The sequence below is a fragment of the Lottia gigantea genome, assembly GCF_000327385.1.
Source record: "Lottia gigantea unplaced genomic scaffold LOTGIsca_22, whole genome shotgun sequence".
NCBI classification, from domain to species: Eukaryota; Metazoa; Mollusca; class Gastropoda; family Lottiidae; genus Lottia; species Lottia gigantea.
The window spans coordinates 1,750,979-1,887,796 of record NW_008708555.1 but is presented as its reverse complement, the minus strand read 5'-3'; the positions used below and the strand labels follow the sequence as shown (position 1 = coordinate 1,887,796).

At 33.8% G+C, this 136,818-nt stretch overlaps 7 protein-coding genes across 7 annotated transcripts; 3 read left to right on the top strand and 4 right to left on the bottom strand.

Moving 5' to 3' along the window:
- Nucleotides 1-25,637: 25,637 nt before the first annotated feature.
- On the bottom strand, nucleotides 25,638-25,808 carry LOTGIDRAFT_80580 (hypothetical protein; the record flags this gene model as incomplete). Its single annotated transcript, XM_009054501.1, has 1 exon — nucleotides 25,638-25,808. A coding segment is annotated over one exon (171 nt), but the record flags the coding sequence as incomplete, so codon positions are not given.
- Nucleotides 25,809-29,426: 3,618 nt separating this feature from the next.
- Nucleotides 29,427-29,603, top strand: LOTGIDRAFT_80535 (hypothetical protein; the record flags this gene model as incomplete). The annotated part of the gene is made up of 1 exon (XM_009054500.1): nucleotides 29,427-29,603. A coding segment is annotated over one exon (177 nt), but the record flags the coding sequence as incomplete, so codon positions are not given.
- Nucleotides 29,604-31,878: 2,275 nt separating this feature from the next.
- On the top strand, nucleotides 31,879-32,466 carry LOTGIDRAFT_159901 (hypothetical protein; the record flags this gene model as incomplete). Its single annotated transcript, XM_009054595.1, has 1 exon — nucleotides 31,879-32,466. The coding sequence occupies one exon, from the start codon at nucleotides 31,879-31,881 to the stop codon at nucleotides 32,464-32,466; it is 588 nt and encodes a 195-aa protein (XP_009052843.1).
- Nucleotides 32,467-33,852: 1,386 nt separating this feature from the next.
- On the bottom strand, nucleotides 33,853-42,336 carry LOTGIDRAFT_115731 (hypothetical protein; the record flags this gene model as incomplete). The annotated part of the gene is made up of 16 exons (XM_009054594.1): nucleotides 33,853-33,919; nucleotides 34,181-34,264; nucleotides 34,384-34,487; nucleotides 34,877-35,002; nucleotides 35,558-35,653; nucleotides 35,941-36,057; nucleotides 36,402-36,514; nucleotides 36,738-36,862; nucleotides 37,024-37,191; nucleotides 38,315-38,524; nucleotides 38,696-38,790; nucleotides 39,216-39,296; nucleotides 40,280-40,472; nucleotides 41,323-41,383; nucleotides 41,611-41,683; nucleotides 42,193-42,336. The coding sequence occupies 16 exons, from the start codon at nucleotides 42,334-42,336 to the stop codon at nucleotides 33,853-33,855; spliced, it is 1,857 nt and encodes a 618-aa protein (XP_009052842.1).
- A 795-nt stretch (nucleotides 42,337-43,131) lies between these two features.
- On the top strand, nucleotides 43,132-56,046 carry LOTGIDRAFT_115648 (hypothetical protein; the record flags this gene model as incomplete). The annotated part of the gene is made up of 14 exons (XM_009054593.1): nucleotides 43,132-43,294; nucleotides 43,804-43,893; nucleotides 44,082-44,206; nucleotides 44,729-44,775; nucleotides 44,885-44,993; nucleotides 45,298-45,429; nucleotides 45,750-45,856; nucleotides 46,101-46,224; nucleotides 46,580-46,808; nucleotides 47,164-47,322; nucleotides 51,780-51,913; nucleotides 52,511-52,645; nucleotides 55,564-55,650; nucleotides 55,960-56,046. The coding sequence occupies 14 exons, from the start codon at nucleotides 43,132-43,134 to the stop codon at nucleotides 56,044-56,046; spliced, it is 1,728 nt and encodes a 575-aa protein (XP_009052841.1).
- A 6,583-nt stretch (nucleotides 56,047-62,629) lies between these two features.
- On the bottom strand, nucleotides 62,630-76,294 carry Syt21 (synaptotagmin 21; the record flags this gene model as incomplete). The annotated part of the gene is made up of 7 exons (XM_009054673.1): nucleotides 62,630-62,752; nucleotides 63,061-63,266; nucleotides 63,635-63,749; nucleotides 64,106-64,312; nucleotides 67,396-67,515; nucleotides 73,445-73,612; nucleotides 76,169-76,294. Coding segments are annotated over 7 exons (1,065 nt in total), but the record flags the coding sequence as incomplete, so codon positions are not given.
- Nucleotides 76,295-83,934: 7,640 nt separating this feature from the next.
- Nucleotides 83,935-99,812, bottom strand: LOTGIDRAFT_159897 (hypothetical protein; the record flags this gene model as incomplete). Its single annotated transcript, XM_009054592.1, has 7 exons — nucleotides 83,935-83,990; nucleotides 84,059-84,262; nucleotides 85,024-85,479; nucleotides 97,207-97,359; nucleotides 98,367-98,457; nucleotides 98,597-98,675; nucleotides 99,751-99,812. The coding sequence occupies 7 exons, from the start codon at nucleotides 99,810-99,812 to the stop codon at nucleotides 83,935-83,937; spliced, it is 1,101 nt and encodes a 366-aa protein (XP_009052840.1).
- Nucleotides 99,813-136,818: the final 37,006 nt, after the last annotated feature.

The following is a 136,818-nucleotide window of genomic DNA, read 5'->3' as shown; positions in this document are numbered from 1 at the left end:
TTAGAAATACCACTGTTAAAATAGTGCTCAATACATCAATTGTAGAGCGATATAGAAATACCACTGTTAAAATAGTGCTCAATACATCAATTGTAGAGCGATATAGAAATACCACTGTTAAAATAGTGCTCAATACATCAATTGTAGAGCGATATAGAAATACCACTGTTAAAATAGTGCTCAATACATCAATTGTTGAGCGATATAGAAATACCACTGTTAACATAGTGCTCAATACATCAATTGTAGAATGATATAGAAATATCACTGTTAAAATAGTGCTCAATACATCAATTGTTGAGCGATATAGAAATACCACTGTTAAAATAGTGCTCAATACATCAGTTGTAGAGCGATATAGAAATACCACTGTTAAAATAGTGCTCAATACATCACTTGTAGAGCTATATAAATATCACTGTTAAAATAGTGCTCAATACATCAATTGTTGAGCGATATAGAAATACCACTGTTAAAATAGTGCTCAATACATCAGTTGTAGAGCGATATAGAAATACCACTGTTAAAATAGTGCTCAATACATCACTTGTAGAGCTATATAAAAATATCACTGTTAAAATAGTGCTCAATACATCAAGCATGTTTTTACTCAGAGTTTCACGCTATGCGATCTTCAGTTGTCTGCGCATTGCGAGAAACTCTGAGTAACAACAACATGGTTTTTAGGTTCTGCTTTAATATTTCTATAATTATAATAATAAATAATATGTTGCAGACTACTAAAAAAGAGGAAGTGTTTGAATCCGTCAATATCAAATCAATCACAAATACTTAACCTTTAAAAAAATTAATTTAAAAAAAATGGAATTGAATCTTTTTTAATAGCTCTAATTCAATTGTCTGATTACTAATGCTCTTTGTCAATTCAATATTCTTTAAGGTTCTAAGACTAAACCATCGATAAAAGTGAACTTTTTTCCGTTATTGTCTGGTTCCAATCCTATATCATTATATTGTTTATTTGATTTGTTGTCTTCAATAAAGACGTCTGTGTCTGCATCATGCTGAGTAAGAGGTCTTTTGTAATTATAATGCTAGGGACTGACTGGACCAGGGAATGTATCAAAACTCACTTGTTTTAACAGAAAGCGAAGATAAAAGAATAAGAAGCATCGCTAATTGGGCTATTAGTCAATAGTCTTAGTATGTAACAATACTAAAATGTCGCTGATGAATCAATTAATTGTCTTCCATTTCAAAGGATGAATGTGTACAAACTGCATGAAATTAAAATAGCAAGTAATACAAATAGAGTCAATGAGTTGAAATGTGTGGCTTTAAAAGGACAGATGCGCCATTTGAGCCTTCAAATCCACGTGTGTCCAGAATTATCAGCGTTTGAAAGTTAAAAAGACGAGTCGTCTTTTCTAGATACACTGCCATTATAAAGAAATAGGAAAAGAAATCCTAGTTTGGGAAATTTTTGAGGGAATTGTGCGATTTTCCTGCATTTCTAATACTTCTGAAGACCATTTACATATATTATTTACTCATATCAACCCCCCAAAGTGGCACATCTGTCCCTTTAAACTGTTTTCCTGGCAACAATTCCTGCGTTTCACACTACAAGTCGGTGTTAAGTTTCATTAGCCGAATAATTTCATTAATGAATATTGGTCTCCATGGTGGTTTTCCATTGGCTTATTGTATATTACAAGTATGACAGTTATTCAATTCAAGATGAAGCGCTTTATATGAAAAGCTTAATACTTTACTAAATAGTCTCGACATTACTTCTTAAATAAACCCAACAGGATTTAACTCTTTTAACTTTAACTTAACTTAACAAATAATAAACAAGAATAACGAAATTATAACTTGTCGTAAGTTATGTCGCAGAGAATCTTCCAGCTGGGCGAAATGCGAAATACATTTAGTGTCAATGGGAAATAAGCTGGAAGCTTTAATAATTTGATGATTGTATTGTTCGCCCTTTTCATTTCATTTAAGAAGTGCTACAGGGAGTGAAATTGATAGTTATCAGTTGGGCAAGCATACAGTAGAATACTATAATCACTTTATATCACCTTTTGACGATATGCGATATCAAAATTCAAAGAAAACGTTTCGAAAATGAAGTCAAGTCACGTCAAGTATGCAGTGTAAATGATATTATTTGAAATCCAAGACATAAAAGGTAGAATTCACTCTCAAATTCTTAAAAGGAAATTGCAATGAAAATATACCCGAATAAAATTTTATCGATTTTATTCTGAAATTATGACTATCAATCACTTTGTTTTGGCAGAAATCTCGTAATGGAGAAATATCAAAAACTTCAATAATACTGTGGTATATTTCTTCAATGAAGTATAATTGGAATTGTCCTAGACATTAACATCTGATTTCCGATAAAGAACGTTAAACCGAGATGTGGATATTACATCAAGAGTAGAAATATTTGCCAGAACATTTTACTAACTTTAAAATTTCATTTAAAGTGTTTCAAGTTTCCATTACCTTTGTCAAATATTTCCAGTGCAAAAGAGTGATTCTAATTCTGACAATTGTTAAAATTGTAAGAGTAATTGCCCAATTCATTTTAAAATCAAACCGAGACCAAGTGTTCATGGTGCAAGACGGCGAAGATTGCGACGAATCTGCACGCAATTATGTGAAAACCACAGGATGTAAGATCAAGAAGATTCTAGAAGGTTCGCCTTATAAAAATATCGATAGAGGTAATGTATCAAAATCTAACATGAATTTCATACAGGAAACCCTGTTGACAAACCTAGTCTCAGAGTGGCGTCAGATGTTCCCGAAGGATAAGCACCTTCTGGTTCACTAGCGACACCTGGAGCGGAAAATCAATAACGTTCTTGACTCTTGGATTCTGGAGCTTACAAATAATAGGTTGCACAATGGCATTTAAAACAATCTTGTCTGTCTACCAGAAGAATCATCTACCTATTGGTGAGCAAGTTGATCTTTTTACAGAACACTTGAACCCTTGACTATCGTCCTTGTAATGTACTGAAAGGGCAGTTGAAGATGAATTCCTGGTAAACCGAATATTCTGTTTTAATTATGTATGATACTAATCACCGAAATATATTGAGCTCTATCAGCAGTAAGGCAAATACCTAGACAACTTTATATCTTCAGAAACTGCCATAATATACGATGTCCTAAGACCTAAGTGCATGAGTTAGTGCATTCGGTACAACTGTTTCAGCCGAATGAATGACAATTAGTTGTTATAACATCGTAATGATACTTGAAATTGTCATTTTTACAGTTTCTGACGTTTTTGTGTTATATTAGCACCGTTAAATAGCATGTTAACAGCTTTGTAAGTAGTTTTCATTACGATAAAACTTGTAAGGCTTCAACAAAGAGTTCCGACTGACTTCCCCCACATCGTGCAATTTGTTATAATATATTGACATGCATTTATCATAAGTTTGAAATATGTTTAATTTCAAATCGAGACTCTTTGACAAGAATTTTTACTCTGAAGTTGTATTTCCCATGCAGATAAGTTAAAGTCTTCAAGCGACAGAATATGCGAAGTAATACAGCGATAAATACCGATCAGAAATATCTCTAATTTGGCAATGTTTACAGTTGAATAACCACAAGGTTAATTAGGCTTATAATAGTACAGCAGATTTTAAAAAAATACAGTGATATGAAATATACCGAATAAACACTATTAGCTACATTGGTAGCAGCTAATGAACTTTTCACACGAGGAAGTATATCAACTATAAGTGAGTAAGTATTTCATAATAAAAAGCAGAGAAGCATTTCCAGATTAAGAATGTAATAAATGGTTTATTGAAAAACTGTTGTTCTGCTGCCCAAGTTGATTACTATAACATACGCTATGCTATTATAGCAATATTGTATCCTTGACTTTATATTAATGTACTAATTTAAAAAGAGCACAATGTGAAAAAAGGAAGAAATAACCGTCTGGAGACTTACACGAAAAATGTAACAAATTAGAACAATATCTATTGTGGCTTTTAAAAAAGGAAGAAAAGAATTTTTTTTGACAAGAATCCTGTCTATTGACTGCCAGTCCTACACGAGACATAGCGATTGTTCTTGTAGAATTTGTAGAATGGCAAAAGGGAAATGTATCAATAAATGTATTTTACTATGCACTTTCAATACATCCGTTTCTAATTAAAAAATCCCGGCAACTTGTGAAGTAGTCTGGTTTGCAAATTGTATTAGAGTGCCTGTTTTCTGAACAGCAATACGTCAATAAGGACACACATAATTTTATTAAATTGAACATCGTGTGTTTTGCTGATTCTCTGTGGAAACCTTTGAAACTTGTTAATCAATCTGATAAAAAGGATTTAAACTTCATAGTCTGTATGTTTTTCCTATTTAAAGAGAATGTCTAACGAAATCATATAGGTCTTGTTGTCGATGGAAGGAATTATTGCGTTGCATATATTAAACCCTCCAATATACCTCAATATCTTTACATGCATGGTGGGTATACATGTGATACAAACTTTGTGTTTTCTTGCATACACTGGCCTGGGTATTGATACGTGTGTTTTTATGCTTACATTATGTAATACAAATTTTGTGTTTCCTTGTAAACAGCAAGGACTTGTGTTGTGTTGACTGTGATGAGTAGACTTACATATCTGCCAATAACAAAAAATATACCGGTCAGGTAGTGTGTTATCTTTCGATATATCTACGTCAATGATAAGTACAATAATTCCACGTCTTTCATCATTTCAGATTTCCTCAGCAAAACTACAGCAAAAGTCCATTTTGACTGTATTGTACTGTACTTTCAAATGAAATATATTTTACTATTATAATTCTAGTACCAGGTACGTCATAACTAGACTAGATTCATTCGAGATTGTTCCACTCCCTCGAAAATTCCAAAAATTGAATTCTCTATATCTATATGTTATAATTTGTGTGGCTCTTTAAGGATAACGGAACAACATTGAGCAGGTTTCTCTAGTGTTTTCAACTCCCTCGGGCCTCAAACCTTTATTTTATTTTGATATGTGTTCTTATCATATTGATTAACATTGTTCGTAGATTGTCGATTTTAATTCAATTCCAGTTACTTCCGATTTATAATATTTTTAGATTTACATGTACTGTTTGAGGGTGGAATTTATATTGTATTGTATTAAACTATTACAACTCCTAACAAAAACAAATTGATAGGTCAATATGCATTGGCTTGACTACGCTGCGAATAGATGCAGATACGAACTGCTGCCCGAGGGAAGGGGGATTTAGAGGTGGCCCGAAGGTCCAGAAGCCAACAGATATCAGATTGCCTGGGATGAATTTTAAACATTTACAGGGCATAATTGTCACTTTAAAATGATACCTTTCACAGGCCCGAGGGAGTAGCGGTGGTGGACAACCCTTAAATACGCGTCTTACCGAGAGGGATGTGAGACTCTACATTTTACCATTCTCGTGGTTTTTGAGGCACTGTCTGATAATCTAAAAAAAATTCTTTAATGACTTTAAAAAAACATTCAATTAAAATCATGTGTACCTCGATATTCCAATTTATACAATTTGCTTCACTGTACCAAATCTTTGAAAACGAAATGAAACTCAAGAGGTTTGAGTGATGAAAGCGTGGCTTGGTTTAAAGGGACTGTTGGGCCATTCTTTTTGCCCAATCATACTTTAGTCTCAGAAACGGGAACTTTTTTATTTAAGCCAATCAGAAATATAATGTTCACAGCTTACCGTCGAAATTTGACCCTTCAAATCCATGTGTGTCCAGAATTCGCCTTTGAATGTTAAAATGACGACTCGTCATTTTAAGATACTATGTGATAGATAGAAAAGACATATATAGAAATGATGAGTTAACTTATTAAGGAATTATGCGATTTTTGTACATTTCTAGTACTTCTTAAGACTATTTACATGCATGTACTTTCAAGACTCAAATCAACCACCCAAAATGGCGCAGTATTATGATCTTCAGCACTTGAGATGCTATGAAAATTGTGACGTTTTCTTTCTGTTTTAAGATACATGAGGATTTCGTGAGTATCTGAATATACCTTTGTGGTGTACTTTAATAATGTTTGATATTTTACTTTAATTAGTGCTCGGCAAATATTAATTACCTTGAATTTCTTTAGAGTGTATGCACAACATGCAGATAACGATGTTGTTAACAAGGTTATTCGTTTAAAAAAAATTAGCCTAGTTTGATATGAACTCATTATGACTAAAAATACAAGACCCGTAGTCGTGGGACGGTTTTAAAGGCCATGATTCGCCATTTCGAAGGTTGATTTGGGGCTTGAATATATGTAAATAGCATTTAGAAATACCAGCATATATCGTATAACTCCTTCAAATATACCTTTCACATCGCCTATTTTTCTTAAAAAACATTGATGTTGTTGATAAGATCTATAATATGACATACGGTGTGCGGAATTTTTCATATTATCCAGCCTCTAAACTGTTCTGAATTATGGCGGAGTCTTGATATAGAACGAGTCGTTGGTGTAAATTTCAAATTATAGAGACACATTGATAAAAAGGCTAAAATTTCGACAGTAAGCTGTGAACACTATGACTGTTAAGCAAAGCTTAGCGTTTCGGAGACCAAAATAGTGAACATGTCCTTTAAAGGCATTCATCACAATAAGTTGAATTGAATTGAAATGATTTGTTATTGAGAGTCTTTGCAATTCCTGAAATTTGTTGAAACACAAGCTGAAACATTCAAACTGTTTGGAGATCGCGTTGCTGAAACTGAAATCCGTTTCACAATAAATATAATTTAACATTTCTTAATTTCAAACTGCACAATGACGACAAATTTCTACCATAAGTTTTTTTTTGATAAACGCTAGTCTGGGTTACTTTTTTTTAATATTCCCATTTTGGTCTGTATAATGCATTGATAACTTCTATTTTAACAGTGATAACCAAGACAAGTTATTAATTCAATAAATTGCATTATTTTAGAAATCTTTCTTTGGAAACGGCAAGGTCATTGGCAAGTCGGAACCAAATAACTGTGGTATTTAATTAGACGTGGAACTATAATACTATTTCAATTTTCTCTAAATTGACGGCTTTCTGTTTTCACAGGTTGAAAATGGTCATTATGAAAATAACTAGCATTTAAAGAAGGTTATTTTATTAGTTTTAGCAACTCCGAGTTTATTTTCCAATTTATTTTGACAGCATGATGAGATTTTATTGTAATGTTCTACCGTCTTGAAACAATTTTACTTTTTACAGTTATTTTCTATCATTATTAGATTGTTGAATGTATAGTGAAGAGAAAGAAGTATTAATCGTGAATAAAAAATGAACAAGGCAACGTTATGAGTCGAGTCCTTCTCCATTGCTATTTAAACCAGTTAGAATTTGAACAGCTGGTGTAAAGCTGACAACTGTCAAAATATCCATCAGAGGCTGGAATAGAGGCAAATGTTTCGGACTTGTCAAATTTAGAGTTTAATATTATAACATAAACCGAATAAATATCTCTACCACCCCATCACCAAAATTCAATGACAGCCTCTTTATAAATTTTTTATCAGACATTTTGCAAAAAAAAAAAGAGAAAAAATGAGGATTTGGCAAACATAACTTTTTAATCTCTACATACCTTATTAATAATAAGTCATAAAGTTTATTCAAATATAAGTCTGAGCCGTTAATCAAAATTAAAAGCCACGTCATTATAAAGGTTTATGCGGGAAACAAGTAGTTAAATCACGAAATGTCACATTCACTAGTTTATTATATCAAATATTCAATAATTTTACATCAAATTTGAAAAAATACTGAAAAGCCTGTACGAGTGTAGGTCTACTATTGTTTTATGTCTTTATATGTTTTAAAAACGAACCATATGGCGCTACCATCAATAATATGTTTTTTACAAGTATTTTGGTAAAAATACATAACATTACAAGTATCAGACAAGTAAAGCCAAAAAAAAACTACAAAAATTATCATTTCGAGTACATACGCATGAAGACGATTCCTCGCCTACCAAAGCAGTTCGATGTTCTCACCCGGATTTCTATTTCTATTATATTTGGGTAACGCATGATTCCGATAAAATTCTACAACAAGAGGAAAATTCACTGAAAATACGGTGCTGATTGCATTAGATAACCAGATGAACATCGCGTCACAAAATGCCAGCGCTGGAGAGGGTAGAAATTTGATTGGTTAAAGCAGACGTCATTGAGTTGGGTCGAAAGGTTAATTTGACGAACGTTCAAGAGGGCATAAATCTAAGTGGCTATATTAAAGATAAAAGCGAATAAAATAACGAAACGAATGTTTGGTCTAATTTTAATTAAACTGTATTAATTGCAAAATGAATATAAATCCAATAATTCTCAAAGCATATCTATCCAGTATCAACGTAACAGCTTAGGAGAAACAAAGACAGCCTCCTTGCGTAAACAAACGAAGGATTAACCTTGAGGGTACAAGTCTTTCGAAAATATAGGCTCACTAGCTCAAGTTATGAAAACGAATAAAGAGAGTCTTACCTGTCACTGGTTGTCAATGTACATCATTAGACGAAACACAGAGCTAATTCGTTCCTTACAATGTCATAATATTTAAAACACAATTCAATTCGTGATGGTCAATACACCAATTTAGTCACATAAATGTAAATTGAAGTGTTTTAATGAGTATATACATATAATAATTTCTGTTATCTCCGCCTACACTTTTTCTGGTGGTTAACAAAACATCGGTTGCAGAAGATTTATTAAACGCAGATATATTACAAGTTATTTACAAATTAAAATGATGCAAGTATACATTTTATAGGCAGAATAGTTGAATAATTGTCTGGAAAAATGAATAATGATGTTTTGCACAGCTTGTAGGCAGGGTATTTGAATTTAAGAAAAACCGCAATACACTGAAAATTGTTAGCGGTCTGAAAAACTTCTAAGCAATCCGAGAAACTCGTTGGGAATTTTTACACCTCAACCAAAGTGCCTGTTAAACTTTAAGTTGACAGTTAGTGGAATGTCAGTCCAAAGGGATAAATTCAGCTATTCTAAATGTCATAGAAATTCACAGCAGCGCGTTAGCAATATAATTTGTAATATAATCTATTACATAATGAAGTTATGCACAGCTTGTTAAATGCCCGCGGTTATAACGTCACAGATAACAATAATATTGTGCAATAACTGACAATAATGATTCACAGCAGTATTATCTATACCAGAACCAAAGTACAATTGAAATTTAAGACTCAGGCACCTTCCACGTCTGTTCGGAGCTTGCAGTGATAACGTGTCTTTGGCCTAACTAGATACGTTAGGGGTCATAACGTTTAACATTATCTCACACTGAAATAAACCTACAAAGTCTTAAACATTTGCATCACTTAAAGCATCCAGGGCAATAATTCACAGATACGCACAGTAAAGTATAAAACAACATCCGCTTCTAGGAGCCTACGGCGCTTAGAATTCCAGAGCGGCAACGTCAAGTTATTCAACTAAGCGTTTATCAATAGGCGAGCTAAACCACTATTATAACACTGTTTATTCGATTGATTGAGACTGAAGTCTGAATCGTGTAACAGATGATTGTATTATACCAAGCCTGTCGACTCAACTCGACTATTTATATAGGCGCTGAATGACAGGGAAAGCGAGAAAATGTCATAAATTGTTCAAGTCACCAAACCCTGCTATCCTGTCTAAACTATACTTACCATTTACGTCAGTAGAATTTCATTGAAAAAATATTCAATACTCGTGTCACTGAAGTTAGCTATCGGACTGGTCTTGCCTGAACAATCCCCACCTTTAAAGTTATTGAAACTTCCTTTGGTAGTTCCTTATACCCTCTATCACCAAAGATTGTTTTTATTTCGATGGTGCCGATCATTTGTTTTCGATCGGCACATTATCGTAGTGATCGCCCCATTGTCCGGATTAAGCCGTCGTTCCTCGCACAAGAATGGTAGAGCGTTAGCGTATGTTGATGCAGGAAGCCACAGAAAGCCGAAAGTAATCGGTCTTCGGGCGATTTTATCGTTCTTCGGATTCAACCAAGTTTTCTACGGCTACTCTCGTGCATAGATTGGGGTGATCGGACGCAAAAGGTCAATATTGCGGGGCACATGCGGGTAGTTTTCGCAGTCATCTGATGGTCACCTGCCTAGTTCGCGATCTGGAGCTTTCGTCTAACCTCTGCTAAAGTTAAGAGAGGGTCGTGTATACTGTTTAAAACAGCAGAAGACAACTTTTCGGTACCCGACCCCAAAGAACTGGGGCGACCGCACCAGATACTCCATTGGAGGTAATAGTTTCGCAGATTCTACTTATGTTTTGACAAAATTGCAGCCGATCAGGTTTATAGATAACGTATTGCCTGTTCATATTGCGATTGCCCCAGCGGAATAGTTCAGTCGGTACAGAATTAGATTGCTGTGCTAGTCACGGTCAGAATCTCTTCAAAGTATATAGATCCGATTCCACGGCCAATGTTTCCTAGAGTTGGGTCAGTCATTGCTTTCAACCCGTATCACGTGATACAGATATGTAGGTCGTCGACACACCTATTCTTCATTTCCACTAGTATGGGATATCGTATATCAATTTCTGATCAGGAAGATATGAAAGGATTTCAATACTAAAAAACATGGTAATTATAAGTCTAATCATAGCAAAGTTCCTTTAATGTTCTAACACAAACAATCCTAACAAGCTACCGACATCGCCAACTACTTCCGCTTGTATATTTTGAATCAATCATTGCTATAATGAGATATTTTAAGGAGATTGGCAGTAATAATAGAATCGTAATTGGTCTTTGAAATTCTAAAATAAAATTTGTACATTATATTTAGACTGTTTACACTAAAAATAACTTAAGCTATATAAAAATATGATCAAGGAAGATAACCGATATATTACCAAGTTAATTTCAGGTCATCCAGGTATTTTCTGATCGTACACAATTTAACGACCAGGAACACGTAAAATTGAATGTCATAGATATAATCATCCCATCTTACTGCCTCTGCTGATTGGTCTGAAATAAAACTATGCATCGGGCAATATTCTGAATGCACTATTGATATTAGTATAAATCCCCAACCACCCAAGCACATGTAAAATATGACGCCGAAATGGCCGTGACTGGATGGTCGGTCGGTTTTTAGTGATGTATTCAAACCAAATAATATGGGTAGGCCACTACCCATTTATTGCAATGATGTGCCCCAACAAATTTGCTCTGGAATGCGCAAGGTAAGGCATTGTGTTATAATGAAAATTTCGTAAGTATAGCGGAACTGGCATAATCTTGAAAACAGAATAGATGAGAAGAATCGACTTTGATATGAATACCACTGGTGGTAGAATCATTTTCAAATTGTGTTCTTGTCATTTGGTTTAGTTGAGCTCGTGGCAATAATTTGCGCTTCGGATTACATTTTTTGTTACCTTATTTCACGATTCGTTGAATAAATGAAGGTCATCAATGCCGTGCAGATCGCAATGACCTATCCGGCTTTAGGAAATAGAAAATAATTACGGGGTTGGAATTTAACTGCCTACTGTTTCGCAATTAAAACGTTAATCTTCATAAACAAGCTTGATGCACCATACAACGTTCAATGAGGAAAATCTGACAATAATGCTGGTTTACGTGTCACAGAAATTGAGTTTCGGACGTCAGATGGGCTGGAGCTGTGGCGATGCTAGGGCTCTGTGCAAACAGGGCGAGTCTTGCGTAATTTCCTATGTCTGGAAACTGGTTTGGAAACTGCCGAAAACATTTACGACACACTACGATTAAGACCTTATACGCGTTGTAATAAGCATAAACGGTTGGAAAGGTACCAGCTGTCGCCCTCAACCTAGTGATAGATCTTAAATAACAGAGAAACTGTTGACAATGTTTCCTTCATACTTGCTGTAGGTCCCAAAGATAAACAATGTAAACTCAGCATTAACAAATTGCTACCCGGATAGTACACTTTAAATATCAGTATTAATAAAAATCCTTCGAGTCATAAACCACAAGGATTGATATTTCAGGTTGGATAAAGCTGTAATGTCAATATAAGTAACAGGAACTTCACGGGGATATATAAATGGATGCACTGTGGTCGCCTCAAGACATTCGACAAATATAGAATTTGTGATTTCAATGCAGGAAATTTGATAATGCCTCAGTACTCGCTAAGCGGAAACACTCACAGCATAATATATTTGTGGTTGTGTCCATATAATAGGGCTCGTAAACATTTTACAGGAGAAAAAGATACTAGAAAATTGATGCCGCTGACGCATTCTGGGTAGTATATCGTACACATCACAAGCATTAGTGAGTAATATATTTGACTTAAAAGCTAGTTTGAATGCAATATTAAGAATTACTTAGAATGGGCGACTCTTAAGAAATATTGACTAACGGTACATAAAAGTAAATAATTTTTAGTTAAATTGTAGAGATTTAAACAACCACATGATTACAACCAATTTACTTGAATTCCCACTGTTAATGCAAATTAACACTGTTGAATCGTCACTCTCCCGCGCTGACCAATAACGGTAAAAGTTCTGACAGCAGTTGTATCCTTTGCTTCAATGTAATTGTCAATTATATGCTTACGCAGTGTTCGAATAGATTATAATAAAGTTAATAACTTGGCTAATTATCAATTTGTTGGATACATTTATATTAGTTGGTTGGTAGAGTTTCAAGTACAAACTGATATCACGGACTTGTACCCGTATCTGGAAGAGAACAGGCGCACAGTGAACGTAAAACATGTTAAACAAAGATGGTTTGAAAGCTATTACTGACCAAAATCGCATTAATACTAAATAGCATAGCCGAGTCTTTTTGAGTGACATTTTGAAAATTGATACGGATATCGAGGATAATCAACGTGAATAAAATCAAGCGAATAAATTGACTGTTTCCCTAAAATGTAGTGAGAAGCAATAATTAGTGATGTAACGACGGGGAATTATGTGAATTGATCTCAAGCAGTATTAGAACATTAAAATCATGTATAGACACGGAAAGCTAACTCCTACGACGTTTCTGATCTGATGGTAAAATTACCACGAGAATTACACCAACTGCAATCCGATACTAAGTCCATCTTATGTAATGCAATGATGAATATTTAAATAACAGATGTTATTCCTGTCAAGAATGCTATTGCATGTACATTATTACACTAAACCAATACAGATGGTATTGAGAGAATTTGATTTTAACACATTTTATTGTTTAATTACAGAAGGTCATTATTGGTCACTATGTCCATAACATAATACAGAATTTAAAGCAGAACACCCTCTGGATTTGAAACTCGAAAAAAGTTCATGGTTTGTAGAGAAGAAGAAAATTCATATTGGTTAACTAATGAAAAAGCTCAGAGAGTAACTGACACTTTGCTTATCATCAATAACTACTAAATACTTCAATCAATACTTTAATACTTGTCGTGGAATCTTCAATTCGTAGACGTTTAATTCGATGTTAGCATCGCCATTACAATGGTTTAAATTCAAAACAAGACAGTCTCCTACGTCTGCAGATGTGGCTAGTCAATGTCGTATAGTCGAACTCAAGTCGACTGGTGATTACAAGAGTCTCAAAGTATTGTTGCCAGTTTTTATGAGCGAGGCGCTTTTATCGAACAGTTGACCGATTTTAAGCAACTGCGTTCTACTAGATGTTCGGAACTTCCAACTGTTCGGGTCCCCTACAAAATTAATATTTTATTATTCGCCCAGATCTAGTAGGTAAGGACCGTTTCTGTCAGATCGCACCATCGTTAAAGTCAAGAGTTCCAAGTCAAAGTTCAAAGTCAAGAGTTCCAAGTCAAAGTTCAAAGTCAAGAGTTCCATCACCTGGAATTGTTCTTCCATGTTATACAACATCAAATGTGGTAACTCAAGAAAGGTTAATGTTTCGACTGGCTAGTAAGACAGTTTTTAATTGAATTCTTCGCTCGTTTTCAGAAATAAATGCAGTCATAGCATTGCCTTTCATGCCATTTAAACCACATTCAGTCAATATAATTGTTGGGAACTGTATTTGAGTTCGCCCAATTTAATGTTATCTGAAGACGAGAGATCTATAATTGCGGTAGAGATTTTTAAACAAGATTTGATTGATTTAAGATGTGATTACTGAGAAATTTCCTAGACGAGTTTGGATTATAAACACATTATTTGTGTATATTTATAGACCAGGGAATCCGAAAGACTGAAATGATCAAAACTCTTACGTAATATAGACCACTGAAGAAATTTGTTAACATACAACATTTACTGGATAAATCCTGTCAAAGGTCGAGATAATGGCGTGGCGGTTCTTGGAAACATCAGGTGAGGGGGGTGAGCAAGGGCCACAAAATTTTACACAGCAAAGCCGAGCCAGCAACCTTTGACAGGTGCTTTTCAGTTTGGATATATCAAGGTTTTCTCGTTCTCAGCTCAGTTCGTATAAAGATAGATTTCATGTTTGTCGGCACTAGAGCTATTAGACACCAGAAACTAACGATCACCAGTTTATTTGATGTGGGGTCTGATTTTATGAAATCACAATTAAGGAACAATCACAAATCAGTTGCTGGACAATGTAGTCAGACTAATCTGATGATACGAAGCGTCTCGAAATGGAATGATGGTGACGAAAAACGTCTGAAGCGTGGAATAGTTTATGTAATGTAAAGTGAAGTATATCAGTTTAAACAACCTGCTATAAAGAAAGATATAAATCTTCTACTCGCTAGAATCACAATAGAATCCCTACTTGAGACAAACATTAAGTTGATGGAGAAAAAACTTGTCCAGTCTAGCGGCCGATTACAATGATAAAAGGGAGCAAGATAATAATAGCACACTTAGACTATTTTATCGACATCAAAAGTGATTGTTGGTAAACTAAGGTATATTTAGACAGTAGAGAATTGTTCATACAGTCTAGGGATAAGCGGTTATTTAAGGTGTATTTTAAATTTAATAAGTCTAGACTCTTCGTTTACGTTATGGGTACTTTTAATCCTTCATAAACGTGGGCTTAAAGCTGACATATGCGGGATATAATGCTACGTTTACACTATGTCCCCGGCATAATAGCCAATAGATTGTCGTGTATTTCTTTATTGCCTAAATGAAAGGAAACGCAGATGAATATAATTCACTTAACGTGGAGATTTTGTTAAATCTAATTTTAACTATGACCTGTAGTGTACTCGCGGACCTGACCTGACCCGACCTTCACGCATATTCATAAGCTAGCCTCGTTTTGTTTATAGCCTTGCTGTGCAGTTTACGTGCCAAGCCTTGATCGCTTATTAGTTTTAAAACCCTTCCACCCTCCCAGTAGTATTACTGAGGGTTAACGCTTAATTAATATGCTTTATTTGGGATTTTATGTTGTAAAATGTTTCAATATTTGTTTTTATATGTTTTGTATGTAATTTTCATTCATTGTTCAATTACTTGTTTTTATTGCATTGGAATAAATACTTGAAAATGTAATAAATGTTTAGCCACGTCATATTTTATTTCAATCCTATTGTGCAGCTATTGCAACTTATTGAACGAAGGACAAAGGGTTAAAAGAATATCTGAAGATACTATCTAGACCTTTGCCTGAATTAAACCCATAACCTAATCCAGTACATGTTATATATCAACAAATTTCTTCACTAACACAAATTAAGTAAAAATGTTGATGATCACAGTCTTTTGGATTCCCTGGTGAACAGATAGACAGAAATAAAGTGTTTATAATCCAAAAAATGTGCCATGACAGCCACGTTGCGGAAATGAAATTAAACGAATGGAGGTTTACGTCCTACTTTGTGCCACGGTGCGGATGAGAAACATAATAGGCCTTAGTAAAAAATGGGTAAACTTTACAAAACGTGACAATACTTAATCAGTTGTTACAAAACTTGGAAGTGGTCTGTAGTAGGGCGGAAAGCTTAATGCAAAAATGCCACGGCGCAATACGTTTCGGGCAAACGGGAATGCCGTGGCCGCCGGGAACATAGCGTAAACATAGCATTACATAGAAATGCTTATCCACAGTAGGCAGTGTCGGCGCTGGGGCCAGACTGACTAAATGAGTCGGGGAAACCGTGAAGCGTCTGATAGAGTGCTCCTCCAAGAAAATATTAGAAAAATTGAATTGACCTGTTGCATGCTGACACATATTTATTGTGCATAAACATATACAAATCATATTTTCAATATTGTTGAAGTGTGGGTACAATTGAGGGTCCAAACTTACTTTCTAGGGAGACAAATGCCCCTTGTACCCCCACGGGCGCCGTCACTGAAAGTGGTTAACATTTCGAATCCACCAATTGGCGATGTCTTTATGATTATCGATGAAATGCCATATACACAGTCATTTACAGCCAACTAAAACATTTGTTCATCAAATCATTACAATATCAAAACAATTCATGTGTATATTCATCACGTTATTATCATTCTACTGATTCTGCCTCAGGGTGTATTATCATGTTAAAGGTAAACGACCTACCAGCCTGTAGGGTGTGCTTATACTATAGATAATAAGGTATATTTTGCAACTCGCATGTGAACTATATACAGCTTCTCCCCGATATAACACTATTGACGTCAAATTATTTTACTTTATGCTGGTCTTCAGGCCTTTAGTTACACTTGACCATTTTGCTTACATCTGGATCTTGAAGACACACTTTCATAATATTCCTTTGTCATCATCTACATATACTTCAGTTGACTTCAATACCTAGACGATATTTGTGCTTTTATCGTGTATATACATCCACGGGACATAGTTGGTGTATTTTGAATATCTCTGTAACCCATATGCCAACCATAGACAAGTAGGCATACAGAATATGGGCAGTCTATGACGATTTAGAATATCCATACGGACTTATCGCCCTTCTTTTTGAAACTGGTGAAGTTCCGTCAGATTTTCAAGAAGATTGCGAGAACTTGTGGGGAGGGTGGAGTTAACGGGTGAAGTTGGTGTATGACGTAAATAAAATGTAAAAATAAAAATAAAAACTACGATGTTATAGTTAATTGCGCTCTGATAACCATTAACAATCCGGATCTAAGTGTATATCGCTGGTATTCAAACTGATTTAGACTAACTACATAGCGTACCTATCAGACACTAACCCGACATAACAATTCAATTGTTGTCAATCCCCAATTGTTTCCAGTAAACACACCATTTCCTCTGGTAAGTCGCTTGCATTGAGTAATAATTAGAATTGTATTAGAATCTCTTGGACTGCAAGGATCTCCGACGGACATTACATTCGGATTGTAGAGTTGCTAACTATATAAAATCCATAATATGTGCTGTGCACTAAGATTATCTCTTACAGTATCTCTCATAATTCCGAAGTGTTTTGACCACAATATTCAACATAATTTTTTAGGGTCATTGCCCGACCACAGGTAGGGATGGGCATCGATAACCGGCAAAATACCGATCAATAATCGATAAATAATCGAAATATATTAAGTGAGAAATATTCTGAAAACTAAATAAAAATCATATCATATTTTTTGTATTCCATTGGTTATTTTTGCTTTGATCGGCTATTATAGTTGACTGTGGGTAAGTGGTGTGCTGAAGGGAAACTATGCGCAACAAATTATGACTTGTTAACGTGTACACAGGAGAAAATAGAACTTTGACATTTAATCGATTATGTATTTCGATGATCGATAATTCCTAACGACGCTAATCGATTATTTCGATTATTTTACCCACAATGATCACAGAATCTCATTTTTCCAAATTTTTCCAATTTATGTTTTATATCTGCACTTAAAACACTACTTAGAGTCTTTGATAATCAACAATTACATTATTTGAAACATCTTCAGTCTGAAATGGCATTTTACAGGGAGAAATATTTAGCGGGAAAGTTTGTTACTTCAAAATATAAAATCATCAAAATTTTAGAATATATCTCGTCTGAGAAACCGTCACTGTCTTCCGATAATATGATCGCCATTACTTAATTGCAGTGGTTCCGAGTCTAGACTTAAAAATAGAGGATAAGAGATGCCTTGTGATATTCAACACTCTATTATTAACTCATAACTACACAGTACCATTGCCAGAGATAATTTGTCTGGATTGAGACGTGGTCACTGATATTTAGAGTAAAACTCGATTAACCGGGTTTATTACAATTCCCAATTTAAACAAGAAACACGAGACTTCTTCTGTCAAATCTCATGACACAAATAACTTTCTATTTTTTTAATATTTGGTAATTTTTCTAGAATTTTCATCAAACCTTCCAGAACGATTATTTTGATTTGAATTATCTCCCTTTAATAAGATATCGAGATATTCATGTAAAGTACAACGCACTCCTCTCCAATTTAGACGAGGTCATCGCCTATTTTGGTATCTATACGACAAGTTCTGCTTTGTAAATAGTGTTTACTGGTCCATAACACCGTATGTACAATTTGGAGTTAATTCATACCTTCCAATTTGGAGAACATGATTTTGAATGTTCTGATACAGACTGGAGAGAATGATATGGAACACCCTGCAAGTAGAGCAATGAAGCAAGGCCAAGTGGGCTATCATTCAATCTAGACACAGCAATGCAATGCTCCTGTTCTAGCACTATACGTTGCCGTTACATGTCCATACGATATAAAATCAATTCATGCCCTAAACTGTCGGCAAAAAAGTTATGTAGTTGCGTAAAGATATTGATGCCAACATACTCTTTTTGTTCAAGGGTTTAACATAAAGCATTCAGAAATAAATTGAACGGAGTTTTACGTCTTACTCTTCTGCACCTAATAGGTCTAGGAAAACGATTAAGAGTGTTAGATTAAAATGTGTGAAGTTTGACACAGGGTCAGAACCACAGCTTCACAACAATTACAAGGTCAAGGAGAATCATTAAAATTTAACCCCATTGCGAAACTAGAACCAAACCATGTTTATATACCTATATTTATAATAGGTTGTATGAAAGGCCATAGACTAATTTCAATTCTGTTATTTTGAATTAGGCAAAGTAATTGATAACCCGAAGCTGGTAAGTAAAGGAAAGGCAAAGTATGTATTGTACTTATTTTGAAAGGACAAAAGTCACCTAAGCTATTTCAAGACTTGCGATCTTGTACTCTTAAGAAATTCAAAGTCTACTTGTTTTTGGCCTTGGGAAACCAGAACCACTAATTGTAAGATAACTTGCCAGTCAAGGTAATATACGCCCACTGGCAGCTTTGATTTTACATAAAAAAATATTTAGTAGAGGGATTGAGCCTTTGAGTGTTTACGAGTTAAAAATTGAATGCGTTTTAAAGATTGAGGGCAAGGACTCATATAATAGTTGTCAATTTGTTGATTTTCAAAGGGGTTCATTATTGGGCGATAATGAACAATTTCACTAAGTGTCGTCATAATACGTCGAGAATTCTAGAGTGTTTTTTTTTAAATCAAGGGCAATAACTCATTAAATGTTTCCCGTCAAGAATTGTGCTTCTAAAGTGTTTACAAGCAAAAATTGAACGCATTTTCAAAACAAGGGCAATAACTCATACTAAATATTTTTCGATTTTTCTGATTTTTAATAGGGTTAATCCTTGGGTGATTACAAACACTCACATCTAGTTTCGTCAAAATCCGTCAAGAATGATGCCTTGTGGACGGATCGACGGAAATGGGTGACGGCAAAATACGTCCCCCATTTCATATTGGCGTACAATCAGCAGTTTTATTGCAGTACATGTAGTTTTTACTGGTTAGGAGTTTAAGTGCCTATTATAGTTGCATAATCGTAAACAAGGATACCTCAAGGCAGTACAATGTAGATACAATATGTGAAAACAGTTATTAAAGATATATATATTATTTATCAAGATATCATCAAGGACGTTGGGTTTCCTTACTCAAGGATATTTTCCAGTGTATAATAAGAAAGTGTCTGAAGGGTGGGTGATAAATAGATGTTTTTGAAGATAACACTTTATAACAACCAGGATCTAATTGTTATGTTCTAGTCGTCAGACATTATATATAATCTTAAATGACAAATCTAGTATCGATGGAATAATTCACAGGAATTGTACGAATTGACTTATTCACAGCATAGGTGCATATGCACGAATAGAAGGATGCTTTCCCTTGTAAGCAACAATATGTTGTTAATGTAATAAACCCAATACACGACGCATCTTATCCTGGTTATTCTGCGTGGTTCTTTGCCATGTATGCATAGGTATTGAGACATAGAACGCTAACAGTAAATATTAAACACAGATCAAAGAACCATTTTTATGGTTGTTTGTTTCTTTCCTCTCTTCTCTGTACATATATGTTTCCATCATTGATACTAGCCCCATCTCCACAAATTGGAGTTATTTGCTCCCAAAATCACCTAGTCGTGCTATTTTATATCCAGTGCAAAGGGACACAATCCATGAATGAACAATATCCGGAGGTACCTTCTGCATTGATATATGAACACACTTCAGTAATTCATTTGCCATCTGTTTCCATGTTAAATCTCAAAATTCAACCTTCTATAACTTTTTCCAGAAATCTGGTTGAAAACATTCAAATATGTGAAAGTCTGGCCGATACTTAGTTTCTGGACGAAAATTCAATATATCATGACAATGAAAATCTTGAACTAGCCAAACTGAAAGTAGACCAAAACATGTTATCAACATCTGTTTGACTGTCAATGCACACATAACGACTATTTTTAGAATTATCCTTCTCATTAAAATCTCTCATCATCTCACAAAATCTGAAAGAAAATGCAATTTCAGACATTAAATTCCAAATCTAGACCAAATTTTACTCAAAAATGGGCATGCAAAGCTCCCAAAAGGGAGTGAGAAAGAAGATTTCTAAAAATAGCAGGGACATAGAATTAATTACTGGAATGGGTGAAACTGAAGGCTGGGTTATTCCCCTTGATGTTAATCATTCGATGGATGTCTTCAGTTACAATCCTATATGTATATTAACTAAATGAATTCAATTATTACCAAAGGGTTGGTATTGCAACATAAATAATAGATTTAATTGTGCTCCTATCACACAATTTTTATTCGGAAGGTCACGTTGTTCCCTGGAAGCATCTTTTCAGATATAATTGTACATATAAGTATCGATAAGTAAAGTCAGTGCTATTAACATCTATTTCAACCCACAGCAATCGTTCAATTTGGATTGGTAATAATTGATACTACCGTCTTGTGGAAGTTAAATATAATAACCTGGTGGCGCCTTTATCCGTTCTGTCATTATATATTCTTTTGAAAATCCTGTTGTGTTGTGCTCTTGATTTTATTTGTAATGATGACTATACTATTTTGGATTCCAATTGGTCAGTTTGATCATTAACTAGGGATTGAACCCGAGTGTTCAGAGCTCACAGACAGATCTGTGGTGAAGACTGGATTTCGTCTTTTGAACATCGTCAAAATAACCTTTTGACCTAACTTGCTTTAACCAATCAAATTGCTTCAATCTCTCACAAAACGACAACGCTTGAGAAGGCGTAAATTTGATTGGTTAAAGCAGATAAGGTCAAAAGGTTATTTTGACGAATGTTCAAGACCCCTTCTCTGAAGTACGAAAAATGAAAAGCAATAAAAAAAACGAAACACATTTTGGATTAATTTTAATTAGATTGTTTATTACTTGAGCAATAATATCGTATTTGCTGTCCGTTGACATGAGTTGTCCACGTTCTATTTTCTATAAATTGAAGTGCATTATTGTAGAGTCAAGTTGCAATTAACCTACAACCTAACGGCACTAGACATTACTTATAGGCATATTGCTCACTCAGTTCGTTTAAGATCTTATTCGGTATGTGACCCATGGCAGTGGTTAGACAGTATATCATTCTTAATGAACTGCTGTGAACATGTCTGAGATCTCCCGAATCTATCCAAATCAGAAGCTTGGATCAGGCCAAGGTAGTCATCATTCTCCGTCAGAAATAAAACAGAAAAGGAAAATACTAGGCTATCGATCCTTTTGCTTACTCTTCTGTGTCTTACAACCTAATCGGGAAGAAAAAATAACGAAATTTCAACTGCTAATTATAGTCAACAGTATATAGAACTACTGGAAAAGCACTAAGAATCTCTTTGTTTAACCAAATAAATAGCGTCCTCAAAAATTCAAAAAGAATGCCATTGTCAAACCAACCTTTAGCCCGGGGCAGTTCGGTTAACTCGAAGCAATAGGTTGTGAGAGAAACACTTCGAGTGATTCAGACTACTTAACTATGACAGGCAATCTGAAAAGGTCAACAGCTTGAAGAAAAAAAGACTCCAATTAACTATAATCAAGGGCGTTTTCAACTGGCAGAAAATTGATTCAATTTCTCTTCATAAACATCTTGGAGTTATTATGTCTGCTGAGGAAGAAAAATTGCTCAATGGTGTCGTGCTAATTATTCCTAATAAATAATGACACGTATTCAATACTGGTATTCAGGAAGTAACGAGGTTCAAGATAGATGTCTCCAAAATAGTGTTCATTGAGACAAATATTCTTAGCATTGGAGTAATGCCAAATAGTCAAGGAAGCAACGGAAGTTCGATATCAGAAATACACACGTGTTACAATTTTACTTGCTCCGGAATACCTAATATTACTCTTTGAATGAGCTTGGCACTACATTTGAAAATAATTTATCTCTTCGAACCAGGCAAATTAGGTCTTACGACAATCATCTTTGAGTATTTGAGAGTTTTTTTTTAAATACATTAACTATCCGGAATTCTTGTGAACTTGAGGCAAAGTTAGGATGGCTTAGTGACATTATTGCTAATAACGATCACTTGACGTTATATTTAACAATGGAAGCATTAAGATTTTTTTATATTGTTATTTCCGCTCGCTTGTAGAAAATTGAATCAGATATCTGTAGTGAAAGTACAGTAAATAACTATGATATTTAAAGATTGTAACATTGTCAACTCGTGGACTTCCGTGTAATTTCGTTCGTACGTTTGAAGACATAGTTTATAAAATGGAGTTAAATATTACCTTAAAATCTCAGTAAAATATCTTATACGGTTTATGGATGGTGGTGTACGATGGGAAAGAATTCTAGTATTAACACAGTGCAATGTTTGTTTGCTGAATTCTCGCTGAAGTTCGGTTTGTTACTCGATATTGGTTTGTGAATAACATTTTCATGACTTGGACAACTAAACGATAGGTCATCTCTTTCCAACTTGAATTAGAATTCACCTTATGGTTGTCGGTTATTAAAAACAAATCCCATTCAGCAGCCAAAAAAATCAGCTTTATTTGCTCATCGGTTTAACTTTAATAACAGTTTATTAAGTTTCGGGCAGAAGCCAAAAAATCATATTACAATATATCAAGATATGATAAATAATTTTGGACGTTTTAAACTCGTTTATCCATGATTCACGGAATATCGGAAACGAGTCATTGAAATTCACTATCACGCTACACCATAAGTGAAGACCCCAATCTCAGAAAGAGACATATTTCTAATGCACCATTCATTAGCGATATCTGGACATCATACCCGTGAACTAGGGAAACCCTAGAGATTTACAATGACGTAATAATGAATATTTCATGAAAGCAATGTCCAAGAGGTTAATACAGTAGTGAAATATTTAATATTGAAACTGGAATTAGAATTATATATTTGTATGGACAGTCCCGTAACTATGTAACGAGCTTGATGGAATGTTTCCTGGCCATATCTCTCAGTATCAGTTAATGAGTCTGAATAATGCACGGCACGATTCAGATGTTTATGCGCTACCAATATATTGATATAATAAATAGATCCGAACACGAAAAGTTATTTATTGTCACGTATTGTCCGAGCTCTAATTTGTCTGAGACTAAACGGTGATAACAGTTTGTTGACCAACTAAATTCTATAATAAATATACTGCAAAGATAACAATTACTGTTTTTATACCATTGTCATATAAATATTTTATACAATATCCTTATGAACTAAATCAAATATCACTACATTATTATAGGAATATAAAGGATTATAATATAATGTTGATCATAGATACATCCACTTAGTCAAATGTTAAATCTAGAGCAAGTTTGTGTAAAGAAATAAGAGTTTCGTATCCTGTTATTCAACGCCTCAGGGTCTAGAAAAATGTCGGACGATTTACAAGGACATCAGCAGATTAGAGAGGAATGTGAAAATAACAAATTTATTGACTTGATTTGGACCATGAACCATTAAAAAAACTATTTATATATACAAGATATTTTAAGCACCATTTTTGAATATTTATAATAAAAAGCACCAATATAAACAGGAAATAACACACAATTCAAATAACATTAATATAACGGAATTCAACTGTCTCGATAATTTCGTCGAAGCAACATTTACAATAACATACATATATAACTATAAACATACATACAAATAATATGATAATATATATTCTATCTATATTATAAATTCTATCCTTAAACAACAATACAGTTATATTATGTTATGTTATATCATGTTATGTTATATCATGATTTTATGTTATATCATGTTATGTTATATCATGATGTTATGTTATATCATGTTATGCATTTATTTATATCAATAAAAAGGACAACGACGATATCTTGAACACGCAGCCAACTCCGTAACTAATGGAGAAACAAGACTATAAACTGGTGTCAGAATAGTTTGGTAGAATACACTACAGGAAATATACGTGATCAAAGGCGAGCACTAGAATGACTAATCAGAATGTGGTAAATATAATTATTTAAAATAATCAAAAGCACAAATTGAAATTAATAACATAAATATAAAAACATTAATTATCAACAATAACAATTTATCTAAATATCAATAACAAGCTTTTCATCATCATCATCTTTTGCTTCATCATTAACATCTTCATCACTGGAGAAACTGGATCGAAGAAGACTAGAGTCTGAGGTCTCTGATTTAACAGAAGATACTGAACTAAGACTTGTATCACTGAGAGTATCGAGGTGGCGAAGATCAGCTGAGAATAGTTCTGAGAAGGAATCAGATTCTATGGTTGATTTGGGTGATGCTTCTGGAGTACTGGTAATTAGTATTGGTTTGGTGAATGTTGTAGGCTGTTTGCTATATACAGGAGAATCGTGGGTGATATATGGTGTTGGTAAATATGGCAGATTGGTAAATGGTGAAGGTACTGGTGTCATTGGTACTGGATAGTTACCTGAAACAGAAAATATGTATAATATAGTGCTTCGAGATAAATGTTAAGAAATGATAATATTAATATCTATATTTTTCAAGAAGGCAAAATACCATAATCTTGGTGGAAAGCCTGTTCAAAATAACAATATTAATGGATACGGAGACCATATCTATGAATCTATGAAAGGAAAATTGCAAACCATCGTGAAATAAGATAGAACTTACCTGGAAAAGGGTAAGTGTAGCAACCATAATACGGAGTCGGTTGAAATGGATAACGGGTAGTAGGATAGTATCCAGGAAGGTTGTTCAAATGATATGCTGGTTGTGGGCATAGAACATCTTCCCGAGCTGTTGGTGAAACTGATCCTGTTGAGGAGAAAGAACTATCCTGGGATCTTGGTTTAGTTCTTCTTCCTCGAGATCGTCGATTCTGGAACCAGACTTGAATCCTGGATTCAGCAACACCAAGTTGTAGTGCGAGAGTTTCTCTTAGAGTGATATCAGGATATCGATTGACCATAAAAACATCTTCTAATCTAGTGATAGCTGTCTCACTAAAAGCGGTTCTTCCTCGTCGAGATCGCGGTCGGTAGTCAGACTTTAGTGAATCTTGTTTCGTTTTGGAATCTGGAAAAATACATAATAAAAGTAAAGTAAACTACATTTCAGTTGAATTAACGACATCAGAAATGAAAAATTTTGCTACGTTTAAAATGGAAGCTCTCATAATAATTCGATTGTTTCTTTGAATCCGAAGCAAGTGGCATGATATTATTATGATCAGACGCCAACGTTATGATGAAGATTACTAATAAGCATAATAATCACTTTTGGTGTGATCAGATGTAGAAGTTGCAACTGAACAATGTTAATAGTGACTCTTACTAACCTTGAGTAATTCCTAAAATAGAATCAATAGTAAATTGAGACATGATGATGAATTCAGATAACAGGAGTAAACACTAGTAATAAGATAGGTGATATGTGTTCACCCTGATTCACCCCATTTTATACCCCAACAAATTACAGTCCCTAATTCACTTTAGGATTTGTTTAATCAGCTGTTAATCCTCGCTCTACCTGATTCCTTTAATCTGTTTTAATCTCAATTAATATTAAAGATATTATTGTCACTCAGTGGGTTCTCTCATGTCTTGATGACCAAATAAAAGATTTTAATGATAAAACAATGAAATCTAATCACTGTCAAACTACTAATTAATTATTCTATTATAATTATAATGAAGCCATGATAAACTTCATCATCATAATCTCATAATATTATTTTAACTCAATGGTTTCCTAATCTCTTACCAGAAATTAACAAAATTATTATTGTTTTCCTATCAAATATTACCAGATTATGGCGGAAGTGACACGTGCATGCTGTGGAAGGCATGTTTCGAGCTGAGATCGAAACTGAAAACCTTACTGGTCTGTTGTATAACTCACTGGCCGCATCATATAGCACAACCAATCCAGCTATACCACCCAATCTATCATAATTTGAACGGAACTAACTGGACTAAATGTGTAAAGGACAAAATGAAATACTTTTCTGCACCATGTGGGCTAATGAAGACGGGCATCGCCATGCAGGGTACAATGAGGGAAACTTTGTCAGGACAGTGCCATTAGCCTGCTCTTTTTCGGTTTTCAACTGTCGAGTAAGCGTCTAACTCACTGAACCTGAGAATTTCAATGGTTTTGGACAAATGTAAATGCAATTAAGATATATTGTAAGCTACATTCAAAAAATATACGCTATTTGACCATTGCGTTTTGCCCATAATATATTTACATAACAGAAAAATATCGTTAACAACCCACGCAATGAAGATAATACTTCCAAAACGACGACACAAATCAAACATGACCCAATCTCGACAACATTCTGATAGAGATACAATAAAAAAAATTAGGAACCTGCAGAAAGTCCATGTTATTACTACATCTTCTTCAAACATATTCCAATGACTTAACTGGAGGTTCTAACAATACATTATAGCTGGATATAGGCAATTACTTAGTATAAAACATTTCATTTCATACAATAGAACAAATAAACTAATGTTTGACAGTAAAATTGTAACTGACGAAGTTGGTAATGAATTGGGTGTCGGCATCGGGTGCTTTTAACTTATTCACCTTCAGAGTGATGATGTTTATTGGGTATTAACGTACTAGTTTTCCATTGTATATTGTTAATATCGAACCTAATTTGTGGTAAATGTTTCATCGTGAATATAACAAACTATTAGCATCAGTGGATAATAATCAAACTCACGAGTTTATCGCCTATTGTACTCCATGTAACTTATTAACATTCGACATTATTGGATTTAGTTAATTCTATGTTATCATCCATAAGCTTAAACATGATAAATATTAGTTTATGATAGATAATGGACGGCATTAATATTATCAAGTTCATTATTCAATGGTTGAGTTTGGCCATAAAAACATATCATATTCATTCATGTAATATGCAACACGTTAAATTACTGTTATTCAAGTTAATGGAAATGACAAATTCATGTATTTCATATCGAAACAATTTGAAGGTTGAAAAGTATGGATGTAGATTACTTGTTGTATAAGTAAATTTACATTGATTAACCATATTTGGATGCTCAAAGTAAATGTATTAAGTTGGTAGAGGGATTAATTTAATAAGATATCGTGCGTGACCGCTTGAAACCTCGTATAACGATATATGACGCGGAATTAGTTTTCGAGAAAAACGCAAAAAACTATTTGTACGCGTATTTTGTTAAAATCTTTTTATTATTTTTTTTACCGTTATACGTGGTTTCCATTCTTGGAAAATATAAACCTCGTATAACAATTCGATATCTCTGGCCTATTGAACCAAAAACTTGTATAATACTACAATATACGAGGTTTTTCATTTTCATCCGCAGAAAAGGAACATTTAACCTCGTATAATAATATATTTTACGAGGTTTTAAATCTGACTGTTTATATCACCCACGATATTAGTTTAAACAATATTTATTTCAAATCAGTGTATAAACAAATGTACACATCACAAAAATGAGACAAGTATAAAGATTTATAAGTCTGTCTTGACTGTAGATATTTCCAAATTTGTTTATGAAAAAGAGAAATAGTACCAGCGTTATTTTATATACATGTACATTGAAAGCTAAACATAAACAAATAAAAATATTTACAGAAAGGGGTTAAATTAGGGGTCGCATAAATTCATTGGTGATTAAAATACGATACTCAATATTGACAAAATGAAATAATGAAGTGATGAGGGTGTCCTACAAAGATAGATAAAAAGATATTGACGAATCACACAGCATGAAAACATAAATTCCATAGCATGCACGTGTCACTTCCGTCACAATCTGGTAATATTTGATAGGAAAACAATTATAATTTTGTTAATTTCTGGTAAGAGATTAGGAAACCATTGAGTTAAAATAATATTATGAGATTATGATGATGAAGTTTATCATGGCTTCATTATAATTATAATAGAATAATTAATTAGTAGTTTGACAGTGATTAGATTTCATTGTTTTATCATTAAAATCTTTTATTTGGTCATCAAGACATGAGAGAACCCACTGAGTGACAATAATATCTTTAATATTAATTGAGATTAAAACAGATTAAAGGAATCAGGTAGAGCGAGGATTAACAGCTGATTAAACAAATCCTAGAGTGAATTAGGGACTATAATTTGTAAGGGTATAAAATGGGGTGAATCAGGGTGAACACATATCACCTATCTTATTACCAGTGTTTACTCCTGATATCTGAATTCATCATCATGTCTCAATTTACTATTGATTCTATTTTAGGAATTACTCAAGGTTAGTACTATTCACGATGGACATCGTTCAGATGATACTTTTCTCGATAAACTCTGATCATAGTATTCAACTTCTTCCTTCTTTTAAAAACTGACAATAATTTATGCGAAAATGTTTACAGTTGATACTATCATAACAAAATTTACAACTCGGTTAAAGATTTGGCTTCAGACAAGTTACGATTGGTGTCTCTTTTCAGTTATTAGCACTGAAAATGTAAAAATCTAGTTCAATTTTAGTTTTCTACAAAATCAATAATTTAACTATCATATTTGAATTACTTTATATTTCCAGATTCCAAAACGAAACAATATTCACTAAAGTCTGACTATCGACCGCGTTCTCGACGAGGAAGAACAGCTTTTAGTGAGACAGCTATCACTAGATTAGAAGATGTTTTTATGGTCAATCGATATCCTGATATTACTCTAAGAGAATCTCTCGCACTACAACTTGGTGTTGCTGAATCCAGGATTCAAGTCTGGTTCCAGAATCGACGATCTCGAGGAAGAAGAACTAAACCAAGATCCCAGGATAGTTCTTTTTCCTCGACAGGATCAGTTTCACCAACAGCTCGAGAAGATGTTCTATATTCCAGCCCACAAGCAACATATCAGTTGAACACCTTTCCTGGTTACTATCCTACTACTACTTATCAAGTTCCATTGACGCATTGTTATGGTTATTACACTCACCCTTACCTTGGTAAGTTTCTATCTTATTTTGGACTGTTTGCAATCTACCTCTTCCATAGATATTTGACATGATATGATCTCAAAGGAATATTGCTATTAATTATTACTTGGCACTCATCTCGAAGAATTGAATTAAATAAATTCTTTTCTGTTTCAGATCACTCTTACTATCCAGTACCAATGACACCAGTACCTTCACCATTTACCAATCTACCATATTTACCAACACCATATATCACCCACGACTCTCCTGTATTTACCAACCTCTCCACAACATTTACCAAACCAACACTAGTTACCAGTACCCCAGAAGCATCACCCAGATCAACCATAAAATCAAATTCCTTCTCAGAACTGTTCTCAGCTGATCTTCGCCACCTCGACACTCTCAATGATACAACTCTTAGTTCAGTATCTTCTGTTAAATCAGAGACCTCAGACTCCAGTCTTCTTCGATCCAGTTTCTCCGATGATGAAGATGTTAATGACGAAGACAATGATGATGATGATGATAAACTTGTTATTGATATTTAAATAATTTGTTATTGTTGAAAATTTGTGCTTAATTTATTTGTAAAATTTGTATTTATTGTTGTTTAGTTAAATTAGTGCTTTTGATAATCTTTAGATAAACAATTATTTGTACAACATTAAGTTTCTTTGAAATTTTTTTATTGCTATTGACTCTACTAAGCATCAATGATCTGAAGAAATACTTATCCATTTCCTGTTCTGGCTCATTTAACATTCATTCAAACCCACGCAGTTGTTCTGTAGGTTCTGATTTTCTGTCTTCATCCTTGGTAATAGTTTAATGTCTTTAATGTACTTATGGTTACATTTCAAATCAAGAATTTTCATCTGGTTGAACATTGACTATTGAAACCTTAAACATAAAATTGGAAACAATTCCGTAATTCGAGATTCCGGGCATTTTGGCATTCACGCGAGAAAGAAGAACATGTCACCACATACCAATGACTAATTTATAGCATATTATTTTAGGCATTGCCAGAAACAATGTGCCAAAGTTTCACTATAAGGCTTCTTCCGGTTTCCAGCCTAATCTATAAAATTAAAACTCCACTGAACCAAATAATGACCAGTGGCAACTCAAGGATTGAAACATGATCTGGAAGTAATTATAATAGATGCAGGAAGTAAACTGGTATATTGAGCAAAACGATGACCCTTCATTAAAATGCAGATCTAACCCTTTCATGTGCTTTGGTTTTTGTGTTGGTGTTTGTCTGTTCGTAGCCCATAAAATGGTTTTCATCATTTGTTTAAATTCTTTGGTCACAAAATGAAACAGTAATTTATTGTTTAAAAGGAAGGGAACGGAGTCCAGAAAAATGGTCGCTCTGTTTACTGAACTGTTTGTTTTCTAGGATAATCTAACATTGATAAAAGGGAGATAACACGTTTAAATACGAATAGTATTGATGTGGATACTAGTTACGTGAAACAACATTTCTACAGTCTTCTTTACTGTCCATGTTTTGCTATCGAAGACGAGTGTCTCTATACTGTGCGTGGCAAGGGAAATTTTACTTAACAACTTTACATGCATGTCAACAGACGGGGTCTCGGTTTATTCTCTCATCCAAAAGAATCCCAAATGATGATCTTCATTAACCCTGGGAAAACCCAACAAGATCGAACCTTGGACAATAGGCCCACTAAGGCATTCGACATCTTGCAAAGACTAGTAAAACATGTGCTCCACTACATGTTATACAAGCACCTATTTGAGCGAAGATACTGAACGAAACAAATGTAGATAACGTTAAAATCAATAATCTAAAAAAAAAGGACAAAGAATATGACCTTGAATTTTAATATAGTGAGATTTTTTTGTTTTTATCCAAAAATGATAACTAAAGATATAGCTTTAATTAACATATATTATCTCGCGAAATAAGGAAATGATCTATTGTCATGCTAATTGTTAATAATTCTCTGATAAATAATTGTTTCAATTTTTTTTAGCTCCATCGTAATTGAAGAATCATCACCACTTAAGTAAGAATTAATTTGGTTAAGAGACTTCTAAGTTGTTGAAGAACGGTTTAAGTTTGGTTTAACAATCACTCAAAATATGGATTTTCGTTCGGGAATGATTCTGCTCTGCACCTTAACGATTGTGTTCAGCACAGTCGCTCAAAATATTGGTATTAAACGACATATGGGAATTGTCGGAAGGTCTGAAATTCTTGATAGACAGCAACCGGCGGAAAGGTTGAAAGAAGAACATTTCGAAAACGACAGACATGCCGCATTAACAGATGAAGAGGATCTGAAACGTTTACAAGTACAAATTGTCAGACAAGTTAAATCAATAAAAATGTTTGCCCAGGGATTGGTGAATTTGATGGATTCCAGAATTGATGCTTGGAACAGAACTATAATAAAATTACGCACAGCAACTAGGCTTGTGATCAACACAACTCAAGCGACCGCAACAAATGAGACGTATATTGCAGCCATGTTTAAAATGAACTGGGAGGATGTATTGATGAGGAAAGAATCAGAAGACGTGGGTGATGTTCCAGAAGAGTTATACCAGCATCAACTAGCTGTAGAAGTAGACGTAATCCGACAACTGGCGATCAGAGCCTTAGATGGTACGACGAGACGGATAGCTAATCGAAGGAACGCAATGAACGCCGTTGACGAAAGGAATTAATTATCAATGAAGTGAAATGATAGTCAAGCTGTCAAAGATATGTGAACATTACGGTGACAATTTCCAACATAAATACAGAGAGTCTAATATATTTTGTGTTTATAACAACAGACCTGTACAAAAGCAAATCATATATTTGTGCACGTCTGGGCATTATTATTCTTATTTTAAATATAGACAGAACAAGACAAAGTTATATTGTTTAAATTAATACAGGACTTCCTTTCTCTCTTTCTTTATCTTCATCTTTATAGGAACGCTCTGTTAAACCAGAAACTTCTCGACTCTATTCTCAGATGTTTTAATCTCATGAAGATTTACTGGTATCACAGATACTGCAGATAAAGTACGGGAAATTTATATGGTGTAAATAGACGGTGTAACAAAAAAGTGCAAACTAGAGAAAAAAAAATCTGGTACACCAAAGCGCAAACAACGATATGCAAGAACATACAGCGGTCAAAAGCGGTTTACGCGTTGTTGCTCTTGTTTGCAATTTTTCAGTCTGACCCCAAATCGAAGCTATCTAAAGGTCAGTACAAACTTTTGATTCTCTTAAGAAGAATATCGAATTAAAGGGATTGTGAAGAGGTTTTCTAAATTTTCTATGTGTATCAGGGACACTGATGGCGCCAATTTGCACCTTTTTCCAATTTTCAATCAGACGCCTGCAATTCCATTTAAGTTAACGTTTCATCCCGCGAAATTTGCTTAAGAAGAATTGCAGAAGTCTGATTGAATATTAGAATGACGCAAATTGATGCTATCATTGTCATACACATACAAGATTTAGAAAACCTGTTAACAATCCCAAGACCTATACCTTGATGAGAGGAAACAGTAAATGAATGATAGCGCCCCCGTTATTCCAATAGTTCCAACTTGCTAACCAACTAGAGTTGTTTCTGATAGATTATTCTGGCGAAGAAAGAAAGTTTCAGACTCTCTGTTTATGTATATAAAAAGAACCAAATTGTAAATAAAAATTTCAGTTTATATATATATATATAATAACAAATAATGACATGATATGATAATGACAAATATATGAATGAAAGTATGGAGTAGCTGCCATAAAAATTATTCTGTATCAAATACAACATGCTTGCATCATTTTAATAACAATAGTCAATTTGATGATGGGGCCATTGTAACTTTAGCATTAGGAATTGTTCTGGAGCAGGGGATCATCAATTATATAGGCTTATATTGAAATGTACCTGGTGTTCACAGAATAAATAACATTCAGTTTTAATATCAAAACATTAATAGTCCCTTGCTTGCTTGAAAAACACCCTATCTGAATAAATATTGTACTAGCTATAATAATGAGATATCTCAATAAATATCACTGTGCAAATCATCACCTATATAAATTATTGTATATCACGTCAGAGCACCTGTTGTACAATATATACCAGCTATCTGTTTACTCTGAGCTAGTCCAAGATTTCTGGAATAAAATGAAAGTATATTCATCTCTATTTGACAATAATAAACACTTTGAAGGAATTTTCACAGTTTATTTGACACCTACTGCAGTTCCAATAGATTAAGCAAGATTTAAGAGAGATGAAGGGGAAATCAAGTCTGACTGTGAAGTTGTCAATAGTTAAAGTTCAAGTAAGTACATTTTTTTTGAAAGTTTTAAAACTGTCAACCATGTAAAGTTCAGGTTCCATCCAATAATAAAAGATTATAGAAATATACTTACCGTGTTAATTTTCCACATTTAATTCCGGCCAATAATTGTTCTTTTTCCTTCAACCCACGACAGCCAGCATACGCTTCCAGTAAACTAAAATAGAAAAAAAGTTGTTCTTTTATTATATAATTAAATAATTCTGGCTATGTTCTATTTGAAAATGCTATAAGCTTTAAAAAAAATTACTTAAAATGTTAAACAAAATGAAATACCTGATTGGAGTAGGATAATTATCTATAACAGCTTTAGCTTTATCAGCTGACATACCATTGAGTTGTATTAACTGTTTACCAAACATCTCACTTACTGTTAAAGCCTATAATGGGATAAAATATTTTCATTAGAAATATGAAATGAAATGGAGTTTTACATTCTACTTTTTCTTTACCTGCTTATTTTGCAGCAGCTATAGCCTACTCATTTTTGATTGTCAACTGTTGAAAGATCTTTCTGTACACAGTCTGGAGCACACTGGATCTCAGTTTATTGTCCTACTGCATCATTGATAAACCTGAAGGTATTTTCTAAAGTTTGATTCACTGAGCCACTGTAGCTCCTTTTTTAACAGGCACACAAGCATTTTAAAATTATCTAATTAGCACAAAAGACCAAAATCTTGCACAAATTATTTAATAATTCAATAAATTTGGACATAGGAATCTTCTTATGAGCACCACACTTTAAATAATTGAATCCTTTTCTTACCTTACTTTTAACTGAACCTAAATTAAAGTTTTGAAAGGGCATTAGATAATGATCTGTATTGTTAATATCAAACGGTCTGTTTAATTCTTTAACTACATCAGGACTGCAGGTATGTAGAGTTTTATTCTGAAAAAAATACAATTTCTATACATTTTTAGGGAAAATTGTCTAAGATGACACAACAGTTTCAATGAATAGCTTTTTAAAATTTCAGGAATTAAGTGAAAATAAAATGCAAATACTGTGATATATAATCAGATAATATCTGTATGTTATAAATATATAATCTATATAAAGTTATCTTTCAACCTCCTTAATCTCTATATAATGTATCAATGATACATTACATTATTCTGTGGCAGTAGAAATTAAAGGGCTTAGTCAGGTAATAAACTCATCAGAATGCATTGAAAACAAGTCCAACTTAAACATCTGGATTTTCTTCAAAAATTATTTTGTTATAATGAAAAAGGCAATTCTATTTTCTCCTAATGAGTTTAAATGGAAATTTTAGTAGGTTTGAAATTCCTTATGTGAATTAAAAGAGGGAGTTATTTTTTTTTCATATTATTAATACACTTGTGGTTCTCTTTGCAATGAAATATGACAAAATGTTCTGTAATTCTTTGTAGAAATTGCGCAGTAAAATTAACTGCTGAAATAATAATAATATCACTATACCTGATAGTAGTTTTGTAAATATCTGGTCATAACAGTTAAATATACCACAGACTCTTTCGTATCCTTAACTCTTTTTACACCAAAACCATCTATTACCTAATAATATTGTATATAGCATTTCAACAATTTACATTATCATATTTCATACACCTTGGTTTCATTGCATACAACTTTACAATTTTCCTTGTCTTTTCAACAATTTATAACAGTTATTATAAGGAAGACAGCATAAACCTGGGTATTGTTTCTCACAAATGACCTATAGGAAAGAAGTTAAAATCAGCTTTGTTGAATTTCAGTCATTGAAGACAAATAGAACAAAATTGGCAGCCCTTGTCCTTCGTCTGTTATTGACTTAGCCAATGACGTGACTTAAAGAATACCTGAGTGTTGGCAATAGACTGTTTGATTCTGTCTTCACCAATACTAAAATTCTGCATGGAACCATAATTTTCTATCAGAAATATAGCATTCTTCACACCACAACGCTTCAAACGGAACTAAAATGTATTTCAAATCCTTAACAAAAATGTTAGAAAAAAAATCTCTTGGGCTTACTCACAAGACTCTGGCATAGATTTGTACAGACATTTTTTTTTAGCTGACTTTCTCTGGTGAAAATAGACCAAAGATATTTGCTGGGACACTTTTCAAAAAACTTGTTGTAAACTTTTATATTTTAGTTTTCATCCAAACACAAAGTCTTGGCCAAACACTTTAGTACTGGTTTGAAAGTCATCTTTGAAAAAACAAAACAGCCAAAACATCAGCCATGATTCAAATGATGACTGGACTCACGAACCAGATGAAAGAAATAAGTTATCAATAAATAAAAGAAAACTACTTTTTGATCCTGTAGTCTACCATCCACCATACTACCGACTAAATCATCCATTCTCTTTCTCTCTACAATATAATCTAACACCAGTTCTCTCCCCTCTCCTTGCCTTAATTGGCCTGTAAACAAAATAATAAAATGTAATATCAACAAGGGTGATCTTGTATCATTGTCATGAGTATGTTGTAACCAGGGCTGTTCTTGATATGTTGCCACAAAAGCTGGCTCTTTTAAAAAAATATGCATGATAGTCCAAAATAATACACATTTTGTAGCTTTAATTGATCAAACATAACTCGCACGTGTGAATTTTGTGCATCAGTTAATCCAAACAGTACTAACCTGGTATATGAGGAACCTTTTCTCTGGCTATCCAAACTAAATCTCCAACATGTAGTTCTCGTAAATCACAATTCACCTTATTCTTCATCAGATCCGGTAGTAGAATTTTAGTTTTTGATTTACTGCTGTAAAAGAAAATAACCAAAGTCAGTTTGTTTATCAATTGGAATGACACTTATCTCTACAGTAATAGAGAAATTCAACATCAAATTCTATATTTGCCCTCATGCTGTTTCTTTTGAACAATGTTCACTAAGTGCTGTACAGAACAAAATGCCAAACAAACCTGCCATAAAATTCCCTGTTATCAATCACTAGAACAACTTCAAACTCTCCTGGTCTCAACACAAACTCAGGTACTGGAAGACTGGATGTCGAGGACACCGTAGAAGACTGGGAATTGGTGTCTACATCAAGAGAAGTAACTGTTGTTGATGATGATTGAGAGTTATCTCTAACAGGAAAGGTAAAAAGTGATGGCTCTGGCCTGTTTGATGAAGATGGAAGTGTAGAAGATATGCCTGTTTAAAAAAAAAGTCTGTTTGGTTTGGATTTGTTCACTATCTAACGAAAAAAGAACTTTTTCTCACTTAATTCTTTGTAGAACACTCAGCTTAAAATACCGAAATTTGCCTCACCTAAAGATGAAGGTATAGCTGGTTTGTGGGAAGATGAAGATGCTGATGATGAAGGTTTAACAGATGAGGTAGTTGAAGGTTTCTGTGTGGTTTTTGATGTGGATGATTTGTTGATAGAAGTTAATGAGGATGATGGTTTTGAATTGGTTGAACCTGAAAATGAGAACACAAAGTTAAGAAATACCAATTATAGAGCACACTGAGAATAAAACAAAACATACCAGTAAGCTTACTTTTATCAGAAAGATCTTTGGTTATGTTTTCAGGAACAGCAATATCATCTCCATCTTTATCAGCTAGGTAAGCATAAACATCATCTTTAAATGGTCTAAAAAAGAAATTAATATAGAATTTATTCAATTGTAGAAAGGGTATTACAGTTTGATAAAGCATGATATAAGCAGCCAGACACGAACATTGTCCGATAAAATTTCAGCAAATGAACAGTACAATCTACTAGGACATTATGGATAAGCAAGATCTTTAAAGCATATCACCCAACAATATATAATAAATGTATTTTGAAACTTAAGGAACTTGAAAAACATCATACATAATGTAATCAGCTCACCTTGTTAAATCTAAAGAATAATTTTTTCCTGACATGATCAACTTCTGATAATTAACTTTAACTAAAAATCCTAAACCAATATCATCTACAACCAAAAAGAAAAGGTTAAGTTGAACCAAATACGTAGCATCATCAAATTACATGCTTGAAATAATGAGATTAAACCAGTTTTAGAATGAAAGTCACATAGCTTACCATCAGTAGTAACAGCTGCCTTGTCTTTCCTTATAACTTGTTGATTATCTTCTGTGATATACCAATATCTTAATCTACAAACAGAATAGGAGCATTATAAAAATCTGTACACATGACTATCAAATGGTTTGTGAAGTATGGGTTTAAAGGGTTGCAATTCAATCAATACCTACCTATTGTCATCAATCTCTGTTGGCATATGTCCAAAATCAGAAATTCCTTCATCGTTTTCAACTTCTTTATTATCATCTATTTCCAGGCCAGGAAGTGGTGGTTCCACCTGATCTTGTCTTACTGCTACTGGTGTATCATTAAATGTGGTGTGTTCGTCAACATATAATAGTCTGTAGGCCAGGGCACATCCACTTTCACTCAAGCTAAATCTGAAGTAAATAGCAGTGTATGGATCAGTTTAAAAGTGGGAATAAATAAACCAAGTACTTATGGTTTGAATTGAAAAACAAAACAGGAAAAATACATTTAACAACTTGAAATGTAAAGATTGGATTTTTAGAATGTACAATAAAAATGCGCCCAATTCTTTATAAACTTACTGGGCTGGAGATCTTTCCTTTACAACAAGTCCTTTCTTTAATAATGTAGCCATGGACGACCAGGCTGTATACCACTGAGCAGCACCTGGATCTGGCTAAAAAGATAAGAATGAGGTAAAAATCAACTGATGTCTAAGACAAAAAAAGCTATCTGCATGTTCTATCAAATGTAAGAACAACATAAGATATCATATGGCTAAAAAAACTGGATTTTAAATTGTCTTGTTGTCTGCTAAATAAACAATGCTGCTGATTATGCTTTCTGACATAATGCCTAACTTGATTGGATAGGTTGAACTTACAGTAATTTGTGTCAAAAAAATAGTAAAGCCACTCAATAACTTGATCTGCGCAAATTAATTACAGCAAGTACTGTAAATATATTGAGGTTTGATACTGCTGTATCTAATGAACAACTTTCAAAATTCATTTCTTCATAATCAGTAATGGGACAAATTGGTAAGGCGCCTTAAAGAAGCCGGAGTTAAAATAGTTACATATATATATCAAAGATATTCACCTCTGTAAAAGATTTATCTGCTAAGGGTTGAGCTTCTCTCATTAGTTCAGTTTTAGTTAAATATCCTTTACAATTAGCTGCCTACAACAGAATAAAATATAACTACACAGGGACTGTTGAGAGATATATCAGGTTGAAGGGATGTATCATGTTGAGGAATATATCAGGTTGAGGGATATATCAGGTTGAAGGATATATCAGGTTGAAGGGATATATCAGGTTGAAGGATATATCAGGTTGAAGGATCTATCAGGTTGAAGGGATATATCAGGTCGAGAGATGTATCAGGTTGAAGGGATATATCAGGTTGAAGGGATATATCAGGTTGAGAGATGTATCAGGTTGAAGGGTTATATCAGGTTGAAGGGATATATCAGGTTGAAGGGATGTATCATGTTGAGGAATATATCAGGTTGAGGGATCAATCAGGTTGAGGGATATACCAGGTTGAGGGCTATATCAGGTTGAATGATATATCAGGTTGAGGGATATATCAGGTTGACGGATCTATCAGGTTGAGGGATATATCAGGTTGAGGGATATATCAGGTTGAGAGATATATCAGGTTGAAGGATCAATCAGGTTGAGGGATATATCGGGTTGAGGGATAAATCAGGTTGAGAGATATATCAGGTTGAAGGGATATATCAGGTTGAAGGATATATCAGGTTGAAGGATCTATCAGGTTGAAGGATCTATCAGGTTGAGTAATATATCAGGTTGAAGGGATATATCAGGTTGAAGGGATATATCAGGTTGAGAGATATATCAGGTTGGGGGATAAATCAGGTTGAGAGATATATCAGGTTGAGGGATATATCAGGTTGAAGGGATATATCAGGTTGAAGGGATATATCAGGTAGGGATATATCAGGTTGAAGGATATATCAGGTAGGGATATATCAGGTTGAAGGATATATCAAGTTGAGGGATATATCAGGTTGAGGGATATATCAGACACAAGCCAGCTGGATCATCAAACATGAAAAGGAATTTAATATGCTACACAACAATATCAGCTTCTTCTCCACAATTTCTGTACAATTCTATATCTATTCTCCTACCTGTCTATCTGTATAAAGTGCCAATAAAATGGCATACCCTCCAGATCTGTAAGCTGGTATATATTCTTTATTACCTGAAGATTTCCTACGTTTCTGAAACACAATCTTAGATAATATAATTACAATATGATAAGTATCAGATAGAACTATCGTATTAAAATTTACATCCTTCTGTTCTAGACATATTAGTGTACTGATGAAAAGGTAATAATAACATATTCTGCTTTTGTCAATTTTTAAATTGACAATATTCTTCACAAATACAACCATGATAGTTTTACATCTAGTTAAAGAGACAAAACACTTTACCTAGTTGGCTCTTCCAAATTAACCTTAAGATTTGATTGTGTTGGGGCATTCCTTTACTTCTTAATCCATGCAAAAAAGAACAAAAGGATTTCCCTAATTCAGCCCTTTAAACATAAATCATGCTGTACCTGTGCAGCATCAAAATTTCCTAGTTAGTGAATGAAAAGTAAAACATACCTTAGCAGGTTTCTTGGCTAGTTTATCCCCATTCTCTGAGTCACTTGAATCTAAGAGATGATTGATGGAAGCTGTATGATTTGTAGAGTTCACAGAAGAGAAACTATGCTGATTGGTTGTTGATAATATCGTAGAAGATGAAACTGAGGCTGTAGAATCCTTAACTGTTGATTCTGTGAAAACTTGAGCAGTAGTATCTAAAATTAAATTAAGGTGTAAATGATTACAATAACAGAACCTGAAACATGTCATTACACAGAAGGCTAAGCATGAAACTCTTGAGGACAATATGTTTCAGGTTTTATTTTAATATTTCTATATCATTCTACACTTGACATTTTGAGCACTGTTTTAGCAGTGAAAACATTTGTTTATTGTTCATCATTTTACTATAATTATGTCTGCAATTCCATGTTAAACTGGACATCAATGTATATGTAATGTTGTTGTTGCTGGATTGATAACACAGAGTTAAATTTCCACTCCGCACGCCATAAAAATTAGGAGGTTCACTGATGTAATTAACTTTAAGAAAACAAGGCCTTGATTGACATTACTCACCATTTACTTTCATGTGTTCTGCTAATTTCATATCTAACATTTTACACGTCTTCTCTCCTGAAAACATGATAGAATTGGGCTGGGATTGGAGTTTCACGTCCTGCACCTAATTTAGGGAAGCTTTGCAGCAAAATCAAATGATTTGTATTTATCTATTTAAATTTTTTATATAGTAGAGACCCTTTCCGTAAATCAATCTTTCATAATTCCAGATGAACACTATCAGAAAACCTCATCTTTTATGGTTTAAATGATCCATAAAATAGTGAAGTAAGATTACTCACCAAAGTTTTTCAACATTTTACAGTCTTTACCGTATTCTAGTCTCAGTGGAAATTTCTTTAAAGCATCCAGGGCCTGAAGAAAAGTGAATAACAACTGAAAATGCGAAATTGATAAAAAGTTGTGGTAAGATGGAAACTCTAAAAGTTACCTTGATGGTGTATTTTGCTAATTGTCCAAAGAAAGCAAAGACTATGATCAACAGATTGGTTTTTTTCTCCATATGACATTAGGGGGTATTACTACAAAAATAAATGTGCAAGCAACACTGTTATTATGATAATAATAGAAGAAAATCTGAAACATATATCGTTACATAGAGTTTCATGTTGTGTGATCTTCAGAAAACAGACCTATTCAGCCTGCATCCCTACTGTCAAGTAGAACTTGTTATCATGAAGGCACTTTATTAATTTTAACATTGGTCATAATCCGACTCAATATAGCCTACCAAAGTGACATGGTCTAGTTTTACATTCAGCCCATGAAGACATAGACTCAGATTCATTTCAGAATAAGGTTTAATACACCAAAGTTACATGGTCCTGTCTAGCATTCAGCCCATGGGATACTGCCTCTCATACCTTCGCATAATTATACTGGCTCTTCCATCCTTTCAAAGCAGCTTCATCCCTCCATTCTGTTAACCATTTCTCAAATAACGGATTAGGACGGGCTACTTTCTTCCTTTTCCTTTTACCATATAGTTCATCCAGGTCGTCTTCCATCTTTCTTATAAAACTAACCACTGCCTTTTTTCAGGCCCTTGAAATATCATAAAAACTTGAACTATAACAAGGCCTAAAAATGAATCCTTATTTCACCATTTCTATTTATAAATTGAAGAAAAACATTTAATATGTCAATTCACTTTACCCGCGGAAAGCTGAAATTGAAAGTGGAGACCGGAAATGGATTTTGACCAATCAGTGAGCCAAGAATCTTCACATCTAATCAACATCCGGTAGAAATGTTTTCATTAGTTTCATAAAATATTTTCCAATATCTGAACAGATTCTAATATAATTCAATTAAAGGTAAAATTCTAGCTCCGTTGAATGAGACATTCACTGTTTATATATTTAAGCTCATTTTGTATTTAAAAGCAATCTATTTATTGCGGAATTACATTATTTATTTCAAAAATAAAGAAACCCAAAAGTGCAAAGTGAAAGTAGCACAGATCTGAGACAAATATGAAATATAACAACAGTTGGAAATCTATAAAGAGTAGGCTAATGCTGCTGTCCAAGCACACTGCATGTTCTTCTCTGTGTTCATTAGGCTATTTCAGTTCAGAGCATAAATGTAAATGAAATGAAATGCATTAAGGAGCATCAGCACCAAACGGGCTATATAGCTCCAAGAACATAAATGTAGGGAAGGGTGTTGCCTAAAACTTCTTTTCATATGATGCATAGGCATACTAGGCATACCATAGTTATATCTAATATGTACATGAATCCGTCATTTCTAGTTAGTCTTATAATTCTTACAGGTGAAATAAGAATCTAGAAGACAAAATGAATCCTAAATGGTTAGATGCCTACCATGACCCAGTAGCCTCTCTGTATACCTTCACTCAATGTTTAACTCTAGCTGATATTCAGGCTGATTCAGACTGGAAACTCATCATAGCTGATCTGGGTACAGGATCCTATGATATGAAACTTAAAGTCTATAAAAGTAAGTAGGCTTACTGTATAAATAAATAGAAACAAGTATTAACGATCCGAACATCAAATCAAAATACGAAATCCAAAGGAACTTATTGGCAATGCATTGGCTGCAGATAATGTTTAACAACTAGACTGTTGAATTGTAAAATCCTTTATCAGGCTAACTGAGAACAATCGAACAAAACGAATGATTCAACAGACCTTTAGCTAGCTCTAATTTAAACTCAGAGGTACTAAATATCAATTGTAACAACATTCAACCATTCTACCACCATTCTATGACCATATATTTAGCCTTTTTTAACAATCCTTAATTTATAAGAATCCTGATTCTTTTATTATGATACTATTTTGAATGAAAAAATAAATAAACGTAAAATTTGAATATCAAAAAGAGGTAGCTGTGAGATCATAGTGAGATTTTACCACAGAAGCAATTCTCCACTATACTGGAAGAAGACAAAGAAGATGAAGATGATTCTATAAGAAGTGATATCAATCTATATTATATTTCAGATACAAGTCTACTGAGTGAACATGCTATAATAGATCTACCTACAGGTGTTGTTACATTTTATATGGATACACTAGAACCAAGAACTCCAGGTTTGTCACTTCATTTTTCTCCCATCATCTTACACATAGTTTTTTTTGATTGATATTCACATGTGCTGATGTTTTTTAATAAGATAAAGCATGGGTTTTCGACCTTTTTTTTTTTTCGATTACCTCCTTTCAGGATCCTTACATTTACATTTATTTTATATTTGAATGATTTATGATTTGTTTTTCAGCTATTGCAGTAGCTTCTGGTCCGTATATTTATATTTATAAAAATCTACGACCATATTTCAAATTCACATTACCTCCCTTAGAAGTCAATCAAGTAGAGAAAGAATTGTGGGAACAGGCAAAAAATGTGAGTTTCTGTAAATTATCAATAAACTAGTTGATGGATTAGAGCTCCAACATGCTACCAATCATTAATTATTACTTTACAAACCAGAACTCACTGAAGAAGGATGTTCTATGGTATGAAGGTTGTGTTCTCAATTCATATTGGTCATTTGTTCACAAAAAAGTCAGATCAGTCATTCTTTCTTTTAATTCAAATGTGTTTCTCTGTAACTCAATCAATATACATAATTTATTCTAAACATCAGTTTTAATTTATATTTTGAATTGTATAATTTGTATATATTGTATTGTAATTGTATATATTGTATAATTTGTATATATTGTATTGTAATTGTATATATTGTATTGTAATTGTATATATTGTATTGTAATTGTATGTATTGTATTGTAATTGTATATATTGTATTGTAATTGTATATATTATACAATTTAAATTATGAATTAATACAGATGTTTAGAATTCATTATAACATTTTTTGATTTCTGTTAGTTATCTTATTTTTATATATATTAATTTTTGTAGGAGAATATCAATATTTCAGTTTTAAGAGACACATTAGAAGGATTGAGGTTAGTATGTTTTATAATATAAGCTTATACAAGTACTATACAAAACACATATCTTGTCTTAAACTATTTCTATTTCTATCATTTTTAACTTGTTTTTTTATTATAAAAGGAATGAAGGTAATCCACTAACAGTACGCTCTATGAAGTTTCTACAACTGGAGAGTTCCGATATGGAAGCGTTTGCTACTTTACATAAACACTCTCCATTAAAAAGACAGGTGAGATTGTACAATAGAATTCAAAATATTGGGATTCTCGGGAAAATTTCCACTGAAAAATGACATAGGCATTAAAACAGCATTAATCTTTTTTAATTATTGCATTTCTTTGTGTTGAAGATGTGTGTCTGACCTTGAATAAGTCATATTTCACCATTGTTTCAGTCTACTCAACTATAATTGGTTTTGGTACAGGTTTTGCCAGTGACCAGCTAAAAGACAAGATCATGGAATATAAGTGGTTATCGTTGTAAAAGATGGTTGTTTTCTTTCTTTCATGTGACTATTTCTATATCTATTACAGACTGTAATAACATGTCTAGATACTCTGAAGAAATCTCTAGCAGATGAAGATGCTATAAGCTGTTTAGTTGTTGGAACAGAAAACAAGTTGATCTATATACTAGATCCTGAAGCTTTCACTGTTCTTGCTACGGTATGCTATTATTCTAAATAAATCTTCCATTGTTGAATCATTGAATCATTATTACACAAGATAAAGTGATATTAAAAAAAAGAATTAACATGAGCGTTTCCACCTATCAAACTTAGATCTAAAGGTTGGCCCCGAAAAAGTGAGTTGAAGTTGTATATTCATCTTAGATCATATGATCACTTATATCACAGGTTCATACAGACTGAAAGCAGATCCGATACAGACAGAAGGTTGCAGAATATAGGCCGTAACTTTTAGAAAATATTTTACTTTTATCTCATTGGTTAATGAAAATTCAAAATTTTATGTATATTTTATAGATGGATCTACTCAGTGTACCTGTATTTATCAGTGTTAATGGTTTATTTGATGTAGAGTATAGACTAGTGGTATCTTGTAGAAATGGCTGTATTTATACTTTAAAAAGGTAATCATCATTGATTATGTAAATGTTACTCATTGTTCTTGCTGAACAGACATGATAAGGCAGACAGTTGGTACTATCTGATTAAATTGTTGGCATTATGAAAATGGTTTCCCTTAGGTGGAAGGGGCTGACATGGAAAGTGTCAAGATGGGACAATATATAGAGGCCCTGTGTGCTACAGCCTGCACAAATTCAATTTCAAAACATTTCTGACTACCCTAGTCTGTCTTGATATTTATTACAGAGGTTCTAAAGAGGGTAGTAAACACTGTATTGAGTTGAATTCACAGCCTGTTGGAATGGAACGTATTAATAAAACTATATATGTTGGTTGTATGGATGAAACTTTACAATGTTATTCCTCCAAGGTCAGTATATTGATTTGGCTGTATTTTCTGGACATGACCAATTAACCAGTTCAAACCTTGGCAGAATTAAATAAACTTAATAAAGGCTGTAATATAATGTGAATATCATTACCTTATTTGAGTATTGTTCTTTATAAAAAGTGTTAACTGTGGTCTGAGCAAAGTAAAAAGTTTTTTGAATTTTTCCATCAAATGCTTCCCAGACTTAAAATCAATGATGAAAGCTCACTAAGACAATACAAACAACTAAACATTGCTAAGAATACACATATATTCGCATTTTACTAATTCCAATTTCACTTTTGAAAACAGAAATGTCAAGGTTTTAACATTTCTAACTGTACTATATTTGTAGGGTAAGAAGTTATGGACAGTCAAGCTACCAGCTAGTGTAACTACTATGAAAGCTATTGACTATACTCCACGACAGTTGAAGGCTCTACTAGTAGCTCTGAGTAACTGTGAGGTTCATATGTATAAAGATAAATACCTAGTAGATATTATTAAAACTGAGGGTATTGTTACTGGCCTACAGTTCGGTAGATTTGGTAGAGAAGATGGTACATTGGTTATGACAACTAGAGGTAAGTTGACTGCTTTACTTTTATTTTATTAGTATTTATTTTCTCTATATCATGACTGTAGATTAAGTGATTTTTGATCGTTTAAAGTCGAGTTCTGGAGTGATAGAATACTGCATACCAATAATTCTTGATATTGAAACTGTTCATTGATAACAGAAGCTATTGGATTCAAATGGAAATTTGTTCACTACTTGTAAACGAACCTTTTGTGGATGTCTGTCTTGGAATCCCTTCCCCAGAAGAGAACACAATGTTAATGCTTAAACACTGTAATATTTGATACAGCACTTCTCAAATGTTATTATTAATAACCTAGACAATTCAGTATTCTTAAAATACTTGTGTTATTTTGAAGGTGGTGGATTGTTTGTGAAGATATTAAAGAGATCAGCTAAATTTGAAGAGAAAGATGCTCTAGCTGGTCCACCAGCAGCACAGAATGTTAAAATCAACATGCCGAAGAAAACCAAGTTATTTGTTGATCAAACTATGAGAGAAAAGGAGAATGCTGTTTGTAAGTTTGTCTTGTTAATTTCTAACATTATTAAGTATGGTTTACTGTGGCTCAACTACAGCTTGTAGACTTAAGTGTGTTGGGGCCTCTCACCCAGGGATTTTTTTAACATATGCTCTCCCACATTTTGTCTCGGAGTGGGGGCCTGTGGACATGGTTCAACCAGTGCCTATGGAAGTTGAGTCACTAGGGCTCACTATGAACAGGTGAACAATGTAGCCTCCTTTAAAACAGTTTAAACACCAAATGACATCCTAGAACAATTCTTCAAAACTTCATTTAAGATTATTATTGTGTTGAAGTCATCTGATTGAAATTATTAAAATTTAATTTGAGTTTAGATTTATTATCAATTATTCTCTTATATTGTTGATGTTAATATCATTAGTTATGTTATTTGAGAAACGGGGCCTTGCCTAAAATATGTTTCAGATTCAAATCTATAGTATATTACACACTAACACTAATTATTTTCATCTGTAAAGGCCAATTTTAAAATACATATATTAAGATAGACACGTAACAGACATGTTTTCATCTGTAAAGGCCAATTTTATAACTTATATTTAGCAACATTTAGGGGTAGAGATCACATTAAATAACGGAACACAATTTTATGGTATACTACTCCTTAGTTTTATTACACACTATGTTTCAACAATCTACATTGTCATCTTCAGGTGAAGTGAAAGTAGCGTGTAATAAAACTAAGGAGTAATATACCATAAATTTGTGTCCGTTATTTAATATTATAACATATATCTAAATGGACATGTGACAGACATGTTTTAACGTCTGTTGATATAGTTTATAAGGAGGCAAGGTGAAAAACAATAGATTATCTTTAATAATCTGGCAAAAGTGAACTGTTCTATAAAGTTTATTCTTTGTTGTCAGAGATATGTTTTACAAACAGTGTTACCTCCCTTTTTACATTAATTGAGTTTGTGTTTCCTTGAAAACCTTTTCCCATCTTATACCTGCATCGGAATATTCATCAGGGTAGTATCCCTTCAGGGTGAGAACAATATTGCAGCCGGCGATCTCCTTGAGTCAATTTTGTAAACCTCCCACTTCCAATTTTTAGCCCCCTGCCTTTATATCTATTTGCCTCTAAAGATGCCAGAATAGCAAACGAAACTTGTAAAATTATCAATTGACATGTTTTTAATTTTTTGAAGAAGACACCAGGTGGCAGCCCATTTTAATTATGAAAATTAAATCTAATAAAAGTAATATTTTGAACTTGTCTGAAGGGTTATCTTATTTCTGTTGCCGCTCAAATCTTTATATGGTTTTACAATATGTCTACACCTTGCTAGGCTAATGAAGATAGGTCAAGGCTGTAGATTTTAGATCATCTCTTTTAAGAAACTCAGCAATAGTTCAGCTGAAATTGTAAATATTTATATTTTAGCTTCTTACACTATGAATTATGAAGTGGTTTTATGCTTAAAACAATATTTATTTCCAAAATAGCTGACTTAGACCTACCCCTGGCTAATTTAATACTCTTCAGATAAGCTAGTAATTTCTTCTTCAATTTTAATGCTTCTTTTTGAATGTGCTAGATTAAAACCCTGCAGGCTGCACTTACAACCCTAATATAAGCAAGCTATTTTGTATTTAGGACAGATTTAGAGCTAAATATAGAGGTAATTTTCACTGTTATTTTTTCCTTTCATTTCATGTAATCTTCACACTTTTTCATTAAAATCTCTGTAAGCCGTAAAAAACAGTAATGACCAATTTGGATGTGACATATTCATTTCATAGCCGGGGGCCATTTTATAATTCCTTGGCCTGACTTTTTCATTAGACAAAGTAAGATGGGATAAAATATAAAAATTGTAATTATCCTTCAGTAAAATGCCATCAGGCCTTCCTCTATGTAATGGCTGATATTACTCTTTCAATTACTGTGCTGCTTTAAACCAGTACATTTCTGGCGGATTGTCACATGATGGCTGAATTTGATTGTCATAATACGCCTGGCATTTGGAAATAATTATTTCGTGTATGATATTGCTATTGGTTTTCAGTAGGGTTATAAGTTGAGAATCCCATTTCAGAATCATTACTTCCGCAAGAAGTTGGTTATTGAGTTCATAATTATGACAATTTCTGAAGGTTTTTTGAAAAACATAATGGTAATGTAAATTCAAACTTAAAGATTTTTTTTCTAAAATTTGCAGGATTGTCATTTGGACAGGATAATTTTGTCACAGTTTTCTGTATCGTTTTTCGGTGAGAAACCTATTTCTCAGTTCTGCCTTCATTTCCTCCACAAGAAGTTGGTAATTGGGCCAATAATTCTTACAATTTAAAAAGGCCTTTTTTTTTTTCTTTTTGAAGAAGAAGATAATGTTTGCAGGATTGTCATTGAACTAGGTTGTTTCAATGAATATAATACGCCTGGCATTCAGAAATGATAATTTTCTACATGATATTTGCCACAGTTTTCAGTAGGGTTATTCGGTGAGAAACCTATTTCTCAGTTCTGCCTTCATTTCCTTGCAAGGAATTGGTAATTGGATCCATAGTTATTATAATATTATAAATGTCAGAACCAGGCCTGTGTTTTTAAAAAGTCTTAAGTCTTTACTAAATAATAGAGTGCAGAAAAAGTCTGTTGGTTTAAATGTTTTTTTCTATCCAAAATTCTCAATTATATAAGACTTCTTAAATAAAATATTAAAACAGAACCTAAAAAAACATGTTGTTGTTTCACGCTATGTGATCTTCAGACAACTGACCTATTTCCAGTCTATGTCCCTACTGAAGTTAGACAAGTAGAACTTATTCTCATGTCTACACTTTAAGACGAGTTACTTGCTGATAGAATAGGGATGTTTCTAACATTAGCTATGTGAACTATGATACATAGTCTAGAAATATTTTCAAAGTGGTGTTAAGCCTATCTCAGAGATCATATAAAGCCTTACAAATTATATATCCCTTAACCACCCCCTTCATATCGTGTAATCTCTGCATAACCCAATTCCTAGAGTAAATAGAACTCTTGTTATCTGATGTTACAATATTTTAGACGCCTGTAGTCCTCTCTATTCTATTGTATTATAGCTGGAAGTTGAGCCAGCTGATATTTACAATCATAATATCAATGGAGGTATTATATTATGTTTTATCCAAGAAAATTGGTCCAATCTGTTTATTGAAAAAAGTAAGACCTTGCAGATTGACTTGCAATTCATAGCATTTGATGGATTTCAGATATGATGTCACTGACAAGTTTTATGTTGTATTTTTATCTAAGAAAATTTGAAATTTTTGTTGTTGTTTGTGTATGTTGACAAGCAATTTGAATCATCTCATTGGATCTCATCAGTCGAAACTCTTAAATCTAAAAACTGACAGATTTTTTATGATCACATTAATGGCATTGTTTTTTCTGGCCCACCCTTTATATGTGTTTGCTAGCTAACCTGAAGGTCCAGGGTTCAACCTCGGCATAGATCGAGATAATACCTTCGGATTTTTCAACCCGGTTTCCCCTTGTCAGTGATGCAGGTAAGAGGGGCTGACATGGAAAAAAGTCTAGTCGTTCGGATGGGACAATAAACTATTAAAATTTCTTTGACATGAGACAAATCACTATAGACTGTTTTATCATTTCTGACAGCTGCCAGTGGGTGTATGTTACCTTGCCTGGCAAGCTATCTTATATGTGTTTAATTACCTTATCTATATTTGTTTACCTAACTTATTTACCTGATCTAATAAACTGAATTCCTCTAAAACATTACCATCTTGGAACAATAATGTCATTTTCAAAATGAATTAGGACAAAAAACCAATGGATTATGGGTTGTTAAAATAAAAAAGACAAAAAGTCAGAAATAGGAATCTTTTGAGAAATTATAATCAATTGTTACCATATATTGACAATACTGTACACTAGTTACAACTCTTTTAAATCAAATTGAAAGGCTATTTGTCAGTCTAGAGTGTTGACACAAGAAACTGGTGGGTGTTTAAATTGAATTAAACCGTATTCCTACTGTCAATTTCAATAGAATTAAGATTTAAACACATTATTTTAATAAATCTGGAATTACAAGTCCTGTATGATGTTACTCATGTCAATGGCCGTTGCAAGAGATACGTCTGCAAGAATTTTCTTTGTACTTTTTGAAGATGTGTTTAACATCATTAGAAAATAAGATTTGATGACCTGGTTCTTCATCCAGCTGCTCTAGGCCAAACCTCTTTGCCTTGATCTCTCCCCCGACAATTTGTATTAACTAGACTAGAATAATCAGGAGAGATGACTTACTTAAAATTGAACAAATGACTGAGATTAAATCGTATCCACTACCAAAATTTGCAATGAAGCAGATGACCTCAAGATTCTAATACTTTAACGGAGTGATCTACATACTGCCCTCATAGAAACATAGAATCTCTAGTACTCCTATTGTCCTTGTATATTTCAGCAATGCATAGAACATTCCAGAGAGATTTGTATTTATTACGTCTGAACACTGCCAGGCAGTATGTTAAGGCTTTAGAGAACAGTATGAATCCTATATCATCAGACCCTACAGAACCTCTCAAACTCTCAGCACAGGTAGGTTATAATGGGGAAGAAATGGTGTTATATCAATACAGGAGCCCTTTTAGGGACTATCTGAAAGGCCAGCATGAATATATGAGCTCTTGTAAGCATTATTTGAAAAGTTGATAGTATTAAATATCATCAGAATCTGATGATCAGAGCCTACAGAACCCCTCAAAAAATCCTCTATCATCTGATAGGTACAGTTTAATAGGGTATCGGTGGGGTTGTTTACAATGGGGCTCTTTGTCAAAGACTAGCATGGGTCGTATATCAGATCCTACAAAACCTCTCAAACTGTGGTGAAGTAATTAGTTTGTATATATGAAAGTTTTGGAGATATCTCTAGAGTACTTTTAAGTGAAGTTGTGCTGCTTTTTAACAGATCCCTCAAAACATGGAAATGGAAAAAGAGTAGGCTAATGCTGCTGTCCTGGAAAAATATTGTACATTGCATCATGTTGTCCATCTTCATTACCCCATTAAGGTGCAGAAGAGTAGGACATTTTTTGATATTATTCCCATCTTTAAATAGCATTTCTTTTCTTTGACATGGCAAAAAAGTACTAAGAGGTTGTATTTAGACACATTTTTGATCTCTGTTTTCAGATTCAAGGAATTGGTCCAACGTTTAAACTGACAGTAAATCTTCAGAACACATCTCTCAGTACACCAGTTTATAATATTATTATTACGTTTCATTTTGATGATAAACTATATTCTTTTAGAAATAAATATATAGAGGTAAGTCAGTCTATTTCTATTGGGAGTAAGTTGGGAAGGGAATGATATGGGAAAGAGGTGATATGGGAAAGGGTTGATATTGGAAAGAGGTGATATGGGAAAGGGTTGATATTGGAAAGAGGTGATATGGGAAAGGGTTGATATTGGAAAGAGGTGATATGGGAAAGAGGTGATATGAGAAAGAGGTGATATGTGATATGGGAAAGGGGTGATATGATTAAGAGGCAAGTTGTGAAAGTAGCAAATTGGGAAGGGGGTGACATGGGGAAAGAGCAAAATCGCAAGAGGCAATATAGGAAAAGGTGAAACAGAAAATGGGCTAATTGGGAATAATTTAGGGGTGATTGGAATTTTTGTTTGTTCTGATACAGAGCTGTGGAAGCAGCTGTTCTAATCTACAATAACTCCTATACTTCAAAATACTTGGTACATATATGATGAAACAGATGAAAACCAAGCGAAAACTTTGGTAGTTATCAGTGATTGGAAATGAACACAAATGCAAATACTATAGGTCCTTCAGTTTCAATTGATTCACATTCAGTAGGAATATTTGGACATCATCCAACATCTTTTCTAATAATCTTTAATGACATTTAGAAGTAGATAGAATGTTATATAAATAGGAACACTATTATGGAGAAAGTAGTATATCTATAATAATGTTCTTATTTATTTAATAATCTTTTCTAATGGTTAATGATCATAATTTCAACCCATAAAAACATGATTTATATTTAAAGGTACACTACCTCTTAGGATGAACAAAAATTGAAGTTTTTAAACTTTATTGAAATCAGGCTTTGTCCATCAGTGAACAGTAAACTATACAACAGAATCCCTCTGTAATCCAATAAATACATAAAACTAAGTGATAATTCATTAAACTAGGTAATTTTGAATTATGTTTAGATGCGTGTTTCAATAGTTATTTAGTTTAATGGATATATCATCTTATATAGAGATTCTATTCTTTAGTCATGACACGTGGTAAGTCCAACTAATGAATATATACTCTTATTGACCAAAATTGAGAATTAAAATTTTATGTCCATTCAAAGTATCCTTTTAACATAGATCACAGAAACTACGCTATCAAAATTTATCAGAAACAAATTTGAAATTATCTTTTTTATCATTCTTGTTATTTCATTTTTGGGGTGTTTTTTTTTCAAAAATCATTAAGTTTCAATTAGATTTTCCAAGTTTTCATTAATAGAATTTGACAGCCTATAAATTTAGTCATTATGAGTAAAATCGTGTCTTAATGCAGCTATAATACTTGATAATACTTTCTTGTCCTTGTTTATTGCATCATAAAAAACAAATGAAAGGCTATAAAACTTAATAAGATGTGGTTCTTTCCACATAAAAACACCATTTTACCTTCTATATTAAGACTGATGCTTTAACGGTCTAGGAAATTGAATTAAGCTGTAATAAATTGTTGAATTTCCCCCAAAAAGTGTTCATTGATATTTTATCAAGGCATCTGAAAATGTCATTGTGTGCTTCATGTTAGATAAGGCTTGAAAGGTTTGAAAAGTGTAAGAGACTTAGAGAAAGAGATTGAAATAAGTTAAGTTTTCCCTCACAACTTGTTTGAAGAAATATAAGTTTGTTTTAAAGATAACATCAGTTTTTTGAAGAATTATGAAACAGAAATTTCCCTCAGAGTTTTCTGATTATCCTTATCTCTTATAATAAGCATTAGATATTTTACCCTTGAACTTTATTTAAAATCTTATTAAAGAGAATCCTAGATATATATGATATAGAAAATAGAAATATTAAAACAGAACTTGAATCTTGTTGTTACTCAGAGTTTCATGCTCTGTAATCTTCAGACAACTCATCTGTTTCTCAGCCTGTGTCCCTACTGAAGTTAGACTAGTAGAACTTATTCTCATGTCAACTCGACACAAGTTCGAAACAATTGTTTTAAGGCATGTTCTTAGGGGCAAAATAAACCATTTTATCAGTAGCAAGTGGACTCTCAGAATGGTATGCCAAGTTGAAAACCTCAGTATTTAGTTCAGTGGGACTTACATTCAATCAGGTCTGTGGATTGGACCCAAGAGCTTCAATGTAATAAAATATTAGTTTCTGGTCTGTTTGGCAATCATCTGTCAGTCAAACAATTGAAAATACATGTAGGTTTTTGTAATGACAGGTCTGTAAATAGGGTGCTTTTTTTTTTTGAGTCAAGAATTCTGTTATGTCTTTCAACGCTTTCAGTAGACTTCAAACAGTAACCATCTTCAGCAGACATCATATTCGTATTGCAAATTTGTTAACCAAATTCAGCATGAGGCATTGCTGCATTTTCCTCATTTGCCTTGATGTAATTACGGTCCTGAATGTATGTGGTATAATAGGGCGGGTAAAAATAACATTTTACTTTTGTTTTTCAACTGAAATGGGTCATATACAACTATATGAACCTACACACAGAACTGGATGAACATGATAAGTAGACAGGAATATCCCAGTCATTATAAACTGATCAATTTATGGTACAGCCAACATAGTATTTAACGCTTACTGTGGCTTATCTTCTCTTGACCTTTACATTGAGCAGGTTTATTTATAGTAAATAACTCCATTCTTAATGACATTTTACTACTTTCGTTTAGGGAATAAAAATATCAAGGTAGCATTATCAGCTTTGGCATAACTTTTTGAAAGGGATGTCGAGTTGATACACCTCATCACTGAATGGTATCAGGTTTTCTTGAAAAGTGAATATTTTGATACACTGACATCTACCACAAAGCCAAAGTTAAAAAGAGTTTCTAGGTTGAAGAATGATCTAGGGATACTGTCATCAATAGTGTAATCCTCCTGTTGGTGTGTGATAACAGATATTCCTATATACAATTGTTATCTAATGAATTTATCCCTGCTTATAATTTCAGGTACCAATGTTGGTACCAGGGTTGAATTATGCCTTTGAAACATTTATAGACTGTTTAAATGATAGGGGAGTCTCTGATAATGTCAAGGTAAATACAAAGATTATTATTGTATATATAATTCCCATTAGTTGCTTATATCAATGGATTATTTATCTCTGTATTTTGGATATGATGTGGTTGTCAAAGATTAGCATGAATGGGTTCCAAGGTAAAAAAAAAACAATTATCAGTTTAATATGCTGTAAAGAATAACCTCTATATATAAAATATGATATACAGTAATTGAAGGATATTGAAAACACAGTGATAAAATTCAAGAAAATTATATTTCAGTCAAATAGCTATCCTAATAATGTATATATTGTACAAGGTGTGGTTTATGATTGTATTTTTCAGGTATTTGTGTTAAAGGATGGAAAGAGTGTTCCCATAGTTACTGGAGTTATCAGCATGCCTGTTAGTGAAGCTGCAGCAGTCGCTTAATGACCTTTTAACCTTTCTTTCACCTTGAACTCCACATATGTTGTTTGTCACAATGTTATTATGTTCATCCGTCCATTTTCTTGTTTTAACTTTGTGAGAGTAGCCATTTCATTATGTGTTTTGTACTTAAATTTGTGTGTCTCTCCACATGCCTATAAACAAGACTAAACTTCTGTAAATCTGTAGTTGCATGAACGACTTGATAAAGGTGTCTCAGAAATTGTGTAGCTGACTTATTGAATTGATTTCAACTATTTATAGAGCATCTTTCTGTCATTGTACATGACATCTAAACACAGAGGCTCTAGGTATATATTTTCAGTATTTATTGCATCAATTACACCTTTTAATTCTTGTCTGAAAAATATTAAAATAATGTCTGTAACATAATAAAGTATTGAATATTGATATTTGTTATTTTCCAGTCTATATGTTATTTTCCAGTCTATATGTTATTTTCCAGTCTATGTTATTTTCCAGTCTATATGTTATTTTCCAGTCTATATGTTATTTTCCAGTCTATATGTTATTTTCCAGTCTATGTTATTTTCCAGTCTATATGTTATTTTCCAGTCTATGTTATTTTCCAGTCTATATGTTATTTTCCAGTCTATGTTATTTTCCAGTCTATATGTTATTTTCCAGTCTATGTTATTTTCCAGTCTATATGTTATTTTCCAGTCTATATGTTAGTTTCATTCCACTGTTATTGTTTATGTTATTGTATTTGAATATTGTATATTATAAATAGAAAATGTTACTTATTAATATGACTCTTGAAATATATATTGATTTAGTGCTGTAGAACTTTTAATTAATGCCCTACAGGACCATTTTAAATTAAACATTATATTTAAGTATTGATTGAATTAGACCTGGTTTCTGTGTACCTGAGTATGTTTTAGCTTTCTTTTGTAAAGTTGTCACATGTCTCAGATATTTCAAAAATGCAGAAAAATGCAGAAAACAAAGGAACTGAACCGCAAATGTGATGTTGTCATTATGTAAAAGGTGTGATTAAAGACCAGTTTTATGTCCGAAGTTGACTTATCAGAAACCCAAAACACTTCACAGTGGCGTGAAAGGGGGAGGGGGAGTGAGTCAGAAAAGAGGCTGGCCTGGCTTGCCGTTAACAATATTAATCTTTAATAGAGGCGATGAATAGAAAGTGGAACCTCAAGTTGTTAAGATCCTTTCAATGGCATTTTTTTTAACGAATGTGTGAAGGGGACAAACAATACCAGGTAAAGGGACAGGTGCACCTTTTTTTTTTTACCAATTATACTTTAGTCTCAGAAATCCATGTGTGTCCAGAATTATCCACGTTTGAATGTTAAAATGACGACTCGCCAATTGAAGATACTCTATGATATATAGAAAAGGTATATTGAAATATTGACTAAAATTCCTAGTTTGAAGTATTTTTTAAGTAAGTATGCGATTCTCATACATTCTAGTATTTCTGAAGACTTTTTATATATTTTCAAGATTGAAATCAACCCCCCAAAATGGCGCACCTGTCCCTTTAAGGTCTTAATGATAAGAAATTTTAAACCCCCTCACTGGCTCCTTATCTTTTGACGATTTTTAAAAACAATACTGCTCAAAGATGGACGTATACTTTATATCTTAAACATATCAAGATTGATCTTTGAATTCAGGAAAAGAAATCGTCCATTGATTATCTTTAATATAAAATGTAAGTATCTTCTAGAAACGTTCTTTATGTCAATGTTTAGAGAAAGGCTGTTTGCCCACCAGAAGGTTTTTAAAGACAACAACCTGGAGATTGTAGCAAATTTACTTCAATTTTTTCTTTTGTGTTGTAAATTGGCCTGATATGGATTTTCTCTTATCTTTACATTTTTTCTCTCGTTCATTCCTTCGAGTGATGTCAAGACTTTTATTGTCTTAAAAGCTTTCTTTGATAACTCTATTTTAACTGATTTGGAAGAGTGGGGCACACGTGTACGAAAAAAAAATTATAAAAAAATAATGTGAAAGTGTCAATAATCAAGTTTCTCGATCGAGTAGTATATAAATATAGCAACATAGGCGATAGATTATCGAATAGAAATTAGTACTAGCACAGTGCCATGTCTGATTTCATTAGCAGTTCTCTTTTTTTTTCTTCTTTTTTTTTTTACATTTTTACCACTTGGTCACATTTTACAGGCTAGCATCAGATAAGCATCCTGTTTCCCCAAATTTATGTTTTTATGACCAATTACTAATCATCATCACACTACAGAAAAAGACAAAAATTGCGTAATTGTGCGGTCTTGATTTTTGTAGCCAACTTAAGTCTTGTCAAGAGTTTCACCGAACGGCTGCGCGTACACGAGGAGACAGAAAACCTTCAGTCGGTCGTCTTCCACTACGCTGATAATCACGAGAAGATCAAGTAATTGAAAGGAAAATGAATCTGATTGGATGATGACGCTCTGTCTTGCAGTTAATAAAATAATCAGCTACAGATAACGAACTGGTTTGGTATTATAAATCGGCTTCGCGATAATCTTGTTGTGGACGCGCTGGCACATGTGAGAATTTACTCTAGCTTTGCGTCGGCCACAAAAATCGGTGACAAAGATTGTTCGTGTGCCCACACTGTAAGAATACGGACATTTTGAGAGATGTGCTGTAGTACGTATCCACTGAAGAATGTTTTAATGGCTGGTGTCCAGGGAATTCTGCCTTTTCACAAAAGACAAACAAATTACAATTTCTACTCCTCTGTGTCCTTTGGCTATTCCGATTTTACTGTTGTTAAAGTGTAGGCTAATGCCACTCTCCTGACAAAATCCCATCATTGCACACTGCATAGCGTTTCCCGACTTCGTTAGCCCAATCAGGTGCTCAATTTCATTTTACCTTCGATGTAGATTCACAATTTTGTTTCAAGCTAGAAAACGAACCTCAACTCCAATATCTCTTCCAAGCTGCATGCCCGGGACAACTATCAGTTGATTATTGTTTCAGCAGGGTCCCAAACAATCCAATGACGACAATAAAAACAGGAGCCATGTAAATTAAATATTTTTTATTTGATAACAATATTGGAATACAATTCAACAATGTGGAAATGAGAGGCAACAAGTTTAAATGGAATTTACAAACATGACAACTTGGAAACATAATAACAATAACAAGAGGAAAGATAGAGAGCGTCCTGTCATTTGATTGTCGTGTGGGTGTAAAATTATCCGTCTATTCAACCTAAATCGATCAGACAGTTCCAATCCGAAACAGTTAATCTTAAAAATTGCTTTCGAAACGAGATTATTTTTAATTGCAATCCAACCACATGTTTTACCTGAATTATCAGTTGTCAAAATAAATACTTAAACTTTTTTACAATTTGAATGGATAAAGATTTCAACCCAGGCGACAATAACACGAAACCCACCACTCAACATACTGTAACACAAAGTAAATAACGCTTTGGAACAGAAGAAATAGAAAGGCAAGAAGAAACAATTGGAATGTACATAGTTAAGAAAATAATATAATTTCTGTACAGTCAATATTAGTTGAAGTTGGTGTATAAGATATAATTGTAAGAACTGAAGGCTATATCTATATAAATTACAAGAAATGAAATACATCTATGTATCTAACGTGTTTTAAATACTTTACATGGAGGATAAATGTATATTTTAAGTCGCACCATTTGTTCTCGCTAATTATAGCTTTTGAATTTGCCCCACAAAGCATTGAGATATATTTTCGACATATATCGTTGACATAGTTTTAGAACACATAATTGTTTTGCCAGTAAATATGTTAGTTATGTGATTCGCTTAAATCATCTTTTATTTAACTCATAATATGTGTAATTTGTACATATAACGTAGGAATAAATAACACAATCTTCTGACCAGCATAAATAAGCAGGAATATTATCAATCTATAGTGTATGAGCCGAGCACACCATGTTGCATTTGACAACCATTTATATTATGTTATTCAATAATGCATTAGTTTCATTGTGGAAGGAAATTACAGAAGCCTTATATTGATAATGATAAGATAGCTTCCAATTCTTTGACGGATTTTCAATTTGATATTTCTGTTTATTTTTTACCATAACAAAGGTACGTAACAACAATAAGTAACGTGTTCAAATCGGCATTGACAATACATAATTGTTCTTTATTTTTCAAAATATTTAACACTTAATTTACAATAATAATAATTGATGTTTATTTATTGGTATTTTTGGGTAGATTATTATATAAAGGTTTCAAATATAAAGGGATCTATCTATATGTATGTACATTATTATACAAAATATCAAACACAAATATTAACAATCGTATTTTATTCAGTTTTTGTGAAACGATACAGACTTGAGTACGAAACAAGGGTGTGTGTCATTTTTCATCTTTAACTAACAAAATATCCAGATTTTTATCAATCAATTTGAAACTAATAATTAGTCATAAACGAAAAAACCAATGAAATTATCTTTATTACAATTTGCGTGAAATACCAAATCATGTGTATGAACAGAGAAATATTTATTTTTGATTCAATATATTGGATATGTAATTAAACAATAGAAAGGTCATATCCCATTGGATGCCCCTGTTACAGAACCATGCTAATATTGTTTTTATTTGATATATTTGACACAAATCAATATTATTCTAATTGAACGGTGTACCAGATTGTAACAAGGGCATCTGGTTAGATATTGCCAATAATCAAATCAGGTCAATTTTCTTCCTCTTGCCCACAGCAGTTATATAATAAGTTTGCTATTTTTGAATTATAATGGATAAGAATATATTCCTCTAGTGACTAAAAGTACTAAATAATAACTCATGATGCTCAATAGTCAGTCAGAAATCAGTTAATTTCAGTTGCGCTGCAGCAGGTATACCATGACAGTCCTTTTTCAGATAGTTTCAGAATAATATAAAAGTTATCTAGATATGGGGATATGTCTGAGTTAACAAACCACAATTATATATATATATTCATATGTTCACTATATCCAGCTTTATTTACAGATTTTCTTTTTAATTTATTTTCGTTTTTTTCAGCTAACAACTAAGAAATTATAAAAATTGGGAAACACAAATTTGAGGACGACTAATGGACACATTGTCTACTAAGATTTCAAAAAACATAATTTCTATTAAATTTTGGGTTCGTGAAATTTATTCTCTCAGCATACATCATACTATTTATTACGAACATCACATAATCTAAATATTTCCGACACGTGACCATATATTGGCCAATGATATTGATATCAATATTTTCAAAATATTGTTCATCCAATGAAAACACGACAGCCAATGAAGGGGTCCTTTTTGCTGAGAGTCTTAGCCAATCAAAACACCCAAGGACATCTAAAAACCAATCAAAATGAAGGAAAGAGCTAACCACCATTATCAGGGGAATCATGCAAGGTTCTGAATTATCTAATATATTTATACACATACGTCAAAAGTATCTCTGGCATTTTTGTCACAAAAACCACAATTTCAGACACAGCAATTTGTTTCAGAATCAGTGACTGAATTGACCAATTAATATTAGAAAATGTCAAAATTTTCAAATGAAATTGTTTTTGTTTTTTTATGTTTTATTCACAAAATCATTTTATTAAATGTTTGACGATTAGAATATATTAGTGTGAGGTTACACAGACGGTATGTAAAGACTGTTCAGAATTTTATTTGAGGCCAATTGACATATGTATACAAAAGTTTCCATACTGAAAATAGATTCTAGAATTAAATACAAAACGAATCATGCAAGAATTACTAGTCTTAACAAAGGTTGAAAATATCATCTAGTGTATATCTGAGCTTATTTATGACATCTTAGTTTGTTAGTGAATGTGGTGAAGTGCTGTACTACGCCTACAAATACTATATATTATTAGACAATTTTCAAAACTATCAAAATAAAAAATGTAAAAAACATTAATATTTATTGCTATTATTAATGTTTTCAAATCCCCATATTTGAATAAATAGTCAGTTGAAATGATAACGTTGTATAACACTGTATAGGGTTATGGTTAAGTTGAAGAATTGTGTCATATACATTAAGTCAAATGTCAAAACAGAAACGAATTCGTAATAGTGAATAATTGCGACAGTAAGGTAAACAGTTTTCGTTGAAAATTGGAAATTCCTGTACATATTGATGCCTTTTATTTCTTCCTTTGTATAACGCTCACATACGAAACTACGCGTCCGAATCAGAATAAGATAACGAACTAAAGCAAAATGTTTTTTGAACTTGTTCTTACTTTTTTGAAGAGAATTGGAATATCAGCCTCAAAATAGTACTGTTAGTCTTGGAATATCTTATACTATGGCATCGAGTGTTATATGAATAATTAAAATCAGCAGATAAAAAAATTAATACAAGTAAAATTCATTTTGATTTTGACAATTGTTGTTGTATAAACATGAAACTGAATATATAGTCATATAGTTATTAAGATATGTAATTTCGGGGTTGTTTTCGATACAATTTTAATCGTACCATAAGCAGCAAACAAGATGGAAATATCGGCTGATTCCCATAGTAACGGTGGTGAGCTGGTTTGATGACGTCATGATGTAATTTTGTTGGTTTTGATGATTGGATGCCAATAGTCGGCAGCGCGATGTGGATGTTCCATGATTTCATACCAATGTTCCAGTTGTTCACCGTGGCTATACCAACCTAGATCAACCTGCCAAGAAAACAGAATATGTTAAACGAACGAACCTTTACACGCATAATAATATTTGTTCAGAATCTATCAAAGTATAAAAGACAATTATTCTGCTGACAGGATAGAAAGGAAAAGCGCTTGAAACACCTCAAGGATTTGGTGAGAATAGAGTACATATTGTATTTTGGGGCTCACAAGACAAGATTTACTTGTTCATGCAATCCCAGAAGTTCAATAAGACCCTAAGAATGGATAATATGATTTAGTATTGAAAACGTAAGTGCCATAGTGCCCTTATGCCTAACAATAAACTTTTAGCCACGTACCTGTCCAATTTTATGAACACCAGTCATCATATCTTTATGAAGAACATGGAATACAAATACATGGCCTAATAATTTAGGATTTTCTCTGTTGATGTCGAAAACACACTGGTGATGCCAAACTGGATCTTGTGTATTCTGGCGAACTTTAGTTTTGTGTTTAGCTTCTCGTATACCATTCACATACATCTCCACTTTTACGTATGGATCTAAATTGATACAATGGTAAAGATACAGACATGTGTGAATAGATCATCTAACTACAATTAAGGTTGAAATGAAGCTACGTAATCGTGTAAATTTGTTATTTTGCTAGACCTTGAATGAAATTATCATGTTATGCCGATTTTGATGATTTCGCTTTTTGAACGTTCTGTTTAAAAACGATCATATGACTTCAAACAATTTTTAGGTTTAACTGTATTCTATTCACGTTCTATTTATCAGTACAAGTAAGTAAAAAAGCAACAAATACATAAACTAAAATAAATAACTAATATATCTTTTTAATAACACTTTGCCTCATGTGTATGTGATACTCTTTGACAAGAGAAGTATATCAAAAAACGAAACTTACTTATTGCTCCTAGAAGGGAAACTCTGGGAAGGTTTCGAGCCTCAAGGACGTTAAAAACTATTTTTCCCGCGACTGGTTGATAACAGCCGGATATTCTGAGATCACCTTGATGAAGCTGGAAGATATGGACAAAATGGGTAAAATATAAATGTTATGATGCTAAGTTACATGTGTAACATGAAATATAATATACAGTTAATGAAAGTATGGAACAGGCTAATCTAATCAACAGGTGGATGATGACTTAAGAGGAGATGAATCGAATATAGATATGAAACGTTATTATGAAACACAACTAATTTAAGACAAAATGAGTTCGTTGAAATAACAAATGTATATGAAAAAAGCCAATTCCAAAATATCAGATGCCATTTTTGCTTGACGTTTTGCATGTCTCTCATTTTGCACTTGCTCAGTTATTAGTTCCCAGTTGAACGCTGGAGCAAGCTTCACCATCTGTCGAGTACTTACCCTGTAAACGGTTTGTGGATAAAGTATTAAATCAACTTGACCATTACAGAGATTTTCTACATCCATAAGACGGACAGAGCCCACACCAACAAGATGGCGTCTGGACACATGATGTGAAGAATATACTTGAAACTCGATAGCCGAATCTTCATTTATTTCACTGGGAACTAAGTCTTTGATACAGAACTTCTCCAAGAATAGTGGATTCTGTAATAAGAAAAGTAAATATATTTAATAGGATTTCAAGAGCAAGCGGATTAGAATGTTATCGAATTTAACGAAAGTATATTAATGGTGTTGATATACGTGAATGGTTAATTTCAAGGCAATATAAGATTATATATTTTCATTAAATTTCTTACGTTATTACTTAATTTTTTTTACTAAAGATACATTTCATATAGTGTTCCAGTCTGCATTGTGATAAAACCGCTTCAGACGGAACGATTCTGTATAGATTTCAAATTCTCTCATTTAAAGAGCGTTCATGGCCAACTAAAGGTGATTCGAATGCTTCTGGACGCAAAAGATAAAATAAGGCAAATGAGAACTCCATCCTCGACATTAACAACGGTTTTTGGCACTGTGAATAAAATAATTTGGAATAAAATAGATAATACAACACAAAACAATATAATCAGATAAGCCGAAACTTAAAAGTTAACATTATTAGCCTCGCATATTTTTGTGATCATTCTTTCACGAAACGAAAGTTCTTATCTTCATCAGGCATGTAACATGTCACTGTTTATAACAAGTGAACGTGACATGCTACATGAAAGAAATACAACTCTATGATATCGACAATCTTGGCTATTTATTTCTATCAAATAACCACAAGACATTCATGTCAATGAAAAGATTATTAGTTTCTGGCTTTTTTTAAACTTGCAATAAAATCATATCTTACACGAATAGTGTCCGAGACGCTTAGACTGGAATCACACAAAGTTAAATTCTTATTGCGAGTCCAGGCCACGTATTCTCGAAACGACCTTAGCGCTAGGATGTCCTAGGTTCTTATCCTCTGACAGGGACTTCTTAGCGCTAAGATCGTTTCGAGAATACGAGTCCTGGTTCAAACAACCCACCGTGGTAGTTACGCTAGCGCTCAGCTTTTCGCAAATTGTCAATCGATGCAAAATGGAATAAGTAATAAAAATCACCGACATCCATCATAAAAAAGGTAAAAATTGCAGTTAAATTTGAATAACAACCAGGAATGATTCAGGATGGTAATTAATAAAAATCCATAAAGGCCTTCCATGTCTTCCTCAATAACTATGTATATTTGTGAAATTAATTTATAGATTTGAAATATGTGATTTTTATATGTCTATATAATCATTGCGAGATTCAGATAATCATGAAATCGAATTCTAAAACTATATTAATCAAAGATTAGAAATTTTAAAACAGAGCCTGAATCATACTGTTTCTAAGAGGTTTATGCTGAATAAAACATAATGTATTATTCACGATTTGAAAACAAAGCGCTCGAATAGCTTTAAGTTAAGAGAGGTTTTTCGGACTACAGAAGATTACAAGTAATACTAGCTTCCTATGACGCAGATAAGAATACCAAAGAAGAAGAAAATCGTTTCACTTTTGTGTTTATCACATAAAGAAGTTTTTCTCGCACGTTGTACATTATCTAAAAAAAAACTACATGTATAATAATACACTATACTAAATCATCAACACTGTAATCGTTATATTTTGAAGATTTGACGAGGATACCATTGTTTTGTTGCACTTATAAATTCTTGTTTAATTCATAACCAGGCATCTAACAAAATAATTGCTTATCTCTCATAAAACAGTCTCGTATGCAGCACCAGCTTGTGCATCAATTTACTTCAAAGAATCGTGGTCATTCACCCTTTTAAACATAACGTGGACCATAAATCGTTTTGTAATTTTTGTTTCCATTGTTAGCGACCGTTATTTCATTGTCTTCCCTTTTAAAGTACAGTGCTAACAACTTTGAAGCCATATTTCAGACAAAGAGGACCCAAGATAAAGCTGGTCAGAAATAAACATCTATTGTGCTGTTTCCATTTATGTCTTCTTTGAAGATTGTTTAATAGAATATTTATGTAGAGCATAGATTAAGGTTGCTATGGTAACAGAATTTCTTATTATATACACTGTAATAGTCACTATGTTATAGGATTAAAACAATTCAACATTAACTAGGGTTTTTACTGATCTAGTAAACAATAGTACAATTAGGATTATCTGTTTTCTCTCCTTCTTGCAGAATTCAGCCAACAAGGCGATAAGATTCATATTCTCAGATAGTTTCTGATAATGTAATGCAGTATACACCTATCGCTGTGATTGTAAAGCTACCCTCACATCATAGTGACTAATAGTCGCGTATGGTTGCGAATAATGTATGGTTGCGAATAAGGAAAGCGGTCTGAACGAAACTCACAACTCATTTGCATGAGATTTGCTGGTGATCGCTATGGTGTGAAGGTCCCTTCAGCAACTTGATTTATCAAAAGCTGTAAGATTGGAAAAATGACCTCGATTTTCTTATCATATTTGTACTGGCTCTAATAAGGATAAATATTTGCCAGAGATATGTCTAACAGAAGCCAATGATGATGTTTTTCAACATAAACCCACATTTTGTCTCCGTGTCTCACTTTTGACTATTTTTGCTCTTAGGGAACGAAGTTTTCAACACCAGGTTCCCTATTTCCAAACAATTTCACAATAAATATTAGAATAAGTATAAAATATCGATGGTTTTTGCGATTCAGAAAACATTTTGAGTTGAAAGATTTGTATCTGAGTAATAACACAGTACTGCTATTTCTAGAGCCCTCTATTCAAAAGAAAACATTGATGTCGTGCAATGTAAAGTAAAACGCAAAATACTTGACATTAATGCAAGAATAGATGGAAATTGTGGTTAAACACCGTCGCAATAATCAAACATAAAGACGAAGCTGCATTAAATTGGTATCATATTTGTCTTGAGGCAACCACGACACCTTATTCCGTCACTGCTTAAAGAAGTATTGTGCTTCAATTGCCTTTTTATAGTTATCATACGCTGAAGGGCCATATTTCGCAATATCTTATTTTACAGACCAAACATATGCACGAAGCAAACGTCCATGACTCTTTCTAGGTTGAAGGTCGTAGACTGGAGGTCCTCCCCGACACACAAATGCGAAATCCTCCTATTCCTGAAATTTTTAGCAAAAGATAATATTAAAACCCAGTATCCGTGATACAGAGGCTTGGACTCTTTTCAAGAATATTAAACGTACCTTTGTCTTGGAGAAGGTTTTGGTTCTGTACTTAACAGTTCTTCCAGGAACTAAGAAAGCCTTGACGTAAGGATTGACATCGACATCTTTAGGGATTCCGGGAATCACCAAATTCTGGGCCTGAAATTAACAACAAAAAACGTGAACAAAAGGGGTTGATTGTCTCAGATATAGCTTTCGAGCAAGTAAGGTTAATGAAATTGAAAAACAATGGTGGTCGGATAACAATGATAAAGATATTTTCTCATCGTTTCAGTCGATATTATTGGTATGAAATATTTAGAAAGGCCAATACCAAGTGTTTGCTTTCGACCGACAAGAATACAAGATCCCGAGAACACGTGAAAACGTTATTTATGATTATTATGAATAACGTGTATTTTATGGTCTGAATTCCAAAACCAGGTTATCTCGCTGGCTCACCGACTTATCTTGATTTAAGTGACATTTAAAGTATAAACCCAGTATCGAAGACATTTATTTCTAGTGAGGTGAGAGGTTCAACCTGTCGTAATCAGTCCACTGACGTCAAGAAGGCTTGGTGACCTAACATAGTTAGCAGAAATTCACACTTCTACAGATTTTAGACAGCTAAAACGTCTTGAACTTTAATTAAGAGTTATTTAGTTAAACCTGTCAATTATAAAAACTGCCTGCGAGATTTAACCTTTCTACATCCTTTCATTTCTATACCTTAGCTATAACTTATATAACTAGTCAACTAAATTCCTAGATTTTCTTCTAATCAGTAGGCTTTTCAGTTTAAAATAATGTAAAAACCTCAATTCATTGGTCTCATACTGATATCCCGTGTTAGCAATTATTTTAAAGGAATGTTAAATTACAATGTTAGAAAGAGACAAAAACGACAAAATTGGAAAAAAGATGAAGAAACAGTTAACCTAGACCATTTCTTCTGGAGGATATATAGCCCGAGACACCAGCAACTCTGGCATACGTCCTTTGGAAAAGATATCGACATAAATAGCGTATAACAATATCAAATTATATGATTGATATAATCAAACGCCTTATTAAAATCATCTAGTACAACAATTATGCAGATCTAGATGTTTCGTTTCGTGATTGTTTGGGAGTTTATGCGCTGTGAAGAAAATCCTCTTAAAATCGAGTCTAAATTTGACCCTGAGATAAAGTTAACCAATCAAAACACTGTTACAAAATCAACGTTGATCATAAATGTCAAAAGAATTTCACAAGCTTTCATGTGGCAGACAAAGCTTTTTCACAACGGAAACATTTTAAAGACCTGTCAATCATAAATAGAAATCTACAGTTATAACCCAAAGCAACATTTCTATCGGCAATTTAAACAGATTGATTATAGACAAAAACGACTCAAAATTATTCAACAGACACCAAAACTAGCAATTTTGAAATGAAATCCGCCCTACGCTCAGGTTAATGTGTCAATTAAACACGTCAATGCGTCAGTTTTTAATGTGAATTAGAAATATCACTGATCTGTCACTGAATGTAATGGCATGCTTAATCCAGTAGATTAATTTCAACATGGAAATTAGACACTGCTCTGTCTGGGTGTCAGTTAACTTGTCATCAAGGCCAATCTTTCTGAACTTCCAAGTTACAAATTAGTTTGAAAATTAAAGCCTATTTTTTTTATTTCTCACCTTCCACATATTTAATTGCCACTGTTGATTGTAGACATGTTTTTTAAGTTGCTAATTAGAGCCCTTATTCTTGATCTTTAATCTTCAGACGATTTTAGTGTTCCAGTCATCTGATTAATTTTATCATCCAATTAGATTACTGTATTTCTTAAAATTTGGATTTTGTTTAAGTTATATTTTGTAGAATTAAGGCCCTGATATTTTCCGATTCTTGATAAAAACTTTAATCTCTCGGTAGATGGAAATAACGATGAACTGTTAAATATCAGTCACACCGACAAACCGCATCAACCGACCAGCAAGAAGTAGAATATGGCATAAAATGTTAATTTCAACCGGAAGTAACAAATTGCGCATTCAGAAGACTGCGGCCAGTACCAGCCTCGACTTCTCGCCCTTGTCGAAAGGCAAGAGTAGTAATGGCCTAAGTCGACTTCCATAGTATTCTCCTTTCGACATGACAATATATTAGAAATGCAAATGGTTGATAAGAAGTCTGTACAGATTCCTATTGTGGGATTATCTTCTGAGAAACAACCAGACACCTTTAATCCAGAAAACATCAGATCTAATCCAACATTCAGTGGTTTCAGAGTGAATTTGAATGCAAACTATCTAAATCGACAAATAACGACAGAACTGAGTTGTCTCCATATCTTTGAAGTGAGTGATTCATTCAAAATCATTCAATTCAGCATCATCCTATTTTGGAATGTGCTACGGCGTTGCTTACAGGTACGAGTTTCATGGGTCGAGATGTCACCTTCAGATTTGTAATTTCGGAAGCTAGAGCCAGTGTCAAAATATAACTGACATGGACAAAGTTCGCCATTTCATGTGTATAGTAAAATTCTTCTAATTTAAGATTAAGGAACAAATTGTCATGTTTTACTACATTGGTATAACGTCTATTGTAAACTACTTGTCTTCATTAATCTAACAAAGTGCAGAACAGTAGCGCGCAAAACCATAGCTATCTTATAAAAATCCGTTTATTATAAGACATCTATGCGCTAAACTCCATTATTCCTTTTTGCCGAAAAACATTCGCGATATACACCCCAGTACAGGTTTTGACTGGATCATAGCCTTTCTTTTACACAAGTTAACGTCTTGTGACGTCACTAACTATGGCTATAGCCTGAAGGGGTTTTCTAACTCAGGAACTACTTTCAACACGAGTTATCCCACGTAATAATTATGAAGGAGTAAATTGGTTGAGTATATCCTGTAACTATCAGTAATTACTACGCTAATAGCATACCGAGAAAATTGAGGCCTTTTAGAAAATATTGATTATGTCAATTCAAAAATATTCCACTAACAGATCCACTAGGCTCAAATAAGATAAATATGTACTCAGTGGTCAGTATGTTAGCAATCTTTAGATATTTTTTCGTAACAAAAAATGATGACAATCTAGTTGAATATAGCCAGACATACAATCACTCGCCCAGTCAGTTCAAACCTGCCATTTGAAAACTAGAAAAACTCAGTAATATTCTATAATTCTGTTTGTTACTCATAGAAAGATAGAATACAAGCTAAGTAACCCTTAGCCCGACAACGTGATAACGATTTAGCTTTATATAGATATCAAACGTTATGACAAACGAGGCTTCTGTCATGGTGAAAATTCTCAAAAACTACCAAAATAGACGACATAAAATGTGTGACCCTAAACAGTGAGGATATCACACCTGTATATCACATCTGAGTTGTCGAACATGATGAACCTATATCCTTGTGGTAGATCAAGACATTCAATTAAATCAACAATAACGGAGATGATGGGGAGAGCGGAGGGGGTGGAAAATTGAGCAAATACCTTAACAACGGCGTAAAATCAGCGCTTCTGCGAAATAACACTTTGCAGAAACACAATTTTGAAAATGGTTCTTTGTTACATTGACTGACATTAGGTATAATCTGGTTATATAAACTAATACTTTATGAGTGCCACGATTGTCATTTTATTGAGGTAATCGAGAATATAATTAAATAAGTTATAACGTTATTTGGTGTATTAGGTTTATTATCCCGCCTGGATGAAGCTTCAATATTGTAAAAAGTATAAAAGTATGAAACGTCTTAGCTGGTGCCCCTATTGATGACCTTGACGAAAAGACCTGATTACTCCAAGCTTTGCACAAAGTTCACTATACATGTCACGTTACAGGGAGAAAAGACACTATCAATTCAGTTTTTTAGATTGGTAAGGGTAGCTTCTTTTAATGAGTCAATTCTGGCTCTCACAAATGTACCGATTATTTGAGATGCTTTAAGCATCTTTGAAATTGGCTTGTATATACTATAATTTATGGCCAGTAATCAATCAGTGGTAATGGATTGATAGATAATGGTCCAAAGATTACTACAAATAGTTCATTAATAAGATATTTCCGGTATCACAAACTGAGGTAATATAACCCTGAGGTGACAAAATGATCTCGAGTAATTAGCCTTTCACATCCAGACATCTATAATAATAGGGCTATATGTCGGTCAATATCGCATATGGATGTTTTCCACCAATTGCCTCCTGTGACATAATTCATCAAATACTTACTCACCTCAGAGCCGGAAATGACGTCTGTGGAATTTTGTTTAAGATAAGAATGATTCATCATAGTGTACTGCGATGTTTTGACCCCGACCAAAATTTCAAGACGTTGGAGACGCGGTAGTAAGTTAAGAATGACAGATAACTGTCATAATATCTATCAGAGGCTGGAGTAGAGGTAGATGTTTCGGTCTACCTGTCAGCGATACAGGCCAGAAAGATTGACACGGAAGTCAATACTTTAATGCAACAGAAAAAAACCTCTCTTACCAGCAGAAAAACTCAATTCATTTCATATTATAACCATGCATTTCTGATCGTTTACCTTACATCTACTGGAAGCTTTTCGATTGGATATACCATACGAAACTATGTATGGTCCTTACAAGGAAATAACACCCACGAACGTAGTTCACAGCCATATTGAATCTCTACCTCGACTAAATTTGTCGAATTTTTAAAAAGGCTATAATGTTTAAACAAAGCTTTTCATTGTGATAAGAAGGCTTGATTAAAATATTATAACCTTTGTCGAAATCGACTATTTTAGTGGAAGTACTAATTCAAAATGGCCGTGAACTACGTTCGTGTGTGATATTTCCATGTAAGAACCATACATAGTTTCGTATGACGAATATACGTGACATTTCAAGACAATTTACAGAAAATCAAATTTATCTAAATCGGGACGAATAGTTCAGAACAAGATCGAGTTTTATTCGTCAAGTTTTATTCGTCAAGTACAAATCTCTTTCACATGAATCTATATTTAATTGTCACATTCAATTGACGAGTGGGAATAGGACTGGCGTGATTTTATTGAACATGGCTCTTAAAGACTTGAAGTGGACCTTTCCTGTACACTTGATTATGTATCTGAGAAGTAACCAGTCAAATATAGAATAACTTCTTTAAATAAAGAACCTACATTATGTTGCAATAACTCAATCAGCTGTCAGTCCTTGGAAACTCAAATCACATGTTAAACCGTATAGTGACAATGATTACACAGCGCAGTATTTGCTAGCCTGATTAATGAGTTCATCAAGACATTACCGGATATTCTAAAATCTGCACTACGGTACTAAGATACAGTCGAGCGGTAGGCTTTTCCCTTCTTCGTACAACTCGGTAAGTCAAGCCTGCCACTCGACTGTATTGTGGTGCCGTGTGAGCCACATGGGCATTGTAGAAATCCCGGTAATATCTTGGACTCATTGATAGTTCAGCGTTGTGGCACCAAAGGTTAAGCCGAATTTGGCTTCATGGTGAAAATTCTCAAAAACAAGCGATCCAAAAATATTTCAGAGCATCGTGCCGATATCCCATCCGTATATCACGTCCGACGGGACGGAAAATTATTTATAACCTCAAAGGATATCACATTACGATGACCGAAACAGATGGATATCATTAGCCTGATTTGCAACAACCAAAAGAAAACAAGATTACTACAGCTAGCCGAGAAGGAAGGAAGAGGTCACGATGAAAGCTAAGGAAAATAGCACAGTATGTGTATGGTTTATAAATAACCTTCTCGGGATTCAGATTACGAAAGAAATATGGTTATGCTCAGATGTTATTATCGCTTCATCAACGCCAAAATTAAAACAAAATCATTTCTGTAAAAGGATAACTTCCTACAGTGCTACCAAACACAAACATAATTTGGGGGGGATCTGAAGTGATTTTTCCAGTCGGGAGAGCACAATTTCAGATTAAAGTCCGTTTCGTATGTAGTAGCCTACTGGATGAAGTGACATAACTTACTTCCCGGCCGTTTTCAGAAATCATAACGAATGATGTTTTAATAAAATATTCATTGAGCACCTACCTCAATAATTATGACTGTTATAGCATGTTTATCATCCGTGAACTGTAACTGAACCTTCAGTTTTCCTGTTGGGCTGACTGGTGGTGCGTATCGTGGTACCAGTTCATCAAGGTTCAGATCATGGAGAGCTACTGGTGTATCGGGTAGTCCTATTACTCCGGGGGTTTTCTGGAAGAAAAAAACATTCATTAGTTTCTACCAATGTTTCGCCAAAATGTTGTTTCGGATTATCTGGTTTCGTTTTGCGGTTCGGATCGTTAGTACTTTGTATATGAAATGAATGGAGTTTTACGTCCTACTTTTCTGCACCATATGGGCTGTATTCATCTGTAATTATAATTCATCAGCACTAGAAATATGTGGGAAGGAAACCGTAGATCAGAGACATGACCCATCTCTGTAATAATTTTTCCGCCACGGCATTGCTAAATTTATGGAATTGAACTTTTCTTTGTCACAAGTAGATTTTGATTGCAAGTGGGATAATTTCAATTTGGTTACTTTTTAAATCTTAAAATTTGTCAAATTGAAACTAATGGGCACTGATGGAAAAGCCCCTCCCACAAGAACTAAGATTGGTTCGAATTGGACCTCAATTCTCAATTTTCTATTCATGTCATATTCTGTGCTGTGAATCTTCATCTAAAACAAGACTGGTGCGTTAGACAGATAGCAGAAAGTGAATGAATGTTTTGGTTATGTTTTAGAGTAAAGTCGAGATAAAACTGTCAAGAAAGTCGACAATAACAGTTCAGAAACATAAACTCAAAATACAGAAAAAAATACGAATGAGAAGAGAAAATCCATTTATGAAGCTATTTACAACAATTTGTAAGATTTAAAGTTCTTAATGGAACTAAATAATGATTGTATTCTACTTTTTATCACAGATTGTCAAGAACCTATTTTAAATGATGCACTGTGTTTTCTGTTTTTGTAATAATCTCAGCTTTAAATCACAAGCTAGGCTGTCATTATGTCTTGTCATTTACACAGTTAAAAAAGACAGCAAAAAACTGAAATCTATAAACTCGCGTAATTATCTCCCCTTTTCGAGTTTCCGCTGACAGAAATTAAGAAAGGCAAGTTATAAACTTATATGTTTTCCTTCTTCATCTGTTTTTTAAATGAACAACACAACACGACTTAAATTAATGTTTGAAAAAGGATCATAGAATTAAAAAGTTCTTTTAAAGAAGGACATTAGAAACCTCTTAAATTTGGCGTAGGAGATGCACATTGTTAAACAGTATACTGTTACAGGAAGTGAATTGGTAACGTCTGGGGCATCTGTGGTGGTTTTGAAAATAACATGCTAGCTCATCTTCACATTGTCAAGCTATTGCGAACTTCGTATTGTACCTTAACTGCAATAGACACCTTTCACGGAGTGCAGCGATTTTATTGGATTGTACGTTAGCCACTAAACATTGTGGGTTTTGTTCACAGACTTTCTGTCGAGGACTTTGACTGACTGAATTCCTTAACCTTCAAACCAACTAAATCTCCACATTTACAAACCGCCATGACACAAGAAAGGTGGTTATTACAGTCAAGGTTTAAGTCAAAGTTTGTAATAGCTTACCATTGTGAAGAAGGTCGATCCTGGAGAAAGATGAACTAGCACCAAAAGCAGAAAAGTAGGAAGAAATTAGCTACATTCATATTTTAATGAGGGGAAAAGAACCTTCAAACAAGCCAACATATTGCTCTCCTTTCTCCGCTTATCTCTAGATTTGATATAGCAACCTTGTAAGCCATTTCTTTAAACCACTAAAGATTTATTCGTATCATAAAAATGAGAGAGAATGTAAAATTGAGGTAATTAATTGATCATTGAACAGTTTACAGTAAATTTGTCAGCACAAAACAACAGCTTATCAATCAACTTCGCCCATGTTTAAAATAGAACAAAAGAAGCCTGTTATAAAATCAGGATAATTCAGTTATAAACTCGAAGTTGGCAGCTGATGTAGAGAACTGAACGTGATAAATAAAAACGCTATATCTCCAGAGACATACAATATGTTATTAGTGCAAATAGCCTCACTACGATTGGTGATAATCAGATTAAATGAGATGATGGGTCAAAGTGCATATGGAATAAACCACAAAATACAAGACTGCAGTTTTGATTAAAATCAAACATAATGTTTACCGACTCTTTCCTGCTAATAAGAGGGTCAATGAACACAGGCATTCGTGAAAAAAAGATTGTGTTCGAGGGCTCTTTAATGTACCAGCACAGAACCACAAGATAACGGAGCAATGGTTGTTTATCTTGCCTTCAACGACAAGGCGCTTTAACCGTATCATCACTTTAGGGAATAAGGATCTAAAATCCAAACATAAACCACACGTTAGAAAGCAATTGCCTATATACTCCTGAGATTGAAGACTAATTTCTGAAGCACTTCTATTCTGGAGTCTTGTATAGGGTCAATATTTCCAATTAACATCGAAAGTTTTTGCCAATAAAAGCGCTCTTTTTCAAACGAGGGGGTTACGAGTATGATATTTACAAATTGCGTGTGTGTGTGTTTATGTTAAGAAAACAAACAGTATTTAGAAGCGTGTAGAATGGTCAGTTTGAAAACCACGTGATCGTTTTTACCTCCATCCTTAAAACATGTATGAGGTTTACTTTCTAAAGTGAAAAACAGAAGTAATATTGCATAGTTCCATACGTGTTGAAGAGACGGGAATATTGCAAGGTACACTTACTCTTGTTTTCTTCTTCATGTAGGACATAGGTGTGGCTGAACCTCCGGATTGGTCGAAAGCTTGTATACTGCTACTGACTAGCGAGGATAGGGTGGATCTTCTCTGGTCTACTATCTTCGTCGGTCGACCTGGAAATAGAGAATTATAATTATGCATGAAAGAAAATATTCCGAAAGTACTACACTTTAAGACGGGGCACCTTGTGAAGTGTTCAATGTATTGCAACGCATTAACCGAGATTCCATCTGAAGTGCACAAACTAGATGCTTGACCATCATGTGACAAAGGATGAAAAGGTATGTTGCTAGCTTATTATGGCTACATTGAACTCGGCAGCCAAATGTTAGTTATCTCTCTAATTTCTATAAAGTAAGATGTTACTTAGCAGAAATTAGTTGGCATTGATTTAAAACAATTTTCAGAAACATTCCACCCTGATCCAGAAGGAATTGGTGTCTCCTCCCGTTTGCCATTGAGAAGCGAAACAACCAATGGATAAAAGTGATGTTATGACATCTCGGCACATCTGGCCAAATTTCCCTGAATACAAACTTGGTGACTTTTCATCATACGATATTACACACCTAGATTAGTTACAAGAAGAAGATGTATGAACTACATGTAGTTGTGCATGTATCTCCATCAGACAATAGATCGAGGAATAGTTTCAGTCATAGTTTAATTAAGCCTTTAAAAAACTTTCAGTCTCCGATGATCTAGGGCGTTAATATTTTTACAGATTGTAGTAATTGTTAATGTTATCTATGTCAGTTCATTGTACACCCTACATTCACTGTGATCTCTTTTAATCTCTTTGATATACCTTTACTATACCTGTTAATATAGTGATTACAACTTCAGGTATATTAGTGATAGAGGTCATTGATCTACCAATCATAAGCTTAGTTAATATATTCCACCTACAGCATTCTCTAGATTAATATAGTAACAAACTCCGTTGGTGGTCATTCGTGGTATTAGGGGTTGTATAATAACCAGCATGTATTTAATAACCAGCTGATAGATATCGGGATGAAAAGATATATTTTGTGGCGCCATTCTTGGCGGTATGCGTACTTTTCTGGGCACATGATACCACTTTTCATAATGAACTATTTCCTTATTTATAATTGATATAAATCCTCATATGAATAGTTCCATTGCTGCAACCCGTGTATTGCCAAACTGTCATATATAGATTTGTTTTGCGGTTCGGATCTCAGGTACTTTATTTTTGTTATTAATTTATGTAATAACACAACATCTGTATCCATTGGCTCTATATTGGATGAGAAAACCAAAAAATAGATATAGACTAGAGCAGGTATTCAACCTTTTTCATTACCCCTTTCAGGTTCCTTGATCGATTTCATTACCCCCTTCCTCCTTAAATCCTTACTTCTTTGTGATTTTCTCTTAGATTTTCCTTAGGTTGCTAGCCTACCAAGTGACTCATTAAATATAAACAAAAATAAAAATTATCCCCTTGGACGTAAGCACCCCTAAATTGAAAACATTTGGACAAGAGAAATATCGTGATCTTCGGCTTTTCATTTTGAGAAGTTCTTTCACCGCTGGTCACCCTTGCTAACTTCAAAAACTATTATTTGTTATCAATCAATCTCGAATGTGGAATATTGTAGAGTTATAGAGATGAAAAAAGGTCATTAGCTCCCAATTACAAAGAGTTCCACGCCTTTATCATATTTTATTGATACCTAGAAACGGCTTTCTTGAATAGTAAAATATATCGTCCAAGAATGACAAAGGAGGTCTTTAAACTATGTTTAGATTATCATCTTTAACAATTACATTGTTATTCCTCCTACAACGCAGACATACTTCTTGTTTTATTTTAAAAAACAGCAAGTGCTCGTTTAGAATGAACGAATTTCTAGTTCAATTGAAGGAGCTTTAAGATAAGTACAAAACAGTTCTAGCTCCCATTGGACACAAACCTACAGGTGGTTTTTCGCTTTCTGCAATGCAAAAATGACAACATAAGCATTTTTATTCAAACCACAAACTCATTAATAGTCTATATTTCATTGTTCTCTTTCTAGAGGCAAATCAATTCAGTTTTTATAATACAAACAATTCGAATTTCATCCAACACAAACCAAGCAACTAACAAAGAGTCCGGGAATTTTCGTTTTCAACTGAAAATAATGAAAAAAAAAAACAATCGAAACTGCCTTGAACTTCAACAACAAATATACCAACATTGTACATTATTGGCTATGACACATCTATGTACGGCCAAAAACTTAAACCCAAACAATCAACTTTTTTTATGGTAAGATACAGGCGAAAGTAGTTATGAACATAGGCGTTCGTGTCGACGGCCTGTTGGGGAGGGGGAGATGGGTCAGGGCAGGATGGTTCGCCCGAAATTTTCCAACCAATTCTACCTGTATTTTTCTTTGTTTTCGGGTTGTTACCTGATATTTTTTGCCCTAAGAGAATTGTGATGAACAAATGAACACAATATTATTGTGGTTTCAATCGCTATTTGATACTTAATCTATCCCTCAGCTCAGAACCTGATGTGAATAAGTATCCATGCTCAAATGTATGTTGAGAGCAAGCGTTGCTCGGTTGACAAACGTAGTCGTATCAGATTGACATATTGAGATTTTCCACAGAAATCATTAACGATAAATTTGCGATATATTCCTATTCGAAATTCAATAAAATCGACATAGTATACAGATGTCATTAGAGGACAACCACCCACCCTACAAAACCAATCTATCCAACCGGAAGTAAGGAGGTGTGCCATCATTTGAAAGCAGTTGGTTTGTACTTCCACGCAAGTTATAGTTGAACTATTTCAGAAAATAATTTGATTCAATATTATTATTGGCTTCGAATCGAGCATCAATTGAATAACCCACGAAAATTATTCACAACGTTTATTTAGAGTTGTATTTTAATCGGCCATGTGCATAATTTTCGTGACAATGTGGAGTCAACTGTGTAACTTAATATAAGTTAATGTTATATAAATTGTTTTTAAGATTATAGTGTTCTACAGTATGATTAAAGTTAAAATATATATACTTTACGATCACCACCAATAGATTTAGCAGACCGGATAATGGATCTCAAGTTTTGTTTGCTAATGGATTCTATGCATCGGTCTATTTGTTTAAATTTAGAAAAACATAAAGCACTTGAAACTCTCTGATTCGTTATGAAAATATTTAACTTTTAATATAACATAAAGACATGAAGAAGAGTGAAAATCGAAGTTTAAAGAGTGTTTAGAGACCATGGAAGTTAATTATTTCTGGGTGGTGTAATCTGCCGGATCTGTCACTTTTTCCTAACCCTGTACAAACAGGTTATGTTAAAACTGCGAATAGACGAGGTACAGTGTACACCGTACCTCGTCTATTCGCACTTTAATAATGGTGTAATCCAATAGACACCACTAAGAGACCCACTCGTTATTGTCAATATGCCACTGTAGATATCGTTTGTATACTGGACAAAACCGATTATTTTGAAAAGCAATGCGATAACTTGAAGAGTGTGAAGCTTGCCAAAATTAGGGTTTGTAATACATAACTGTAACTCTTAATCCGTTAGTCCTTGTTTCAAAATTAACAAAATTAAGAAATTTTTTAAGTTTAAATTTCTGAATCAATGAGGACTCATTTGAGTCCATGCTCCCACTTAAACTGATATTTTCTCTTCCGTAATCAAAGAAAACGCAATGATTTGCCAATTCATTAATGGATAATGAACTATCTCCAATAAAATATCGTCATATAAAGGGAACATGGTGTATCAGAAGTCAAATGCAATCCAAGTCTTAGTCAAAGTTCATGAGCCGAAGAATTCATGATGTAAACACAAAAAAGACACCAGCAATCATTGATCGTTCAAGATGAGAAATGTTTGTCTGCTCACGTTAGCTTTAATGTTTTTGTCTGTTTGGGATGCGGCTAATCACACCCACCGTTTACACTTTCATGTGAGCACGTAGGCGTTCGCTCTAGAAATAGCTGACTTTCATGTCATTAGTGTTGATAGGAATAAATATTGAAAATTATTTCAGGAACTCAGGCGTGTAAAGGTTTTATTGACCCGGATGGAAACAGCAGGAACCTCTTGGAGCTTTCTGGAATCGTTATAAGGATGGACATGGTAGAAAATTGTAATAATGAACACAATAGGTGACTGTTGACATTCCATTTATAAACTTTAAATTGTGGTTATTTTCAATCTGTGAGCAGTGCTGGTGGTAAAAATATCTAGATATTACTTCACGGCATGGATGGTGATAATAAAACACTTTCCTTACTGAGAACCGAAAGGTCAATCTAATGATATACCTATGACATATTTGAACTGGCAATGAAATGTGTGTCCTTCATTCATTGGCATGATTATAATTCACATTGGCATGATTATAATTCAACTGATTCTTTGTCGTTCAAGGAAGAACCTACTGGCCTGTTCAAGTCGTTGTATTCAAAAAGCGAATAACCGCACTACAGAATACTGCCATTGTCCCCCAAGTACCATTTCCTGAAGCTATCTTTATAAGGTCGGTTAAGAAGGGCAATTAAGTACAGTACATTTTGACTGGAAATTCATTCCTATATCTAATCCAGAATTGGCAACACATCTGTATCGCTTTCAGGGGATACTTTAGCGTAGATAAACAAGAAAAACAGCAACGGTAGTATGATGTTCTCAGTGCAAAGACAAATATTAAATTTTGATACTTTCCCACGGGGACGTGAGCGCCACGTGATTGCCTGTTTATTTAAAGGGATAAATGCAATTGTGTAGTACGTAAAGCTCGAATACGTTTCGTGTGGTGTTCCAGAGTTTGAAGATGATGGTGTTTACTTGGTGAGAGTAGATGACAGAAAACCAAACAACCATGCAACCGTTACACGCAATTCATTTCAAACCTGACAAATTGGTCTTGTTTTGAAACACGCTATGTATGGAATGATCACTCGCAGCAATTTCCTATTGATTATATCCCAATCAGATCGATACTCAGTCAATCACCAAACATTGTTTATTTATATCAAAAGACAAACAAGAGTTTATCAGAAAAGGATAAACATAAACAGACGTGATATTAATATTTTATTATAATTGTTATAAGTCTATTATAGCATCAACTACTATATAACTAGCCTCTCGATCTTGATTGGAAATATTTGAGATTATCAAAATAGTTGCAAATGTGGCTAATACAAGAAAATATTTATAAAATATGATACTTACTCCTATATATCTACTTGATAAATATGAATTTGCGTTTAAGAAACGGATTTGATGCTGGGCTTTAACAGCTCGATACTTTTTTTTTATTGAAGCCTTTAGAGTTATTATCAATAATCTTTCCTTTAATCCGTACATGAGTATTACCCAAAACCAACCAAAAAAAATGTAAACGGTTTTCATTCAAGAGTAAGTAAAAAATTAAAAGATAATGTAAAGAACACTTGTCTCTGGAGTTTGACCTAACGTTTTCGTTAATTTCTGCACTTAACTTAGAAAACCTACTAAAAAAACTGTCCCCTCTAAGAATGGTATGTAGATTTTATGCCCATTTTTGACTTCCAAAATTAAGCCCTTCAACCGTTTCTCGTAAACATCTCGTGGCATACAACTTATTTCATAATACTCTCGGCAACGTCGACTGTGTCACTATAGAGATTTCTTCGGAATATACACATTGGAGGATATGACCTATCATTTAATATCAGCAGATGGTTTGATTCAAGGAACCGATTGTACGTGTATATGTCTAATTTGTGTAATATTGACACGACTTCCACCCATCAAGTACCAAAAGGACATTAAAGCGGAAATTACGTCATAACCAGTATTTTATCAATAATCTCTAAGCCAAATCTTAGAAAAGAAAAACTGTAATTTTATCCTGCTTAGAGTAATAACATCCGATTAGAGATTATAGCAGTAATACCACAAATCAAACGCTCAGAATGTTATTTTAATGTTCTTATGTAAGAATATTACTATAATCCGAACCGATCTGCGTGTTTTTTCCAGTTTTGTTTTGCTTCTAAACAGAAAGACTATAACAGAATAGGAGTTTTTTATGGATTAAAACCATTATCTTTCTTAAACACGACGTTTCGACAAGATTTCACTGGTAGTTATCAAGTGTACAAAATATAACTTATGAGGTAACATGGAGGCAATGTAATATAACACAAGATAACAGAAAAATTGCTGTAGACAACTGTTCTTCGGGGACTATGGTAGTTTTCTGTGGTAAGTGACTTAGTGTTCTGGACTATGCTTCGGTAGACATTCAATGCAGTTAATCACATTCAGACATAATTTCATTGTGAATGTTCAGCAATACAGATCAACAACAATTACATACATGGGTCTTATAATATATTCATATTGTTCAACTTTAAGCAGTAAGGTTGGAGTAGCTATGACGGGTGTGGCGCCAGGCAGGGTATGCTTACTCTTCTAGACACTTTTCAATATGAAATACTTACTCACTTATAATTTATATACTTCCTAATGATAAAGTTCATGTAGCTTCTACTAATATTTCGTCAAAAGGTTGTGGATATCGGGTTTCGTTTTGCTGTTCGGATCGTTAATACATGGTTTGTTTATTGGACAACCAAACAAGAAATTTGTAGCTTTAATCATACTAATTCATTTTATTCGCGTGTTTAAGAATTGCAACAATTTCAAAACGATTATATATGATTAGCCATACAGTCTCCTGGAATAAATAGCTTTAAATTGTTTTTGATTCCATTATTTATCAACCGATACTTTAATAATAGTTTAAGTTTTTAAAAATCTCGAAGTCAGATCGCCTCATATACAATGACCTTAAAAAGTACAATTATAAATTTAGTGCCAATAGACGCGTTCACTTCCTACTTATTCGCTACTAACTTGTTCAGACGTCCTAAACGTATACTGCATGCAGTATATGGAATACAGTTGACCAATCTGAACGAAAATGATTGATAAAGTAGAAACTTTGATGAAATATCTATCTACGTCAGTAACTTACTCCAGTCTGGAAATAAGGCATTTTATCTTTGTGGTCAACTGTCACCGAACGACTAAATGACATAAATCACTGATAAGGTAAACGATTGAAAAATAATCAAACTCTATCTAAGGGCAAGTAACTAACTTTGTCTGAAAATAAAGCATTCCATCTTTGTGGTCAATTCTGACATCTGATACTAGGTAAATGTCAGCAATGTTAGCTCAATGAATTAAATAATAAAATAGAAATGGAAAATCAACATTAGACTGTTATTTCTGTATGATTTAATGTTGATATTGCATGTTAAAAAACGTTTATTGTTCAATCTTTCATAAAATATACTGATACGTATGAATATTTGTATGATTTAACAATATTGGGTATTATACTGTACAGTATAATGAGTGAAACGTTTCGTGGCATGTTCATTCATCATGATTATCAGACAATTGTACATGACAATACAAAAAATCTTATGTTCGAGAAATACGTGTATACATAATGTTTAAAAAAAATTATATTACATTACGCTGAGATTTTGTACTTTTTCTCAAATGTATGTCATTTAGTAGAAATTTGAAGTGATGTATTTTAAATATTTTATGTATGAGTTGTATTACACTATCAGTAAAGAGCTGGGTGTGTTGTAAGTGCCCCTTGAATTGTATTGATTGGTTTCATCCACCGACGTTCCTGCATCGCTTCATATACCATACCTTGTACAGATTTTATTCGCCTAAATTTTATCAAGGCGAAGAATATCTAAAAATTTGGAAATCGTGGCCCAAGGTCCTGAAATAGTACAATCCAAAAGATATCATAATTGATGTTAGTTTTAGTCTCAAAAAATTCCTGCTTACCTTCAGTTGGTATTGGTCTGAATGGTTTCTTCAGTTCAGCCAGAGAGTGACTGCGTCTGTAAGGTGGTATCTGTCGGCCTTCTAATCCACTAGCGTCAACACTGATCCTTCTACCAGCACCTATACCAATACCAGCAACACTGGCCCGTACACCCTGTTCTCTCACCATCTCTTCTAGCTCTAGAGTCTCAGAGTCAGAGAAATCTGAAACGAAATTAGATAAAAATTTTAAAAAAAATTAGCAATGGACTATTTTGGAACTGGAGAAGTTCGTTTCTAAAACTTGATATTGCTATTTGCATTTTTTGGCCATTCATAGTTTTTATGGATCGGTTCGAAGACAAAAAACATGAACGAAAGATACTACTGCTGTGTGCCTCATGTTTCTGTTGGACATAGACTCGCCTTCGCCTCAAACAACTCTGATTGATTCGACCTTGATCATTTAATATAAAAAAGTTAAAAACCATCAGATTCCACCCTTCATTTTGCGCTTGTCAATTTAGCGAAGTAATTCATTTGACATTTGGCTCTTGAGGTAACTCGTTAAATCAAATATTGCGCAACGCCACGACAAATGGCATTAATCTGTTTCACAATGTGTAACGAAGTCAAAGACGGAGTAAACGAGTGTCCAATAAGTCTCTCACAAGAAGATGAGCAGATAAGCAGCTTAAATGCAGCTCTTGTGTGTCTCAGACAGCATTTATGCAAAGATCCGAAGATTGTCTTGCACTGGTGACATTAATGATTTTGAGTGGGCGTTAAACCCCTTCAACACAGCAGTGCATCTTCCGAGAACCCGATAATTTATAATTGTGCGCAACAAGCATTAAAGAAAACAAAATAATTTCGCTCTCAAAGCGAAAATAACTTTGATCCAGTTTTGTGTTGACCCCGGCGACAACTTGTTCTTGTCAACACTAACACAATAAATGCAAATACAATGAATATACTCTTCTTACCTGCGAATGAAACGTCCGTATCATCAAATCTACTTCCATCAGAACCTTTCCTACTACTTCTACTACTAGCTCCAGATCCACGTCGGTCGGACGGATCGGAAATTAACGATGTCCTCCGACTACAAATACTACTTCCAGAACCTCTCCGATCATAATCGGAACCATACGACGTTCGTCGACTACACAAACTACTTCCGGATCCTCTACGATCAATGTCCGATGAATATGACGTTCGTCTGCTACCACAACTACTTCCGGAACTTCTGCGCAAGTCCAGAGCTAATGCTCCTAGCATCACGTGATCTGAAGCAGATGCATAAGAAGTCCTCCTGCTTCCATAATCCACAAAAATTTGAGGAACAACAAATGGCGGCTCATCACGACTCCGCTTTCGAATTAAAGGTCCGAATATTAAATGTTTCTTTTCTTCTTTCTTTGGTTGTTTTTTACACTTTCCTGAAATTAGAAAACGAAAAAAAAAAATCTCAAGGAGAAATTCGACATCAATGATTATCATTGAACATCGCAATAAAAATGTACACTAATGTACCATAAACTAACTTGATAAACATAGACTTCGATAAAAAAAAACATTAATCTTTCAAATTTATCTTTAATATTTTCTCCGATGTTTAATATTACTTCTATTCTTGTATAGTTTCCACGCGAGCACTTGAACACGATGAAAGTGCTCTAAGGTCAAGGTCGCAACAGGTAAATTTTAATCCGGAAATTATAATTACCGATGATGGATGTCAGAGATGAAAACATGGCTGCCATGTCATTCATCTTGAAAATTCCTGTGATTCTGTCACCAGATACAATAACAACTGAAGAAACGTCTCATTTGAATATTCATGATTACTGAAGATTACCGGAGATTTACTGTCCTGTCTTTTTACATTCTCAACACAGAGGCTTTTTGCTTAGTTGTTATGGAGGTAGGATCACAGTCGATCATCATTAGATAACAATATAAGGCATTATGGATATATGTAAATACATGAACAATCGCCACAAGTTTGTGCACCTAAAGAGTTGATTGTAAGCACGTTTTATTACAGGATTTCTTTTCTTGCCTTTATGTTCTGAACTTAGAAGTTTCTTGTAAAAGCTTTTATAAATGAGGGATCATAAACGACCACCACGAATCCCTTTTTCACTCTGAACACAGACGTTTTTAAAATAAATGATCACAAAAAGATCACCATTAAATTACAAGCTGGGATACTGAGCAATTACAGAAAAGTACCGGATTTTCTATCTCCTTTATTTTTACATTCAGAGCACCGAGTTTCGCGTCAAGATTTTATACAGGAAAGAACACAGGCGATCACCATTATGATAGGGATGTAATGGCTGTTTGTAGATTGAAAAAATCACCCTGACATTTTACATTCTGATTATTGAGGATTCTTGTGAAATCTAGATAAAAAGCGCAATCACACACAATCACCATATAGATTGAAACTGGTTTGTCAAATACATCCGTCCCTTCTTATATCCATAACTAAGAAGTCTCTAATAAAGACAAAGAGAATAACACCGTTTTCTAAGCACAATTTGCACATAGATTAATTAGAACAAATAGTTTTCTAATATAGTTAATATATAGTGTAATAGTGGTAGTCAGATAGTCGTGATTTCATATTGTCGCAAGCAACAAACATTTACACAATGTAGCACGTTCTACCTAGTAGTTCCATTTAGTTCACCCGTTCAAAGGCACTGTATGACTCAAACCGTTCTTTACAGTTCAATCGAATAATTCTTACTGACGATAGAATCTATGGTTGTTTTTTTTTCGATTCCGTTATCACATATTGAATAATAGGCTGTAGTTAGCAGCCTAATTAGTCCTCAATTCGTCGCCTACTCAATTAAAATCTTATAAATCTATATTCGTTTAGAAAAAAAAATTATTGAACGCGATTACCGACTTGATCATTTGAATGGTTATTCTAAGGTGAGAATTTATTGTGGCAGCAAGTGGTTTAATAGTTCTGTAAAGACAGTTATTCTAGGTAATGTTTAAATTCTCGATTATATCGTGGTTTACCTAAGGATATTAAACGTATCATTGCATGAAATCCAGAATTCTGTATTAGCAAGAAGTCGTTTTCATATCCTTGCCTCATCTAAACCACGATTCCATGTGATAATGGTGGAAGCTGCATACGTGCCATTTACTCTTATTCATTCCATATGCCAGTAACTCAGATTGTTAAGTATCCCTTAGAAGACGATTGTCACCTATTTTAAGACCATCTATCAGAGGAAAAGACGACATCCGCTGTTTTTGATGTCGATAAATGAATCGATAAGCCGAGCTTGATAATTTATTTGACATTAGACTAAGCAGACTGATTTTAGTTATTCCCGCCTTTTTACTTCCAAAAATAAATATGGAGGATAGAATTCTTTTTTTCCAAATAATGAGGGTGTCAGTACTGGTAATTGGTTCGAGAAACAAGACTCTTTGTGTTTCCGTTTTCCATTTCAGTGACATTTTTTGAGATTTTATTAACAACAGGAATTTGAAAGGTTTCTAATGGAATTTAAATTAGGTACTTTACGAAATGTTTCAATACAAATTTTTGTTCATTTTATTCCGCCTTCTGTAGTCCTTGCTTTTTGTTTAAAACACAACGTTCATCATTGTATGTTATTATATGACTTCAATATCATTGCAGAAAACATAATTGTGTTTAAATATCAATTTGCCTCTTTGGCCAAATTTAAAAAAATTAATAATTATAATGTTTAAGTGATACATATAAAAACAATTGTCAATACTCTTTGGGGAAATTCATATTTGTAAAAGATTGTCTTAGAGTTTCCGTTTTCGTGTTTCGTTAACGTTAAATTGTGTTTTTCTAATTATATAATTTCACATCTTATAGGACTGCGTGTTTCCTCTCAAATACAAACCAATCAGCTCTGAAGATATTGATTAACAAAGAATCCATGCTCTGTTTGAAAATGATTTCTAAAGAGTCAACGCCGAGTTAGATGCTTATAACGCTAAGTTTGATGCTGATAACACCAAGTATGTTGCTGATAACTGACAACCCAAAGTAAGATGCTGATTACTTCGAGTTTGATGCTGATAACACCAAGAATGTTGCTGATAACTCATTGTTTGATGCTAATAACGCCAAATCTGGTGCTGACAACTCAAAGTAAGATGCTGATTACTTCGAGTTTTATGCTAAGAACGCCACGTTTGGTGCTGATGATTTCATTTTAATGCATATGTACTTAAGCGAGAACGATATTCATTACAATCATACCACGAGGCCAGCAGTCTGAATTGTGATCAAATGTCCCAAGGTTTATCAGAACTCGTCTTAATAAGAAGGTTGGCGATATAAATATACCACCGTGAAAATAGACACTACCATTACTTTGAAGACGAGAGTTTAAACGGCCACAGGTCTTAAAGTTGGCAGACTGATTTAACTAGCATGGAAATCAAATAATTCTTTGAATGTGAACAACACGATGAGACATTTTATCTTTTATTTATCACGAAAGTATTCATTTCTCGTTGTGATGTTCAATATCTAAGACTCCGTTTATAGGTTTGTTACTATTAGGTCTATAGCTATTATCCATTATTCTGCTCGGGTTTATGCTTCTCTTATATCGTTCGGATTAAACTTGAACGTAAAGCTACGGTTTGTTGATGTTAAGGATCCCTTAACGGTTGGAAATCGTAAAGGCTACGTAGCTGTGATAACATTATTTCCCTTGTCGCACACTACGTTGGTTTATTTGTCTTGTAGTTTCGGAGATTGTAACGTTATTTGTTATGGTACGTACTAACGTCCAAGAAACTGTACGAAATGACTTGGACGTTGTACGAAACGACTTGAAGTGTTCGTTTCAAGAAACAATCAGTATGGTTACTTAATTTCGTTGTTTTATTTGTGTGTCCCGCCAATCAGCCACAATGAAACATGACGCTGACTATGTTCAATAATCTATCATATAATAATCTGGTCAATGACAGTCAGTGAATGGCCTGTATTAACCTGATCTAAATCATGTTTAATTAGGAATATAATCTCTTGGAATTATTAATAACCTTATGTCTGATAAATAACTTGTTTAGTTTAATTATACACGTCGTAACTTCGTAACAGTCTTTATAAATGGTATAAACGTGATATGCTCAATTTTAAGAAGTTCAACAACTTTTCGTCTGAAGAAAAACTTTTTCAATTTTTCGTGATGTACTTCGAAGCATTCAAAACAGTAGGACTACTCTAGCACCAAATTTTCGGTTAGTTGTTACTCTAACCGTTGAACAGTCAAAACCTAACTTTAAGGAGTTCAAGAACTGATCGCCTGAACAAAAACGTTTTCAACTTTCTGTTATGTATTTCGTTGAACAATCAGAGATTAACATCACACAGTTGAAAAACAGAACGTCTGAATAAAAACCCTTGTTCGATTCAAGATGCAATTGAAAAGCGACCTATGTTATTCGAAACAGTTACTCAAAATAGCATTATAACAATTGTTTATATAAAGTATACTATTAAACCAATTAGTTTATTAGATTCACCACCTACATGGATGCACTGTAGACATTTTATGTGTATAAAAGGAATTATTGATGGTATAACTACAACAATAGCTAATTGGTGATGCAAACCTGTTTACTTTAATTTCAATAATAACTTAATTACCGTTAAAGGTACTCTCCCAATACGGAAATTGATAAAATGAAAATATAAAACAGAACTCCAAATTATTAATAAAAGCCGTGCCAGAATATTCGTGTATGATCCAGCGAGGTAGGCGTGGCTTGAAGCCCGTGATATTTATGTAATATTTTTAACTTTATATTTATACTAAAGTATTCCGTCTTGGTTTTCAGGATCAGTGTTTATCTAATGTGGATTCTGAATCAGACTGTGTACATTGAGCTATTTTCTGCACCGGAAGCAGTTTAAGGAACCGGAAACGAGCATTGTGTTTACGATGTTACCGGAAGTTAAAGACTTGAAAAATCGATCATACCAGACAAACGAGGAATAAAGAAATAAAATGTAATTGTTCAACCATGTTTTAAGAAGATAGATTGATATATAATGGGGGTTTTTAATGAACGTATGAAGGTTATTAAAATAAAAGAATATTGAATATAATAGATGATTTTGTAAGACATTATCATTCAAATACGACGATATTTCGATTACATCAGTTGAATTCGATTAACGAAAATGGGGTTTTAAAATTAATGAATTACTGTTTTGAATATAAAATTACTGAGAAGCACATATAGTTGTAATTTTGGTCTTTATCTGATTATCTATATCAGTGGTTCCAACCTCTTTCAGCCTTCACAACCCTTCAGCAATCACCTGGACCTTTCACACCAGAAATTTGTTTCATCCACATTTCCAGCATGTGATGATGTGAGATGCTCTTTCAATTCAAAATAAATTCTTCTACTACACCAGGTGGCCACACCCCTGACACCCTAGTCCGACACCCCAGGGGATGAAAACACCCTAGGTTTAGAACCAGGGATCTATATTATTGATTTTGTAGGCCATTCCGATTCTATTTTAAGGTTTTATGATGATGTTTTATTTCAATTAACACATTATATGATACAAATCTTTTATCGTAATGTAAACAGATAAGTTATTGTTTTGATCAGTGTTCTTTTCCAATGCCATGGGTCTTTAATAGTCGGAATTTTACTCGAAGCGTATTTCAACTATTTAACTAAAGATCTATGACACTGTCATCTGTCAAAGACAAACAGGACTTAACGTTCCACATATCGAAGAGACAATTTGTTATTAACTTCACATTTTCAACTAAACTTCTTACACTTACTTCATACAGAAATTAAAATGCTAATTAACTAAAATGACCACTGAAAGAGACCGGTGTGCCATTTGGGGAGGGGGGATGATTTGAGTCTTGGATATGTATATGTAAATAGTCTTCAGAAGAACTAGAAATGTACGAAAATGTACTACAAATTCCCGTGTCTGAGACTAAAGTATGAGTGGTGAATATAAAAGCCTACCTATCCCTTAATGATTAGCCGGGTAGATGACTGATGAAATAATGCATGTTGTATTGACATATCAAATCCGTATCGTCGCCTTAATGTACTTAGTTCCCTAAATATTCGAGAAAGTTCAAACAAAATCCTGAATGATCTCTTGTCAAAATATAATTTAATTCAATTTCTAACAGTTGAGACTAATTACCGAGCTCAGGACGTTTCCATTTTATGTGTTAAGCCAGAGGGATGGGGGATTGGGGGGGGGGGGGCCTTCACTCTCTTGGCCCCCCCTGTAGTTACGGGCCCGGTATTACTAAACTACACTGTATGTAGATAGTTGATGCAATTACGATAAACATTCGACATTCACCGAAGGCCTACCTCATTAGAACATGTGGATTTTTAGGTGGATTAGATGTATGTACATTAGCTGATATAGGCAATTAAACATCCATCTATATTTGCCATTTAATTAACCGGTAAGCTATTGTGACATATTTTATCTCTAATCCTGGCTCAGCTGTTTGTTGAGGTACGTCATGACAATGAGACAGGACTAATCCCCATTGTCCTCAGTGTCAATGACTTGATTCAGTCTATTGTATTCAAATTAACCACAAGGTGAGTATATTGATGAGATTGTCGCGTGACGTATTAGTTTGACAACACCCCGTGCTTAATAGAGAAAGTTGACGCCACCGCCATGTTTTGGCGCCAATTGCCATCAATCTCGTCTGCTGTGGATATTGAACAAGAGACCGGAAGCCGAAGTGGTAAATATCCGTATTTGGACCCATCAAATTGATTTATGGGATAAATATTGGATCTATTTAAAACGGAGAATAGAGAATTCCGATTTGATTGATGCAATGAATGGAAAGAAAAGAACGACAATTCTAAGGGACTTGAAGGATTTCCGTTTGTCTGATTATAAATCCCTTCATTACTCTATATGTTGGTAATTATCAGCCAATTAAATGTCAAGGTTGACTATAAGTGGTAACTGTAACTGTTTTAAAAGAGTATCGGTAATCTATACTGCTTGATAATCTTTAGTGTAATCCCAAGGGACGTTAAAGACTATTTACGTACATGTATTTTAATTATGGATCGAGTTTGTTGCCACCGAAGATGTCCATTAACTGAGCTCCACCGAATTTAATACAAAATAAATTGTAGGCTTTTTACAACCCTAATAGTTATGTAGATCACGTGTATTGTTATAAGCTATCATATTTTCGCTTACCATAATGAAAACTAGAATAAACGGATAATTCACTATTAGTACTTGCATTTAGCGGTGCTCCAATTAATGATATGGTCTGAAATCGAAATAGTTTCTCTACTTTTACAAATCAGCCGCAATAGCTCATTTTTAATAAACAGATACAGTTCCTGCAAATCCTAATGTCCTTATGCTATTTTTATGTTCGGTCACAAACTAATCCCTAGCCTTGAAAAACCATAAAATATAATATACCAAGCCTCATTAAAATCTATATGGAACCCTACAGTATGAACTAAGTAAACTTTGAACGTGTCTTGAATTAAGTTCCATAAAAAGCTACGAATCGTCGACTATCATTGGAAGCTCCAGTTCTCTATGAACTGATTAAAGTCTGTTAGGTGAATACTAATAATCACACTATATCGGTTTAAATTGGGTTGCTTTAAGAATACCTTTTGTACTTTAGTAAAGATGTGTCTGAAACAAGTATATAAACAATTCAAGTGAACCGTCTACTGAAGGCGTCAAAACAACTGAATCGCTCGCTGTCTTCACTATTAGTTTTAAATGGATATCATAGAATAAGACGTAAATCGGTAATTGATTGGATCATTACAATGCAATTAGGATCCATGTTACAATAAAACTCATTATATTATGAAACATTACAGTACTTTGCATCAAAGCCGTTTTCATGATTACAATTGACCAATTAAATAAGGTTAAGACTATGGTCAAGAGATATTTTAATGGGCCAGCTGATATAATTTGTTATCCTTGTCACAATACTCTAGTTTCCACTCCTTACTATTACCCCTTCGTATCTGTTTTTCATTCAACCAAAAAAAATAAGACAATCACGAAACTTCATTATAATTGAGTCGAAATCGTCTGTAAATCAGGTTACTGTAAAATATTTGAAAATGAAATCCATGTCACGTCGACTGCAATAACAAGTCGAAATGGAAATCCCAAATGGAATGAATGTATTGTGTTTGTTCTCAATATGCACAATCAATGACTGACGAATAAAATTGATGAAATTGACATTTAGCCTAGTGTAAATCAATCAGAATGAAAAGGAATATCGATCTGTATTGTTATATCGTATCGATATCTCATTATTTCACTATAAATATCGGTATATAGCCCTGTACCATGACGTGATATAGCCCTTAATTATTCTCAAATAAACCATATCTTTTCTCTAACTATATACTGATAAATAATACTTAGAATCAATTTTCTCAAGTCGTTTGCTTCCTCCTTCTTATCTTCTCTCGTTCCTTCTTGTTTGAACACTACTTCATTCATTTAATAGAAGAGGAAGGCTTGGAGAACATGCTCCTTTATGTAGCAATTTAGAGATATTATTCGTACAATTAGCAAACGAACAATCCCGCGTGTTAAAGAATGCACACCATCCTATTTAGACTTAATGGAAAACGTGCTATTTTCTTAGTTAGAAAGTCACAGTTGTCACAAACCGGAAGCTGTAAACAGGATAAAAGAAATAGTTCCAAGAATCTGGTATCGTACCGCGGAGTAATTACCATTATTTCCTTTAATGACAACGAAATAACCCCAATTTACCGCCTCTTTACATCCGCACTGTCTTCAGCCATTACAATTTGTAAAGTTCATGACTCCCCGGGGCTGATCCCTAGCTTAAATGGCGGACAAATGTCATTTTATAATTGTTTTGATGTTCCATGTATTCAAGCTTAGATGACATTAATTAACAGAATTAAGAGTTTATATTCCTGTAATTTTGCATCTTTCTTATCGATCACGCTCTTGACTGTGGACAAATTGTATAGGTCAACAATTCAACTACATTGGAATGAACTCAACCTCCAAAGTATAAACAGACATCTGGACAACAAAATAATATTACACTTTCTAACGTTAGGTAACTCATTTTCAGCAATATCAAAACAATGTGTATGACTGAAACCACACCCCAATAAGCTCAAACTCGTTGAGGCAATTCAATTACAATCGTTTATCTTTCATAAAATTCATAATGCTCTGAACTATTAACTGATCTAAACCAATTATTTCTGTATAATCAGCCGAAAAAACTTTCAGCAATTTTCCAAACCTATTTAGGCAATTCAGACATTTTCAATTCCCAACTGTCATTTTGCCGACTATGATGATTTTTTGCTTCTTCCAGGCATCTCTGTTAGAAGATTCGTCTTCCTAACTCATAACTCGCTTTCAATTCAAATGACGCTTAGAAAGAGTAAATTATATTGAAAAAGTATCTGAAGATTACAATAATTTGTTACACTAATGCTGTAAATCAACGCGGACCTGGCTGTAAGCATATCTTCCAATTACATCTTTACTGACAACTGATGTCCTCCAGGCGTTGTTAAATATAATCCCGTCTGTATAAAATATGCTTGTAACATGTCGATATATAATTTGAAATTCAACCCAGGTAATTAACAAGAATTATGTTGGCGCGGACCTGAAAGTAAGCACTATTATTATTTAGTCCGCGGTGAGAACAAAATGGTTCATCGTAAATCATACATATAAGGGTAGTGTTTTCGCGTTTATGACTGAACGAAAGAGAAAAGGTTCTCAAAGGAAGATTAATTCAATGGAACTAGACATTTTCAAGCTTTTTATGCATGTTAGAAATCCTCTCAATTAACTGCAAAATATAGGTTTGCTCATTTTGTAACGCATATAGTCTTATCCTCTGATTTGGTCTAAAGGACTCTATATTTATAATAAACTTGCTTAAATCGAGCACGACTTCAAAAATCACACTTCCATATTAAGTAATTATTCACAGCAACCACCAAAACAGATGATGGTACACAAGTGTCATGTTTGAAGTAAATGTCAATAATTTGATCTTAAGAGATTTATAGAAACAGGAACCTATTAACATTAGTGATTTACTTGTCAACCATTCTAGCAACTCTAACAACCGTAAAGGTTCTCTTGGGATCTCAGTATATAGATTTTCACACAATTGAACTCTTAAAGACTGGCGTGCCTTTTATCGAGAAATTAGGAACAAAGCAGTTTCTTCGTGGTCAACTTAGCACCTATCAATAATGTCCCCCAAAGTTTGTCTAAATGGTCAATAAGAGGGTCAAAATGGCCCTTGGAAAATGGCACCAGGCACCACACTTTCTCCACACTGATGAGTAACATTGTTAAAGGGTTTAGATGAAGCCAGTGGCTCAACTACCACAAGGACTGGTTGAACCAAGTCCACGGGCCCCCATTCCTGATGGGACGCACCCCAGAACAAAATGCAAGAGAGCATACAGTAAGTTTTAAAGATTTCCCGGGACAGGAGCCCAAACCCACTTCAAAGTCCAAGTCCAAGTCCATTTAGGCTCCACTTATCTAGTTGAACCACTGGATGAAGCCTTTTCACAACCGGAAGCTGTTTATATTTCGCACCAACACCAAATGGAGAGATAATCCACAGCAATACAGCAGTGAAAACTCAACCTTGTAGTCGTGTTAATAGATATTTAAATAGTGGTGTAAAATGAAATATGAGTACAAAAAGAAAGCTTATCTGATCTGATGACCATCTTAAAGAGTGTTAAATTTGAATACTCATTATAGTCACGAAATGTTTCAGACCTAGACTTGACATTTGTATACAATAGTTATAAATTAGACTCATGACCATCTTCACAATGTCAAGCTATAACGAACGTCGTCTTATACCTTGACTAAAATATTCACCTTTCTTGTATCAGGAAAGGCAACGATTTGATTGGACTGTACCTCACAGACTACAGCCAATCAGAGCTATCGACTTATACAATAGTCATAAATTAGACTCATGACCATCTTCACAATGTCAAGCTATTACGAACGTCGTCTTATACCTTGACTAAAATATCCACCTTTCTTGTATCAGGAAAGTCAATAATTTGGCCTCACCGACTACAGCCAATTAGAGCTATCGGCGTATGGTTTACAGACTTTCTGTCCGGCCTCTGATATGTTGTATTCGTTAACGTACAATCCAATCAAATCGCTACAGGAACAAACTTGACCATTGTAGTCAAGGTATAAGACAAGACGACGTTCGAAATATCTTGACATTGTGAAAATGACTCGTGGCATACCGAAGGTCATAGCTTCAGGGAGATCTTTTAGTTCGTCAGATCAAATATTTAACGGAAATGTGATTCAACTTGACTCCAACTTAATAGTAGTCTTTAAGTATAATTACTATTTACGTTCAGTATGATTAGAAGGTGAACATTGTCAGGTCACTCCCAAAGGGAACATCGAGTGCTTCTGTCATTTAATGTGACAATTGCTAGTTTTGGCCAGTAATTATTAATCAGATACTTAACCTCGGGGTAGTGGGGGTGGCGAAGTGATCACATTTAATATTGTGGCTGTCTACTTTTACTCAAGTAAAAAATGTCCAAAAATTGATATGAAATTCTAATTACAAATAGGAATTAATGACTTCATGAACTGGAAATAAATTATGTCATGTAAAGTGTTGTTAAAACTGTCTATCAAAAAAGAGTATTCCAAGTTCTCAAGTTAACAAAATAACAAGATACCTCGGATGTAGTAATGTAGAATCGTTCCTGACCTTGACTCCAGGGAGCGGTCTCGTTAAGTTATTGACAATGGTTTCAAGAGGAAAGCACTTAGCATCCCAACGAAAGAAACAACCTAGAATCCAATTAAAATATATCCCAGAGCCCCATCTGGTTAATATGATAATTATAATTTTATATCAGACTGATATTAATGAGAGAATTACGCCATCAACATGCCTCATCGTCTTGCCCACGTATTGTTGTTATTCAGTCAGAGATATAATCAGGTTAAGTTATTCCGGATTCCTGACGGCCATGATTTGTCTAGACTTAAAAATTTCTCCATAACAAAAACAAGAACTTACCGTATAATTTTCGTAAAACCTTTTTAATACTTTTATCCCAAAATGTTCTTGATCGACATGACGGGAAACGCCAACATAAAATGGCGACGACTGTTGCTAGGATAACGACTGTGACAGCACCAGTTATGATTCCCGCCACTTCTGCAGGCGGAACTGAAAATAGAGAAGTTATTAATTTGAAATGAGACGAAAAGGAAGACATCTCATATTCCAAACCCAATAAGATGACATGTGGTGGGGATAATATGAGAAACAATGAGCCCACATGACTTCGTGATGATCATCTTGCAGTAATCTATTGATTTAAGTTAAGGTGGGAACGAAAGGTACTTTTGAAGGAAGAGCGTCGAGAGTTGGTATTGGTTTAAGCTAAAATCGTGTCTCGGTCTCGAGATTGTTGGTTTTAAAAATGACATCCATGTAATGAATATGCTTTTGAGAATGATAATTATGGAAATAAAAAGTTGAAACGGTAGATAATACTTTATCCCTTACATATAAAACACAAAGTAAGATGTTCATTTGTTTATTCAGAATTCGAGGTGATACTGTGCCATTATCAGATTATATAGAATTATTGTGGATAAAATATTTTCTTTAATTATGAAATTTAACGCTCGCCATACTTTTAGTGTCCTGAAATACCTTAACAGTGGATAAAGATGCGAAAATGGATTAATTCTTTGTGCTTTCCGGCGCTCTGTCTATACCCTAGTAGCACTGGTACCATTCAAAAAAATTGGTCGACGTAACCTTTAAAGAAAGATTAATCCGTTCATACATTGTCTGTTTCACGTGTTACAAGAGAGAGAAAGAGAGCTGGTGAAATAAACTGTAGCCGCAAACAAACATGACTTCTTTTTTAAGCAGCAGTGCATGGGCAAAGGGTTCATGTCTTGCCCAAAATATATATCACATATGCGCAGGGGGTAACCCTTAAATCATTGTAGTGGACGTCTAAGAGAGAAAATCGGTCCATAGAATAATCGGCATCAATTATATCGTCAGTGGGCTCCAGGATACCAAAATTGAACTTTGGTACCCATATTGCAAAAGGTAGGTTCACAAGATTTGGTACAAATCTGGTAATAACTCTACAGTTGGTAGTTCTTGAATCTATGATTCATGAAATGGATGTACCTGTTGGGGGCAAGACAAACCCTCATTAATAATTGGCAATTCTTCATTCGCAAGTGTATAGTGTTTGAGTACAACACTTTCAAAATGGATTGCCAATAACCTATTATGCCTCTAGAAAATAACGGTGCCTTATTTATAAGCTATGATGTAATTAAGCTCTAGAAGAATAGTCTTTCTTTAGACACAACGCGATCTGTTATTACATTGTTTGTCAATTACTGGTATTAGGTAAAACACATCAACCACTTACAGTGTTAACACCACGTGTTTTCTTGGTACTAATGATGCCAATTATAGTAGCTATGTTTTTGTTATGAAAGAAAGTTTTTCTACGTAAGATGACAATGAACTGTTAATGTCATTGTTTTTCATCATTGACAAGGTTGGCGTGATTCTTTACATTGGAAGAGCTCTTAGTCTTAGAGTTGAAGTCTGAACATCTATTACGGAACAAAACTATTCAGACCAGACATTTCTAGTAGAAAAGGAGACGGATAGTTCTGCTATGCTATGACTGGGTAAACAAACTGAACAATAGTCCGAAATATCTTTTCCTTTTCCAGATAGATTCCTCCGATAGTTGTCGGCTGGAGAAGACCAGTTTCAAAATAGCTATCAGAGGCTTGGAATAGAGGCACATGTTTCGGTTTTACTGAACATATGCACTTTTAATTATTTGACTTAACTTTAAAAATAACTTAGAAAGAAAGGTTGTAATCTGAAGTCAAATTTACACGAAAATAAATCCTCAAAGCCTCTGGGCATGTTAAAGATTCAATTAGAAACATTCACTTATAGAGGTTTTGGATAACTTGGGTACATATTGTTTAAGATTACACTATTGAGCGGATTTAAATGTGATTGATAACCCGTTTTCATCAATATTTTTATATTTATTTTTAAATATTCGTCGTAGTGTATATGTTGGAATACTGTAATTAAATATAATTAGGCTTATTGTATTTAAGAAGGTTGGGTTTAATTGAGGTGGATGTTTAATGATGTTACACCAATTTATGTCAGCATTGAGTATCTCAAGATACTGTGGCTTTGGGAGAATCAAAACCTCCTTTCCCCGAAACCTAATATCATCAAATCGATTGCGAGATAAAATATTGAGAGACATAGATCTTGGGGCTATTATACTATTAGATTATAATACATGTACATCAATTAAACCATTTGTTTTTCCAGAAGTTTCATCTGCAACTCTTCAAGTTCTTTTAATTTTTCTTCCAATAACTTCAATATGTTGTTATTTGTGTACTCTTCTGATGTGGGCAATTCTTATAAATTTAAAAAAAAATAGCAAAACATTTTGTTAAGTCTGAAGGGCTTCCTGTTGTTGAATTTAAAACGTCAATAATTTATGCACAACAATTTGCCACTTCCCTGTCACCTCACCGGACTGCAGGATTGATAATATGATTGTAATCTGGTAGATCAACGAAAACATATTTTGGCATGTCACTATACTCAATGAATCAAATGCGATTCCCTATTTTTGCTTTGGTTCGGTGAATGTAAGACAATTGTGGTCATCTGGTAGAAAGATGACCACATATTTTGGTTAGTCTTCTATATTAAATGAATAATTGTTTGCGCTTCATATTTCGCTGCTTGCGATCTGTTTTTCATCGTTTGCGCCTTGATCGCGCTTGTATGCTCTTGTTTGATCTTGTTTGCGCTTTTTAATCAGATCCATATTGTATGTCTTGATCTATTTTTGGTTTCAGATGAACGCAGCTAAATGTAAATCAACATAAATTTATTCATAGGAAAGTCCTAGATTGTCATTGATGGTTTAGTATTCTTTAATCTTCTTTCCTATATATGATGTTATTGTACTTTTTGCAATTCAATCGACAGCTTATTATTACCTTGTAAAAAAGGCACAATGTTCCAATAATTTGAGTACACTATCATTTAAGTGGAGTAAATACCAGCTAGTTCAAGTCATTTCAGTTCCATATTGTTAGAATCTAAAAACTGAACGATGTAATAATCATCTCCTAACGACCTGTTTCTATTTATAGCCCGAAGTAAACAGAAAACAATTCCTTCTCATTCTCCACTAATTGTCTCCCGTCCACAAGCTGATGACGTAATTTATCAGCTAATTTGTGTTCGACAAAATACCAATCATCCAACGTGGCGGCTTTACTGTGATATAATAGATCTAGTAATGAGCCATTGACAGTCTCTGTTGGCTGAGAGAGTTCCGTTCTTTCAGTTTTCGATTTGTTCCAGGATTATTCTAAGAACTTCCATTGTGTCAAACGCTTAACGTGATCCAGAAATAACCCATGCTGAAATGATGATGATGACTTTAAGGCACTAACAAAGAACTCCCTTCTGAATTAGGCCACTTACAGAGATGATGACTTCCTTCCCAATAAGCCAACTAACAGAGATTGTGACATCCCCCGGTATTTGCAGAATTGGTTCTTCCGCTTTAACTTTTTAAATACATTTTTTGACATTCGATGATACAGGAAACCTTAAACCAGCTCTCAGAATTTATAATCCTATAATAGCTAGAGCGACTACAAAATATTAGTATTCTCTGGTATACAAAGTGCCAATATAGAAAAAAAAACTAAGTACTAACTATCGGAACAGCAAAACAAAATTCGAAATCATAAACAACATATTAGCAATATTCTTTTTGTTATTCCTGAAAATGAGCTAAATGTCTAAATCTCTAACAGATTTTCTGTACTGGTTTTATTTGACCGTAGGGAGAGTTAACTACTTGAAGCAATCTCATGTGTCCTGAGTAAAAAACAGCATTTCCACAATTTTATCTGAACGTATTTCTGATGTAAAAGTATGTCCCCACAGTATTGAACATTATTCATCAATCAGTTTCTAGCAGCCAAGTTGGAATACGAGTAGGCTATACATACAACCAGTAAAAATTGCACGATTGAACATTTTCATTCCATTCATATATCAACATAGTTACCCATGAGATAATTTTGAAAGGTGTCAAATGTATCTGACTAAACAAATTGGGAAGTCTTAATTGTAGGCATTAAATTGAACCCGTAGTGTGTTGAACAGTAGTTTCACATTCTCAATATGTGGAATATACGACCGGTATATATTGCCGTAAACTGAATTGAATCATTTCCATAAATTCATATATCAACACAATTCTCCTAAATGGTATTTAAGTCCAGTTTTGAAAGATTTCAAATATTCAAACTAACGCTTTGATGCGTTTAAAATGTTAAATTTACCCCAAAGAGTGTTGAATAGTAATTTCACGATAACTCTCAATTCAATTCATAGACAAACTATTCGATTGTTTTATTTTTCATGATCACTTTATCAGGTCATTTGCAACACTTTGCATTTCTACCTCTGTCAATTTTGTCAGTAGTGTTTAATCATTTGTTTCATAGCACCCATGCTTTTAAACCCATATATAGCTTCTTCACATGTCATAGGACTAGGTTAAAATGAGGCAAATTAGGCCCTGGATGGATTTAAAATACATAAAGCAAGACATAGAAACATGGAAAGCAAGACACGTCTGAAGTTTGGTTGTCGTTTCAAAAGCGAGGCATATCTCTCTATTACGCTACGGCCTTGAATGTATTAAAGTAACTTCTAAGGATGTTTTTCAAGACATAAAATCAGTCAGTCGCTAGTTCCCAGATGTTTTATTATAACCCCTGTTCAATCATTAATGACACCGTTTTCCTCCTACTACACCTGATGCCATTGATGCATTCGATGAATGACTTGTGTCCTTTTTTGTAGTATCAGCAATATATATGCTAAGAGCAATTCAATATAGATATAACTCCAGGGATTTTCCGTTTACACGAGAGTAAAATACCCTGGTCCACTAAAAGGTCGGCCCGGGGGCAGTTGTTCACACGTCGAAAACTCCGACAGTCGGGGCCGCACTGGAGTTGCCGACTCACTAGGTTCGAACTCCAATTCAACCCGGGTTCAGCAGTTAATGTTGACAGATGCATGGCTACAACCACGTCATTGGTTGCCCGGGCTTCACTGTCCTCGTGTTAAAACAAACAGTCAACCCGGGTCAGTAAATCCGCGGGTCCAAGTCCAACTCGTGTAAATGGGCCTTATGAGTCGTTCCATTATTTGCAATATTGTTTTCACCCCCTACATCTTGGACCACCGTGTGATCATGATTAGCTTAGTCTACAAACGGGTTTAACTCGGAAAAAGGAAGTTGAACACTATTACATGTAATTTCTAACTGGTTGATTTTTTTTGTCCACCATCCGGTCTGAGTTAATTATATTCTTATGAAGACACCTGACACCTTTTCATAAAGTCTTTGAATGGCATTTAGCAATTGTGAGTACGATATATAGACACAGCTTTATGGAACAACAATCACTGGTTAAAGTTTTATTTTTTTTTTCATAAGGTGTTGTAACTGTAATCTACTAGACACCTGCACATATGATACCTTTGGAAAGCTTAGTCGGATAACTAGAAGCTTTAGAATCTAATTTTAAGCTCAATTTATACAGTATAGTTGCGAATGTCTATTGCAAGTCTAGTTATGCTCCGTAACATCTGATAGTCCAACTCGGCATCCCATTTTTGAAAATTCAAAGAAGCAGAAAATGATATTTCTTTTGGTATATTAGATACAGATTGAATATGAATATATATCATAAAGTAATAAATCAAGTAATTTTAGATCATTAAGTTCATGGGCGGAAAATAACCTCGGGAATAGTCTACCTATTTCTTAAATTAATGTATCAACCTCGACCGGTGGTAGAGCTTTTGTCCCAGGAAGCTTTGGAAGTGTAGGAACAGCCAATTACCTCTCAGTTTCTATTCATTGATATCATACTTAAAGAAATCAAAAGGTTGTAATATCCGCTTTGATTGGACAATTCACGTACAGGAAACGACTCCATTTTGGTTTCCTTCCGCCATAGACCGAACTTTTCTATAGAGATTTAAGTCACCGCTGACTTCCAATGCGAGAATTATCTTAATAAAAGACTTTCTCTACTGGTCGATTAGGCCTTTTGGCAAGGCAGGATACGATTATTAGCTCATAATGGACTATTTTACTTCATAATTGGCCTATGTTTCACATAACGGTGCATCAAGTTACATTTTATATACTTACACAATGTTGTGTTTATGGGCTTTATTTCCGAGTTTATAAAAACCAATAATTCAAATTCAAATTTGTGACAATTAACCATATTAATCTCACCTTTATGGTACCTAGACATACAGACTCCGCCTGTATAACAGCCCCCTTCCAGAACTTAATTTAATTTAATTCTCTGGTTATGACTAACTAATACAACTAATTAATATAGTTAACAGAGTTTATTAAAGATAGAATTACGCTCAATGTTTGAAACCTATCTTCAGCATGTAATTCAGTAAATATACATTATACTTATTAATACATTACCAGATAAACGGAAGGCTTATCCAGATTATACTTAGTTAATAATCCATCGACATACAAATAAACAAACATGTAAGCTTATACAATAACAAAAAAAAATATCGCTTCTGTGCTCAATACATCAATTGTAGAGCGATATAGAAATACGCTGCTAAAATAGTGCTCAATACATCAATTGTAGAGAGATATAGAAATACCACTGTTAAAATAGTGCTCAATATATTAATTGTAGAGCGATATAGAAATACCACTGGTAAAATAGTGCTCAATGCATCAATTGTAGAGTGATATAGAAATACCACTGTTAAAATAGTGCTCAATATATCAATTGTAGAGTGATATAGAAATACCACTGTTAAAATAGTGCTCAATACATCAATTGTAGAGTGATATAGAAAAACCACTGTTAAAATAGTGCTCAATATATCAATTGTTGAGCGATAAAGAAATACCACTGTTAAAATAGTGCTCAATATATCGTTTATATAGCGATGTAGAAATACCATTGTTAAAATAGTGCTCAATTATCAATAGTAGAGCGATATAGAAATATATGTAAAATATATATAAATATTTCATCACACACAGTCACAAAATATATATGCAATAATTTTGAGCCAAATTGTTGTAAATAATCATTCATTATGCCATTGCCATTGGTTAAAGAGAATGGTGATGTGAAGCATCTAAAGGACGTAATACTAATATCCAATTCACATTTTTCGGTTTTATGTTTAAATGGATACCAATTAGAACATTAAAGAATGATATACTTTCGTGGGACGAAATTTCAAAACCTATATACAAAAACCACCAAGAAACCAAATTAGTCAATACAAAATCTAAAAACGTTTGATTTTTAAAGGGACTGGCATAGTGTGTTTGGTGAAACATTTCTATAGCAACGAGATTGATATACCTCATTATACTTAATATCTACCTTAAATACTACCTTATCAAATCTTATTAAGTCTGGTTACCATGGTAATATAAACAGTCAGTTTTCATGCTTATGATTTTTGTAGTAATAAGGGCGCAAACGTGATGATTTGAGAGGTATTAAAAATAAAAGTACACATTTTGATGACAAAATCGAATCTTTAATGATTTTAGAAGGCCTCGAGAGGGTAAAACATTGTCCAGTTAATTTAACAATGGAATTCAATATACCAATACAATGTAAATATTTTTAAACGTTGTAAACAAACACTTTTCAACCAAAACTGTAATTAAAATTTTTCCAAAGCAGGTTTTGTCATGTAAATGAAATTTTTTTTAACCATCAAAATTGAACCAAAATCAAATACATTCCACGACATTTGCAAGCAATTTCCCGGAATAAATCATCTTGTCCCACATTTGAGACAAATTATTCTTCGAACGATCTTGGTTACATGTCATGATGTCACTTAGACTCTGATCTACCAGCTGGTGGTCGATTAAGCCTCTTGGCAATGATCTTTCATGGATTAGCTATACTTTTTCACAGCTGGATGGACGAGAATAAACTTATTAATAAGAGACCTTGATATAGTGTCATAGTCTTGTCAGTTTACAGATTGTTATAATAAAGATCCCTTCATTTCATGTGGTAACTCTCAACAATCAGCAAAGTAAGATTAATTCAGGCATCATATCCTTATCACTCCTGGAAAAACAGAAAGGCTGTTACTCTGAGTGAAGGTCGTACACTCTGATACCATGAACACCAACCTTTCAACCCATTTTTTAAAACTTTGGGTATCCTTATTATATATCCAGCCACGTTTCCCAAATATTAGAAATGGACTTACTCTCATTCATCCGCGCCCCATTTGAAATTGACCAATGGATCCAATACGACCATCATAATTGATAATGAAAATGGCAGAAAAGATTCCAAGTGTGTGACAGATGACCTAGTTGTTAAGGAAACAAAAACGTAATTGACGTCACTTCCTCAAGAGAGTTGAATCTTCACTCAAGGCTTGGATACACACATTGTGTTTGATAAAATTCATAAAACTAACAGCAACTTTTGTATGATGTTATAAACTTTCAAGAGCACATTAAGATTTATTTTCCAATGAATAAGAACAATAAGAGAGAACATTTAACAACCACAACACGGCAACCTACATCAATATTCTAAAGTAGTTAGGGAAGCGAGGACAATCTAGTGATCGAGTTAAAGGAACTTAGTCGTCTAAATATTTACTGTACCAGCTGTGTAGTCAAATCTTCTATGGAAATGTTAATGGTGACTTAGAATCTAAGATTGAAGTCACTTCCTCTGGCGTATTTTTCATTTATTTGTGGCAGAACTGGAGATCGGATGTTCGTAGTGAAAAGTAATACGATTAGCTGACTATTTCTACCATCTGACACATATTGATCACACCCCTTTAATAGCAGTTAGGATACTATTAAGAGATATCAGGGAAATAGTCCGGGGTGGTGGGGAGTAGTGTTGATTTGGTGGCGGTTTTTTCATAAGACACGAAATTCAGTTATTCAGCCATAACTGTAATGGTTCTGAAAACCCCTCTCAGAAACTATGAATTTTTACTCTTAACTTTAACTTGGGATATTCTAGTATCCATTTAAGAGGTCTTCAAATCTTGGAAACAAGGTATCCAAGATTACAAACAATCTACGCTCTGGGATGTACATGGTACAGATATTGTTATTGTCATTATAAGATGAAATTAAACTTCGTATTTTATATTTTATAAAGTCAGGAATCGCGACTAAAATAGAAGTTAATTTACATTCTGTCTGGCTGTACCTTCCGATAAATTAACAAAACAAACCATCCGATAAATTATATCCACCTTTGTGTTGAAGTTTGTAACATGAAAAACAGAATAATATAATGATAAAATCAATACCAAGTTTTATATGATATAAATGTTCTCTGACAAATCTTTGATGTTTTCTATAATGCTATTTTCATTAAGAGATTAAAGAAGTCAAAGCTAATAGATTCTGATTAAAGCGAGATAGAGTGTAGGCTATCTCAATATGGTAGGGTAATAGAGATTTCTATGTTGTACAAGTTACAGCTTTACAGCAATACAGACATGTGCTCTTTATGCAATGCCAAATCTATATAGGTGTAAGCACAAGGGTATCCCTGGAAAAGTCAAACTAATAGAATTTGATAAAAAAAAAAAGAGTGAAGGATATCTCAATATGTTACATGAAGATACAAAGAAGCGCGAAGAAGCGCTAGGCTGTACAATAAAAGAATTTGAGGGTAGCTCATGGTATCTCGAATGCGTGTTTTGACATAGTCGTAAGGAAGTTTGGAGAATGAGGGTGTGGTTTAGACACGGTGAAGGCAGCTATGCAGGAATATATTTTCTATACAAGAAAATCTAATAGAATATGATTAGTGCAGATATTTTGAATTCATTATCAATAAGATACCAGAAGCGTTATACTGTAACTGATAAATGATACGATAAGGCGCTAACAACACCATCATATTCAGTTTTAGAACTACTTTTAGTCTTTAGTTTTAAATATACACGTAATAGAGATATTTAAACATACCCCAGGTAAATCGGTGCATTCTCTCACTTAAATAGATTTTTAATTAAAAGTCACATGGATCATGTTTTTCTTGCGAATGATTAAAAGCTTTGAATTACCATTATGACAATGAATCAAATATATATAATCAAAATAACCTGACTTAACACGTTCATTTTTCGTCATCGAGTTAGTTTTTTTCCATATTTATTTACATTTTTTTGTTTTTTCGTTTTCTTTGGTTTCCTTTAAAATGACAAGTTTTTGTACGTAATTAGCTTGTGTTGCTCTCATTTCATATAGCTTTAAGGCAATTCGGTCTTTTTAAAGCAAATATCGCGTGTCATTGGCAATTAAGCATATTTATACTTCAAAACATAAGGTTAGTGATGAATATAGCTTGAAAACATTTTCCTGCAGGCGTCATCTGAGCACTGAATACATATCAAGATAACATAAACGGTGTTTTTGTTCCAGTTTTCCAACAGTTAACAGATAATCTGACCAAACGAAACCAACGACTACCATTCGACTACCAACCAACATGAATTACCATGATCAGAACGAGTTTGGAAGAATGAAGAAGATCGAGTAACTCACGCCACACCACTCAGGGCCGAGTTTCACCGCATTGTCATTCGATACGACTAGGTCTTTAACGAATCTTCAACTACAAAATCAGCAGTGCAGAATCATCCAATTTGAACTACTACAACTACCAACTACTACAACTACCAACAACTACCTAATTTGCTATATCAGCCTCTACTGGAAGCGAAATTTAACTTGTCATCTACCAACCAACCAGCTGTTAATGGGTACGGATAATCAAGGGAAGATCAATCTCAAGAGGTTTGGCCCAGTATTAGTTGGGATCCTCGTGACCAAGGATCAGCTGTTAATGGGTATGGATAATCCATAAGAGTTCAATGATAAATGGTTTGGCCAGGCACCAGCTGGTAGAAAGGGTCCCCGTGAAACTAAGTTGTTACCCTTGTCCTTTCCTTTTTTTCTTTCTTGCTATCTTTGCTTTGTTGGATTTTGTTGCAGATATTTATAGATTAATCAAGGAAAGACAAGAAGTTTGGCCAGGATTCAGGCGTAAATGGGTACGGATAATCAGGAAAGACCAATGCGAAGAGGTTTGGCCAAAAACAAGATGTTTTTATCTTTGTCCTTGTTTTTCTTTTTGTCTTTCCTTTCGTTATATTTTGTTCCAATCCATTTCCTTTTTTATCCACCAGTGAACTAATTTCTTAACCCACCTCTTTCACTTGTCAGATTTCACTCAGTAAATTGAGATGATAAAATAATCTAATTTAATCCCCTCCCCCGCCAATGTCAGCTACAGGTCGTTTACAAGTACGTTACATGATTCAGTATGTTTAAAATCTATTGATGAAATAACAATGACTCACAAATGAAATCGGAATTATTTCAAAAGTAGCAAGATCGTCATTTCAGTGCAAGTCGAACTTAAAATACAATTATTATGATTGTAAGAGATAATAAGCTCTTGTAAATTTGCATTGTTATTTGACTATTTTGTTAACTTTACAACATTTTAAACAAAATGATATAATTATTTTGTAACAAACTGTATAATGTATATTAGGACTTTTGGATAGACCATAAAAGGAACCGTTTTAATTCTCTGAATCGTACAGGATTGATGAATAATTGAATGAAACTTGATAAATAAAAAAATTTATACAAAATATGAAACATTGCTAGAAGAAAGTGAATAAACTCATTTAAAAAGTATCAAATGCTAAATGTTTTCCACATTTAATCTTATTTCATAGGCCAAATAGACCACCAATGGTAAGAGTTTGAATGCGTTTCGGATAAAAGGCCGGTAGATTTACATTAAACCTTTCCTCAAAGGACATATAAATAGGTCTTAACTGTACAAACCATACAGCGAACTTCTACAATAATTCATGAAATGACGTCGATTGTAATTCCATTCATTATCCTGTATTGTATGGTTATTAAATTCTTTATATAAATAGGTTCACTAATGGTCACTGCCTTATTAAACCTATCAGATTCACATGCGCTGTTTCACCCACAGGTTCATGAATATCACAATATATAAACACACATTCATTCATTCATTAATTTAATCTATAATTCATTCATCCATTCATTCATTCATTATTGTCTGTTTGATGGAATTATCAGAAGCTATTGAGGACGAATTAATCCTTAAAGACACTATGCATGTTAAGTCATTAGAGCCACATATTTTAAAAGATAGATCATCTCAAGCCTCGATGTTCATCAAAAACAGTTAAGTGTGACCATAATCATTTTCCATTTAACCCAATAGATCAATTACTCGAGACTAATATTGAACAAAGAAACTAAATAGTGTCCCATGGTAACTGTTTTGAGTGACAGATAGTGACAGTGTAAGAGTGGTGAGAAGTTGTTAAAACGTGATAGACAAGAGAGACTAGAAAATGGTTGTCGTCATTCAGACTCCACTAATTCTATTTTCTCCACTCAATTATGGATAACTAGTATAATCTATCGACTGTGTTACAATACTTGTAACCAAGTGTCGAAATAAATCGCAAAGTGACACTTATTTATTTATTGCCCTTAATTTACTCTGGATTGTGGTCGAGATTTTTAATATTCGTAAGGCGCTGACGAATTAATTGGTTCCTATTTGAAGTGTTTGTTTTATATGTTTAGCAGCTTTGAGGGTATGGGCAGAGTATGCTTACTCTTCTTGACACCTGATATCACTTTAATACCACTGAAATGCTTATTCACTGATGATTGACTCCTCATGTGAAAAGTTCTTTAGCTGCTATGTTGTTTCGGGTTTTGTTTTGTGGTTCGGATTGTTAGTACTTGGTCTATTTATGTTCCTACATTTCATACAAAAGAACCGATAAAATACATAAAGCTACACAATTGTTATGAAAATTGTCTAAACACTGACTGTAGCAGCTGATTGTTGTGTTGTGATTAAAAATGTCATTATCATATCGCTACAATAATTACACACGAGAAGGTCAATAACGGTCAGTAAAAGACGGTATTTTGCAGTATGTTGACTTTCAAAAGAACAGGAGATCTAATTTGCATTAAATTCAACTCTAAGAGCTGGCTAGGCAAATGTTTAGACGTCTATATCTCATGAATATATTTAAGGACAATGTTATCAAAGACTCGAGGGCAGCTTACATACTAATTAATGATACAAATTCTGTATTACATGTGACACCTTCTAGAGATTAATGATAAAAGGTTTGGCCAGGGACCAGCTGGAAGAAAGGGTCCCCGTGAAACTAAGTTGTTACCCTTGTCCTTTCCTATTTCTTTCTTTCTTGCTATCTTTGCTTTGTTGGATTTTGTTGCAGATATTTATAGATTAATCCAGAAAAGATCAATGACAAGAAGTTTGACCATGTGACATTTTCTAATTTGCTATGGCTCTTTAGTGTCCCAGTAGTAGATGTGACAAAACCAAAATCAAACAAAAATTTAACGTTCGCTTTTGTATAGACTATAGAGCATCTCGTGTATTCAAACTTTCTCAAGCTATTCATTTTTATAACATGCCACACAAAAGAACGTCCTTTTAAGGAAATCATAGTTTTTGTGATATAGATTTCAAGTCAGTATATTGGCAGTTAAAATCATTTGACACGCATTGTAGGTTATTAGAGCTGTAAATCATACTTGATAATAAATGCCAAGCTACAAAGTAAGAAGATGCCAATTATGGAATGAATATTCTTTTTAAATACAGACTAAGAAGATTTAATATCCATTCGTTGGAGCATTGTACATCATTCTTATTGCGCTTTATATCAGATTTATTATGGAAGGAAGCCTTCGCTGTAAATTATAAATTTGATTTGAATTTTTTATCCGAATTGAACCTAATATCCTATCTGTCTGATTATTTGTAATGATGTTCTTATAGCCATATAGACACGAACCCAACATATTTTATAGCGTTTTCTTCTGACAATGTTCCGAATATAGAAAGAATAATAGCCACGATAGGAAGATTAGGAATGGATAAAAGGCTGTCGGATAAGATTTCATGGTTTATAAACGATAGAGAGAAGATAATATCTCCGTTATGGATTATATTTGACGTGGTCTAAGTCTAGGTGATATAATTATCTAGAAATGTTATCACTGCCATTATTTGGTTATAATTATATATTATTACACCAGTTTAATGAAATGATAGTGTCTACGCGTTACGTCCTACAGCCTTATAATTATCTAACTCTGACGTGCCAGTTAAACGTAACCTGAATGTTTCATCAATAGATTCTTACGTTATAACATAATGAATGGAATACATTATTAGCTATGTGGATTCTCTGAAATTAATGTAAAGTTGACAAACTCAGTTACAGAAAATAAGTTCCAATAATATTCCAGTTTTAAACAATCAATATGATTCTATTTGCCTGAGTAATTAGAAAAATACGAAGAATTAATTAACGTTTTCTATAATGACTTGCCCTCCCCATTTGAGCTCTCACAAGATGTTCGGGCAAATACGACAACAGTCCTAGGTAGGATCCGTTTGATTTGTAATCCATCGACGAAGTACTTGCAATCAAAAATTGCATTGTGTCCCGTGTGATCTACATACGTAGGGTACTCCCATTTGACATTCGTAATTGTTTGGTTGATTCATTGCTCAGTCTATATCCTTCAATTCCATCTTTCATCCATGACCCTTGATCTGCACGTGTACAGGCTCATCCACCGTATTAAGTACCTTATAATGGCCTTATCTCGGCTCCACCATTCAATGTGATTTGTTTTAGATTATTTTTAATATTTGTAGGATATCGTGACAATGCTTGTTAATGAAGTTAAATATCGTACCCAATCACCCTGTCGCTTGATTACACGTTCTGTAATATTAAAAAATAGTAATCACTTAGATGAAGTATAATCCTTTTTAATACCATCAACATATTCCAATCAATAAGACGAATACTGCTGAATATCATAAACATTATACCTTGATGCTTCAAGGACAAATCAAGGATATATTGGATAACACGTGTCATTTCAACCACATGGAACCTTTTCAAAACTTCATTCCCTCGCCAAAATATTCAAACTATGGAATCATAAATGCAATTTTTTTTTAAGAATTGTTTGGAATTCTGTCCCACGCAGTTCACAATAAACTTTTATTTCTTTTAATTAATTTTAATTTTGACAAATAAGAAATATGATATTTATTTAATTTTAATCTGCGATCATGTAAATCAATTGTAATGTATACTACAGCCGTGTATGTATGTAAACATTTAATGTAGTACGCCACATATATATGTATTGATCTTAAATTTTCATTGGAGTCTTTTGAAAATTCCAGGAACATATTATAAGCCGTATGACATGTATTCAAAATGACCTTTTCGTACTATAATCTATAATAAGCATTGAGTTGTGTCAAGAAGTGTGTGATTATAAGAAAAAAACTAATTATGAATACCTAATTAGAATTGTTTAATTAGAATGAATGTGTGACTCTTTTTTCACATGTTACATTCGTAATAGTTATCAGAGGCTTGATTATTGTACAAACATAATGCGTGGCATGGTTATTGGCCAAGGTTATCATGCTGAAGAATACGTTCAATAAAAATGCAAAAAATCTTCTTGAAATTAGTTTCATTTCGTTTCATTCACTCAAAATCGACAAGATTAGCTAATACATGAAATATAATGCAGTTAATTATAAAACGCAATTAAGAATGGCAACGCCGTACAGTCTGTAACTATTTTGTCGAATCCGTAGTGTTGACCCCGACGTCAGAATCTGTAAGAGTGCAATAAGGCCAATTTAAATTTAGATTTTGATCCGACGTCCAAAGAGTATTAATGGCGGGAAATGGACTAGACGCCTCAGCAATAAATACCAGTATTGAAGAAGACTAACAAGCAATTGGACCTTGAACGAGGGTTATATTTACTCTAGGGACAGACTTATCATAGGACTCGCTATAAATACATCAACTGAATAATTCCCATATTAATCTCTTATTAAGGCGAAGGCTTTGCGCCAAATATGACAGAAATTGAGAAAACAAGCCGGAAAAGGGTCGAGTTTAAATGCCACCTCATTCCACCCGACCAGATCTGAAGATTTCTCGACTATCAAACCAACAGTACGGAACCATTTCTTGATCCGGATCCAATTATCAACCATCGGGGCTAACAATAGTAGCAAACCATACAATTGATCCTGATACCAGTACCAACTACCACGACTACCAACAGTGTCTCCAATAAGTTATGATCCTACCGACAGTAAAGACTACCAATAATTACCTATTCTGCGATATCAGTTTACCAGAAACGGAAGTTAACTTATCATCCACCAGGCTAACAATCGATTGTTTAAAGAAACGAGCCGGGCTACGTATTCTCGAAACGATCTTAGGTTTAACATTGATTCTAGGACTAATAGATCGTTTCGAGAATACGTTGCTGGTTTTGAAATTTCTATCTTAATTATGCTTTAATTCCACCAACGAATCACTATTCTGCTCTATTTTTTTCAATAATCAAGCATGTTATTCATCGTACAAAACCAAATTTTAACATTTCTAGCGTAATATTTCATTGTCTATCATTGTAATATTTGACTTCACAAAAGCTTCAGAATTCACTTGCTGTTCTTTTGCAACATTACCTAATACCTAATAATCATTATACGATGATAACCAAACCAATAGATTGTAAAATTACGAGCGTAGTATTTCAATGTCTCTTGATAATTTAGCTAGATCACAATAATGATAAAATATGGCCTATTTCCTTTATACAGAATGTCACATCCCCGAGGATTCTAAGTTTGAATGAAGTTCTCCAGCCTGGCTCAATGAGAAAAATATAAAAAATTACGATACGTGACATGTGTTATTTTCATCCAGACAATGTCAATGGGTTTACATTACAAAGGCAATTCCATTATAATTTTTTCTTTTTCAATTATATTATTTTGGCTTTGAAAGCAGGTGATTTCGGCATAAAAAAAACGTTCTATTCAAATATTCTGATATAAATTCTCATTCATTATCCCGGATTTCAGATGCACTTGATTGCGAAGACATCAATAATTCTGACCAAGATCCAAGCGTTCGCTTCTTTAGCTTTAATCATCAGAGCCAGTTTTAGTAGTGGAAGGAAAAACTCATTTTAAATATTGAGCAACTGCTTGCATGCACCCACTGAAATTGTCCCGTGGATGGTTATTACAAATGGAATTCTTAATGGTTTAATTAGGGTAAGTGTAGATTGCTACGTATTCAAAAAAATGTTTATCTGTTTAGGTCTTTGTCTGAAATGCTGTTTATTTTTGCTTTTACATTGATTTCTTCAGGTTGCTCTGACGTGGGACTTCAGACTTCAAACCCAAACTGTGTTCTAAGCTTTGAAATAATAACATCAAGCGAACGTTAACTTGTCATCTACTAACAACTACCTAGTCTGTGATATCACTTTCTGCTGGAAGTAGACGTTGACTTGTCATCTATTAACAGCTACCTAGATTGCGATAACAGCATCCGCTGAAAGCGGACGTTAACTTGTCATCTACCAACAACTACTTATTGCGTGATATCTGTTAGCTGAACGTTAACTTGTTATCTACCAACAACTACCTAGTCTGTGATATTTATTAGCTAGAAGCGAGAGTTAACTTTTCATTTGCTTACCCACCCTGTTTACCTTTATTTTTAACCAAATATACTAAACAGCATCACCATTGACCACACAAATTGTCCTGATTTATATTGCAAAACATATTTGACAGATCAAGTTACCTTGTTTTCCCTCATGAACGATAATAACTGATTCAATCAAAACTTGTTTCTGGTAACATGTCACGACTTTCCATTCTTTACTATGATTATGTGATGCTGTAAATGTCGAATGGATTAACTTACAATTATTCCAGGTTAAAAACAATGATTCGTATTCAAATTTACATCACAATAGAAAAAACATATTAGCACCCATTTCATTTCTTACTGACACATTTTGTTCAGAGTCCAGATTATTTCATTATTTATTTATATTTTATCAAGTACAATACAAATAAGCACAATACAATTAGCATCAAGCACAATACAATTAACATCAAGCACAATACAATTAACATCAAGCACAATTACAAATAACATCAAGCACAATTACAATTAACATCAAGCACAATACAAATAACATCAAGCACAATACAAATAAGAACAAAACAAATAACATCAAGCATAATAGAAATAATTATCAAAAAAATACAAATAACATCAAAGACAAAAACTACAGTCATCTTGTTGAAATTTTCTCTGACTTGGAGAAATAAAAGAAATAAATTCAATTGTTTTATCTACCAAATTGATGCAAATGGCTAATATTATTAAAAATTAAGCTCTAATCGAGTCATTCTGACAGCCAATCTGATTAAAATAAACAGTCAATATTTCGCTTTGTGTTTCTTATTGATGATAAGCCCTCCGCCTACACAGTAAAAACGTAAGGGAATATGCACGGCTATATTTTAATTCGATTATTCTCCGTCGATTTTGCTCTGTTGATATATTTGAAGTAATATTGATGAAATAAAAGGCGATAGGAATCTGTGTCCCGTGATACGATTAATAACCCAGACATCATCGCCGTTATCACTTTAATATTGTTACTTTCTACACCAATTCCCTTCCAGTCGAAACAAATCCAATTGGTGTCAATGTAAACTTGTCAGCCTATTTTATAAAAGAAATAATTAAAGAGGTAGTTCTTTAAAATCAAAGTCTTGTAACAGTGTCGAAGTGACATCGTTTACAGTTTGGTGCCAGTGGATTTGTCTCATCCGAATACCAACATCAATTCGGCTAATCGAATTAAACACAAGTTTTCCCCTCATCTAGCAAATTCTATTTGGCTCTCTTTCAAGTTACAATACAGTAATTATTCGTGTTTTAAATTCTATCGAACCAATAGACCACAATTAAAGGCTAAAAGCTGTGGAGAAAATCAAAGCCATCTTATTAGATTTGATATAATGTGTTTATTTCATAAAAGCATCCAAGTTCTCTTAACTATTTTAAAAATGTACTTCGATTTTTTAAGTGATGGTTTCCACACCAGATGATCCTTTCATTTTCTAGATTTCTAGTTTTCTGGATACATATGTACATGGAATTTTAGACGCCCCTCCCCACTCCAATGACGATATCGATCTAGATATATTATAGTTAAATTAGATTTGACAGTAAAACATGTGGATAAATATCAAATAAATATGATATAATCTAGAAAATCTTGGTTAACAAAACAATCAATTTTGATAATAATGATAAGAAATAATAATAATAATAAAATGGAATATTGTATCAACAGTTACATAATGAATACAAGTCATTGCTTTAATGGATGATCGAAATGATTGAAATATAAAACTTCGTACAAGCAAGACAATTCCGTCTCCGTCAAAAGAATGGCAAAATTTTAAGTAAAATGTTTCGCCATTTTGTTGTAGTACATGGTTTATTTATTTTTCATAGTTTTATTATAATCAATGATGAGACTTGATTCTCATGCATGTTTTATTCTCTCGGAATTGCCTGTATATTTTGGATATTAAGGATATTCGCAATGGCAATCCATCAACGTCGAAGGCACAGGATTTCAAAATATTTAAGAATAGGTTACTCTAAAGTTTTCCAAAAAGTAATTAATTGGGCGAAGTTTCCTATTCCAGTAGATATATAGATTCAATAATTAATTCAATTGAATATGTGAATGATTAAGAGGAGTGGTTCCCAACCTATTTCAGCATTCACACCCCTGGAGCAATCACGTGGACCTGTCACACCCCCAAAATTTGTTTCATACACATTTTCAGAATGTGTTGATGTGAGATGCTCTCTTAATTCAAAATAAATTCGTCTCCTACACCAATTGAGCCAATCCCTGACACCCTAGTCCCACTCTCCAAGGGATGAAAACATCCAGGGTGGGACTTAGAAAGAGAGGGTTGAATGCTGTGCAGATCAACTTCATTAAGAGATAGGGTTGGATTATCATGGCCAGTTCCTACTATACGTGTTATCTCTAGAATGAAACATTTCCACGTTCGATATCTTGCCATTGTCTTAACTAATATATTTATCTAAATAATCCCATTCATTCGGCAGCTTGCTTACAATGTTCGGGGTTTCTTTTGCTACGTAACTTCAAAATTCATTTAATGAAAATTATATTAGTGTCACCAATTGTATGATACGTGTTATCTCTTGTGACCAAGATTTCCACGTACGATACCATCCCATTGTTTTAACTACTATATTTATCTAAATAATCCAATGTATTCATCACATTCATTCATTGATAATCTGTGAATGAGATCTATTTCTTTTTGACGTGTAATATTACTGTTGTATATTAATTCAGTGTGTAGGATTATGGTGTTATTGTCAATGAAGAAATGGATTCAGCTGTCACTTCACACGATAAATCTGACAATTTTACTTCCGGATATCAATTATAATTTCCAGGCAGTTGCTGATATTGCGACAATTGGGTCAAGCCAAGCTGACAGCGCAGTTTTTTTCAATTATCTTAAATTTGAATCAAATTACGAAAACTGAACGAAAACCGAAAAACAAATCAAGAAAAGAGAACGAAATGACATAAAATCAACCAAACAAGTTTTAAAAGATACATTTCATGGGTAGACGATAAGAAGTATACAAGTTTTCGCTTCTTAATGATACTAAAGGACGACAAATCATTATAACAAATACTAAATTTACCAACAGACACAAATACAACACTTGCTAACAACAGAATATCTAGGGATTACCGACTGGGATATAACCAGATGACGTTTGGTGTTTCTATGAGTTAACATTATACAAAAGTGAACCGTCCTCTGAATGAAATCAAACCATGTGTTGAAATCTGGTGTTACCTTCGACTGATGATATTGGACTACATTCCAATCCATATTCCAACGTGTTAGGTTATACATTTTTGTGGTTTGTAATATCAGGGGTTGAGGCATACTTGCTGTTTCTACAACCCGATGCTGATATATAGTTCAGTATTGGAAACACACGATGGTACTTCTCTTATGAGGAGTCCACTACATTACAATTATTACTCCCGACTTGGTCTTGCTTTGGACGAGATTTTTGGTTAACGGAATTGTTTTACTTGTACGAATTTGTAATGGACCCCTCTGATCTCAAATTGAAAATTGGTCATCAGCAACAGTGGACTACCATCTTTGCATAACCATGAGACCCCGATTTTAGCGTTTTCTTTATCTGGTTGGCCAATAACAGAAATTGACTTTAAATAAACCAACAAGATTAAAGAATTTTGGATTATGTGTATGCTTAGTTTTCGAGAATAAGAGATCTCTTGTGTTGATATTACTAACGATCTCAAATTATCTCTTTAAGCTATTCACAGAGACCCGCTAAACAGGAAACGAAAATGGATATATTTATCCCAGTGAGCTATTGTCAACCTTCATTAAGTCTATAGTAACAGATCATTATTATATTTTAATCAATGGTTTTAGATACCATTGTTCCTGAAAGTGGGTGGAAAATGTCGGTTACTCCGATTGGAAGACCCGTTGTGAATAACAGATCAGCACTATCGTCGTTCCATTGACAAATTACTGGGGTAGCTAAAGTCGGTCAGTATCTTCAGTACTGTTTACGATTTATGCCCTCGGTTATCGCATGTTTTGACCAGTTCTTTAGCGTGTCCGTCTTTGGAAATCTCCACAATGTCAATATATTACATTCTTCGTGTAGTCATTGCCATTGTGAAGAATAAGATGGTCGTTGGAATGATTAAAATGAAGAAATCTCGTTGTTGTCATTGACTGGGATGAGACTCTTGTACAAATTGTGTAAAGTAGGTGAACTATGCTTATGCACGACCAGAGATTTTAAAGATAATTCGTCCATGCCTTGACAAATGCAATCTTAAAGACTTAAACATTTAAGTAAATAAATAGAGATACTTGTTCACGTTTAAGTTTTATGTTATGTTTTCTATGCCTGGGCGTTTATATGTTTGCCAGGATATCCAAGTCCAAAATAACTCTTAATACATTATCTATTGTTGTGGAAGACTTGGTCAATCAAGACTTTAGTCAGTTTCTTTTAGCTAATGATTTAAATTGATAATATTTTTGATTAAGACAACGTGATTAGTATATTCACGCTGGCAATCGTTAGTAAGGATTTAAATTCTATTCTTGACGCCAAGCGCGAGGCAATACATAGAGGTTGGTTAATAGTAATCGCCTGTGTGGATTGTACCACACGTTTTGACAAGTTTAGTATAATCGAATGCAACGAGATCAATATATGCATACTGTCATTAAAAATAATCATTAGCAAGGATTCAATCCAAGCGTAGGAGACCTGTTTATAGAAAGCGGATGCAGATAGTAGAATTATTATGACAATTTATTCCATCTCAGTCTTTTACTGGCACTTGGAATATTCAGTTAAGCCTATTTACGGAACTTGTAGGCGAACAATAATTCTGATAAACAATTACAGGAAAATGGGATAAGATAATCTGTATCACTCAAATTTAATATGTTGTACTTCTCAGGGCCAAGCGCGGACGTATGAATGAGCACTTTATGGCGAAATCCATGTTTAATATATATAGGGCGGACCTCTCAGACAGCACTCGAGCATTATGATATCTCGAGGCTCAATGTATATCTCAAAGAGTTAAGTATCAACTTGACATTTCAAATGATTGAATAAAAAGACATACATGAGATTATTTTGAATTCTTTTTCAACCCACAACATTCAATATTAATCTTTTGCTGAAAACCTGTGTGATTCCCAAAAACAGCACAAGGTAAAATAATATTAGAGCGTTTGAATTTTTTAATCCTTGAAGAAACTTTGTTGGACGTACAGTTGCATCAATCAATTCATTGTGCCAATTTATATTATGCATTAACATCGTTTGTTTCAAAATTAGCTGTCACACGCAAAAAAAATGCACTTTTGATGAACTCTCGCCATTGTTTTTTCATAAGTTACATAAAAGCGATGCTGAAATGTCACTTTTGTATAAAGCAGAAAAGAAGATGGCGTATAATAGATGCGGAACTATGTTCTATTGTCGGTTTTGTTTCAACCATCAATAAAATGCCATATATAGAATCCATTTCCGGTTGTGGTATAGACTCGAATAACCAACTAGACTTTGAATTAATATGACGGAAATGCTTATTTCCACCGCATTGACAAAGCATTTCCGTCTGGATAATCTTATTCCACATCATAAGCATCTAAAGGTAAAATGTTATTTGAAGAAGGAGAAAAGTGTCGTTGTCCAAGCAAAACTTCCCTAATTCTGCTCGTGTTCCATGGCCAAAATATGAGTAAGAAAGTAAAACTCTATTTAGTTTGGTCTGCTTGTGATTTCACTCATAGTGGTTCTGCGTTCTGTGTTTTGGTTTGATGCTAGTTAATGCATGTTGGTATAAAGGATTTTGCTCGTTTATACTTGTTATTTTACTTATTATCATTTGGTTCATGATTTTTCAATCCACATAAGCATGTTTTCTGTTTTAATGCCTTGAACTTAGTGCCTTATATAAACTCAAAACACCCGGAAACATTTTTTTATAATTTTTAAAATCACTGTCATTCTGACAACAAGATGCAGTTTCTCTTATTAAATTTCATTTAAAATGAAACATTTCTTACTAGGAAAATTATAAAATTGACAGCAGCTGTCAGCGGGTGGTAAATGGCTTCTTCTATAATTATAAATGCTGTTATTAAATAATATCAAGTTTCAAGGAAGAGAACGGTGACAAGCTAAGGTTAAATCGCCAGTTCTGTTAAGATAAATTAAGTAGGTTAGCTGATATCGCAGACTATGTAGTTGTTGGTAGAAGACAAGTTAACGTCTGTTTGTAGTTAGCTGATATCGCAGACTATGTAGTTGTTGGTAGAAGACAAGTTAACGTCTATTTGTAGTTAGCTGATATCGCAGACTATGTAGTTGTTGGTAGATGACAAGTTGACGTCTGTTTGTAGTTAGCTGATATCGCAGACTATGTAGTTGTTGGTAGATGACAAGTTAACGTCTATTTGTAGTTAGCTGATATCGCAGACTATGTAGCTGTTGGTAGATGACAAGTTAACGTCTGTTTGAAGTTTGCTGATATCGCAGACTATGTAGTTGTTGGTAGATGACAAGTTAACGTCTATTTGTAGTTAGCTGATATCGCAGACTAGGTAGTTGTTGGTAGAAGACAAGTTAACGTCTATTTGTAGTTAGCTGATATCGCAGACTATGTAGTTGTTGGTAGATGACAAGTTAACGTCTGTTTGTAGTTAGCTGATATCGCAGACTAGGTAGTTGTTGGTAGATGACAAGTTAACGTCTGTTTGTAGTTAGCTGATATCTCAGACTAGGTAGTTGTTGGTAGATGGCAAGTTAACGTCTATTTGTAGCTAGCTGATATCTCAGATTAGGTAGTTGTTGGTAGATGACAAGTTAACGTCTATTTGTAGTTAGCTGATATCGCAGACTAGGTAGTTGTTGGTAGATGACAAGTTAACGTCTGTTTGTAGTTAGCTGATATCGCAGACTAGGTAGTTTTTGGTAGATGACAAGTTAACGTCTGTTTGTAGTTAGCTGATATCGCAGACTAGGTAGTTGTTGGTAGATGACAAGTTAACGTCTCTTTGTAGTTAGCTGATATCGCAGACTAGGTAGTTGTTGGTAGATGACAAGTTAACGTCTGTTAGTAGTTAGCTGATATCGCAGACTAGGTAGTTGTTGGTAGAAGACAAGTTAACGTCTATTTGTAGTTAGCTGACATCTCAGACTAGGTAGTTGTTGGTAGATGACAAGTTAACGTCTATTTGTAGTTAGCTGATATCGCAGACTAGGTAGTTGTTGGTAGATGACAAGTTAACGTCTGTTTGTAGTTAGCTGATATCGCAGACTAGGTAGTTGTTGGTAGATGACAAGTTAACGTCTATTTGTAGCTAGCTGATATCGCAGACTAGGTAGTTGTTGGTAGATGACAAGTTAACGTCTGTTTGTAGTTAGCTGATATCTCAGACTAGGTAGTTGTTGGTAGAAGACATGTTAACGTCTATTTGTAGTTAGCTGATATCGCAGACTAGGTAGTTGTTGGTAGATGACAAGTTAACGTCTGTTTGTAGTTAGCTGATATCTCAGACTAGGTAGTTGTTGGTAGATGACAAGTTAACGTTCGTTTCAAGTTTCAAGACCAAACTGATATCACAGACTAGGTAGTTGTTAGTAGATGACAGGTTACTGTCAGTTTCGAGTTAACTGATATCGCAGACTAAGTAGTTATTGGTAGAAGACAAGTGAACGATCACTTCCATTTAACTGATATCGCAGATTTATGATGTACATGAATATTCTTCAGGTCCATGTCAATACTATTTTGTTTTGTTTTTGTTCTAAACATCATAGCATCATTGATGGAACTTTAAACCTTCCAGTGTTATTAGGCAGTGTTATATACATTGTAGTCTATCAAAATTAGAACAGGAAAATGAACATATCTACTTGAATTGAATAACATGAATACGAGCAAAATCTATCTTCGGGAAAGCATCAGGACAATATGAGATTTGGGCCTTTTCGGACATTTTTCTTGTGTTATTGGTAGATGCTGTTTCGTATGTCGTATTTGGTTTTAACATTGATCTGGTATCACAGTAATTTATACGAATTTTAATCGAATTTCTCTTGACAGTTGTTTTCTACTTTTGTCTAATATTCTGTTATTAAACAAAATCCACAGTTATAAATCTCACAGGAAGTTATTTCCAGAATTAGTCGAGTTTTTAATCAAATAAATAAACAATTTCACCATAAATATCCATTAAGTTTGGAGTTGGAACACCAGACAGTCTGGGTCAGCCTTTCTTTTACAGCAGCTTAAAATTCATCTAATTTTTATTTCTCGGCTGTCTAATTAGAAGTCTAATCAATAGACGCTTCAACACAAATCTTGATTATATTTGTAATTATGAAAAATGAACGAACGTCTATAATGCTCGCTTTAGAGAGTAGGTGTATGAATGTAAAGGATGATAGGTATAAAAAAGGGGCAGGTCGTGATTAAGTTAGAGACCTGTTGAGTGAACACTCTTTTGTACATTGTGCAAATATTTCTGTATCGCATGGGCCTACATACTTTTCACAATTACTCCACAGCGCGGACCTATGAGGAAGCAGTAACTCATGCCCTTATGACAAGTTGTCCTGAAATTATATAATTTAGTGCATAAACCTGCACTAGGCCAATTCCATTCTTGGTTGAATTTCTCACTTGTTTCTGATAAAAAAAAATCAACTTGGCTTGCCCTTTTTCAAATGCAGTTAAGTTTTAATTTTTTTCTAGCGTATTGATATGATATATAAAACCTTCATTTGATTCATTAATAAATAAGATTCACCGGTCCAGGAAATTATATATTAACATTGATTGATGCAGGTTTGATATCAGACACTACCCGAGGTTTTCCGACAGGATCTAATTTAATATATTTGAATAATTGATAAAGTCCACTATATCAAATTCCATACAGATTTCTCAGAGAGTTAAAAATAGAAATTTTAAAATGCTTACATGGAGGATTGAAATTATATAATATACCCAATTCAAATTCAAATTAAAAAAATCTAACCACAAATACATTAATCATCAATTACTACCTTCGTGACTGCATCTCAATATAGCCGTCATAAAACAAAAAGATATTAGTTCGATTGTGACGTATTGTAAATGCGAATTCCGTCATGTAATATGCATTGTGCATTAAATACCCACACAATTATGCATGAACAAATTGAGCATGGTGTAAAGTAAAAATAACATAAAAGATATAGTACGCGTTGTCGAGGTGATGATAACTGCATGAATAACACAGTCAGAGTGTTCATTATTAAATCCATTTAAGATATTTGCCAATATCCTGCAATTAGGTCGAGTGACGACACTAATATTTGTTTTTCTTTTCCCGAAATATTTCTACCATAAATCTCTAAATATATTGTTACTGCAGATGACATAATAAAAAGTGTACACAACTCCATGCAAAATCTCTAACTGTGAACATGCTTGTCAACCAAAAGACCGGGTGACAGTATGGAGAGGTCCCGTATATATTAACAATTAATTCATTGTGAAGAACATTTGAAACTGGACGAATAAATAGGTTAAGATCTAATTTTAGAACTTGTAATCAGGTCAAGGATATTTCAAACAGGTTTATGACAAATGACAAATCCGAGGATCGAAAAAAAAACGTTTTTATTCTTGATTAGCTAGAATGATAACATTTAAATGTTATATAAAAAATACCTTTGTTTTCACAAAGAAGAAGTAATGGTTTCCTGTTTCTTTAACAAATTTATTGTAACAATTTCCAACAAATAGTGAAAGTAATCTTATCGTGCAACATGGCCAATGTGACATAGTCATTACATTGAGATAAATAGGAAAATAAACAATTAACTGCTGTCAAATACAAACACATTAATCTACTGGTCTACTCATTAACACAATAAAATGTCGATATGCATAGATTACAGGAAACATGGCTCTTATCTGTTTGTTACTTATGTCAATTTTCAATGGGAACATTTCTAATACTGCGTTACACTTTTCTTGCCCTTCGTCAAACGATACACTATGATTTCTGCCTTCTGAATTGCACTTCAACGGGTATATAATTTTTATAACATAAAGTTAAAGTATTTCCTTTGAATCTTCAAGTAGCCACTTGCAGAAATCTTTTCTAATCTGTTTCTTCTTGAATTATCTTTAAATTTTTAAAACTCCAGGTTTCAGAAATGATTATTTAGCATAAAATAATGATGACTCTAAACTAATAAAAATTGTTCATGCTTAAATAGGTGGGCGTTAGTGACTTAAAGTGTGTTTGATATACAATTCATACTGTATGGTACATTTCATCTATACAATACATTTAAAGGGACAGGTGCTAAATTTTGGGAGATTTGTTGAGATTTGTCTTAAATATATGTAAAAAAAAATCTTCAGAAGTATTAGAAATGTATGAAAATCACATAATTCCTTTAAAAATATCTCAAACTAGCTATTTTACTCACTATTTCCATATATCTCTCTTATATCACAGAGTATCTTAAATTGACGAGTCGTCATTTCAACATTCAAACACGGATAATTCTGGACACATGTAGATTTAAAATGAGCATATTGTGGATGAAACCTTCTCCCCTTATTGAAATGTGCATTTTTTGTGACACGTTTTGGTCATAGAGCGATAAAATAAAAAACAAAGATCTTCCCAAGATTATCAATGTCTAGTGTGAACTTCACATTGCTTTCCTAAATCAAAAAGTGCAGAACTGACGAAAAAATATATCTTATAAGCGTCACCCACAGACAACAAGTAAAATAAAAGATCTGCATTCTAATCAGAGACCGTAGCCTATCTTGTTACTTCACACTTTTAAAGCTATACGACTTTAATCAAATCCGACTTTAACATTCTAGCAGTTTCCTATTTAGATTGTATTAAATTCTTGTAATTCTCCCCCAAGTTGGCGACTTCAAGCTTTATGACAAGACGCTAAACATGCAATAGGGTTATTAAAAACACATTTGACTAGTTTTCTCAATTTAATTTAATCAGTATATTTGTCTCCAGGGAAAATGTTTGACCTTTTCGTTAATACCTTTATGTATCTCATTGATCTTAATATTCTCATTTTCATTCAATATATCAATAAAAATCTGAGGTGACTGTTTACTATTTTTTCTATGTCTAATTCAACACATCACAAGTGGTTTCGTGGATGATGGGTGTGGCACCGAGCAGGTAATCAGGTTCTCTCCGAGAATGACACCCGTCACAGAACTTAACTTAGTGCAGTTATACTCAACATTTTACATCTGTCATTTAAAAAACTATTCGAAGACCAATAATTCACTGTTATTACTGCTTATTATACATCATTACGCTGTAATTACACTAAGCTAACCATTATCGAACCAACTTAACTCAACCCGCGGGGATTTCAAACTCTTTTTAATGACCAGAGCAGGTGGTTGTAAGTTTATAATTCGGGTCACTGTTGTCTTGTCTTAGTAAAACGAGTAATTACACACATACGCAGTATTGGTTGAACCAAATCACGCTCCCCCTCTCCCTAAAGGGACACCAACCCCCAATGAAACAAAATAAAAATCTGTAAATCTGCCAATTACGTGCTAAAATTGACTTTGAGTGTGCAGCGGAGCATACGTTAAAAAAAATTTCTGAGGAGGGGCGTTATTCCGCTTAATTCCACGGGCCCCCACTCACACGGAGGCGCAACGAGTGAAGTCAGATAAAACAGTTTTATTTCAAACCAAGGGCGAGGTTATGTTTCTACAATTGACACCATCACCATTGTCATTACACAGTTAACTCTTAGGACATTAGAACAATAAGACAAAGGTACGGTGACCGCTGGTTCTAATTTCAGTCGACGCGTGATCGTCTGGTAATCTTGAATACGTCGCCTTTTCTCATTACCCAGTTAAACTAGCTGTAATCAGGTACTGAAAATCCACACCATTGGCAATAGGATTGGTCAAGTACCAACTAATATAAGCGGGTAATTTTTTATATGGTTGATTCATTCCAAGGCTTTCATAAAATGAGTGAGAGTCGAGCGATTGGCGATTAACGATAAATATATTTATCGACTCTCTTATATCGCCTAGGCCTTATTCATGTCCATTGGTTTGTCAATCACTAAAACCAATTTTTGAAAATGTCCCCGACTACATGTTGGCTCAGCACCTTTGAAGATCTATTACATTCCACGAAGCGTTAAACCACTTGTACTCTTGAGAGACTGAGTAATAAAATTATTCTACAGTGATTATCGTGAAGATGTTGCAGGCAATAAAGTTCTTGTCTCATTCAATATATTTTCGATTCTGGCTTTAGAACATTGGAATATTATGGTTCGATATAAGTTACAAGTTATTTTCATATTTGAACCTAAAATACTTATCTTTAGGCTAAGAATAGAAAACGTCAAACAATTCCATGTAGATAAACTATCTTTTTTTATCGTCTTTAATATACAATCAGAGTTCTGTATTTTTAAAATAGTCCGCCTAGTAGATCTGAACTTTCATTCACCAATATCCATTCATAATTGGCCATGTCCAAGCTTTATTTTCACATTGTCTTGTTATAAATGAACAAATCTGATTAATCTTTACCAGTGGCGACGCCCTAGAAACTTGGTTTGCACCCCAATTGTACCCCCACATTATTTTCAGCAAATCTAAATGACTACTTTTTTTCCAAAATATGTGTCAGAATGGCGAATTCAACGCTCTATGAGAGGCTTGCGACTATGACACCACCACAGAGTTGCCTGTCCCCTATTTGTACCCCCAGTCTCAGAAGACTGGCGCCGCCACTGATCTTTACTGACTGTGGTTGTTGCCTTGACTTTGAATTGAGTGTGAGTCTATCTTTCCAGAATGACTTCCCACACACAAGCCACCGTTTTGCTTTCGAAGATTCGATCACGTGATCCCTAATTAATTTACAGACAAAAAGGTTCAACGGGTTTTCAGAGAGATAATGCCTAGTACAGGTTCGACTACACCTCAATGTACTCATCTTTTATCAATCTATCCCAGTTCCAATAACACCACTTAAACGTCCTTTAAACATTATTTGCTTGACAAATTGAAGCCTAATATTTCTCCGATAAAGTTATAATTCTTAACTCATGTGAAAAGAAACTGTTATGAGTCTAGAATGTTATATGCCGATACCTAATCATTCGTTATAGTCGTTAAAGAGGAGAAAATCTGTTAGAATATGATTCAAATCACATGGTCACTGGCACCGACATCTTTACAATGTCAAGCTATTACGAACTTTGTACATATATCTTGACTGCAATAGTCAACTTTCTTGTATCATGGAAAGTGCTTTGATGAGATGCAAGAATAGTGGTTATTGTAGTCAAGGTATAAGATCGAAATACCTTGACCAGTGTGAAGGAATGTGTGTCACCGTTTGTCTAGAGAACTATTGCTTACTGTTATCTCTGATAGTTATTGGTTGACAGGAACGACTTGGGTGACAAAGTGAAGTCGCTTTAATAACTATTTTTTAAAACGCCAGTCATTCTATTTTCAAAAAGCATTTCCTTTGGAGCCAAATTTCTGACGATTTTAACAGTCCCTTACCAAAGTGCATTTCCTGTCAAGAACGATTCTGATGGAACAATTCTTGATTCTACAACAGAAGTATAGACGCCAAGCACACGAACCAAACCGTGGGCGGGTCCATCATAATATACCTTGTTTGCATTCACAGGCCACAATATGATTCATTCACATATACTGTATTATTCACTTATTTATAATCACCTCACAGTACATCATGCGGGGGTGGTTACTCCATTGATTATCATTTAAAGGTGCGTCGTATGATAATAGCATAACTGGCTATAAATAGGTAGTGCTGTGGAAATGATCCAAATAAGTAAAAATATGATGTCAAGTCTAAATTACTTCAGTTAAAATACATTAAAACGTATTTAGGTCGCGTTTAATCGGTCGCCAACAATCCGGAAAGGCGGAAATACCGTGGTCTGCACCTTTTTTTCTACGTGCGTTAATCTCTTCGTTAGCAGAAATCATCAAACGTTTGGTCCCCACATGATGTAGCTGAAAGGGTAGAAAACGACTCTATTTGTCATGTAGCAAATGTCCTGTTTTTTAATCATGAAATAAGATCACATACCATACATAACGATTTTCACGTGGAACGGTATCTTAAAGATATATCGAAGTTCATTGATGATTCAATTTGAAATCTGACCCTATAGGAACGAATCAATCAATTAGCAGATGAGTTATGCATTTATTCTTTTGATTCATTCAGAAATAAATCGTCAATTCTACTTCATCTCAATCAATCTGATTCAATTACAACTCAATTGATCTACAGTTCAGCATTTGTTCTGGCGGCGGTCGGATGATTGTTGTTCTGCCATCAGCAGGTCGATTGTGAACGTTGTTTGCGATGTTCAGCAATGGTGTAGGTTGGTGTTGAAGAGGGGTCTTTTATCCAATCAAGTCCGTAATCTGGACATTTTAATGTGGTAGTCTGTACCAATGTTCTTATTTCGAGATATCTGAATGGTATCTAGCTGTGTTTGAAAAACATATCTGCACATGAAGTCCATTACCCCTTCATCTAACATTAATGTACACGTCTGCCTTTTTTTTGACGTTCACCTTTGTTGACAATGACGCCGTACAATTTCACTGGAACAGGAAATAACACCCAATCACTGTTCACTGTATCATGCTAATTAGAGAAGCTGTCAAGTTTCCTATCACTAATTCGTTAATTGATAAGCTTTTCGCCTTGAATAACCAGAGAATACGACGTGTACTTTCATTTACATCATCAGCGTAAGTTTTTGTACATTCGAGGCAGTGTACTGGTTAAAGAACAACAGCAGCTCTTGTGACAAAGCTGAGCATTTTTTGCAGCAGCGTCAACCATTGTTTATACCGACACATCAATCATTGTCTATACCGGTATATAAACCATTGTCTATACCGGTACATCAACCATTGTCTATACTGACACATCAACCATTGTCTATACCGGTATATCAACCATTGTCTATACCGGTACATCAACCATTGTCTATACTGGTACATCAACCATTGTCTATACCGGTACATCAACCATTGTCTATACCGGTACATCAAACATTGTCTATACTGGTACATCAACCATTGTCTATACCGGTACATCAACCATTGTCTATACCGGTACATCAACCATTGTCTATACCGGTACATCAACCATTGTCTATACTGGTACATCAACCATTGTCTATACCGGTACATCAACCATTGACTATACCGAAACATCAACCATTACCTATACCGGTACATCAACCATTGGCTCTACCGGTACTTCAACCATTATCTATACTGATACATCAACCATTGTCTGTACCGGTACATCAACCATTGTCTATACTGATACATCAACCATTGTCTATACCGGTACATCAACCATTGTCTATACCGGTACATCAACCATTACCCATACCGTTGCATCAACCATTGGCTTTACCGATACATCAACCATTGTCTATACCGGTACATCAACCATTACCTATACCAGTACACCAACCATTGGCTTTACCGTTACATCAACCATTGGCTTTACCGGTACTTCAACCATTACTATACTGATTCATCAACCATAGTCTGTACCGGAACATCAACCATTGTCTATACTGGTACATCAAACATTGTCTATACCGGTACATTAACCACTGTATATACCGGTACATCAACCAAGTCTATACCGGCACATCAACCATTGTCAATACCGGTACATCAACCATTATCTATACGGATACATCAACCATTGTCTGTACCGGTACATCAACCATTGTCTATACTGGTACATCAACAATTGTCTACACCGGTTCATCGACCACTGTATATACCGGTACACCAACCATTGTCTATACCGAAACATCAACAATTGTTTATTCTGGTACGTCAACCATTATATATACTGATACATCAACCACTGTCTATACCAGTACATCAACCATTGTTTATACCAGTACATCAACCATTGTATATATTGGTACATCAACCATTGTCTTTACCGGTAAATCAACTATGCATCTGCATTATTCAAAACTGACCATTGTGAACTCGGTTACATTCATTTGGATATGCAAACTTTTATGTATATCACAAGAGCAATAAATTATGCCTATTTGAACCTTGATGGAAATATTAGTTGAGCCACTGTCTATACAGGTAATTTAGAATGCAAAGATTACAATTCCCTTGACTTGACGTTAAGCTGACAGACCATCGTTGGCAATCGTAGCCAAAAGGTTGTTTACAATATTAATTTTTAAACTGATTAATTATTTCTATTGCATGAAGTCTAAAATTGAGCCGAAAGTTTCGCGCACCTGCTACCTGTGTGATTTAGTGTCCATATGTGTAGAATATTTGGGTGTTTGCAGCCGTTCATCATTATTTCGTTAGTGCAAATATGGTTAAAACAATATGAATTTTCCGAGCAAATATTATCAACACATCCCGATAGAACTTCTCTGTCAAGTTTTAGCATAAACATAATCAAAAACAGAAAGTTTTAAACATCAAGAAATAAAATGCGCCTTACCTGTCCAAACCGGCATTTTAAATTTAAAATCGATCACTGTTATTCACAACATCCAAACTCAGCAAAGTTTAATCCTAGCAAAAAGTCCTCGAGTTTCTCACTTTTAAAACCGCACAGAATTCAGCAGCATTAAACTCTCATTTACCACTTTACGTAACATTCAAATTAACATCTCTTATACATTAAACATCATTTAAAACTCGGTTAATCTTACTCTGTGTCAGCCCAATTCTCCTAAAACTTTCTTAAATCTTTAAAGCAAATATTTAAAATAATCTGGGCGAACTAATCAGTAGAAAAGTTTTTAGATTGATGGAATAGTGTTGATATAACGTGGAATCTTGAAACCAAGCTGATAGAACGCGCTTAATGGAACTGTATAGGAATAACAGTATCACTCATCGATCGCAAAGCAGTTCCAGCAAAACCACTGCCAACCTTTAACTAAGACTATCTGCTCTAACTAGAAAAAAGATTGTGAGGGACGATTATGTCGGCTAATTGAAATATGAACAATAACAAACCAATTATATGGAGGTAAATCATATTTTCAACGCTCTATTTGCTTAGAAATAACAGTGATATACATCATCACTGTCAGGGGCTCATTATCCGAAACATTAATATGGTTTGAAGAATCAAATTGATATGAGCTCTTGTTTTGGCATCACTGTCAGGAACCATTATCTGTAGCACTTTGTCAACAAAAGGATCATTTTCAATCTGATTCAAATAGAGATCCAGTTGTTATTTTTTTATGTGTTATTACAACCATGATCTACAAAATTCTTTTTTAAAACCATTTGATTTAATGTGGATAAAGTCCAAAACATAATGAAGATTCACAATACATAGATACGTATTATTTGCTTTTAAGTGTAAATCCCACAATTCATCATATTAAATGTCAAATAAAGCTTCTATATCACAAAATATTGTATTGGTTTACTTGGTTGGTTTTCAAGGTACTCATCATACAAATATTATATAAGTACGGACGACAACTCCTACATGAAAAAGAGCTATTTAATTGGTCAAAATTCACCACTTCACACGAATTGTTTTCGATAGAGTGAACCACGATGATAAGGGGGTGTGGTCTAAACAACGACAAGGAATGATATAAATAAGCTATAAGTTAACCCCGTTCGATGATAATTGCAAAGCTTATTTTCGCAAACACTTACCATGATATCAGCATTTTTAGCATATCATATTTGTCGTTGCATTCTCAGACGTTCATTTAGTCGACGTTCTCTTAGACGGGTATTTTAGCTGTGAAACTTCCTTCCACAGAAGGGAAATATCGAGAGAAAAACATCTTGCATCCGTTGGATATAAATACATTACAGTAGCTTTATGGTGTTCTAATATATTTAAAAGGCTTTGATGAAATTAAAACCGACCATTCTTCCCTCTGGCGACAGTTGTCTGAGAATAATCATCTTGCCGGTGTCAAGATTTATTTCCTGAAGAGATGTTCGTCTGATGTCAACGGAAAGAAAAAAATTCTAGACCTAGTGATGATGGTGATAAAAAGCTTACTGTCACGCACTGCATCTAATTGTTGAAGAAAATTCTAAAGCAAAACTTTTAAATTGGTTTGAATGGCGTTATTTGGTACATTTGAAATCAAAACTTGAATATCTGTCGGTTTGAATGAGATAGGATGCGAAATAAGTCGGTCGATATGAAAAAAAAGGTGAAATATATCGGTTTAGATGAATAAAGAGGCGAAATATGTCGGTTGAGGTGATTAAAGAGGCGAAATATGTCGGTTGAGGTGATTAAAGAGGCGAAATATGTCGGTTGAAATGAATAAAATGAATAAAGAGGTGAAATATGTCGATTGAGTGATAAAGATGAAGGGAGAGGTGAAAGTTGTCGGTTGAATTGAATAAAAAGGTGAAATATGTCGGTTGAGATGAATAAAGAGGTGATATATGTCGGTCAATATGCAAAAAAAAGGTGCAATATATCGGTTTAGATGAATAAAAGGCTAAAGTATGTCGGTTGAGGTGATTAAAGGATGATATATGTCGGTTGAAATGAATAAAGAGGCGAAGTATGTCGGTTGAAATGAATACAGAGGTGAAATATGTCAGTTGGGATGAAGGGAGAGGTGAAAGTTGTCGGTTGAATTGAATATAAAGGTTAAATACGTCGGTTGAAATGAATAAAAAGGTGATATATGTCGGCTGAGATTAATACATGAGTAAAATATTTCGGTTGAGATGAATAAAGAGGTGATATATGCCGATTGAGATGAATAAAGGGCTAAAGTATGTCGGTTGAGATGAGTAAAGAGGTGAAATAAGTCGGTTGAGATGAATAAAGAGGTGATATATTTCGGTTGAAATGAATAAAGAGTTGATATATCGGTTGAGATGAATAAAGGGCTAAAAAATGTCGATTGAGATGAATAAAGATGAAAATTTTAGGTTTGGATGAATAAAGAGGTGAAATATATCAGTTGAGATGAATAAAGAGGTGAAATATATCGGTTGAGATGAATAAAGAGGTGAAATAAGTCGGTTGAGATGAATAAAGAAGTGAAATATGTCGGTTGAGATGAATAAAGAGGTGAAATATATCGGTTGAGATGAATAAAGAAGTGAAATATGTCGGTTGAGATGAATAAAGAGGTGAAATATGTCGGTTGAGGAGAATAAAGAGGTGAAATATATCGGTTGAGGTGATTAAAGGGTGAGATATATCGGTTGAGATGAATAAAGGGCAAAAAAATGTCGATTGAGATGAATAAAGATGAAAATTTTAGGTTTGGATGAATAAAGAGGTGAAATATATCAGTTGAGATGAATAAAGAAGTGAAATATGTCGGTTGAGATGAATAAAGAGGTGAAATATATCGTTTGAGATGAGTAAAGAAGTGAAATATGTCGGTTGAGATGAATAAAGAGGTGAAATATGTCGCTTGAGATGAGTAAAGAGGTGAAATATATCGTTTGAGATGAGTAAAGAAGTGAAATATGTCGGTTGAGATGAATAAAGAGGTGAAATATATCGTTTGAGATGAATAAAGAAGTGAAATATGTCGGTTGAGATGAATAAAGAGGTGAAATATGTCGGTTGAGAAGAATAAAGAAGTGAAATATATCGGTTGAGATGATTAAAGAGGTGAAATATATCGTTTGAGATGAATAAAGAAGTGAAATATGTCGGTTGAGATGAGTAAAGAGGTGAAATAAGTCGGTTGAGATGAATAAAGAAGTGAAAAATGTCGGTTTAGGAGAATAAAGAGGTGAAATATATCGTTTGAGATGAGTAAAGAGGTGAAATAAGTCGGTTGAGATGAATAAAGAAGTGAAAAATGTCGGTTTAGGAGAATAAAGAGGTGAAATATATCGGTTGAGATGAATAAAGAGGTGAAATATGTCGGTTGAGGAGAATAAAGAGGTGAAATAAGTCGGTTGAGATGAATAAAGAGGTGAAATATATCGGTTGAGATGAATAAAGAGGTGAAATATATCGTGTGAGATGAGTAAAGAGGTGAAATAAGTCGGTTGAGATGAATAAAGAAGTGAAATATGTCGGTTGAGATGAATAAAGAAGTGAAATATGTCGGTTGAGATGAATAAAGAGGTGAAATATATCGGTTGAGATGAGTAAAGAGGTGAAATAAGTCGGTTGAGATGAATAAAGAAGTGAAATATGTCGGTTGAGATGAATAAAAAGGTGAAATATGTCGGTTGAGGTGAATAAAGAGGTGAAATATGTCGGTTGAGGTGATTAAAGGGTGAGATATATAAAGAGATGAATATATATTGAGATGAATAAAGATGAAATTTTTCGGTCGAGATGAATAGAGAGGTGAAATATATCGGTGGGATGAATCGAGAGGTGAATTGAAAGGATTTTTATTTGTGCCATATTGGGCAAATGAAGACAGAAGTCCATAGAGATTAATAAAGTGGAGAAATTTGTCGGGAGATTATTGTTGGGAATTTGATACCGGCTTATCTGATGAAATACTGTTGGAGTTTCTTAACATCGTGATTTCATTCATCATTAAAGCATGTCATAGCCTTAACCATAAGTCTTACGTGATTGGATTAACCAGACTATTAGATACTTAAAGCGGGGATAAACAGAACACCTGCTTGTACAAGACTACTTATGAATGACACGTATATCGGTAGAACAAATCTCGGACAAACTTCGTGAATGAAAAAAATATATCGTGATAATTATGTTAAATTGTAATGTTTATGAATAAAATATACGTTAACTGCCTGAAGGTACCATTATAGGTCTGAAGACAAAAAGAGAAATTAAATAACATTTTGTGAAGTATTAATCAAAGCTTTACAGTTGAGTTCCCTTATTTTCATTTATGAAAATGAAAATGCTAATACCTATGAATAGAAGGTAGAGGTGTTCTAATGACTGGGAAAAATACCAGTTTGTCTCACATGTCAACAATTAATTCATAATTAGCTAAATTAGAAGAGAATTACCAGCAGAATTCCATTCAGTGACCGATCAAGAATGGTCAAAACGTCTTTTTTTGTTTATCCAGACTGTACAAACATGAACATTTATGATTGGTTAAAACTTAATAAGAGCATAATGATATGATTAAGAATACATGATAATTCATTAGAAACACCAATTAATCAAATAGTTTACTTAATTTGACTATAAAAAATAAGGAAACCCATCTTTAACAATCTTATTTCAGAGGATTTGCTGTCTTCCATTCTTTCAAACCACTCCAAGGCTACTAATCATCTGTCGAAGGCTCTACTGTGGGTCAGGATTTCTTAGACTAGTTTGTAAAATAATTAGAAAACAACCCAGTGCTGAAAATTCCCCCTTATCATTTTATAATTTCATAATATTTGCTTAGTTTATGATTCATGATTAAACAGTGCCATTGTAACAAGTTGTGTTTCTGAAACCATTTAAACATAAAATCACATGAAATTATAACATTTTGTAACAAAGGTGACTCAAATAATTTCTGTCCAAATATTCTTGTTGTTTGAGAACGACTAAAACTCGTATTACTGTATCCTACATCACAATTTGCAGTATAATGAAAGTAAAATCCCTCTTTATTCCTGGTTGTGACCTGGTCGACTTTTGATCATCTTTTCCATTTAACATTTTAGCTTATATTTAACAAAAGGGCAAAATCTATGTTCTTTCCAAAAATTAAACATCACAAATCTTTTTAATTTTC